The sequence below is a fragment of the Equus caballus genome, chromosome 8 (genome assembly GCF_041296265.1).
Source record: "Equus caballus isolate H_3958 breed thoroughbred chromosome 8, TB-T2T, whole genome shotgun sequence".
Lineage (NCBI taxonomy): Eukaryota > Metazoa > Chordata > Mammalia > Perissodactyla > Equidae > Equus > Equus caballus.
Window position 1 is genome coordinate 14,385,237 of NC_091691.1, and position 124,382 is coordinate 14,509,618.

The 124,382-nt window shown below is 51.7% G+C and overlaps 1 protein-coding gene across 6 annotated transcripts; it reads left to right on the forward strand.

Moving 5' to 3' along the window:
• The first annotated feature begins 54,611 nt into the window (after positions 1-54,611).
• Positions 54,612-102,594, forward strand: CMKLR1 (chemerin chemokine-like receptor 1). 6 transcript variants are annotated; one of them, XM_070275347.1, is made up of 4 exons: positions 54,890-55,180; positions 55,816-56,051; positions 99,167-99,242; positions 99,884-102,594. In XM_070275347.1, the coding sequence occupies exon 4, from the start codon at positions 99,887-99,889 to the stop codon at positions 101,000-101,002; it is 1,116 nt and encodes a 371-aa protein (XP_070131448.1). In that variant the 5' UTR covers positions 54,890-55,180; positions 55,816-56,051; positions 99,167-99,242; positions 99,884-99,886; the 3' UTR covers positions 101,003-102,594. The 6 variants fall into 6 exon arrangements, with proteins under 6 accessions (XP_005612569.3, XP_070131448.1, XP_070131450.1 ...); XM_005612512.4 differs by lacking the exon at positions 55,816-56,051 and having other exon boundaries at positions 54,612-55,180; positions 99,884-102,398; XM_070275349.1 differs by lacking the exons at positions 54,890-55,180; positions 55,816-56,051 and adding an exon at positions 66,474-66,898.
• The last annotated feature ends 21,788 nt before the right edge of the window (positions 102,595-124,382 follow it).

Consider the following 124,382-nt stretch of genomic DNA (forward strand, 5'->3'; position numbering starts at 1 on the left):
ACTTCTAATCTGTCTTCACTGGGTTTAAGATCCAGATTCCTAGGAGAGAGCTGATTGGTCCAGATCAGGTCACATGCCCACTTCTGGTCCAAGAGAGGATGGGGCGCTTTGATTGACAGCTCCCAAAGAACTGCATTCAATGGCGATGATTGGGCGGGAAAAGGTCCCCATATAAAAATGAAGGTGCTGATAGCAGATGAAGAGGAAAAGATGCCAGTCAGGCAAAACTCGGCAGAGGTCCACTGGAGAGGCCTTCCTGGAGGGGCACAGGATGCCACAGCGTCTAGGGAAGCCATTTCAGGAGCTGGGGTAGTGATTGCTGGTTCTCCCCTGCTGTAGAGTGACCACGTCAGACTACACAGGTTCTAAGGGTCTCTCTGTCCCACCCCCTGCTCTTGCCACTTCAGGCCCTCTGGCTCCTTCATGGACACCCCCCACCCCACCAAAGAATGTTGGGACTGCTAGGGTGCAGTCCTGGGGATCACAGCTGCAGCTGTCACCTAGATCTTCCGCTCTCCCTCTGTTTACCAAACATCTTGACGAGACGCAGGAGAAGAATCTTTAACATTGGACATGTAGTGACTGTAATGACGTGCCCACAGAATCCTCTTCCCACTTTCCTCCCATTCTTGGGCACCATCTTCATCCTCATCAGACTTCACTGTGCATGGACGATAAAGAGACACTGGGATTACACGATGGGGATTGGGATGAGTGGCGGAGAGTGGTTGCTGGGACCAGGCTGGGTGGGAGCTGCCTTCCTGGCCATGACAAAGCTCTCTTGTGTTGGCTGCCTCTCTGCTGAGTCCTTCGGCTCTTTCAGCTGCATCTCCCTGCTCTGGTCAGAGCTCAGGCTCTAAGCCAACAATTCTCTTCTTTGGCTGAAAATCAGCAATGCTTTGGGGAACTTAAATTGCTGAGATCTGGGGTCCCATCCCTGGAGATTCTGATTTAATTGGTGTGGTTGGCTTTGGGCATTGGTGTGTTTAAAAGTCTCCCCAGGTGACTCTAACGTCCAGACAGGAATGGGAACCGCTGACAGGCTGTGAGCTAGTACTTCACGCCCCTGGGTCTCCGTCCCCTAGTAAAATGAAGATTCTGGGCTGGTAGCCTCACCATGGTCTTTGGGAGCACTTCACAGTGGTGAAGCACGTAGAGCTAGACAGCCCTGGGTTCAAATCCCGGCTCTTCCTCCCACTAGCTAAGAGCCTTTGGGAAAACGTCTTCACCTCTCTGAAATGTAGCTTCTTCATCTACAAAGTAGGGTTAATGGGGGAACCTCCCTTAGAAGGGTGTTGTCGTGATGAAGTGAACTAGTGTACAGAGAGCACGCAGCCCTGTGCTGGTGGGGAAGGAGCCCCCAGTAAGTGTCAGCTGCTGCTGTTATCAGCATCATCCTTCTTATTAGCTGGCATTTCCAGGGTTTCATCGGAATATTTACACACTTGGTGTGTCACTCGGAACAAGATAACCCCACGAGTGGAACCGGTTTTATGATGTGTAGCAAAGTCTCCAGGGCCTTACCACCTGAAGCATGATCTGGGGAACAGCCGAAGCTGTATCACCCCAGAACCTGTCAGAAATTCAGAATTCCAGGCCCCACCCCAGGCCTATGAACCAGAATCTGCCTTTTACCCTGACCCCCAGTTTACCTGCATGTAGTGTAAAGTTTGAGAAGCCCTGGACTGGCATATTCTGAGCCTGGAGCCCCAGATGAGGGTAGTTCATCAGTAAAGCCTTAAGGTAATTAGTGGTGAAATTGCAGGCACCGAGATAGGGAGATATTTCTAATCAAAGGAGCGTCAACAATCACTCTGCAGGACTGCTCGGATGCTTGCGTTGACTTCTCTCTTTGGGCCACACCCACTGTCACACATAAAGCCTCAAAACAGCTCTGTACATAGGTACTATTATTACCTCCATTTACCAAATAAAGAAATTGAGACACAGAGAGGTTAAGGAACTTGCCTAAGGTCACACAGCTTTTACAGGACAGAGTCTTCTGAATTCTGCTCCAGCACTCTTACACACATCCTCCTCTGCTTTGAGCTTAGTTGGAACCAGGAAGTAATCTCTGGATAATTCCCTATTCCCTCTCTAGGGGAACGGAAATGTGGTCACTTTGCCTTCCCTCCTTCCTCCTATACTTTTTCCAGCTGGAGTGGAAGAATGCCAATCAGAGACACTCCCAGTGGTTGCTGCTCCACGTCGTTGTCAGCAACGGCTTAATTATGGTGATATTCTTGCCTTCCCATAAAGTTAATAGATATTCACACGCAGGCTTGATTCTTATGAGTGCGCGGGCTAAGTGTGTGTGAGACCTGACGAGAGCACAGCAGAGATGGGACAGAAGTGCTCCCCAAGGCCCGGGTGCTGTCATGCTTTCACAAATCTTTCCTTAAACAAAGAATAAAAACCTCACACCACTTAAGTGGAAGTGCTGAAGGGTCTTATAAAGTACAATGAGTATAGAGCGAGCCGTCCCAGCTCCTCCAAAGGGGACTCACATTATTTGACTCTCTGGAGAATTCAAGGAGTTGGGGTGAGAGAGAAGCAAAACACACATCAGATGAAAACAAAGGAAGAGGCTGAAAAAAGTATGTCAATAATGATTAGGTGGTGGAAGGAGTTGGGGGCCATGAGGAACAGTGCTTTGTCCCCAGCCATTGGGAGAAAAGCAGGGCGGACATCGAGCAAGGGGGTGGCGTAGATGGATCTTGATGATGGTGATGGCGCTGATGATGGTTAGTTCTCATAGAGAGCTATTCTGTGCTGGGCATCATGTGAGTTCTTTATAAGTACTGTCCCACTCAATCCTCTGGACCTGTACCATTCAATATGGCAGCCACTAGGCACATGTGGCTTTTTAGTTTCAGGTTTATATTAACTAAAACTAAAATTAAGTTCTGTCATTACACTAGCCACATTTCAAGTTTTTGATAGCCATATGAGGCTAGTGGCTACCATATTGGACAGTGAAGACATACAACATTCTCTTCATTGCAGGACATCCTACTGGGCAGCGTTGGTCTAGACCCTATCCACTGAAAGTGTGGGCCATTGATATCACCTAGGAGCTTGTTAGGGAGACAGAATCTCAGCCCTTTCTATGGCTTTACTGAATCACCAGTTTGGGAAATTTTTGGACATTATTTCTTCAAATATATTTTTCCTGCCTTATTTTCTCTCTCTCTTTTCTTCTGGGACTCCAATTACCCTTATTTTGGACCTTTTGATATTCTTCCACAGGCCCCTGAGGCTCTTTTCATTTTATTTCTCAATCTTCTTTTTCCCTCTTCTTAAGAATGGATAATTTCTATTGACCTATCTTCAAGTTCTCTGACTTTCATTTTCGTGTATTCTAGTTGTAAAATTTCCATTTGGTTCTTTTTCATGTTTTCTATTTCTCTGCTGAGATTCTTCATCTTTTCATTCATTATGAGCATATTTTTCTTTACATCATCAGACACAGTGATAACAGGTGCTTCAGATCCTTGACTCATAGTTCCAACATCTGGGTCATCTGAGGGTTGGCTTCTGTTGATTGTCTTTTCCCTGGAAAATGGGTCACATCTCCTTGGTTCTCTACATGTTGAATAATTTTGGATTTTACCCTGGATGTTTTGAAAGTTTTGTTGTGGAAGATTATGGATTCTGTTATATTGTTGCAAGGAGTGTTGATGTTTTTGTTTTAGTAGGCAGTTAAGTCTGTGACTGCAAACTCTGTCTCACCTGTGTGGGCAGCAGTTAAAATCTCAGTTGAGATATTTAATATTTGGCTGTAAGCTGCTTTGAGTCAGAAAGTTGGCAAGATTTCTCTGAGTGTTTTAGCTGCCCTGGGCCACAACTGTGGCCTGTCCTCAGACAAGATTAGCAAAAATGAGAAACTCATCCCATGATTGTCCTTTCCTCCGAGATTTGACCTCCCTCCAAAATCTGCATTTTCCTCCCATTCTCCAGGGACCTAAGGTAATTGCTTTTTGTATTTTGTCCTGAGTTTATAGTTGTTACATGTGGCATGGTTAATCTGTTAGGATAAAACTCTGCCATACTATAAATAGAGCCCTGGGCTTACTGAATCAGAATCTTCCTTTTATCAAGACCCCAAAATGACTCATGTACAATGAGAAGCACTGCTCTAAACCACCCTAAGAGGAAGGTGCTTCTTTCTCTTATTGTCATTTTATAGATGAGAAAACTGAGGCTTAAGAGGATTTCTTGAAATGGCCAATGCCAGAGAGTAAGTTAGGGGCGATGGCATTCAAACCCCTCAGGAGTGTGATTCCAAAGCTTAGCTGCAATATCATAGCCCCTCCCCTCCCTGGCTACAGGTGGGCTTCCTACACTTTGAACTGTGGTGGGAATCAAGAGATCAAAGAGACAACAAGAAGGCGGTCAGTTGCAGCTTTTGGTCGTCACTGGGAGACAGAGGACCCATCACAAAGTTGGAACTAGACTGATCCCTTCACTCATCAATCTTTGCTTTGCTCCTGGACCATGGAGATTGAAGATTTTTGAGTCACAACATCTGACATGCAGTGACATCAATCCTGGGAGCCTCTCCTCTGGAAACCCTGGAGCTGGAGATCTATTTCATTTTTCAGTTGATGCGAGTGACTTGCTCACCATACAAAGTAGAACATTAAGCACTAAGGGGACTTGAAAATTAAGTTGCATTCTTATCATTTCAAGAAACTCTAACATGACTCCTGCCTTCAAAGTTAAGAGGACTTTTGTATGCGAAAGGATCCTCCTCTTCTTTTGCATTCCATATCCTCACTGTCAGCTGTAAAGAGGGTTTACGGTTTTTGGTATCCCATGTAGTGGGCCAATCCATCAACCAAAGACATGTTTAAAGGGCATGAAATACGTGTCGGCAGCCATGTTATCTCTTTTCTCTGCTTCCCTCTAAGTTTCTATTCTCAGTCGAGGCCTCTTCGGATGTCATCTGGATTGGTGTTTAAGTGACACCCAGAACCTATGGCGAAAGATGGGAAGTGGAACCGGCCTGGGAATGACTTCAGAAAATTTCTGCTCCAACCTCATCTCATGGATGAGGAATGGAGGCCAGGAGAAGGTAAATTTCTCAGCCCGGGTCACACACCTGTTAATAGGTAGAGCCAGAGGCTTAATCCCCTTCCTGGTCTCGCCGTATAAATTGGACGAACTAGGGCTTGGGGGAAGATGTAGTTGTCTGGGAGGGCGTCAGACCTGTGTCTTGATGCTGGCAGGAAAAATACATTGCCGGGATTTTAGAGCCAATAACATGGCAGCGGGGAGGAAATGAGCAGCTGGGTGGCAGCTGAGGAGAAAGTCAGAAGCAGCTGGAGAAACGTGGAAATGACCTTCAGCCTGGAGAGCTCCAGGACGCACAGACCCAGCAGCATGGATAGTCCTGGGGATGTTGGGACCAAGAAGAGCAGACGGACGTTTGGTGTGAAGGCCACTGAAAGACAGGATCTTAAAGGGCCAGAGCCTGTTAGAACAGACCCAGACCCCTAATGTCAGTGGCTCTGGTGTTCATAGTTGTGGCGAATGCTGTATCCTTTGGATGGAGCTTTTCTTGGCGACTCAGATACCTGACGGATTCACTGGGGCTCACTTTCACCTAATCTCCTTATTGGAGGTGGTGGCCTCTAGCCAGTTTCAGTTTTCCCAAACATATGTTCTCATGCTCACGTTTGGAAACCAGGACAAAGCAGTTCAATGGACCTGGGTTCAAATCCTGGCCCCACTCTGTACCGGCTTGGAAAAGTCATTTAACTGCCTCGTGCCTCAGTTTCCTCACCGTAAGATGGAGAAAATAATATTACCTTCTTTCTTTACGAGGGTGGTAAGATAATTAAGATGGGTTAATTTATCAAGTACAGTCGATTCCCATGGTTCGTGGTAGTTATGTCCTACAAATCACTGCAAACATTGAATTAGCAAAAACTGAACCGTCGCTCCAGGGGAAATAGAGGATTAGGTTCCTGTAAACCTGTGGTCACGTTTTCATCAACCAACTAATCCAGAACCTTGCTTTATGTGTGTTTAAAGACACCTTATTTAGTATATGTTGTTGATTCATCAACATTGAGCTCACTGCCAACAGCCCTGTAACCCACACCTGAATGAAACTGATGCAACATGTGTATTTTCTTCCTGAGGCACTTCGCAGCCTTCTCGTGCTTAGGAACCAGACAGCACCTTAGCGCTACACTTGGGGGCCATTTGAAACAGCAGAATCACCAACGAAAAGCACAAAATGAAAAAGTCACATTAAACAGACTGTGAAAAGGACATGTTCACAGTATGAGAGCTGAGACAAGAGTACAGTGTCGTCTTGTCTGACCTCAGTTGGGGACACGTGTCTTGGGTGACTCAAATTTTTGCTACTCTGTGCATGTCCACAAAAGCAGGGCAAATATTGATTTTGGAGTAACACATAAATTTTAGCAAGTAGACAAACTCTCAGATATGGAATCCATGAATAATGAGGGTCGACTATACTTAGAGATTGTGCTTGGCATACAGTAAGTACTCAATAAAGGTTTCTTATAATTATTAAGAGCTGGGAAGTAGATGGCTCATGGGGCTCATGAACTAGTGTCTCTGTGGGAAAAGAAAGGGCACAGTGGAGAAAACCTCTCCCCAGACTTTCAGACACTCTGAGGGAGTGGCTCCTCCATGGCTCATAGTGGAGTCACCCCATATAGTTAACCCCCAGAAATTCAACTCTTTGTGTGTACCAGCTAGGCATCTTGATTGCAAGAGACAGAAGTTGACTTTTGTTACCTTAAGCAGAAAATCAATTTATTGGAAGAGCATTGGGGAAGCTCTTCCCCAATGAATTGGTGGGAAGGGCAGAGGGCCAGGCAAGAAGAGAGCCAAAGCACAGCCAAGGGTCAGTCTCCGAGATGATCTCTTTAGGGGGGTGCACGTGGCACAGTCGCCATGGATACGTGACGCCGATCTACGGGCTCTGGACTTAGCTGCCTCGTGGGACGGTTGTGCCTCTCTCCCAAGATTCAAAGTCAGGGCAGGGCCGAATGATCGGCCAGCTTAAGCTACTCGGCTGCGCTGTAGCTGTGTGCTTGTCGGGGAGGAACTGTCGTCCATCATTAAGTCTTTGTAGTGGGAGGTGTGGCTTTGCCGCCTCTGTGTCTTGATGTCTCTTCAAACAGGAATGGTGCCTAGATGCTGGGATGAGAAATGTCCACTGTGGTGTGGGTTGGAGAGAGGAGGGAGAAAGAAGGGGTGGGAGGGAGAGAGAGAGAGAGATCCACTCACAGAGCACATGCTGCATGGGAGGAAGAGATGGAGATGGCACGGCTATTCCTCCAGGCTCTATGATCCCCCCACAGTGAACATCTCATCACGTGGAGAGTCTCATGTTATCATCCAGGATGTCACCTGAAGGCAGGTCAGCACTTCCTCTGCTGCTCGCTGAGAAAAGCATCAGTCTGTTTCAATGTCAGAGGAAAACTGGCAGTGCAGTTCTGTGGGGAGGGGTGTGCACGCTCTTCAGGTATTTCCAACAGTAAATTTTTAACTAGGAATGAACTTTTTTTTGTTTTTTGCCTAAGTGCTGGCATAAGGGATGAGCCTCCTCATGGATTTACGGTGTGCAGGCACTTATGGGTACTTGGCACGCCTTCTCTGTAATTCTCGCTCAATCCTAATAGGTTGGTGTTACTTTCCCCATTCTACAGATGTGGCTCAGAGAGGACATGACTGTAATGTAGTTTTTCTTTCTTTCTTTCTCTTTTTTTTTTTTTGCTGAGGAAGATTAGCCCTGAGCTAACGTCTGTGCCAATCTTCCTCCACTTTATACGTGTGTTGCTGCTACAGCGTGGCTGATGAGTGGCATAGGTCTGCGTCCAGGATCTGAACCCATGAACAGGTTTTTTTTTTTTTTTAATGCTGTCTTGACCCAGTTTTGAGGCCCTGGCTAAAGGCTGGTCAGTTCTTCTTCTTGAGTAGCTGATTAAGTCCACACTCCAGCCACATCCCTTATCAGGCTCTCACACTCCAGGGCTACTATGCACCTGCCCTAATCATGCTGGGGCCAGGGACTAGACAAGCAGGGACAGCCCCTACACCCCAGAGCCCACCACAAATTATTCAAATTAGCCAATCCACAGGGAGCCCGTGAAACCTCGCTTCCTCCAATCCCCTTTGCTACACACGAGCTCCTACGGCTTGGGCTCATTGTGCCCCTGCCCCAGGGGGCAGCCCCCCTGCCCTGCGTGACAGCCTCCTTTCATTTGGACATGTAACTAACAAAGACTTCTGCCTGTCATTTATCCGAGTGTCAGTGTGCTGTGTCCCACCATCAAAGGGACCTTTAAATCTTATGAACAGTGACATACTCCACCCTCCATCCTGCCACTCACGGGGGAAACCCAGTCTAAATGGAGTGATCAGAGATAGGTTGTCGACTGAAGAATGTTCTCTTTAGCCCGTGGGCTGTACCAAGATGGGTACAATGTCTGTCCTGGTCACGGTTGTACCCCCAGCATCCAGGACATCACCTGCTCAGTAAACGCCAGTTTAACTGAATTGACTTCAGTGAGTACTTACTGCCTACCTGGGGCTGTTAGAGGCGTTGAGACTGTCACTGACCTGGCTGAGCTGACAGTCCCATGGGACGACAGCCCGTGTACAAGAACCGCAGAGAAATGAGAGCAGCGCCGTGCGTTGCCCGTGGGCTCCTGTGCGTCTGGCTTTGCTGGACCTTGAGCTTAAGTCTGCAGGATCTTCAGGTCCATGGCTGCTTGTGATCTCTCTATCTTGTGACAAATCCCCCATGCTCTTCTACCCAGATTCCCCAGATGTTAACATTTTACCACATTAGCTTTATCAGTCTCTGTCTCTATATACGTGCACGTAAATAGGTGCACACGGATAGCATCGGTTTCCTGTTGCTTCTTTGGTCTCCTTCAATCTGGAACAGTTCCTCAGGGTTCCCTTGTCATGAACGTGACATTTTGCAAGATTTCAGGCCAGTTACTTTGCAGAATGTCCCTCAGTGTGGATTTTTCTGTCGTTTCCCTGTGACTAGATTCAAGTTGTCCATTTGGGGGGAAAATGTCACAGAATGATGTTGTGTCCTTCTCAGTGCCTCACATCAGGAGGAAGGTGATGTTGATTTGTCCCTAAATTAATTTCCATCATTTGGTGTTGGCCAAGTATATGGAGTTCTATGTACTTTTTTTTTTGTAATTTTTCTGTATGTCTGAAATTATTTTTTTTTGAAAAGGTAGAACAATAATATGACAGTGAAAAAGGACTTAGATTCTTAGTCATGACTGGACATTTCTTTTGTAAAAACTTCATTTTCTTGGATTCTTACTACTTTCCAGGTCCTGGACCAGCACTTTCTCTGCGTCTCATTTGATCCTCACAGTAGTCCCTTGAGGTAGGTACTGTTGTCCCGTTTTACAGACAAAGAGACTAAGGACCAAAGACTTAAGGAACTTGCCTGGAGTCACTCAGCTGACAGGTGGCGGGGCCAGGATTCCACCTGGCATTCCAGGGGTCAGTCCCTTCCTAGTGAGGAGGGAGGGAGGGGGCAGCAGCTGTGGTTCTCAAAATGTGGTCCCTGGACCAGCAGTAGCATCAGCACCCCTGGGAACTGGTTACCAATGTGACTTCTTGGGCATCACCCCAGACGTGCTGAATGGACACCCCGGGGGTGTGGCAGCAAGCCCTGCAGGCGATCCTGATACTCCCTCGTGTTTGAGACCCCCTGCTTTAGAGGGCCAATGCTTGCTCCCCTGTGGCAAGCATCAACTCTGTTTGTCATCCTCTGCATTATTTATGAGGTTTCATTAATATGCAAATTCCTGCCAGTTGATTGGCTTGCCTGGCATGGTTCCATGCCTCTCATAAATCAGAGGCTGCTGTGCTTTCTTGTTTAGTAATTCTCCAACTGTGGACCATTCTGTAGCTGCAATGAGATCAATAAAGCCTCCACTCAGAGGGAAATGAGCCAGGCTGGCTCCCATATGCCCAGAATTCCCACTGCCTTGAAGCTCCCCTGGGGCCCATGGATTGCAAAGGGGCCCCCTGCAACCTTGGTCTCTGGAGTCCATGGATGGATTGAGGGCTGCATTTCGGCTTTGCAATTACTGGCTGTGTGATGGGGACAAGTCATCTGGTCTCCTAGCGTATTTCCTCATCTGTGAGACGGGGTGGTAGAATCTTAGGACTTATCAGCATAAAGGTGCCTCATTCTCGCTTTCTCTCTGTCTTGGCCTCCAAGGGGTTTGGTGACATGCCCAAGGTCACACAGCTCTCATGGTGGAATGAGATTAGAAGCCAGGTGTCCTGGGTCCTCACCCAGCTTTCTTTCCCGCAGACAAGGACTCCTGGCTCTTCATTAATCCATCTGGAGGCTGGTGTTGGATGGGGCATCGCTAACCCAGATTTGCTTTGCTGCTGCTGACTGGGGAGAGGGGATGGTTTCAGGAGGCTGGAGACATGGCTGCTAGCCTGGCCCTCTTTGGCGAATGAGGGACAGGGAGGGCGGGAGACCAAGCTAGCTGATGAAGGGAGCTGCTAGCCCTCCTTGAAACAGGAGCCCTGGTCATTGGCCTGGTTCTCAACTTGTCTGTAAGGCGCCTGGTTGGAGCAGGCAGTCAAGTGCCTCTCCTCGGTCCTCCCTCTTCCATCCCAGGGAGATATTGCTGAGATGGAGAACGGGTGGTTAAGAGCTCACGTGTTGGAGTCAGGCAGAATAGAGTCATAGGTGTCTGTGTGTCCTTGGGAAAATTGCTTAACCCCTCTGAGACTCAGCTTCCTCATCTGGACAGTGGGACTCATCATCATACCCACCTCACAGGGTGTTGGTCAGGACTGCCTGGGACAATTGTTGGCACAGGGCCCAGCACAGAGTGCCCAACCCCAGGGAGTCACGGGTAACTTTCAGACGGGCGCCCACCGTCTCAGTCAAAGGGGACCCAAAGGGGCAGAGTCCACCCCACAGTGGGAGGGGTGGAGGATACAGAAGAAAATGTTCAGTTACATAGAGTATGTGTCAGGTTCAACCAGAGAAACAGAACCAGTGGGAGGCCTCTATGAAGAGACTTATTGCAAGGACTTGGCTCGGTGATCGTGGGGGCTGGCTGGGCAAGGCCGGAATTCGCCGGGAGGCTGTGGGGAGGGGCTCGCTGGAGCTCTCAGGAAGGAGCTGGAGCTGCTGTCCAGGGGGGGAATGTCTTCTTCTGGGAAACCTCGGTTCTCCTCTGAAGGCCTTTCTACTGACTGAATCAGGCCCACCCCGATTCCTGAGGACAATCCTCTTTACTTAAAGTCTACCGATTATGAACACTAACGACATCTACAAAGGACCTCACAGCGACAGGCTGAGCTTGGGACACCTGCCACCCAGGAACCAAGGCGGGGGCGGGTCTCTTAATTGACAGCCTCCCCAAAGGACTTGGAATGAGGGAGACTCATTTCTCAAAACCAAGGGCAACTCAGGGGTCCACATAAGATGGAATTCAGAGCAACAAACGAAAGAGAATTCTACCACGAAAAGAAAAAAGCAATTATTTCCAGAGCCCTCCTATGTTGTATATGAATAAAGACAGAGAAAGGAGGAAAAACCCCCAACCAAACAAGCAGATACCTTCATTACCACCTGGGTTGGTGCTGCGAGATTTGGTTTGGAATAACGAGCCTCATCAAACTGACACACCAAATGGATAGCACCTATCACAGGTCATAAATGTATGGATCATGTGCCCACACACCTATGTGATAGATTTACGTTCTACCATGCATGGATGTAGCCTAACGTGTTACCTAGTCCCCTACGAGTGGACTTCTGGAGTGTGTCCACTTTTTGCTGGAACAGATCCACAGCCCCTTATCCAAACTCGCTGGGGCCACCTGGGTTTGGGGACCCAGTATTTTCAGATTTTAGACAGGTTATAGGGTTCATATGTCACACTACTTAATACCACCAGGGGGCTGCACTTGGGGCCAGCACCCTAGAACCAAAGTGCTAATAAATTCTTCAGTGAAACCCATAAAGAGTCCCACTCTGTGGGATAAATGAAGGCTATAAGTAGCCTCACATTGTTTCAGGGCTGGTTTTGCTGCCAAGAGAGCGTTGACTCCAAATTTACAGAAACACATTCAGTTTTCAATTCTTCTTGGAATTTTGAATTCCAAGTCAGTACCTGACTATGTGCTCGGGCAAATATTTCTGTAAGATAAGTTTCGAGAAAAGATGCTGCTGGGTTGGGGGGTCGGTCCATTTTTAAACTTTTTATAATTGTTTATAAATTCCTGTCCCAAATCGTCTTCTGAGCAGTGTTAGTTCTGAGCGGGGACCGCTGTGGAAGTGGCGGCCACGGCTCCCCCGTCCTGGGGTGGATGGAGATCTGAGGGGGCGGCGGGGCTGTGCCCACCCCCTTACGTCCTTGGAGAGAGAGCCAAGCGGAAGCTGCATCGTCCACCTGCCAGGGAGAAGGGGCTGTGCCAGCAGAAAGAGGAGCTGGGCTTGGAGCCCCAGAGCTCAAGGAAATGAAATCTGAGCTCCCCACGGCCTGCTGGGAGGCAGGCAAACTCCCCAGGGAGCTGGCCTCAGAGTACGGAGCCCACAAGAGGCAGCTGGTGTGAGAACGGGTTCTGGCCCGCTTCCCATCCCAGAGCCGTGAGCCCCGGGGCAGAGGCCGGGCTGGGTTTCTCTCCAAGTCTCTCCATCTGTTCTCATCAGAGGGAGAAACGGTCCAGAGTGGAGGTGGAAGCCCTGCTGTGGCCACAGCTGTTGGAGCGAATGGCGCGGGGCTGGCGTCAGTGGGAGTCCTGGGTGAATTTGACGGGGGCTGGGCTCCCCTGCATTAGGGGCGCAACACAGGGATGGGAAAAAAGCAGGCAATGGTCCATGATCTCCTTCCCGTCATGGGATTGGAACCAGCACAGTGCCTAGCAGTTAGAGGGAGCTTTGTATGTGATTAGATGGAAGGAAGAACAGAGAGAAAAAGAAAGAAGCCAAGCGATTTCAGCAGGTCAGAGCTAAAATGGTCTTGGATTGTCACCCTATGTCCCCATTTTACAGATGGGGAAGTGGAGGCCCAGAGGGGCCGAGGGGCTTGCCCAAGGTCCCCCAGCTCGTAGGCCCCTCCAAACTCTCCCCACCTCTTCTGTGGAGTCAGCCCCTGTCTCTGGCCTCAGCTTCCTCACTTGTCAAATGTGCGTCCTGCTCCTCACCTGCTGTTTCTGCCGGGTGGGATAAGCATCAAAGTTCATCACATCCCTCCCCTGCTTAAAACCCTTCTGTGGCTCCCTATTGCCCTCAAAATAAAGTCACGTGTCCCTGACATGACTGACACATCCTGTGTGGTCTGGCCCCCACTCCCACCTGCTCTCCTCCCGGCATTAGTCTGTACCCCACCCCCTCCACCTCTGCCTCCAGCTCCCCTGCCTGGTGGCTGTTCCTCTACCACTCACACTCCTTCCCTCCACAGGGCCTTTGCACAGCCCTCTGCCTGCTGGCTAGGCATCTGGATGCTGGAGCTAGAACACCAGCTCTGCTGCATCCCCGCTGGGTGACCTTGAAAAGTCACTTCCCTTCTCTGGGCCTCAGTTTCCTCATCTGCAAAATGGGACTGACAATAATAAAACCTGCCACATGGGGTGGCTGGAATGATTGAGTGAGTCAATATATATGTGGGATGGGCACTCGGTCAGCGTCAGCTGTTCTCACTCCTTCTCAGGGCCTGGCAACTCTCCCCTTCTGCTTGGCTGTGATTTTTATTTCCTCTCCTGGGTGATCATTGGGCTAATACCTGTCACTCCACTCGACTGTAATTGTCAGGGAGGGCAGGGACGCATCTGTCTCAGTCATAGCTGTGCCCCCAGCACCCAGCACATAGTAGGAGCTCCAGAATTACCCAGTAGATCTTGGTGAGCTGTGATGTGACTTTGTGACTTATTTCTGCAGGTCGCATGTGTCTGACAGCCCCAGCCACACGCCCTCCCCCACCCCCAGTCTCTTTGAAGAAAGACAGTTATCTTGGCCAAGACTGTTCTGCCTGTGCCCAGGGCTTCCGGCATCTGGCCGTGGTCTCAGTCTGCGGGCCCGTCCACTGAGCACAATCACCGCTTGTCCGATTAGAACCATCAAGATGAAAACAGAGCAGCGACTCCTCCTGCATGCTCCCGATGAACCCAGGAGCACCCCCAGCTGCCACCTCTGGATGTCCCTTGTCTGGGTCGGCTGCCTTTGGGGAGCTGGGAAAACCCACTTATTTCCTGGCCATGTGGCTGGAGGGAGTTGGGTGACCTGGGACAGCCTATCCCCTTGGTCACTCCAGGCTGAGCCCTGGGTGGGTGGGTGGGGGGCCACAAGAAAATAGACATAAGGCCAAATTGTCCAACCCCTACCTCCCCATTGCCTGTGCTTTAGGTTATAAAAACACTTTTTGCCATGAATTTAATTGATTCTCCCTTGACTGGCTGTTGAAGGCGGGATCCTCTGCCCATCTTGCCATATTCTTCGAGCCCTTCGCCACTCTAAGCTCATCACCTTTAGTTGGCCGTCCTGTCTGTGCTATTTCCCCCACAATCACACTCCACCCCACAGCCAGGGGATCTTCCTACGATGCACATCTATCTCTGTTTATCCTCTTCCATGGCTCCCCATCGCCCTGGATAAAGCCCATACTTCTGGTAAAGGTCAACAAGGCCTTTTGTGGGGATCTGGCCCCTCCTGACCTCTCCAGACTCAGTTCTCGCCCAGCTCCTTACACTTTATGGTTCAGGTGAACAAGAAATCTTCACTTTCTTGACTAAGGTTTGCCCACTGTCACCTCCAGGCTTTTGGACACGCTGTTCCCTTTGCCAGGAACACTGTTCCTCCTCTGCGCCTGGCTGAAGTCAATTCATCCTCAAGTGTTCCTGATGTGCCAGGGTCTCCCTCATCATATCACACATTACTGCATCACTTGTTCAGTGCTCTGTCCATTCTCAGACTTTAACTTTGCGAGGTCAAGGACCAATTTCGTCTATTTGTTCATAGATCCTCAGTGCCTGGCACATGGTGGATGCTTAAAAACATTAGTAAGATGAATGCATCTGAAAAATGAATGTTTTGTACCAGATGATCCTAAAGGGTCCTGATGATGGTGATGCTGCTGCTACTGATGGTGCTAGAAAGCTAAGGTGGGTATCATCATCCCCATTTTACAGTCAAGGGAATGGAGACTCAGAAAAGTGGCATGCCCCTGTGCAGGGACCTCACGGGGTCAGGGGAAGGCCGGACGCTCACAGAGCCAGCCCCACCTCCACTGTGCATATCCATCTGGGAGGCTGCTCACCACCATGGTGGAGGCGATGGGCTCCGGCTTCGTGCCGGCATGTTCCAGCTTAGGAAGCTTCTCCACTTGCAACAGTCCTTTGCCATCTCACTGTCCCACTCTGGGCCCTGTGCCTCATGCAGACGATTGCAGCAGTGTCCTGAGAGCACAGATCCATAATAGAGCTCCCCACGGGGTTCTGCCCTCTGTGCGCTGCGGGGGAGTCAGAAACCTCGAATGCTCTCATGTTCCCAATCTCAACAGTCCTCAATGGCTCCTTTCTGCCAATGAAGTCCAGACTCCTTGAGCCTGGCATCAAAAACCCGCACAATCTGGCCCCAGTCCTCAAGAGCTGGTACCAGCCCCTATCCAACCTCCCTTCTCACTCTTTTATTTACCCCACCCTCTAGCCTCACCAATCCACTCCTTGTGTGAACCCCCCCCCCCCCACCCAACTTCCCACTCCCTGTGCTGGTACTTTCGCATAGAATGCTCTTCTCTCTCATTTCAACATGGGAAGCTCCTCTTCATTCTTTAGGGCCCAGCCCAGATGCCATGTCCTCCAGGAAGGTCCCCCTGATTTCCCCAATTGGAAGATATCTTTCAACTCACAAAGCATGTTCTCTGGTCTCTTTCAGCATATGCCTCCCCAGCTTTCCATTTCAGCTCTGTGTGCTCTTGCCTTCCTTCCCCTGTCGCATGGGAGACCCCCAGAGGGCGTGTCCAAGGAGCTGGCACAGAGTGGGCACTGTAGAAATGGGTATTTGCCTAATTAACTAATTAACGAAATAACTAATGGAGGGATGAACGAATGAAAGACCACAGGGTGTGGTTGAAAAAGTCCAGGTTTTAAATCCAGACTGACCTGGGTTTGAATCTACATCTGTCCCTGACCAGCTGTTTGACTTTGGATGAGTCCCTTCCCCTCTCTGAGCCTCCATCTTCTGTGTGACTTTTCAGGGCTGTTCAGAGGATGGGAAATGATACAAGGAAAACGATCAACACAGAGCAGGTGCTCCACAGACTGAAGTTTCTTGAATGAATGGATGAATTTAGGGAGTAGCTGAAAGATCACGGGTTTTGACACTAACTAGACCTGACTTGAACCCACTTCAGGCACTTTATGGTTGTGATGACTTTGGGGATATTTGTTCATCTGTCTGATCCTCAGTCTCCTCGGTAAAATGGGAGTAATAGTCCTTGGAGGCACGGTGGTAGGAAGGGTTAGGAATACTTAAAGTGTCAAAGTCACAAAAATGACCAATGCAATGATGATGATGATGGTGGTGATGATGATGGTGATGATATGAGGGTGATGGTGATGATAGTGGTGGTAGCGATGATGATGGTGGTGGTGGTGGTTATGATGGTGAAGATGATGGGGATAATGATGATGGTAATCATGGTGATGATGGTGATGGTGGTGATGATGATGATGATGATGGTAATCATGGTGATGATGATGATGGCGATGATGTTGGTAGTGGCGGTGATGATGGTGATGATTATGGTGGTGGTGGAAAAGGAGGATTGGGGGTTGCTCAACCACTCTTGGTGCAGATTTACTTGCCTAGACACTTTTTACAGGCAGACCTACAAGCAGGTGACCAGCACCTCTTAGTTCCCCAGGAGTTTCACCATAATGTCTTCCTCCTGGCTAGCAGCTACCCTCCCATCATCTGCCCTTTTAACTCCCTCCCAGCCAGGTGCTCTAATGAGGGACCAGCACCATCATCCAGGCTGGGTGCCATGCAGGGTGATGGCTGGTCCTGAAGCCAGAGCAGCACTGATGCGAGCAGCCAGAGCAGCACTGATGCGAGCAGCCAGAGCAGACTCAGAGATCATGGTGGATCCTGGAGGCAGGTGAGCACAGGCGGCTGCGGGCCCTGAGACCTGCAGGGACCTCAGTTGTGTACCAGCATCAGAACCACGTGGGCAACTTACAACAGCTACTCAGTATGATCTTGTCCGGGGGGAGGGAGGAGGAGCTCTTCTTTTGTAGAGGCCGAATCTGCCTCTTTCAAGCTTCTCCAGGTTTGTGCTGGCTCTGCCTTCTGGCCCACACAGAACATGATGTTCCCTCCTCCCCGGGGTTCTAAATTGCACAAACAACAGCAACGGAAATGTTACCTTAGCTTGGGTTCTCCCAGAAGCAGAGCCAGACACAAGGATTCAAGGGCAAGGATTTTATGTAAGAGATGAAGGAAACACCAGGAGTGGAACAGGGAAGTGAGACAGGGAAGAGAAGGACCCCCCCTGCCCCCAAAAAAGGTGCATTATTAAACGAGTTATCACTGTGAGCGGAGCTTAATCCTCCTGGGAAACTCTGGGAAGTGGTACAGAAAACATGCCTCAGAGTTATCCCACCCGAGGAGCTGGGAGCTGGGATATCGGTCATTGGCCGAGGGGTGCTGCCAGGAGGCATCGCTACCCCAACCCTTGGACCTGAGAAAGCCCCCAGGTGCTGACCACAGCAAACGGGGCCCATGTGCCCTGACTTGGTGAGGGCAAGGAGGTCTGGGTGGGCACAAGAGTGTCTGCAACTCATGTGTTGACTCAGGGGCTGTTCCGTTAAGACCTAGTATCGTCCGTATGATGGTTACTTTTATGTGTCAACTTGACAGGGCCAAGGGATGCCCAGATAGCTGGTTAAACATCATTTCTGGGTCCGTCTCATAGGGCGTTTCTGGAAGAGGTTAGCATTTGAATGGATGGACTGACTAAAGAAGGGCACCCTCGCCAATGTGAGTGGGCATCACCCGACCCTTTGGACTCGGACTGAACCATGTCGTGGGCTTTCTTGGGTCTCCAGCTTGCAGATGGCAGATCATGGGACTTCTCAGCCTCCATAATCAGGTGAGCCAGTTCCTCAATAAATCTCTCTCTCTCTTTCTCTCTTTATATATATATCCTATTGGTTCTGTTTCTCTGGAGAACCCTGACTAATACAATCCCTGTTTTACAGATGAGGAAACTGAGGCTTGGAGAGGTAATATGACCTGCCCAAGCCCACACGTCTTGTAAGTGGCATTAGTTTCCTTCCCAAAGACTGTCCTATGCACTGATTTTATTCTGGGGGCTCTGTTAGTACAGAGAGGCTGGAGGGCTGTGGGTGGGGGGTGGGGAGGAGGTGGGGCAGCTGTTGGGACACTTTTGAGGCCACCCTGAGAGTGTTTCCACCCTCAGCAGTGGGGGGGTGCATGATGGGTCATGAGGGAGTGGATCCAGCCCCTTGCTGTTGGCACCAGTGAGTGTCATTGATGACAGTGATGTCATCGCCTCTAAATTATTCACACCTGCAGATGGTCCTCATTTAGCACCATCCGTCAGCCAGTTATTTCCAAATAAGCAAAAACCCTCGGGCAGAAATGATTCCCGCAAAGTCAACAGGTGTGACAGCACACCTGCTACCACCCCCGAGTGTCACATGATCAGGGGACAGAGGCCTGGGGCCTGCATCTCCAGACATACCAAACCCCACATCATGCCAGGAGCAAGAGGGAAAATGGAAATTTCTGTGGAGTTTGGGCTCGAGACCTTCTGTCCATTGATTCTCTTAGCCGATCCAGGCCTCTATTGCTTATCCGGAAAACAGGACAATCAGATCCTCTTCACAGCATGTGTGTGAGGTTTAAGTCAGATACGTGAAGACTCCTGTTCCATTGCCTGGGTCACAGTAGGTACTCAGTAAATATTCCTTTTTATTCTTCCCTCCCACTCTTCTTTCCTGCCTTCATTACATCATTTTTTCTCCCTTCCAACTTGTCTCCCTCCCTCTCTCCTCTTTTCCTTCTTTCCTTGTCAAGAAATATTCATGCATCCTCTAGCAAACGCTCTTTGTAGCCTGAGCACCGTCCTGCAGCATCCACAGACCCTGAACCCGCTCACAGCCTCCTACAACAGTGCCTGAGTCTTCCTGCCTGAGGACATTCTCCAGCTGCAGGTGTGTGCTCAGCCTGCAGTGAGGCTGGCCACAAATGCTGGGAGGAGCAGCTCTCCAACATGAAAGAATGTAGTTGGTGGGTAAATATCCCAGCTCCCTCACCTTTCAGAAGGGACAACCCTGAGCATGTTCCTCACTGTCTTCCAGAAGCCCCCAGCGGGACTGAGCCCCAGTGTTCATGCAGTCACTTGCTCATCAATGTCTTTCTTGTTGGCTTCCATCCATTTCCTGCCTCATTTCCCCACTTCTCCACCAGTTTTTCACCTTCCAAATAAATTACTGTGCGCGAGTCTCTGTTTCAGGGTCTGCTTCTGGAGAATGTAAACTAAGGCAGATTCCTACTAAGGCATATTCTATATGAAGGAGTCACTGAGGACCTCTATCCAAGTGAGTTTCATTCCCAGATTCTTGGCCTCAAACTTTTCCCTGGGGCCCCACCCACAAAGTTCTAGCCCTCATTATCTTTGGTCTTGAAAACCCCATTTAAGATGGAACTAGATTATAATGAGAGTCCCCCAGTCATTCTACCAGGCAGTTGTCAGAGTGGTCTTTCTTTAAAACATATCCAACCACGCTCTGCTCAGGGCACCCAGGATAAAGTTCATAATTACATGCATGACTTACAAGGCCCTTCCTAAGTGGACCCAGCCAGTGTCATCTCCCACCCTACCTCTGTGTGCTCTCTTCCCTTCAGCCAGGAGCTTACTCCCTCTCTCTGCTCTCCGCCATGTGAGGATACAATGAGAAGTTGGCAGTTTGCATCCTGGAAGAGAGCGCTCACCAGAACCCGACCATGCTGGCACCCTGGCCTTCTCACAGTTTCCAGAACTGTGAGAGAGAAATTTCTGTTGTGTATAAGCCAACCAATCTATGGTATTCTGTCATAGCAGCCTGAACTAACACGGATATGTTCCCATTCCTGACCAACACCATGACTGGAGGAATGTGGGAATGAAGATTGGCCAGGTCTGAGCATGGGGACTCCTCCAGACTGTGTGGGGATGTCAGCACCTCGTGGAAGAACCGTGGGAGGAGGAGTTCAGGATGGCCATTCCTTCCCAACTAATGTCCCTGGCATGCTTGGATGACTTTCTTTCCTATTTCAAGAAACTAACTTTAAAAGATGAATTTTACTGATTTAAAGTTTTTGAGCCAAGTATTTATTCATATCCAGGCAAATTTTGTCTGCTCGTATGCAGATGATCTGGCTATTTATTACTCAACATATACCAGCTGAGTGACTGAAAGCTATGGGGATCAGAATCTTCAAGCGGTGGAACGTGGGCAGTTGCATTTTGACAAGATTCCTTTGGGAGTTCTGGTGTGTCTCCCAGGTTATGACCCACGTTTCTCAGGATGAAGATGGGGGCGGGGGGCATTTCTGAGCATCTAGACCATAATTTGACCCAGGATGGAGTTCCTTATTAATCCTCCATTCCTGGAATTCTGGAGGATGATGAAAGTCCAGCCTCAGATTCTTTACAGTTGGTTTCTTGATGAGAACCATCCAACTGCCACTGACAACTGATGGGAGGGGAAGTTTATGGAAGTTATTCAGATCCCTAAGTGAGAAGCAGAAAGCTGGATGTGTTCCACTCCATCCTCAGCTCCAGCCCTGCCCCATCACTCCTCTTCCACTCTCTCAAATCTTCGTTTGCTTACCTTACCTTGGGTCTGTTCTAGTCTTGTATTGTCCAAGGGCCTCACCCCCCGAACTCTTGGTTCCTCTGACTCATCCTTCCTTCTGCATGAAACACAGATTGCAATGTTTGCGGATGAGCTGTTTTCTCAGCCGACTTTCTTTCTGTAGAAGTGTGGGGGGTCTAAAGACCTCTTTTCAGTCTGTATAGTTTCCATGTCTTTCATTCAACCTGGCTGGGTTGCTGCTAATACATTTCCATTAAAAATTTTGTGGGTCTTTGGTGAATCTTACAGGGAGGTTCATTCCATCAGAAAGAAGGCAGCTATGAATCTCATTGAGATGAAATCTTCTCCACCTTGAGCTTCTTCTGAAAATCCCAAGGCAGCTGAGGCACAACGTCCTTATTAAAAGCTGTCTGGTTTGCCTGATTTGCTATGTGTGGCACTATCTTAGATCTTTATGAGGCATAAACAAGGGACTTTACAGTCACATTCTCAACTTCCTCTTTATACCCCATTTCCCGACAGTGCCCTGTTTTTGATCTCTGCCTGGGGACATTTCTTAATTTTACCATCACTTGCCATCTGGAGACTCAGGGAATCTTTGAAACCATCAAGTCCTGGCTTCTTTTGTTTAGTGGTCATTCCTTTAGCTTATTTCTCTACTCTTGCATATTGCTATAAGCATCAAGAAGAAACAGGTGTCATCTTCAACATTCTGCCTGGAAGTCCCCTTATCTAGATCACCCAGTAGACTATATACATTATCCAATTTCCATGTTACCACAGGTGAAAGTGTTGCTAAACTCTCTGTCACTACATAATAAGTTTCCCCTTTCTTCTGGTCTATCATTTATTCACGCATGCACTTAATCATCAAATCATTAACTCAACCAATATTTATATGTGAGATGTGGTTACAATGTAGCACCATTTCAGGACTTCTTTTCTTGAAGCTTATGTTCTGTCAGAATCTTATTTAGTTCTCCTCCCTTGTGGAATACTATAAAATAGGTGTTATTATTATTTCCATTTTGCAGATGAGGAAACTCAAGCTCAGAGAGGTAAAATCAATTGCCTAGGGCCTCACAGCTAACAAGCGGAAGAACTGAGATTTGAATCCAGTTCTGTTTGATTCCAGAGCTCCAATGTGTAGGTGCCACCACTATAATTCCCTTTCCTGGAATTTAATTTCCACTGCCCTTGTCAAAGCATGAAGCTATGCCCATTTCTTTCTTGGAGTTCACTGGGACTCCAGCTCCTGACTTTCCCCTATAGATATATATTTTTCAGGCAGTGATGAATAAAGGTGTGCATTAGAAGAGAGCAGGTGGCTAGAATTGCTTTTTAACATGGAGGCTTTGGGAACTCCTCACAAGACCTCACTGTGCTCCAACGTTCCACTCACTAAACAGGAAAGTTGGAGGTGTTCTGAGCTTCCTCATGGGAGAGTTAGGACCATGGCAGGTTCTTAAAGTGCTGAAGCCATTGACTTTTGAAGGACACTTGGGGGAAGAGACAATTCAGGCAGGGAAACTAAATTACGTGGTCGTAAATCTTCAGAAAATTGCTATTTTCTCTCTTCTCTCCCACATCCTGCCATCTTACTAAGTCACAAGTCACTCTCAAAACCTTAATAACACCATAGGAACTGGGGCAAGACATGTGCTTAAGAAAAGCTTGTTTCCTGGATGCTGTAAAGCGTGCTGCATTTTCTTGATCTTGACCTTGGGTTAGAAATATGGGAACCTTTCAAAAGCTGCAGAAAAACTGTTAGTTTTCTGAAAAGAAGAGGGCAAATGAAAGCCTTGAGAACAGGCTCACAGATACTGGCTTCCCCTTCAGCTGTGAATGTGGGCTGGGGCTGTAGCTTGTGCAGCTGCTCACAGTGGGGACAGCCTGCGGCTTATGTCTAGGAGTTTTGAGAACATAGGAGGGGAAACTTTCACTGGCACCTTAAATTTTCTCCAAGGATTAAGTTTAAAATGCAACCTGCTTGCCAATCCCCTGAATGCTCAGACCCCTGTCTCCTAGTCATGCCTCAGCTCCTGCTATTCTCCCCATCCCTCACTCTGTTCCAGCCACGCTGGCTTCCTTGCAATTCTTCAGACATAGGCTTTTTCCAACATCAGAGCTTTTGGAATTTCTGTTCCTCTGCCTGGAAGACACTTCTCCACATTTTCCTACAAGTAGTTCCTTCTCATCCTTCAAGTGTCAGTTCAATTGTCACCTCCTCAGAGAAGCCCGAGGTGACACATGTTCTCTCATTATCTTTTTTTGTTCTTGTGATGAGACCTTTAAAGATTGCAACTTTCAAATATGCAATACAGTATTATTAACCGTAGTCATCATGTTGTACAGTACATCCCCAGGACTTATTTGTTTTATAACTGCAAGTTTGTACCTTTTGACCCCCTCCATCCATTTCTCCCACCCCCCACCCCCACCTCTGGCAACCACCAATCTATTCTCTGTATCTATGAGCTTGGTTTTTTTGTTTTTTGTCTTTTTAGATTCCACATATAAGTGAGATGAGACAGTATTTGTCTTTCTGTGTCTGAGTTATTTCATTGAGCATAATGCCCTTGAGGTCCATCCATGTTGTTGCAAATGGCAAGATTTCATTCTTTTTTATGGCTTAATAACATTCCATTCCATATATATATATATATGTGTGTGTGTGTGTGTGTGTGTGTACATATATATATACACACCACATTTTCTTTATCCATTCTTCAATTGATGGACACTTGGGTTGTTTCCAGATCTTGGCTTCAATGAACATGGGGGTACATATATCTTTTTGAGTTAGTGTTTTCATTTTCTTTGAATAAATACCCGGAAGTGGAATTGCTGGGTCATATGGCAGTTCTATTTTTAATTTTTTGAGGAGCTTCCATACTGTTTCCCATAGTGGCTGCACCCGTTTACATTCCCACCAGCAGTGCACAGGGCTCCCTGTCCAGTACACATATTGCAGCCTTTGATTATTTTATGTATTTATTTGTTTACTTGTTTGCTAGTGTCTACAGAAAGGAGAAGAACAGAGGTCTGCCCCTGGGCTCTTTAAGTCTGGAAGGACAGTTTCAGGACTGGGGCTGTGAGCGTGGCCTCATAATGCACTGCACAACTCCAGGAAGTGCTTCTCAAGCCGGAATGACTTGGTCCTCACCCCTTGGGCACATCGGGCAATGGCTAGAGACATTCTTTGCTCTCATGACTTGCGGGTGGGATGGGGTGGGTAGAACTCAGGGATGCTTCTGAACATCCTACAATGCACAGGATAGCCTTCCACAGCAATTCTCTGGCCCCAAATATCGATAGTGCCGAGGATGAGAGGCCCTGACTTAGACTACAACGTGAATGTTATTCATATATGTCAATTGGCCTTCAGACAGATTCAAGCAATAAGCTCAGCTGCTTGGCGCTGTCTGTGGTGCTGAAGTGAATCTGCCTTGCGAGCTCTGTTCCTACAGCTTGTCCAAACTCCAGCCTTTCTCGGTCCCATTTGGATACCTGTTCCCGATTTCACCTCAGATTGTTGTACACAGGATCATACAACATCAGATCAGAAAGGTTCTTAGAAGGCAACTAGTCTAACCTCCCTCTTTTGTATTAAAAGGAAACCGAGGCCCAGAGCCCAGATGTGCCATTGCAAGAGAAGATGACGTTGCAACAGAATATCACTCACCTGCAGCTTATGAAATGCAGGTGTCATTAACCTGGGGTCCTCTCTGCCCAGGACAACGTGGCTAATGACGTCTTGCCATCTGAGGATTGTTAATGGCGTCCCCTGATTGAGAAGCACTGTGAAGCATCTTGTCCCTTAATCACGTTGGCACTAGAGAGAAGATGACTTAGAAAATTTGCTCCCGTGGTGCTCAGGGCAGCCAGGGTGGGCAGGCCCTTGCTGGGTTCCTTGAGGCTAGACAGCCTGTCTGCCAGAGAGCTAATTGATTCTTTAGGTTAGCACTGTTTTGTGTGCACAGACAAATCTGGGCATCCATTCTGCTTCGTGTGACGCCAAGTGTCTCCTCTGTGTTCTGCAGTCCCAGGCTTCCACTTTTGACTTTGTGGAACTCTGCTTTGTGAAACCATCAATTTCTCCACCCATCAGAAAAATGAATTTCAGGAAGCTACTTTGTAAGCAGTGGTCTTCATTGAAAGCATGATTTTCATGCATCTCGAGGGAACTGTCACCTGAGCTGCCTTCTATTGAGGGCCTACTAAGTGTCAGGTGCTTTATATATTGCCTCTGATATTATCAACTCCATGAAGTGGAAATTATTTGCCCCATTTTAAGAGGAAGAAAGTGAGTCTCAGAGAGGCCAAGTAGCTTGCCCAAGGTCACACAGCAAAGAAAAGGCAGGGCTGAGATTTTTAACTCCATCTTTCTTGTCTTTCCTCTGGATTTGTTCTCAAAGTGTGACCCCCAGACCAGCAGCATCAGCATCGCCTGAAACTTGTGAGAAAGGCATAGTTTCCCTACACTTAATGCATCAGAAACTCTGGTGGGCCTGGCAATCTGTGTTTTAAGGAGCCTTCCAGGTGATTCCAGTGCTGATTCAAGTTTGAGAATCACTTCTTTGGAGCTTCCTTCTTTTATTCCTCACTAGAACTTTCTGCTAGGAAGAGAAAGGAGCCAGGAATGAGGAATGATCTGGTATTTCTGATGCAGGAGAGTTTAACCACTCTGGACCCAGCCTTCCCAGGAGTGGATCATTGGGAGTCTTAGCCTTCTCCACCTTGTCCTGAGGGGGATGCCTTATGGCCACTAAGTTGCCTTAGTTTCCCCAATGTGACTAGCTTCTGAGAACAAAAGAAGCCTTTGCTCGAGCTTCCTGGTGGCTGAGAACTTCCGTGTCTGACTTGGCTCGTGCCAGATGTTCAATAACTAACTGATGGATGCAGGAGGAACAGACCAGCCCTGGGGGTTCAGGCAGCTGCTGACTCAGAAATCCTGAAAGTGCTCTGGCCCCACCCGGTACATCATTCACCCACGTGACACATCCCCAGGATGGCAGCCAGCATCCCTCAGGCCCCTGCGATGTTGCATAAATCAAGGAGTTTCCCACTTTTTTCCTCCTCCAAAGAGCCCAGAGGGTTTGCGGTGGCAGCTCACCCTTTCCTGGCAGTCACAAATCTTTCCTAGGCTGGGGAGAAGGGGCCTGGGAAGACCTTCCTGTTTCTCAGGCCAGCTTTTCATCTTCCAAGATCCTGTGCAAAAATGATGGTGGCAAATGGGAACTTGAATGACTAATGCTAATAGTATCCACTTGTTCATGTGCCCGGCCCTGGGCGAAGGGGCTTTCCAACATCAACTCATGGAAACTTCAGCACCATCCTGGTTGGGATTAGGATCCCCTATTTTACAGATGAGGAAACTGAGGCTCAGAGAAGTCAGCCTGTCCAGGGTCCTGCAGCTGGTAAGTGGCAAGGCTGGGGACCAAACCCAGGATGCTCTCTCTCCCTCAAGTTTCCTCTTGGTCCCCGTGTGACTGACTGTTTCATCTATGTCAGCCAAGGACGCTGAGGTGAGGGACCCTGTTCTACTCACACAAATGGGGAGTGGCTGATGCAGGATTGGATCCAGGTCTTTCTCTTGGAAGCGAAGTCTGTGTTTTGGGGTCTGTTTGGCCTGTGGAACTTGGGGCTCCATGTCAGCAGCTCTGTAAAGGGAGCCTAGCAGGATCTGAGGACAGAGCAGCGTCTTGAGGGTAAACGTGTATGGCCTTGGGCAAACCATTTTACCTTGCTCTCTGCCTCAGTTTCCCCATCTACAGTTACACAATGCCCCTCAACCTCATGTGTTTATTGTTATATGCAAATGAAACAATGACCCTGAGAGATATTTTAATCACAGAAGTAGCAGTGGCTATGCTTTATTGAGCACATACTGTGCGCCAGGCATGACATCTGTGGGTCTGTAAGCTCCAGCTCCTTTAATCTCACCCTATGTGACCGGCGCTTTGATTCCCTGGGGTGAGCTCAGGGCCTCGGTTCTTTCATCTGTACAATGGGGATGATGTCATTAGTACCACGTACAGACGTTTGCGTAGTAAACAAGTCAACGTATGTAAGTGATTAGAACGGAACCTGGCACACAGGAAGCACTACGTGAGTGTCAGATCATCACGCACATCTTGTAGCTGGGGAAACTGAGGCTCGGAGAAGCAAACAACTTGCTCGAGACCACCCAGCTGAGAAGTGGCCGACTCAGGTCTTAAACCTTGACCTTAAACCCTGGGAATCTGGTGCCTGTTCTTTCTCCTTCCTGTTCAGAGGCCCCCACTGGGCAGTGCCCTTGTTTGGGTCCCTTGTCCTGCTCTGGACATCAGCATGGGATACCCCAGCCTCTACGGCTTTGGCCTGTCCTCTCTTGGCCCAAGGAAGCCCCAGGCCCACTCTCTGAGCCTCTGGGAGCATGGAAATAAATTCCTTGCAGAGCCAGAGAAATAAATAAAAAATTAGCTCCATGCTCCCAGTGTCCGGAGGCTGCGGAGGGCATTGAATTATTCAGGCTGTTTGGGTGTGAGCTGTTAGTTTTCTGCTGCTCTCGCCTTGACGGCCGCCCTGACAGATTGATGGATGAGCCAGTAAAACACTCGGAGGCCAGGGGGAAAATTCTTAATCATAACTCACTGACGGGAGCGAGTGTTTTTTCTGCATTGGCAGCTCCAGAGGCTCGGCCTGGCCCTGGCACTCCCTTGCCTTCGCCTAATGAGGCTGGAGATGCCAAGGGCAGAGTCGCCCTCGATGACTGGCCGAGGGCTTGAAGCAGGACATTTAAGAATGGGGCTCTTCATGTTTTTATTTTAAAAAAGGAAGATGTAACTTACATAAAAGACACTAACTCTTAAGTGTACGGCTCGATGAATTTTTACATTTGTGAACATGGTGTAACCAACCACTCAGATCAAGATGTGAAGCATTCCTATTCTTCTAGAAGGTTCCCTCATGCCCCTTTCCAGCTAATACCACCTCTGCTCCCAACAATGCCCATCCTGACCTCTAGCACCACCGATTGGTTTCATCCATGCTAGAGTTTCATACAAATGGAGTCATATAGTTGGAGCCTGGCTCCTTTAACTAGCACGTTTTTTTTGAGATTCATCCATGTAATTGCACGTATCAATAATTTGTTCATTTTATTGTTGACTGGTATTCTGTTGTATGAATATACCACCATTTCTTTATCCATTCTCCTATGGATAGACACCTGGGGTGTCTCTAGTCTTTGTCTATTATAAATAATGCTGCTATAGACATTTGTGTACCAGTATTTGTGTGGATATGTGTTTTTATTTCTCTTGGGCATATACCTGGGAGAGAGATGGCTGCACCTTAGGGTCAATGCTCGTTTCGTTTTGTAAGAAGCAGCCAGACATTTTCCAAAGTGGTTGAACCATCTTACAGTTCCCACTAGGAGTGTATCAGAGTTCTGGTTGTCCCATAGCCTCACCAGCATTTAGTATTATCAGTCTTTCCAACTGTAGCCATTCTGATGGGTATGTAGTGTTATCTCATTGTGGTTTTGTTTTTGTGTGACTAATGCTGGTGAGCATCTTTTCATGTGCTTATGGATCATTTGCATACCTTCTTTTGTCCAGTATCTTTTCAATTCCACCTCAAGCCCATGCAAGCTACTTCTCTGCATGAGGTCTTCCTCCCAGGCAGCCTGGTGTGAGAGAGTTAACACCCCAGGGGCAGCCTTCAAACAATGGAGACAGAATTTAGTAGATAAATGACACAGCTTCTCATTCCTCCAGTGGCTTGCCACTGAGGTATGTTTCCTGGTGATTCTTAGAAGGGCCCCAGTAGGACTGAGCCCAATTGCCCATCGAGGTCTCCAGCTCATTAACACACCCTCTATTAGCTTTTATCCCTTCCCCATCTCTCTTCCCCATTCCCTCACTTGTTCTTTCTGGGCTCTCCTCCCAAATAAACTGCATGCACCCAAGTCTTTGTTTCAGGATCTGCTTTGAGGGTAATCCTAATTAAGACAAGAACATGCCAGAGATTAGCAAGAGCGGGAAGCTGCCAGCTCCCCCAGGGCTGGAGAAACACAGAGAGGGGGTGATATTTCTGGTACCCAGAGGCTTGGAGCACCTGGCAGAAGCTGGAATTACAGTGGGCTTGTCCAGGGGAAACTGATGCCACCAAGGAGTCCAACACTATCAGACACATGGCAAATCAGAGATGGAAGAGGGAAATGCCTGGTTCCTCCCTTCTCCTCACCCTCAGATCTCCTGCCTGGGTTTCCCATTGGCGGAAACCAGACAGAACCCAGCTGACCCAGGAGCCTGGGAATTGCAGCCCCTGAGGTACAGAACTGAGCCAGGGAGGGATGAGGGGCGGTTAAAGGGCAGTGGGGAGCAAGTGGGCAGGAGCTCCTCCCAGGCACTGAGGGATGACCCAGTCTCCTTTTCCAGGGGGCGCCCAGACCAGATTCCAGCCTCTGCCGAAGACCACTCTGCTGCTGCTTCTACCCCGAAGGCTCTGTGTGTGATGCTCTGTCTCCCAGGCACTTGGATCATGAACACGAGCATTGCCCCTTGGTGCCCAGGCACAGGGCACGGCCTGGAGCCCCTTCTTTCTGAGCCACTTTGAGCTTTTGCTTTCCCCAGGATGGTGAGACCCTTAGCTCTCTGTCGTCTGCAAGATTAAAACCCACCCAGATGGAAAATGGCAGGCGCAGTGCCAAGCAAAGGGCTTCTTTCCCTCCACAGTGGGAAGCTGGCCCTTTGAGCCAGTGCCAGGGACCTGGACGCCTCTGCTGGCAAGGCCCATCCTGGCAGATGGAGTTTACAGACCTCGCTGCCCTGCTGGGGAACAGTTAGACGCAGGAGAAAGACATCCAGCCTGGGGCCTGCATGCTCATTCCAGCGCATCCACTAACAGGCCAAGTGGCCCCGGCAAATTGTCTCTACTTCCCTGGCCTCTGCCTCGTCATCTGTAAAATGGGACTGCGATACTCTTTTTACTTTTCTGATCATGTGGGGTGGATTCACGTACAAAGAAAATCCCTGTTAACAGGAGGAAGGTAAAGAACTTAACTGTTGCCTCTATACATTCTCCTACTCAGAAAAGGCGACATTGTGAGGAGGAGCACCAGCAAGTCCAATTTGACTTTAGTGCAGTCACATGGTGGGAGAGCTCCAAAGTGGCCCCCAATGATTAAGGATCAATTAAGTAGGTGCTTAATAAATGTTTGCTAAATGCATGAATATATCAACCCCAGGCCCTTAACACTTATTAAATCAGATCTAAATTAACATTTGGTAGTCAAAGCTCGTATGTCCTGCCCCAGTCTTCCTCACATACCCTCCGGTCCCACTGCTCCCCGACATGCATCTGGCACCCTACTGAGGTCTGTCGTGTCCTTGTCCTGCTGGTTTGTGGTTACATCCCTCTCCTGAAGGCCGTGGCTTCTGTTACACTGTCCTCTCTGGGTTCTGTGACCGGTTCCCCCACACCCCCGACTCCTTCAGGCCTTGTCCAGGCCAACTCACGCCCCTGAGTCACTCTATCCCATCGTTGGTGCCCAATAGTCACGGGGGATTTGGCTAAATGGAAGGATAGAGGGGAGCATTCTGAAAAGGGGCACAGCATAAGCGAGGGCCCGGGGGTGGGGACAAGTCGGGTCTAAACAGAGAGCAGGAGGAGACGGACCTGACTAAAGGGGTGGGGTCAGTTACGGAGCACCTGTTCTGGGCCAGGCATGCAGCCGAGCTCATCACACACGTTCTCATGTATGCTGCTCCTATGTCTCATGATGAACCCTGTTTACAGTAGCTAAATCTGGAGTCAGACAGCCTGGGATCAGATCAGAGCTCCTCCACGTCCTGGTAGAGTGACCTCATAAGAACTTGACCTTGACCCTGCTGCCTCTCAGTATCTGCAGAGTGAAAACTGGGGATACAGTACCTACTCATGGGGTTCCCATGAGAATCAGGAGTTAATACAGGGGAAGTGCTTAAAACAGCGCCTGCCACATAGTCATTGCTCAATAGATGTTAGCTATCATTAGAGTCCCTAGACTTGTTCTTTCCGAGATGGGAGCCACCAGCCACATGCCGCGATTTAAATTTAAATGAATTAAATCCAATAAAATTCAGAAGGTAGTTCCTTATCACATGAACCACATTTCAAGTGTTCAAAAGCCAGGGTTTTGGAGAGCACAAGTGTGGAGCACCTCCAGCGTGGGAAAGTTCTGTTAGCTGGACAGAGGATGGAGATCTGGAGAGGAGGCACAAGAAATGGTGGTAGCGGTTGTGTCTGGGAGGAGAACTGGGAGGGGTGGGGACGGGGTGCGAGAAAGACTTCCTGCTCTAGCACATTTGGAACGGTGTTTTATCATGACAGTTTATTGCTTAATGGAACACAAAACCAAAACACACCTCGCAGCAAACATTTTTATAGAGGGGAAATAGAGGCTCAGAGAAGGTCCAAGCTCACAGCGCTGGAAAGTGGAGGGGCTGAGCCTGGAGCCTCCTGTCTGACCTAGAGCTTAGTTCTTGACCACCAGGCAGTGAAGATGGGGATTCGCATGGAAATGGGGAGCCCCTGAGGGTCCAGCCCTGCGGACTCTCAGGACCAACTTCCCTCATTCAGTCCTGGCCGGGGACCACCCTATAAAGCCCCTTAGGAGAGGGTCGTTCAGATTCATGGAGCACACAGTAGGGGGACAGTGGATAAGGGCTCAGGCTCTGGTATCAGATGGTGCTGATTCAAGCCCGGGCTGCTCCACGCAGTCGCTGTGTGGTCTTGTGCCTCAGTCTTCTCATCTGCAAAATGGGGATAATAACTGGTCTACGCGCATAGGGTTGTTGCCAAGATGAAATGAGACAAGGTGAAGTGCCTGACTCATAGTAAGCCAAATACATGGGTAAATTAATGTATTCTTCTTCTTCTTATTTTATTCAAGGTTTAAAGCTGGTCTCTGAAGAAGGAACACGTGAGGGGGAGCCATCTAGCCCCCCTGAAGCATCTTTTCTTCCCACATCCCTGGGAAGGGCAAACAGGGAGGGTAGGAGGGAGGAGGAGCCCTGAAATTCCTTTCAATTATATGATTATGCCCATCCCCCAGCACATCCCCCTTGGCCTTGCAAAGTGTGGACAGAAGAACACTACATTCTGGTAACAAAGGGTGTGGCAAAAAGTAGGAGTGGGCTTGAAGAATATTTATGTGGCCATGGCACGGGTGTTCTCTAGATTTCCCTGACGGTCCCGAGGTGAAGAAGCAATTTTGTGTCTGTCATTAATCTTGCAAATAAATGCAAGAAGTGGCTGCAGCTGAGAGTTTTCATATTAATTGATTGTGTCTTCAGAACCCAGCTCAGAGCTCATTAGGCAGGGCTGGGAGCAGGGGGCCCGTGACGCTCATGTTTTTGGTGGTGGTCGCCATGTGGCATGTGCAGCCCGCTGTGGCCCTGGCCTGTTGATGGGTGATGCTTGGGGCTCCCCACCAGCACCAGGACTGGCATCCAGACCCCTAAGGGGAGGGGAAGGGGCCGCGGCATTGGAGAACAGCAGGCTTCGGAGGACCCAGTGTGGTCCAAACACCTGAGGGATCTCCGGGTTGTGAAAGGGGGTAGTGCCTGTACTTGGCAGACAGGGTTGAAGTCTGGGCCCCCCACTATCCACCTGTCGGAACTTGGGTCACTGCCCCTCGCTGAGTCTCAGTTCCTCATCGTTGAAATGGAGATTACGCCAATGCTTAGCACAGAAGGTTACTGCGAGGGTTACATGAACCATGCCATTCTCTTTAGGTCAGAGCAAATGCTGCCCATGGGCGGTGACTACTGGCCCTAGGAGAATCTTTCCTTCAAACCCCAAGCCCATCTGCTATAGGGTGGCAGAAATAGTTCCATTAATGCTTCATCTCTCAAATATATGTTCAAACGCATTGGGCTGCTTTCCATCATGGACACCCCAGGGTGGGTGAAGGATTGAAGAGCAAGGTTGTTTAGGGGAAGGAGGAGAAGAAGCCATGAGGCACTGGGAGCTGGAGGGTGTGGGAGAGGACCCCTGACATGTGTAGCAGACTTTACAGTTTATACAGGACACATTCATCAGCTCCTCTGCTCACCTCCCAAGTCAAGAAGTGGACATACAAGCTCTGGTGACAGCAACTTTGCCATTTTTTCTGCCTTCCTTTTACTGACATCTCTGAGAACAGCTCACCTCTCCCTCCACGTCTCAGGCCATCTGCCTGGTGCCTCTTGTGTCAGATGTTCACTTTGCGGCTCATAGTCTTCTCCAAAGCACTACTACATGCAACCACTAACTCAACCACTCACTCGTTTCTTCAACGAGCCAATTGAGTAGCCAGCCGCTGAACCAACTAACCATCTAATCAACCAGCTAGCCAGTCAGTCAATGAACCGACCATCCAACTGCCAACTAACCACTCAGTTGAGTAACTGAACAACCAACTAACTATGAACCAACTGACAAACCAACCAACCAACCATCCAACTAGTCAATTAATCCATGAACCAACCAACCAGCCAACCAACCATTCCATTCAACGAGCAACTAATAAATCATCCAACCAACCCACAGACCAACAAACCAAACAAATAACCACTAACAAATCAACCAAAATATGCTGGTTTTGGGCAAATCCACACAACCAGACTCTGACTCAGACCAGGGGAAGGGCTGTCTGCCTCCCGGGCTTTCAGCTGCCCTCCTGACAGGGACCTCACCCCTGCACTGCCTCCCTGCAGAACCAGGCGCTTTCCCTGCTAGGCCTGACTAGACTAGTGGTTTGCAGACTGGGTTCCTTGGGGCCCAGAGTTCCGTGGAAGGGCCCTGGGGCTGCCTTGGGAGGCAGGAGGCAGCCAGCTGGGTGGGGACTGGGATAGTCATCCCTGCCTTCTCCTTTTATCTGTTTTGTTCATTGGGATTTTGAGTAAGACTTAGGTTTAGACGTCTTATAAACCATTTTTTCAAATGTTTAAAATCCATCGCATTGGGTCACCTTTTCAGCCCTGAGGTCAATGGTTATGTCCTTGTGGGTGTGGGGGAGGCGTGAAGGAGACCCCGGGCTCCGGACCTGGAGTTTCCAGCGGGCAGAATGTAGTGAAAGCACAGAGGGGCCATCTGCGTCTCCCCAGGCCGTGGGGTCACTGAGCTCTGAGGCAGAGCGGTTGGGGGCCTGGTGGACTCAGGAGCTCTGAGAGACCCACAAGTCAGTGGCAGATAAGCAGCCTTTGATGTGCGTTTCCTCACCTGTTTCCAGCAGAGCCTGCTTCCCACGACCCAGGGTCCACAGGAATTCCAAACAGCTGCTGGCAGGGCCTGGGATGTCCTCGGACGCGGCACGCACTAGGGTGGACTCCAAACGACCTTCGGCTGCAGCTGCTCATCTGCCTGTTTCTCTTGGAGCCGCCCAAAAGGAGGGAAAGCCGAGCGTCAGGGGGGTGTAGGAAGACCCCGTGCCTCGCCCCAGCCCACCGCACCTGGCCTCAGAGACCCCTGGGTGGGGAGTGCCGCTGGGACCTCCTTGTGAGTTTCAGCTCCCCAAAGTGGAAAAGCAGCCGAATAGGGCCCAGGGGACCCGCTGCGGGAGAGAAGGCATGGCCCTGGGGGGTCAGGCCTTGGATTGAATCCCGATTCACTGCAAGGCCTTGGGCAAGTCACTTCACCTTTCTGGGCCTCTGTTTCCCCTTCTGTGTAAAACGGGGCCAGTCAGTGGTCACCACGGAAGTGTGCAAGGTCAGGGGTAGAACATGGCCCTTTACTGGGACCCCCACTTTACAAATCTGGAAACTGGACAAGCAGGGACTTTTAGGAGAGTGGGATCATAATTGAGGTTTCTGAGTTGACATCTCTTTCCTCAACCCTGGGACATTTTTCCTCTCTCGGGGATGTTTTTCTTTCAGGCAAGGGAGAGCCAGTCCTGACTGGGAAAGCTGGGGTCTGATTCCGTCCACACACCCTAGGATGACTCTGGGAGCTTCTTGGTCTCCTCCCCAAGGTCCCTGTCTGCTCAGCCATGCCTCCCCACCCCAGCAGGGCAAGAGTTTAGATCTCTCCCAGGGTACACTGAACGTCCCCAGCTGGCCTGCCTACAATCCGAGGGGCCATCATTTACTCAGAAGCGTCACCAGGACGTTCTGATTTATTGGTGATGGGTTAGCTGTGTTCTTTAGGCAGCTTATGGTCATGCCATTAAATTTTCAGAGATTAAGAGCGTGATGGGGAAGATAAATTTAGTCATTCTGGGAATCCTGGGAGAGCTGCTGTAAGGAGGGGACCCCACACCCCTCATGCTCACCTGGCAAGAAGCGAGCCCCTTTCTGCTGCTTTTTGGGATGAAAAGCATCCTGTAAGGAGGAGGTTTGCCCCTAGAATGGGAAGATGTCAGAGAGTATTCTCAGCCTGGAATCATAGACTATTTGAATTAGAGAGTCACAGAATTAGGCGAGTTTTGAAATGATGCAGTCCAGCCCTCTCATTTTGCTGATGCAGAAACTGAGGGCCAGGGTGGTGAAATGACCTAATCAGGGGCACTCAATCAGAAGGCTGCATCCTGACTCTCCTTCCAGTGCTCCTTTTGTGGCACCAGGAGGGCTGTCTGCTAAAGGTGGGGATTAGCTGCACAGTGGAGGAAAAGGACTTTAGAGGGGAACTTACACCCTCAAAAGCACCACCACTGTACAGAAAAAGAAGGTGAGTTTCAGAGAGGACACTTGACTTCCGGGTTGTAAATTTCGCACAGACCCCTTGGTTTTGTGCTGCTCCCCCAGCACCCGCCTCAGTGCTCACAACAACGCAGGTGCAATAAATCTTTGTTGAGTGAATGAATGTTTATCAGCAGATCTGGAACCAGAACCATGTGATTTAAAGCCTGCATTTGGGCTCAGTGGCTGTTCGGTTGCGGCAGCCGCGTTGCTGCACAGCCTGTCCCGTTTTGTAGATTTCCCGTATGGTAATGAGCAGCAGGCAGGGAACTGGAATTCCCACAGGTACAAGCCCTGCCTCCCAGACAGTGGGACTTTTCTTCTAAGGGCTTTAAAAAGTCCCAAGGGAAACACAAAAGGGTTAGACAGCCCCCACAATGCTTAGCTTTGGGGAGATAACCCCCTCCTCCCCTTTCAGGTGAACGCCACAGCCAGAGAAGGGACTCTGAAGCATCCAATGCTAAGACAGACTTCTCGGGATGCATCTGAAATAGACCCGAGGAGGGAGGGAGAGCCCAGGGCTGGAGTAGGGTGGGGAGGCAGTGACGCCACAAACAACAAGAGGCTGCAGAGGCAGGGGCGGCTGGGGAGGGGAGGCCGGGGGCTCCTTCTCTTTGCAGACGGTGCCCAGGTGATTAAGCACCAACTGAACATAACGATGAGCACATGACCTGGGCGAGGACCCGCCCCAGCAGAAACCATCAGCCAGTTCTTGAAATAGGAACACAAAATTCGTTGAAATCATAGCATCCAATTCTACTCGATCTAATTGACAGAGAATTTGTTTCAATGTAGCAGACTTATCCTGAGCACCCACTATGTGCAAGTCACTGTGGGAGTTAAGAGAGGCAGGGTTGCGAATAGCTGAGAGAATGGATTCTGGAGCCAGGACTACCCAGGTCTGAATCCAGGCTCTACCACTTGCTAGCTGTGTGACCTTGGGCAAGTCACTTAACCGAGCCTCAGTTTCCTCGTCTGTAAAGTGGGGATAATAGTAACCCCACCTGCCCCCCCACCCCCGGTTGTTATGAGGATTAAGCAAGTTAATACACACAAAGCGCTTGGCATGGTGATAGCACGTAGTTCGTGCTCAGTAAGTACTATTGCTGTTAAGACAGAACTGGAGTGAATGTTCCTGGCATTACACAAATGGGGCGGCAGGGACAGTAACGTCCAAATTACAATGGCCCTCAGCTCCTTCTTGCAGGAGCTCACTTGCCCATCAACGTCTCCCCCAGTGATTTCCGGAGGTCTTCGGGGGCACGTGCCTCATGTGCAGGATATCGTCCACCCATGTTCTCCTGCTCTGAGCTCCCTAAGGAAGTCCCTGCCCGCAGGCCATTTAATTTTCCAGGTAATTCCTATAGTCCAGTCTCTATTTCAGAGGTTCCACAGTGGCAGTCTGCACTCCATAGGTGGCTCTCAGACATATGTTGATGGACGGCATGGTGTTTCAAAACAATGTGAGCCAACTTCTCTAAGTCTGGAGATTTCACATTTAAAGAAACCGTATTTTCAAAAACAAGAGGGAAACTCTGCAGGTCTTCCAGAAACGGGTCTGCCTCTCTGATTGGCAATGAGGGGCTGGAACGGAGCAGCTGTCACCCTATTGGGTCGAGGCACACAGTCTCCACTTGGCCCCAGTCCCCGGGACTCCCTCTATTAATCCCCGCCCAGTCCACTGGTTCCTGTGACCAGCTCGGCCTCTGCAAGCGTTTGTGCCCCCAATCCATTCCTTTCTGGCCCCACTGAATGGGTCAGGGCTGACCCCACTGTCCCCTCCCCAAGAATTCACTGCCTGAGAGTTGGCACCAAAGACCTTCTCGCTTCCAGCTTCCACCCCACCTCGCCCTGGAGCACAGGTTTAAAACAGGCACAATTGACTTGCCAAGGACGGGGGATTAATTAGAAACGAAGCCTCAGAGGCTGTTTTGATCTCTGATGCCTCTTGGGTTTTGCTGCCTTTCTTCTGCTTCCAGGTGGGGGACTCTTGCCGGGGGGGGGCGGGGGTGGGTGCTCTGCACGCAGATGGTTGCTATTTATGACAACTACCCACCCAGCACCCTCTCTTCCACCCTGCCCTTCTCTTTCTTCTTGTCCCACGTGCTGGGGGAGGAGTGTGTGTGTGCGGTATTGGGGGCTATCACGGGGCTTCGGAGCCTAGGGGGCACAGGTCCACACCCAGCAGGCTGCTAGGGTGCATTTTGTTCTTTCCCTGCCCTTTATCACCTCCAGGCGATGCTCAGGACCGTCAGAGGGGTGGAGAGGCGGCGGGGAGAAGAAGCGGAGATCTGAGAAGTTTCCTTCAGGACCTGGCCACCCACCTGCGGTTCTGGCCCAGAGCTTATCAGAAACGCGGACTCTTGGGCTCCAACCCAGACTTGCTGAATCGGAATCTGTTTTAAGCAGATGCCCAGGCAATTCGTGCGACCAGAGCACTCTTCCTCTGTATCTCGGCTCCAGGGCATTCACTGAGCGTGGGGGAGCCTTCCATAGTGATTCTGAAATGACCGAGGGATACAACTCTCACCAACGTGCACGCGGCCCGCAGGCCACGGCGGACACACTGAAGGTGCTCAGGGAGATGCTGAAGATGCGACTCCTCCCTGGGGGTTAGGTTTTCCACGTGGTTCTCAGCCGCGGCCACACAGCGGACCCCTGTGGGGAGCTTTAAACTTTACTGGTCACAGGGTGGACCCCAGGGCCTCTAACTGAACGGCCCGGGCATGGCCTGGCTCCCGTTTAGTAGGTGCCACCGTGTCCTGGGCATGTCCTGGGCTGGAGACTTGAAAAAATCCCCAGAATCCCAAGTGCAGACCCAGCTGGGAACCACTACGTCGGTGCCCACAATGAAAGTCTGGGTGGTCAAAAGCACCCTTTCAAATCCCACAGGGAGGCCGACGTTGGGGACCCACTCACCATCTCAATCTTTCCTCCGTTGAGACTGGATACCGTTTCCCCGCTGAAGAACAGGACGCTCGGTGCACGCAGGAGCCAAGACATGTGAAACACACATCTCTGAACCCAAGGATCACGCTCGGGGACAGCATCAAGGGAGATGCTCACTCTGCAAGGGCTCATCCACGTATGTGGACACTCCTGCCCCTCCACCTTCCTCTCCTCTGCCACCGCCGCTGGCTAATTCCTGTTCTTTCTTTAGATCTCAACTGCATGGCCACTTCCTCCAGGAAGCCTTCTCAGACCACCCCCAGGATGGGCAGGTTCCTTTGTCACGCGTTAGGGTGCTCTTTTCGCAGCCCGGTAGGCAGTAGGCACTCAGGTGTGCGAGGTCTGGCGCCCCCTTCTGGACGGGAGGCCCGCGGGCGTTCTGCATTGCATTTCAGCGCGTATGACGGCTCAGTAAAAATGCAGTGAATGAGTGAATGAACGAATAAATGCAATTCTGCACACAAAGGTGGCTGAGGGTGCCGCATTTAGGAGAAGGGTTCTTCCTTTCCCCCCGGCTTCCATGTAGACGCGGTTTATCCAATTACTGGGAGGTATCTGGTCCACCCTGTGGTGTGCAGCAAGGCATAGCTGCATTTCTTAGGTCTATAATTTTCCAATAATTAGACTTTCAGGCACGTATGTCTTGTGGTTTGAATACGATTCAGTTATATCTCTGTTGCTAAAGTAACCGCATACGTAAGCCCTCAAAAATTTGCTTCAATAGTGATGGGCTGCTGTGAATTTGTGCTATTTAGGTAACTTGCAATATAGTTTCAGGACAATATAATTACATGGCTGGGTTATTTTTAATTTCAGGGGGCAGCATCTCTCAAGCCTCAGTCATTCCAAGGCCACCTTTTCGGTTTTTGCCCTGCTTATATACCACCCCTATGGCATCATGAATTTAGTATTTTTCTTTAAATCTACTGATTAAAAACGTCAGTAAATGTAACTCCAAAGAAAAATTTATATGGCAGCAGTAAATAGAAAACCAGTTATCACTTTCCTCAAAGAGAAGGTAACCATGAACTCTCCTCCTCCAATAAACAATGAAAATAAAACAATGTTATTAAGTGTTAGCTCCATACTGTTGCCGGCCCAGGGCTCTGAGCATAATGCCTGCTCGCTCTTTGTTATAAAGGGACATTGGCAAGAGTGGCAGAAGGTGTTAAAGACCGATTAGCACCAAACTGAGACTTTTTCCTAGGACTAATTAAAAGGATTGAAAAAGAATTGAAAAGAGAATAATTTTCTCACGTCACGATTTGATATTTCTTTAGAGTCTTGTCCATATTATAGGGTATTGTTTTATCATATACATTCATTTGTATGAGCTCACAGTTTGCTTTTTTTTTTTTTTAAGATTTTACTTTTTCCTTTTTCTCCCCAAAGCCCCCGGGTACATAGTTGTATACTCTTCGTTGTGGGTCCTTCTACTTATGGCATGTGGGACGCTGCCTCAGCGTGGTCTGATGAGCAGTGCCATGTCCACGCCCAGGATTCGAACCAACGAAACACTGGGCTGCCTGCAGCAGAGCACAAGAACTTAACCACTTGGCCACGGGGCCAGCCCCTCACAGTTTGGTTTTATAAAGTCAATAGCAAGTTTGATGTTTTGGCATCAAGCTGACTGCAACTTACCTCATTTTTCTCCCATTCTGTCTTACGGCCAAATCAAAAGGGTCGGGGTTGGGTGAGTCTCCAGGTCTTTCATTCTGCCTAAATTGTAAAGTTAAGAACCACTGACAAATCCCAGGTGCCTCTGAGGTGTAGCTGCCCAGGGTTAGAACTCTGGCTTTACTGTTTGTTTGTCTGTGACCTTGGGCGAAGCACTTCACTTCTCGAAGTTTCCATTTTCTCAGCTGTAAAATGCAAATAATAGCATCAGCCTCAAAGGGCTGACGGGAGGCTATAAAGAAGTGTCGGAGGTGAACCCCCCCTCTTGAACAGGGTGGGTGGTCTGCACTTGGTAGTTACGGCCAATCCTATAAGCTCCGAGAGAGCAGGACAGTGTCTGTCTCACTCACCGCCACAGCACCAGTGCCCGGCACCCGGTCCATGCTCAGTGAGCATCCTTAAGCTCGACCAGGTTCAGGGGTGCAGAGGGTGGGGGATGCTGTTTGCTCACGTGCTGCCTTCCTCAGAAAGTCGTCTCCGATTAGGTGGGTTGAAAAGTGCCTTTGGGGACAGAATGGCCCTTGAGATACTGGAGGCAGGGGCCATGCGGGGCAGTCAGTATCATGGGCTTCGAACTGTTTGTTACATGGATGCTAGGAACAAAGACAGCAGCTATGACACCACAGAAGCATAAACCATCAGAACCAGAAGGACCCAGTGCCCTCATTTCACAGAGGGGGAAACTGAGGCCTGGAGAGAGAAAGTGACTTGACTCAGGTCATCCAGCTGGTCAGAAGCAAAGCAGAGGCTTGGACCCATGTCTCCTGATACCCACCCAGTCCAGGGCTCTGTGTCCCACATCATGTCTAGTCCTTATTTGCCTCCTCCAGCTGTTATATAATGATGGTCTGCTTGTCTTTCTTCCCGGAACTTTGCAAAGCTTCTGGCCGCATCTGCCTTCTGGTAATAAATCCACAGTCTCTGCCAGCACCTGCAGAAAGCAGAGGATGCTGGGAGCCTCCGCGTGTGCTCGTGTCATTCCACTTAGGGCCCAGCTGTGATCCTGGGGGCGTGAGCGTGCGAGCACCAGAGGGAGGGCCGTGCCACACTGTCTCCAGAAAAGTATTGCCTGATGTCTTGCCTCCTCGGTCTCATCTATTGGGCTAAAAAATGTTTATTCTTTGATGGTTGTTTTTCAGCATTCATTAAGAATATGGAAAAGGAAAAAAGCGTCAAGAAGTTAAAAACAATTGCATCCCCACAGCCTGGAGATAACCACTGCTGACATCTTGGCACATTTCCTTCCGGTCTTTTTTCTCTCTGTACATATGTATCCCCCCCACCCCCCAGTATCCTTGCATCCTGTACTCAGTTTTATACTTGCTTTTCCCCACTTACCATTATGTTATGACCATTCCCCATGTTACTACACGTTTTTTCTTTTTTCCTAGAGCATCAATTTTCTTCACGGATTTGGAGAAAATAAATGATTTTTTATATTAAAATTAACATGGCTATATTTTGAACTGGAAGGCAAAATGTGCCTGGATTTTGTAACTAAAACACGAGACTTCAAAGAAAAATGTACTGGTGGCTTCGGCTCCACCTGAGACCCTCAGAGCTGGGCATCCACTCCTCTTTGCCATTTGGTGGGTGGGTACGAGAAGTGTCAGTCTCTTTCAAGAGAATTTTTTAATATAGTACTCACCAAGCATAATTTAATGTATATAATACATTAATATAATATACTAATATAACATATTATGCATGTATATATACTTGATATATACTTCTTTACTTATATTATATATGTATACATAATATACTTAATATGTAACATTTATTATAATAATATATATAATAGCTTTATTGAGATATAATTCACACACTATACAATTCACACATCTAAAGTGTACATTTCACTGGGTTTTAATATGTTCAGAAAATTACGCAACTATCCCTGCCATCAATTTTAGAACATTTTCATTGCCTCAAAAGGAAACGCTGTGTGCCTTAGCAGTCACTCTCCATCCTCCTCCAACCACTTACAGCTACTCCTCTCCTTTCTGTCTCTGTGGATTTGCTTTCTTGATAGTTCTTATAAATAGTCACACAATATGTAGCCTTTTGTGTCTGGCTTCTTTCACTGAGCATAATGTTTTCAAGGTTCCTTCTTGTTGTAGCAAGTATCAGCACCTCATTCTTTTTTGTGGCTGACTAATAGTCTACTGTATGGATAGACCACATTTTGTTTATCCTGCTTTTCAGTTACTCTGAATAATGCTGCTATGAACATTCGTGTACACGTTTTTGTGCGGGCATATGGTTTCGTTTCTCTTGGGTGTATAGCTAGGAGTGGAATTGCTGGGCTGTATGGCAACTCTGTTTCTTCTTTTTAGGAACTGCCCAACTGTTTTCCAAAGTGGATGCCTCATTTTACATTCCTGTCAGCAGTGTATAGGATTCCAATTTCTCCACATTCTTTCCAACACTCATACCAGCCACCCTAGCCATCCACAGCCTCACTGTGGTTTGATTTGCATTTCCCTAATGACCAATGATGTGGGGCATCTTTTTGTGTGCTTATTGGCCATTTGTATATCTTCTTTGGAGAAAGATCTATTGAAATCACTTGTCCATTTTTAGGTTTGGTTATTGGGTTATTTGTCTTTTTATATTGAGTAATAAAAGTTCTTTTTATATTCTAGACACAAGACATATGGTTTGCAAATATTTTCTCCCATTCTTTGTAGTGTTCATTCACTTTCTTGATGATATCCTTTGGAGCACAAAAGTTTTTTTAAACTTTTATGAAGTTTCAAGAAACTAATTTATGATACGATTTGATGTTTCATATGGGTGCGCCATAATTTAACACTTATGGTTTAACACTTGTACTGTTGTTTCTTTGCTGTTATTAATAATGTTAAGCCATATGTATCTGTGGATAAACATTTGTGCACAATTGTGACGGTCTCCTTAGGACAAAGTTCTAGAAGTACAATACTCTGCCTAAGGGTGTGAATGCTTTTACGACTCTTACAAAGTTGCTTTCTGAAAATGTCATGTCCATGTACCCTTCTCTGCCCACCACCCACGCCTACTTTTCATCTGAATGTTTATTTCACTGCATCCTCTGGTATTGTTATTTACAAAGAAAAGCTTCTTCATGGAATTCACTGAAAATTCACCGAATTTTTAACATGTGTATTTTCTAGCTAGCCTGGGCTCAGCTGTGGTACAACCTCGTCTGGGGGAAGAATTTTGAGGTTGATCAGAGGTAAGTCTGCGTAGAAGGGCCGGCTCATTAGATCTCAGAATGTCTTTCGAGAGATGCAGCCGCAGTATGTTTGTGTGCAGACGACGACCGTCTGCATGAGCAAGCATTCCCTTTGTGAAGTCCCTTGGGGAGCCTGCTTCAGTGCACGGGGCAGGAAATGGTCACCCCAAGAGCGCTTTGCTGGCCGGCAATGGGCCCCCTCCAACATCAGCTGCCACTCATTCTTGTTCGCCCCATTAATTTACCTCTTCCTTCCTGGTGACAAAAACGAATCTGTTCAAGGGATCCCCAAATTCCGGATTAGTGGGGTTTGACCCTCCAGGAAATCGGACTGTCAGGCAGTTTGGCACTTTGTGGTCTTCAACAGTCACTCAGTGACAGACTCATCCAGCAAGCTTTTGTTGAACACCCGTCATGAACCAGCCATGGTCCTAGGCATCAGGGGCACAAATATGGATCAGATTTGGGGGTCTCATGTTTATAACCATTTACGGTTCTGGAACCCTTTTGAAAATGTCGCCCCGCCCCCTCGAAAACCATGTGCCCACATGGGCACACCCATGTAGATGTTATGTGTTTATGGCTTCCTTGGAGACCATCAGTGGATTTCCTGAGGGGAGGGGGCACGAATCCTTGGTTCAAAATCATCGTTATATTCTAATAAATGGACAAAAAGATGCGGTTGTCGTATTTGTGTCACTGTAATGGCATCACACCGTGAAGCTCGACTCCTAATCAAGGATGTCGTTCCCCTACGGCACGGTTGTAGCCTTCACACCTGAACACCCGTTCCCGGGTTCCACACGTGGGCTGTTGGAGGTGCCGCAGCTTCAGCAGAGAGTCCGACAGACGTGGTCCCAGCCTCACCGGCGGAGCCGGCGCTCCGGGGAGGAACCCCCGTCATCACCAGACCTGGGACTTTTGCTGAATCTCAGCAGGGCACTGGTCCCCTGGCTGTCACCGACGTTGGGTTGGGAAGAAACGAGGGTGAACGAGCAGAGGAGGGGATGGGCGGGTGGCAGTGGCGTCACAGTGCCCAGATTTCACCAGGCTTGGTGATCCCCAGTCAAGACAGGGCCTTCGGGCTGCTGCGTCCAGCCTGGTCTTTTAGGTGACGTCAGGGCCCAATTAGGGTTTTGGGAACCAAGATGCCTAGAACAGTGGAAAACAAGGCGGCTGTCTGTGGGCAGGGGACGAAGCCAAGAAGCCTGGCCATCCAGATCCTCAAGCTCTGGGGAGCCCATGAGTTACTTTTTGTGCAGTTTTCCATACCACACAGGCCAAATCCCGCTCAACCAATGAGAAGGGCAGATTCTCCCGCCTGCCTCCCGAAGAAGTGAATCCGACCAGAGCTAGCAAGACATCTTTCTGGGGTGAATAATTCTCGGGTTTCCCGAATTCTAGATGAGCTCTCGGTGCCCCTGTCTCCTTTCGCTCGCCTCAGCATCACACTAAAGGAACGTGGAGCGCACTGAACCAGGAGGCAGCTGCGGCTTCAGAAGAGGCGACAACGTAGCACAAAGAGAAACCTTATTCATGCAGCTGCATGTCTCGGCGCCCCCGAGTGGGACTGTCTGAGAAAGGGCAAAACGGGGAAAACGGAGGACGGCGTTGATTCAGACACCTGCGGGCCCCTCAAATGCGTATGTTCCTGCGACGGTGGTCTTCGCATGGGCATGGACTCCTTTGAGGAGCCAATGAAAGCTACGGACCCTCCCTCCATAGGAGGTTTCTGGACCACTGGAGGCCAACCGCAGGGGTCCAGGCCGTTCCCAGGAAGCTGATCTTCCCTTGTGTAGGCCCCTGAGGGAGATGAAATGTGCCTGTACTGCAACTGCTGCTATTCAAGGTCATAACGATAAAAATCAGGCAAATCTTTTCTCAAAGGGCCAGATAGTAAACACTTCAGGCTTTGTGAGCCGTACATTCTCTTCTTGCAGCTGCTCAGCCCCAAGGCTGCAGTGTGAAAGCAGCCAGAGAAAGACATACATGAACGGGCGCGGCTGTGTTCCAATAAAACTTTATTGACAAAAACAAGCAGTGGGCCGGATTTGGCTCATGGGCCACAGTCTTCCGACCCCTGATAACAATAACAGCCAGTGTTTAGGAACCCTCACCACGAGCCAGGAGCTGAACTGTGTGCTTATATTATTATGCCCATTTTACAGATAAGACATCAGCTTTAGAGACATTTTGTCACTTGCCCAGTGTCCCTCAGCTGGTGATTGAGGGAGCCTAGCTTGTTCCTAAGAGATGGTCACAAAAATTGCTGTGAAGGATAGGAAGTAGGAGATGATGATGATAATGATGATGATGATGATGATAAACATTTAATGCGTCTGCTAGGTGCCAGGTCTATGCTAAGTGCCTTATATGGGTGAACACAAGCCACTACAACTCACTGTTACTATTATTACCTCTGCAAGGGAACTGAGGCACAGAGAGGTTAAGCCACTTGCCTTAGGTCACACAGCTGATAAGTGGTGGGGCAGGATTCGAACCCACACTGTGCTCTCAAGCTCCCTCAGTGGTTATCTTGAAGCCCCCAGGCTGCGGGAATATTCCTTTTATCATCTGATGGGACATGGGCCCTGACCAATTAAAAGGCAGCCCAGAGTCTGGATCCTGGCCGCCTGCTTGCCTGTTGTTATCCCTTTAGCTCCTGGATCAGGGGTGATCCAGGAGAGGGTCCTGCAGAGCTGGGGTTGGCCAACTGGTCAGGAAATATTTTAACACTTCAGAGCTGGTGCAAGTCCCGCCGCTGTGCCCCTACAAGGGCGGGGGGCGCTGTGCTGAAGAGCCATGCGGGGTGAATGAGCACCGAGTGGGAGGCCCCGGTGGGAACCAGACATGCCAGAGGCACCTGGCTGCCTGCAGGACATACCAGTCGAGGGGGGCTCGAGGCCTGGGACCCCTGGGAAGCACCCACCTGGACCCAGAGTCAGGGCCCCTCCCCACACCCCGCCCCTCTCTCCTCAGAGGCGACAGACTGAGTTCTGGGCTCGCCTCTGAGACAGAGGCCCCGGCAGGAAAATAAACTTTCTGTGCGAAGAGAAGGAGGGAGAAGCTCAGTTTTCAAAAATAGGAGAGGCGGCCCTGTTGCTATGACAAATTTCTCTTGTTGCTCCGTGTTTTTAAAATTGAAAAATTTTTTTTATGACCCACATAAAAAGGTACATACAGCCTCCTTGTAAAAATAAGTGGAAAAATTTCCATCTTATGCTCCATTCAAGGGCGGCTCACAGGGCTGTGGACCAGGAAAGCTTGTCTGAAGGCTTCTGAGGGCTCCGGGACCTCTGACACTTGGGGGGACCCCACCCCACATCACGGCGACCCTCAAAACATCCCTACAGATCCCACTACACGGACTCATTTCTTATAAAAATATCTTGCAAAGGTTTTAAAATAATTCCAACTATGTGGGGTTTTTATGAAGAATAAATTATTCATCGTGTTCTTGTGATCTGTGCTTTTCTATTTCTAAGGACACGAGTGCTGTTGACAAGCAGTGGAGTCGCTAATGAATTGTAGACATTCAATCAGACATTTATTAATTTTGATTTTTGAGTTGCCCGTTGGTGTTCTGGGGTCGGTCTGCCTGTAATTTCAGGTTTCAGATGTCTCCGTAGGCCCTCGACAAGCCGATGGACCTCAGGGTCCGGGCCTCTGATGTTGCGCCAAGGGGCCGGGAAGACTCCTTGGGTTGCAGTTTTCCCATATGCAAAATGGGAGAGGTTCCAGAAAAGATGCACAGAGAGAGAGAGCCAGGGAGGGGTGGGGGAGGGGAGGATAAAGCAAATGGGGCAAAATATAAATGATCGGTGACTTAGGGTGAAGGCATAAGGAAGTTCTTCGTACTTTGTTGCTACTCTTCTGTAAGTTTCAAATATCGAACTGAAAAATAAAATGAAATTATATGAAAATGGAAAATGCAAACGCCCCCCTCCCCTGGTGGTGGTGGCGGGTGGGGTGGGCTGGCTCAGTGGGCAGCTTCCAGGCTGTGCTCCCCTGGAGCTGGGAGGGGCGCCGGCGACCAGGCGCTGGAGGGGCGTGGCCCCCCATTCCCCGTGCCCTCCCGCTGAACGGGTCCATTTTCACGTGCTGTATATTTTGGGGAATCTGCACAGAGTCTTCTGGAAGAAACGGGTCCTCTAGAGAAAAAGTCAGAGACGGGTGGCCGTGGAGGGGATGAAGGCAGGTCTGAGGCCCGGAAGGGTCTGAGCCCAGGGGTCTCGGAGGCCGGGGGTTTTTCAAACAGTGAAGGGAAGAGAAGCCAAGTGGCTGGTTGTAGATGGGTGGGTGGGGCAGGCGGAGGAGCTGGCAGAGGGAAGCAGAAGACGCCCAGAGGGTGGATTTGGTCTCACCACCTCGCCTTGCCAGCCAGCACTGACCACGTGCCAGACGCTGCTCCAGGAGCCTTACAAGGCTCTGCGAGTCTTTAATTCTCACAATACCCTGCCAGGCAAGGACTGCTACTATCTCATGTTACAGAGGAAGAACAGGCTCAGAGAGGCGAAGTCACTTTCTTAAGGTCACACAGGAGCGGCAGAGCTGGGATGCAAATCTGAACACCTGGCTCCGGAATGTGGCTTCACTTCTTCTGTGTTGACAACGCAGCAAGAACAGAGCCTTTGGTGACCGATCCAAGGTCAGGGCCAGGAGGGAGGGTGGGTGCAGGTGGGCTTCCAGAAACGACCCACAATTATGGCAACACCATGTACTAAGCGCTTACTCTGGGCCCCGTGCCTTACACGCTACATGTGTCATCTCAGAGAATCCTGCCAACCAGCCCTGCAAGGCTGAGATTACAATCTTCATTTTACAGAAAGGACAAGAGAAGCCCAGAGAGGGCAAGTGCCTTACTCAAGATCACACAGCAAGAAAGTGGCAGGGCTGGGATTCAAACCCAGGTCTTTCCGACCCCAAAGGCCTGTGTTCTTGACCTCTAGGCTGAAATGCAGTGGGGTTGGTGCTTCTGATCCATTCCTAGTAGCTCACAGTAACAGCTGGCCCTGGGGAGGGAGGAGTGGGCATGAGGGCTGGCTCAATTCATCACATGTTTCCAGTATGGGTTGGGTCCGGTGTCGGGAGCTGGGGTGACAGCAGGCCAGAGGTAGAATGAAAAGGCAGTGTGATTTAAGAAGGGGTGGATGTGTTGGCAAAGCACAGACTTGCCCGGCAGAAGGGGCGATCAAATTTCCCAGGTAGGTGGGAAGAGAAGGGGCAACTCCGGAAGGCTGCCTGGAGGTGAGGACACCTGAGCTCGGTTTTTTTTTTTTTTTAAAGATTTTATTTTTCCCTTTTTCTCCCCAAAGCCCTCCGGTACATAGTTGTATATTCTTCGTTGTGGGTCCTTCTAGTTGTGGCATGTGGGACGCTGCCTCAGCGTGGTTTGATGAGCAGTGCCATGTCCGCGCCCAGGATTCGAACCAACGAAACACTGGGCCGCCTGCAGCGGAGCGCGCGAACTTAACCACTCGGCCACGGGGCCAGCCCCCTGAGCTCGGTTTTGAAGAATGACGAGGTTACCAGGAGGCTGGGCACAGGGCAGCGAGAGAGAGCGTTCCTGGCAGAAGGGGAGCCCCAGGCAAAGGTCATGGGTTTGAAACTGCCTGCTGGGGTCAGAGCAGAGGGAGGGGAAAGAGTGGGCCATGTGGCTGGAGAGACAGGCAGGGGCAATGTCACAAAAAACCTACATGTGTGTGCGTGTGCGTGCGTGCACAGCAGAGGTGGGAGAGTTCCAGGGAAACTGGGAGGAGCGTCTGCTCAGGACTTGCTGTGTGGCTTTGAGCAGCTGCTAGCCTTCTCTGGGCCTCCATTCCACACCCTGGAAAATGGAAGCTTTCCCATCAACAAGCCATGTGCAGCCAGACACCACCTGAGGACTGGGAACAGCGGGCAAGCTCCTCCCATCCGCACGGCTGGGACAACCCTGCTGTCCGCACCCCCAGGCCTCCAGGGTGGTCCCACCACTCCCTGAGCGGAAAGCTGTCTCCTCCAGCAGGAGGAGCTGGGTGGGTGCGGCCCCAGGGCTCCCGGGGGAGCAGCGGGCCTTCTCCACCCCCACCAGGAAAGCCCCCGCCCCTGGCCCCAGACCGAGCCTTCCCGCTGTGTCCCACCCAGGCCCCACTCAGTGCTGTTAACCCTTTCCAGGCTGGACGGAAGCTCAGTGGCCGGGCGCTGGCCGAGCGCACAGAACCAAGCGGGCTGCCGCGTCCTCCTAACTCTGCCTCCTTCACAGTTCCCAAAACTCAGCTTCTCGCCTGTGTTTCTTCCCTTCGCCTCAGACAATCCCCACCAGCTCCAGGAACCCCGCTTCCGTCTCCCGGCCTCCCCGGGCCTGGCCTGCAGGACGGGAGAAGGAACTGTCACCTTACTGGAACACACAGCGCACAGTCACAAAGCACGTCTCCAACACAGTTTTGGGCTCGACCCACCCATCGGGTCACTCTGCAGTCCTCCCGGTGGTTGAGAACCAGACGTTGGCCGTCAGGAGGAAGTGCCTGGGTCCTCGGCCCGGCTGGCCTGAGCGGGCTGCTGGCTGTGGTCATCCATCTATTCATTCAATTGACAAACATTTATTGAGCAGCTACTGTGTGCCCAGCACCAGGCGCCGCCCCGCAGAGCTTCTGTGCGGAGGGGGAGATGGATGTTGCGTCCACAACATGAAAGATCGTTGCATTACAATAGAGCTGGAGGCCACCGCAGGGACAGGCTGCTGTGAGAATGCACGACAGGGGTGCTGACCCGGAGAAGGTGACATGTGAAGTGACATCTGAAGGTTTGGCTTCTTCAAGTCTTATCTCAGCTTAGCCGTCTCTTTAGTTTTCTCCTTCCTGGGAGATGAAGGAGGCAGGAGCCCCGTGCAAACAGAGTGAAGACGTTGTACTGGGGAGCCACGGAATGTTGTTGAGCAGTGGCATGCCACTGAACAACATGGAGCATCAGGAAGGCGGCTCTAGCAGTGTCCCAGGGGAGAGGAGAAGCCTGCATTTGGGAAGGTAGCCTAACGGAAGGGGAAAAATTCCAATAATTATTGAGAGCTAACTGTGTGTTAGACTCTGTTCTAAGCATGTTGTGTGCATCAACTCATTTCATTCTCCCAACAATGGTTGGAGGTAGGTACTTTATTCCTCCCATGTGCAGAGGAGAAAGCTGAGATTCAGAGAGGTTAGGAAATTGCCCAAGGTCACACAGCTAGCAAGTGCAGCAGGGACTCAAACACAGATCTGCCTGCCACCAGGCCAGTATTCTGGTCTCCTCTGGGAACAGCCCTGTATTCATTTCCTATTGCTGCTGTCACAAATTGCCACAAACTTAGTGGCTTAAAAAATACAAATTTATACTTCTACAGTTCTGGAGGGCGGAAGTCCAAAACGAGTCACTTGCCGCTAAAATCAGGGTGTCAGGAGGGCTGATTCCTCCCGGAGGCTCCAGGGGAGAATTTGTTCCTTGCCTCTTCCAGCGTAGAGGCTGCCGGCATTCCTTGGCTTGCGGCCGCAGCACTCAGATCTCCGCTCCAGTCCTCACCCTCTCCTTCTGACCTCAGGCCTGCCTCTTAGAAGGACGCTTCTGATGACAGTGGGCCTGCTTGGATAATCCAGGACAATCGCCCTGTCTCGAGACCCACAATTTAATCACCCCCATAACTTAACCACAGAGCATTGAAGGAATCGGAGAAGACAAACGACTTACCCAAGGCCACACAGCCTGTCATTGGCTGAAACGGAGCTCCCATTCCTAAAGGAAATCCAAAATAGGCAGAGCTTGGACTTCCGGAGAATCCTTCGCGTCTCTGAAGCTTCCTGTGGTTTGACAGCCTCTGTGGCGGGCGCAGGTTAGCATCCTATGACCAGGGGGACTGAGGAAGCTTCAGGCAGAGGGTTAGGAACCCGTGAGCGCTAACGATGGAAACGGATACCAAGGGGTGTGGAATTAAGACATAAGTTCATCTACACTGGGGTGGGCCAATCCCTGGGACAGGATGGGGCGGACCGGGACCAGCCCCCAGCCTCCAGGGCCCGCTGGGGACTTTTGCCCGAGGACAGAGTGGGATGGACCAGGCAAAGCCCCTCCCCGGGTCCAGGGCAGGCATTGCTAATCGATCACCGCGCTCTTTCCAGCCAGGCCGGGATGCGGCCTGAGATGCCCTTTGACACAGAGCTCCAGGATTCCAGGACCAGCCAGCGGCAGCGGGGCGTCGATGGAGCTCATGGAGCATCTTGGAACTACACACGGTTTCCCAGGGAGTAAACGGAGGCCCCTCCGCATGCCCCGGGGGCACCGCGCTCGCAGGCCCCGTATCCCCATGTCAGGACTTAAAGAGTTTGGAATCTGTTATTTTTTTTAAAAATCCCAACTCCTTTTCACTCGAAGCAAGGAAAAGCCAAACTTCTCAGCCGTGTTCAGAATGGTGGCCGGAGACCTGCGGCTTCTGATCGGCCGGGGCGTCCCGAGGCCCCTGCTCCTCCCTGTGGACCCCGTGGGGCTGTGCCTCCCGCCTCCATCTCGCACGCAGGGGCCTGGCCTGCAGTCCGGCATCCTCGCTCTGCCGCTGGTGGAACCCGCACCTCATCACAGCCTCTGGCTGGCTCGGGAGGCAGCAGGAGGCCGGCTCCAAGCACCCGTGCAGCGCCTGCTCACCGCCCCCCTTCCAGGATTCCCGCCGGCCTGCTCTTCGCACAGGCTGCTTCCTCCCCTCCTCCTCCTCCTCTTCCGCCCCTGCCTCCTTCCCCGTTTTCTCCTCCTCCGTCCACAGCAGGTGAGGAAACTGAGGCTCAGAGAGGTGAAAGCACTTGCCCAGCTCACACAGCTCACGGTGGTGGAGACGGGGATTCCATCAAATCCATCCCGTCTGGTCCCAGCACCTCCGTTTTCCATCACTGTTCGCTGGAGGGACGCGGGGGTGTGTTCCAGGATCCAGAACATATCCCTGATGGAAACGCGTGTATCCGTGGGTCTCAGACTTGAGCGAGCACCAGAATCCCCTGGCAGCTCGTTAGCGCACAGCCGTCTGGGCCTCCCCGAGAGGGGTGATCCGGCAGGTCTGCGGTGGGGCCTGACCGTCCGCCTTTCTGACGAGCTCCCCAGTGACGCTGCGGCTGTTGGCCCGGAAACCGCGCCCTGAGAACTGCGGGTCTCTAGTCACGATGAACCTTTACATGGTGGTGTGTAGGGTCCCCGTTGCATTGTGGGAATAACCTGTCCCGTGGACCAGGAGACTTTGGGACGGCTGCTCTGCTGCTAACTGTGGGGTGACCTCGGGCGAGTCCCTTGCTTTCTCTGGATCCAGTGTTCCCATCTGCAGTCAGGGTGTGGATGAAATGCTCTTAGGCCCCTGGGCAAACCTGGCAGAGTGGGGAGGAGAGGGGTTTGGAGTCAGGCTGGCTCTGACTTCTGACTCTAGGGAGCTGTGTGACCTTAGGCAAGTGACTTAACCTCTCTGTGCTTCCAGTTATTATCTTTGAAATGAAAGAGTTAGACTAGATGGTTTCTAAGTGTAAATCTGTCTTACTTAAGGGTTGAGGATTGTGGGGAGAGGAAGGTGAGCTTTTAAGGCTCCTCGGATGGTAAAGGACATGTTTCTCCACCTGCGCAAGCCTTTGAGGCTCAAAGAAGAGGAAGTGTCCCTCCTTCCCTCCCTCCCTCCTCTCTGTTTCTTTCTTTCCCCTCTCCGCTCTCTTCTCTTCCCTCCCTCCCTCCTCTCTCTCCGTTACCTTCTTCCTTCTGCTCCCCCCGCCGCCCTCCCCTCTCTTTCCCTTTCTACACAAGTTATTTTCAGCAGCCTCGACTTTGGAATCAGACAGACCTGGGTTCAATCACGCCTCACCATCTGGGGGCCTTTTTCCCGTCCGTGGCCCCAGCATACTCATCTGTAAAATGGGCGAGTGGCCCTCCTGCGGCATTGCTGGAGGTCCCATGACTTACTCCACGGGAAGCACTAGGCACAGGGCCGTGTGCACAGTGGGCCCTTCTGTTACTTCTAAGAGCCCGGCTCCGGAGCCAGACAGCCTGGTGGGAATCCCAGCTCTGCCACCTACCAGCTGTGTGGCCTTGTGGGACTGACTTAACCTTTCTGTGCCCCGATTTCCTCATCCGTGAAACGAGGGCAGAAATAGTATGTACTTCCTAGGGTTCCAGGATGATTAAGTACCAAGTGCCTAGCACCCTGCCTGGCTGTCAGCTATTTTGATTATTTTGCTGCTGATGGCGATGATGTCACAGTAATGCAGGCGATGAGCCAGGCACCGTGCTTTGTGCTGGGGACAGAGCAGGGGACAAAATACAGTCCCTTCCCCGGGGAATTCCCAGGGCAAGGGAGAGAGACCCCACAACAGCAGGGACAGCACTGCATCAGTGCCAAGATGGGGGGAGCCCCAGGGCCGAGGGGAGCCCAGAGCAGCCCCCAAGGGGCGGGGAAGTCTTCCCCTCGAGGTGGCCCCCAGGCTGAGACCTGAAGAGCATGCAGGCAACCCTCTGAATAATAAATATGCTCATAGGAATTTTGTGTAAGAAAATAATTGAACAAGTGTGAAATGGTGTGTTTATCACAGTCACAAAGTTGAAAATAACCTTCACCAAAAAACTAAATAAACTGTGGTGCATCTATTTAATGAAATAGCTGTTAAAACAGAGTCGGGTATGTATTATATATATATGTATACATACACCTTGTCATTGATGAAAAAGCAGGTTGCCGTATGGTATGTATACTATGACTGAGCCATTTTGCATTTATATAAAATATATATATGGATGTGTGTGTGTTCATAAAAGGTGTTAATGATATTTGTCTCTAGGGCGCAGAGTTTGGGTTGAAAACAGACTTTATATTTAAAGAGCAAAGGGTCTGAATGAAACTAAAGGTTTTGATGTATTTTGTCTCAGAGCTCTCGGGAAATGGTGTATCAATGTATATTCCACTTACATATAAGATTTTTGCTTGCCTATAACATTTACTAAAATCAAACATTATAAAACATTTTAATCTTTGTTCATTTGATAATTTAAAAAAATCTCATTGCTGTTGTAATTTGCAAAAAAAAAAAAAGAGAGAGAGAGAGAGCGCAGGAGGTCATCAGGGCACAATTAGGGGCAGGAAGGGCGGCCAGGTGGAAGGAACAGCACGCACAGGGCTGGGGTGAGGCGGCGGCCAGGGCGGTGGGATATCCGGCAGCCAGTCTCGCCGGCCGTCTGGAGCTCCCGAGGCCCTTGCAGGGAGCGGGCGCCTTCTCCCAGCCGCGGGGCTGCATGTGCTCCTTGTTTGCGCTCAGACGTGGGCACTGCTCCCAGCTGGGCTTGGCCGCCAGAGGGGAGGGTCGTCCTGAGCTGGCCTTGCCACCAGCCACCACCCACGAGCCTGGTCCCGGGCTGGCAGAGGCCCCCACTCCGTGCAGCTGGCCACCCCCGCCCTCGGTCAGCCCAATTTCCTGCCCCTCCCTCCCGCTCTCCTGCCTCCAGCTGTTTCTCTGGCAGAGTTCTGTCTCATTCGGGACAGCAGCCCCAGCAAGCAGGGAGCTCAGCACAGAACGGGGCCTCCCTGGGAGCCTCCAAAGGGCATGAGGGTGTTCTAGGCTGGGCTGCCCTCCGGGAGAGTTCAAGGGATCTTGAATGAATGAATGAACTACTTTCTGGGCAAACAGCCGCAGTCAGAGAACCGGGCGACTGGGAGAGAGAAGTCGAGGGACACGGGTCTCCTGCACAGCCTGGAGTGGCCTGAAGTGAGGGGAACCCTCTGGAAGACCTGGGCGAGACCAGCCACAAGGTATCATGCTTGGCTTTGACATGACCCCAGGGGCCATGAGAGGGCAATGCTAGTAGAGACAGAAGTTTTTTGGTTCTTCTTAAAATTCAGTTTTCATCAAAATGAACACAGTTCTACTATGATGCTCAGATTTCCAAAGTAATGCGTACTAATTGTAAAACATAGCAAGGTGACCCCAGTTTTCAAAGCAGTGAGCTCAGCGTTTTCCGTAGTCACTCTGTGAATGCTCACAGCAACCCTGCAAGGGAGGTGGTTTCGTTGTCTTCAGTCTACCGGTGAAGAAACGAAACCTCAGAGAGGGCAAGGCACCAGCTCAGGGCTGCAGAGACGGTAAGCTGGGGCGGGGGGTGTGTGTGAGATTGGAATGAAATGGACTGCACAGCCCACCTTCTTAGCCGCTGGGCTGTACCTCCTCTTAGGAGGGGGTGCTGACCCAGAGGTGGCCTTTCAGGTGCCTCTCTCCATCGCTCACACCCTCGCTCACTCACTAAGTTACCTGTGATGTTTGCTGAGTGCCTCCAATGGACCTGACCCATATAAGTTTATAAATGTGGATACCCACATGCATTTATCCAACATTTATCTTGTTGGGTAACTTCCCTTCCTTCTTTTTTTTTTTTCATTATTATAAACAGTGTTTCAATGACCGCTCTCGTAAATCATCTTTGCATGAGTGTCCGACAGATATGTTTCCAGAGGTGACATCGCTGGGTCAAGGTTCGCCTGTTTTTAAGGCTCTTGAGGCTTTTGGGCACATTGTCCCCAGAGCGTGTGCCGGCCTGCACTCCCCTGTGCCAATTTGGGGTGTGACATTCTCATGGCCTCATGCACCGGCTGCTAACTATCTCCTAAAACTTCCCTGATGAGAAAGGTGAGCATAATGTCTGGCTGCTTCATTTAACATTTCTTTGTTTGTGCCGATGATCTTTTATAACCTTATTGTTGCCTTTTCTGATTATTGTGTTCAAGTCCATTCTCTTTGTTTTCCTCTTGGCATGTTGATCTTTTTCTTATTGACATTTAAGAGTTCTTTGTATATGAAGGATAGGAACCCTTTGCCAGTGTTATCTGTTGAAAATATTCCATTCTTCCTTCTGCTTTCAGACTAGCACATTTTGAGTGGGTGAGCCATACACACCAGTTTTGGGGGAAAATTTCAAAGAAACAACACATCATAGGGACTGAGTAACTGCTACTTGATGTAAGTCTGGTCAGTTGGACCTGTGTGGTTCAGAGAGGCCAGTGGGGAAGTGGCCAGGCCCTGCGTCTGCCTTCTCTTTCCATTAAGAGGCCTGGTCCCCAACTTCCCTTTTGGCATTGCCCACGCCCTTGTCAAGACCAGTCTTCCCTGTGGTTCTTGCTGTCTCTCCTGCTTTCTCCAGACTTGATCAAAGGAAGGGCTCTGCTAAATGCCTCGGTGGCTGAGATGAACAGGACTGGCTAATCCAGGCCTCCAGGAGGGGGAGGTGGGTGGCTGGGCATTTTCTTAAGAAAGAAGGTTTAACTTAAACCAGTGATGTTCAAGTGGTGGGGTGTCAGGCCCCGAGAAGCCCATGGCAAGACTTATCTGTTGGTACACAGGGACCTTCTCTGGATTCTTCCAAAACTTCAGGGAGTAGATGAACTTGACTTTGGGCAAGTTGCTCCCCTCTCTGGCTTGACCCCTTCTGATAAGATCCCCCCAGTTGGGTCAAGGCCTGTCCACTAGGCTGTCTCAGGGTCCGTTCTTCCCCCGTCATGGTGCCCATTACATTGTGTTGTAATTGTTGGTTATCTTGTCTGTCTCGCCTACTAGCCTGGGGGCTCCTTGAGGCCAGACTTGGGGTGTTATTCTCTCTGAGTCTTCAGTCCCCTGCATAAGATCTCACAATAGCAGGTGCTCAGTAAATGCTCATTGAATGAATAAAGTAACCAGGCCTCGGTTTCACCATCTGTCAAATGGGATGGTAGGGAGGTGGATTCATCTCTTGGATGTTTACTTAATAATGCCTCTCAGTTTGCAAACCACGTTATTGTGATGGTACAAGAAAACCAAAAGCCTGTGTCATGCTCTTGGAGCTATGCTGCGTGGGTGCAGTTATCACCGCCAGTTTCAAGGCTATGAAGTAGACTCAGGGCTTCTGAAGTGCAACCCTGGGTCCACTGACATCAGAATAATCATGAATGCTTCTTAAAGCGTCAGTTTTTTGAATCAGAATCTCTGAGGGTGAGGCTTGGGAGTCTGCATTTTGGACCAGCTCCCCTGGATGATTCTGATGCACCCCAAAACTTGAGAACCACTGGGCTAGAGTACTCGAACGTCTTTTCTCTTTGCCCTTTGTCCAGGTTTCTGGATTCTTGGCTGCACACTGAGGTCCCTTTTTTTCCTTTCTAAGCAAATATTTGTGTACTTCTGTGAGTCCGCATGTCCTGTGTCAGCAGCTGAGGCCAGGAGGCATGGCAGAGAAGAAGTGAAACTTCGTCTTGTAGAACCACAGAGCGTCAGATCATGTTAGCAATCGTTCAGTCTGCTGGCTTTGAAATTATTTTAAGCCACAGAAACCTTTCCTCTAATGAAAATATGTAGAGAAGTGCAATTTGGAAACAGATAAAAGTGGTGTTATTCTGGTTGAAACAGAAGCAGAAGACTCTAGACTCCAGCTCACTGAACCTCACTCTCATTGCTGAAGGGCCTCTAAGAACACTTATTTGAAAACTGCACATCTACTCCAAATTTTTAAGATACCAAAGTTCTTGACCTTTGCTGAATTTGCTGTGTGACCTTGGGCAAGGTAATGTCACTCTCTGGCTATAATCGTCTCATTGGTAAATAAGGCAGTTGAATGTTGTATTAGTTAGGATAGTGGCTGCAATAACAAATAGACCCAGACATGTAGAAGGGCTCAAACAAAACAGATGTTTATGGTAAGGCAGTTATTTCTGAATGGAGGGTACCCTCTTCCACACAGCAATTCAGTGACCCGTCTCATGACCCTGACTATTCCCTTGGACATTATCACTGATGAAAGACAGCAGGGCAGTGGCATTTTGCTTCCTGACTGCCTTCTGCCCCATGTGAGAACCTGTCATGTGGCCAATCGAGTTGCAAAGGAGGCTGGGAAATGTAGTTTTTGGCAAGGGCAGTTCTTTCCCAGCTACAGCGGTGTACTGTGGGTGGGGAGCGGGCACTTTTGTGGACAGCTAGCTGTCTTTGCCACAAATGTGGTGACATCTTGGCTCTCTTCCATTCTCTGATTCTAAGGCTAAATTTTCTTTAGTCGATCTTGAAGTTAACATGATAATCTGGATCCACAAGTGCTTTCCTATCCTCAAGAAAATCCCCATAAAATATATTAAGTAAATTCCTGCCTTATAGGTCCCTAAACATGGATTTACCTGGCACTTAGGCAATTCTCTTTCCCTCATAGAAAAAGGAAATACAAATAACGATTTTACTGAGCATGGCACATTTATAGAGCCAACGATGATCATATCCATTATTTCATTGGGTCTTCCTACAACCCTACATGGAAAGCCTTCAGGATTATCATCCGCATTTCATGGATGAAGAAAATGAAGCACAGAGAGGTAAAGGGACTTGCCCAAGGTCACAGAGCAGATAAGCAAAAAAACTGGGATTTGAACTCAGAAAATCCTACTCCTGTCCTAGGGTCCCATTGCACGTTGGAGTGTGTGTGCGTGCAAGTGTGTGTGTGTGTGCATGTATGTGTGTGGTTAGGCTAGGGGCTTTCCTTGGGCTGTATTCCCCCGGGACTGGGCATAAGGGAAGTGGGAGTGCAAGAGTCATTGCCCAGGTCCCTAGAATAAGCCCAGCTTGCTGATCAGAAGGCAGCTGGGTGTTCGTGCTGGCCTGGTCAGCCCAATGTGGCTAAGTGTTATAGCCACTGGCCAGAAAAAAGAGAAAGAGATGGCACGTGAGGACCCAGACTGACGGCCTCTGGGTCCTGGATGATGCCGAGGCTTTGACTGGGCCAGGCGTGCGGTGCGTGTTATGGAACAATTTCCTGTGTGAAGAGTGAAAGCTGAACCAATGTGAGAACTGAAGATGAATCAGGCTCAGTTCCTCTTCTTAAGGCCATCGAGGGAGAGGAGGCAAACTTGTAACAAGTACTTTTATTCATTCACTCAACAAACATTTATTAGCACCAGCTATGTGTCTGGTGTTTCACGGATAGAATGATGAAAAAGGCAGGATCCCTGCCTTCATGGAACTGTGGAAGGGCCTCTGGATACTTCCGTTTGCCTCCATTTTAGAGACGATGAAAGCGGGGCCCGGGTTGGTCAAGTGACATTCCCAAGGTCATTTGGTGGGATTAGGACCTGGGGCTCTTGGTTCCCAGGCCAGGACTCTATGCCCCTGGCTGAAGGGGAGGCCCTAGTCCAGGCCTGGGATGCAGGTGCTGTGATTTGGCAGCCACTTTGTGCTGCTTCTGGACTCCAGGACATGCTGGTTTCAGGCAAAATTAGGAAACCAGTTAATCTGCTTTTCTTTGGAACCTCTATATTTTTGCAGTGATGGGCACAAGCATGGCAGAGAAAGAGAAGAATTTCTTGCCCTGCTGGATGGAACCAAGAGGCAGTAATTCCACACAGTGTGATCAAAGAAAGAAATACTACCTCCTGGTTGGCATCGGTTGACAGCACAACATGGTCATAGACTCCACAGCCAACCGCCCTGGAGTTCAGATCCCGTCTCTGCCCCTTAACCTCCTGCCACCACAGTGTCCTCATCTGTAAGGTGGGGATACTGTCGGTGCCTACTTTATAGAGTTGTTGTGGATTTAGATGAGTTAATATACATCAAGCACTGAGAACAGCACATGGTCAACCCATCGAAGGCATTTCTATTTTTATTTTCAGGCAAGCAGGCATTGAAATTCACCTTTGCACGTCTGGCTTGATGTGGGCATCTGGTGCCTTGTGACCTCAGGTTCCCAGGCTGGGAAAGGTCATTTCAATCTTCTGGCTTCCTGCCTCGCCTGGTGGAGAAGTCCCGGGGTCCAGTGGTGGGGGCGGGGGGCGGGGGGGGGGGTGGCTCCACCCACCATCTAGGCGCTCTGGCAACCTTGAAAGTTCCAGCAGCTGACTCAGCTGGGATGTCAGCTGCTGTCTAGGCAGAATGTCAGAATCGGTTCTGCTTTCTTAGGATACATGACTTGGGTCCTCTGATCTTAGCCCTGGGCTCGTGCTCTTGTGCAAGGGGGTGGGTGGGTGGGGCGATGGGTGCAAGAAGCGCCGGGTTTTTCCTTCTGGGGATCAGAGGTCAGAGAACAGGAGGGCCGGTGGGAAGCGGGTGTGGTGCAGCCAGGCCGACCTGGGTTCTAGTCCTGACTTTGGCACCAGCCACCTGTGTGAGCTCCAGCGACTCGCATAAGCTCTCTGACCCCTGTTTCCTCTTGTCTCGGACTTCCTGAGAGCTTCTGCAGAGCTCAATAAATGACCTGGGGCGGTGATTAAGGACGAGGGCCGGGCCGTTTGAAAATACATCCATGCTATTATCAGAGCTTGTGTGAACAGTTGTCAGAATCTGTGAATTCCTGAGCGTGAGATGAAGTCAGAGCTCAGATAGCCAGTGGATAAGTTTCCTGTTTCCGTTATAACAATCACCACAAACTTAGTGGCTTAAAACAACACACGTTTATTATCTTAAAATTCTGGAGGTCAGAAGTCCAAAGGAATTTCATGGGGTTAAAATCAAGGTGTCAGCAAGATCGCATTCCTTCTGGAGGCCCTCGGGGGAGAATTCATTTCCTTGTCTTTTCCGCCGTCTAGAGGCCGCCCCGTTGGTTGATTCATGGCCCCTGCCTCCATCTTTGAAGCTGGCAGCAGTGAGCCTCCTCACACGGGATCACTGGGTGTCCTGCCCCCCTCTTTCATTTATAAGGACCTGTGCAGTGACTTTGGGCCGCTCAGATTATTCGGGATAATCGCCCCATCTTGAGATCCTTCACTTAATCACACCTGCAGAGTCCCTTTTGCCATGCCAGGTAGCATGTTCTCAGGTTCTGGGGGTCAGGACGTGGCCGTCTTTGGGGGCCCGTTATTCTGCCCACCACAGTGAGGGGTATCTCAAACATTGACCTGCGTCTATTTGTTTCCTGAATTTGGGCATTGAGGGCCCAGATGGCCATCCTTGTATTTACAGTGGCTCATCGGGGCACGGACCAATCAGAACAGATGCAGGTGTAGCAACCCACGAGGCTGTCCCAGCACGTATGGAGTGGTTATCAAGCTTGGCTGAGGCCCCAGGCTTTGGCATCATTCAGGCTGGATTCAAGCCCCTGCTCCACTTCTTACAAATCTCCTGGCTCTGAGCAAGTGAGTTTTCTCACCCGTGAGATGGGATGGCCTTATGCTTTCCACAGGTGGTGGTTAGGAGGAAATGAGAGCGTGGTTAGGAGGAAATGAGAGCGCTCGAGTTAGGTGCTTAGCGTGGCACCTGGAACCTGGTGAAGGGCTCGACATGAACCAGGGGTCCCCGGGTCTCCACGTTGGACACTGGCCATTTCTAGACACCCTCTGTTTCTGCCCCATGCTGGGGAGAGGTTCTGGCCTGGCTCACGGGCTGCAAGGAGCAGAGCTCCCTCCTATTCTCTTGAAGGAAGAGAGTTCATCGTTGAGGATGTGTGTGCAACTGGGGGGTGGGGCGGACAGGTCCTAGCCAGGCTTGTGTTCGCCCAGAAGATTCCCAGGAGCTGAGGTGTCTCGAGGCAGGGGCTGTCTCTGTCCCCTCGGCTGCAAGACCCTGCAGCTCCCGGTTCTGCTGTTCTCCTGTCACTGTGGCCCAGTTTCCTCCAGTCCTGTCTCTGTCTGAGTTTCTCTTTGAATTGGATTGACACTGACCTTGACATTCTCTAACCCAGGGATGGAGTTCCACACGCCTCACTCATGGGCGGTGGCCGACGTCACGAATCCAGTCGTGTCTCTCCCTCCAGCTGAACCCAAAGGTTTCAGTTATTTATCTCCGTGTATGAAACCACTCCAAAGCGTAGGGGCTTGAGAGGACTCACCTATTCACCATTCTGTAACTGGGCAGAGTTCTGCAGTGATGGCCATTTTGTTCCATATGGTGTGGGTTGGGTCACTCACGGGTTGCATTCAGCTGGGAGCTCGGCTGGGGCTTGGATGTGTAAGATGGTCTCGCATCCCCCTGGGACTCCTGCTGTCTCTCTCCGTGTGGCAGGACCGCCCAGACTTCTCCCCCTGGAGACTCAGGGCTCCAAAGGGTGAGAGCAGGAGCCGCCGGGCTTCTCGAGACCCAGGCCTGGGGCTGGTACAGCGTCACTTTTGCCACATTATGTTGGTCACAGCAAATCACCAGCCCAGCCCCGATTCAGAGGGAGGTGAAACAGAGTCTACGTCTTGGTAGGGGGAGTGACATGCGTCTGTAGAGGGGGCGATGTCAGAACCCATCTTTAAAGACTTGACCTTAAAGTCTGATTGGTGGCAGTGGTCACCTGAGATAATCATTGGTCATTCCTGCGAGTCTTAGTCCGTTCGGGCTGCTGTCACAAAATGCCTCAGACGGGGTGGCTTCTAAATGGCAGAAATTCATTGCTCCCTGTTCTGGAGGCTGGAAGTCTGAGGTCAGGGCCTGGTGAGGGCCCTCTTCTGGGTCGCAGACTTCTTGCTGTGTCCTCAGATGCTGAAAGGGGCAAGGGAGCTCTCTGGGGCTTCTTTTATAAGAGAACTAATCCCATTCGCGAGGGCTCCCCCCTCACGACCCCCTCACCTCCCAAAGGCCCCGCCTCCTAATACCATCACCTTAGGGGTTAGGACTGCAACATATGGATTTAGCAGGGTAGACGGGAACATTGAGATCGCAGCGCTGAGTCAGTCCACACTTGCACTTTTCAGATGGGAAAACTGCAGCTGAGGAAGTGAGAGGGACTTGTCTAAAGGAGCAGAGGGAGGGAGTGGGAGAGCTGGGATAGAGCCTCCTTGCCCCCCAGCAGCATCTGCTGAGCACCTGCTGTGTGCCGGGAGCATGGGATACAGGAAGAGACAAGCCCAGCCCTCAGGGGCTCCCAGCTGCGCAGGAAGACGAGTGTGTGACCAGAGTGGGGCGTTCAGCCGGAGGGTCGGCTTGAACAGCAGGATGCCCGGGCCAGCTGCTCCTGAGTCACATCACCCATGACGATTCTGTCCATCATCCATGCAGTGCCGTAGGTGAACCCTGGGCCGTTCTGACCGAGAGCTTACGGTTAAATGCACTCAAGTTCGTGCCTGACTGGTGCATTCAGGGTGCAGTCCTACGGGAGCAAAGGGGGTGGCTTTGATCTGGGAAGTGTCAGGAAATAGTGCCTGGAGAAGGAAACATGGGTTTGAGCTGGTTCCAAGGTTGAGCAGGCCTTGAGTGCCTGGAGGAGAAGTTGGCCAGAAATCAAAGATGCTCTCCAGGCGAGGAGAGCAAGCAGCGTGAGCAGAGCTCGGAAGTTTGATGAGCGAGGGGTGTCTGGTGCGGTGGGTGGAAGCAGGGAGTGGCTGGAGGGAGTCTGGATGTTCTGTGGGGCCTTGAAGGTCTCATCCAATCTTCTGGGTGGTCTAAGATTCCCCATTTCACCGGAACAGCATCCTGTTGTCCCCAGGCCTCGCCCTCTCCAAACTCGTGCTTAACCTCGAACATTTGGACAGTCGAAGATTCCAGACGATCCCAAGCTAATTGAGTCTGAAATTCCAACTTGGCAGAGGGCATGTCAGTTTGTGGTTTCCTCTCCTGGATTGTCTGGTCCGTAAACCAGGTCGGAGGGGAGAATATTTCTTTGCGTTGGTGGCTTTCTGGACTGAGGGATGAGCCCCCTCTCTCGTCAGGCCCAGAACTTGCTGACTGATGTAGGCACACTTTGGGAGAAATGAAGAATTTCCTCCAGGGTTAAAGAAAGTTAATTTCAGACGGCACCTGTGGTCAGCCCGTGACGTGTTTACTGAGGGGACAGTGGTCCCCACTGCCCGCTGGAGCTGGACTGAGCCGGGCTGGGCATCAAGGGGTCCACTGGCTCCCCAGCCGAAGGGGAGGTACAGCCGACTGATGTCACGAGCGGGTCTTCAGGGAGAGCGGGCAATTCTCAGTCTCTTTTATGACAGACTGGACTCACAGGGGGTCTCATCAACTGTCAGGGATTTGGGTCACGAAGAAAAAGGGCATCCCTGGAGTAAAAAAGGAACGGCCACCCACTGTGTAGAAGCAGGAACTCCACCAGCTCGCAGACCTGTTTTGAGATCCGTTTCTGCCACCTCCTGGCTCTGACACCTGGGAGAGGTCACTTAACTGCTCTGTGCCTCAGTTTCCCCCACTGTAAATTGGGGATCATGGAAGGGCTTTCCTCATAGGGGTGTTATTGTGTGGCTTACATGAAATCACATGTGGCTCAGAGTCGGGGCTGAAAACCAAAATGTGGCCCTGGAGCGAGGGGGCTGGCTGCGGGGATGGAGGAGCGGTAGGGACTGGAAGTCCTGAGTCACGAGAGGCTGGGAAACGCCAGGTGTGGACCGTACCAGGGGCGTAGCTCGGCCCAGGCTGCCCGTCCATCTCCTGCGTTGGCCTGAAAACTTGGCAGGGCCAAGGTGGGGACCTTGGGCCACCAGCCTCTCTGTTCCTGGGGTGAGTAGGGCCTGTCTGGCGTAAATGGGCCTTTCTTTTTCTGTTTTAACCTCTCCTCCCGTGAAAAGCCTCAGACGTGAAGGAAATCAGAGAAACAAGGTCTGGGGAAGGGAGGGCAGCTTCCGGAGCCTGCCTGGGTGAGGGCCCCCCCATCGCTGGTTCCTGGGGGCCTGGGGGTGGTTCACGGGGTTGGGACCCTGGGCCTCCTCCTGCCCGCTGGGCTGGCCCCTACTCCAGCTTTCTGCTCGCTCCTCCTTCTCAGCCCTCTCGCAGCTCTGGCGTCTCACGTTTTCCAGGAGGCTGGGGAGCCAGCACCCCGTCCCCCTCCCTCCTTCCTCCTTCGAGAGCCTTCTGTGTTGTTTCCACTGCCTGTTTTCACTTGCAGAGTCCAGGCTGGGCTTCTGCCCAGACCTTCCCGCCACCAAGATTGTCTTCTGGGGCTGGTCACTCTGGACGGATCCCGGCAGACTCATTAGAGATGTGCGAGGTGGGGCAAACGGTCCCATATGACCGCCGAGGAGACCGAGGCCCAGAGAGAGGATGCGTGCGCACGCGCTCCTTCGTCCTCTAACCCAGGACGCCTTTGTTGCCAGTCTCCCTCTGTCTGTGAAATGCACCTGCCTCCGGTGGTGTGAGCCCTTTGCCCGCTGTGGGGCCCTAAGCGTCATGACTCAGTTTGGAGTCACAGACCTCAGTTCGAATCCTGAGTCCCTTAGTGACCAGCTGGATGATCTCAGGTCGGCTTCTCTCTCTCGGCCTCAGTTTCCCCACTTGTAAATGAGAGCACTGACAGGATCTGTCCTGAGTAGTGTGGTGAGGGTTAAATGAGATAATCCACTTAAAAGTTTTGGCAGTGGACCCCATGCTCAGGAGGTCCCTGTAAAGTGGGCGTGCCTTAGGCTTCTGGGCACTTAAAAAGAGAGGGGGTGCATGCGAGGCCCTCGGTAAATACTTTCTGACGTGAGACTGGATTCTTTAATTGCCCCCTCTTGCTCCAACCCTCAGCCTGTTGGCAGCCATGTTTTCCTGTCCAAGATAAGGCTCAGAGACTGAGGATCAGAGAGGTTCGTTGGCTGCCTAAGGCCGCACAGCTCGTAACAATAGGAGACAGGCTCCTATAGTTGCCTGTACTCCAGAAGGCCCCTTCTCCAGAGCCCACTTACTCTCCCCATCTGTGATTTCCAGGCCTTTCCACTTTACCTACGCCACAGACCCTCCTTACTCCAGTTAGGGCCACCTCTTATATCTTTGCTAGCTCGATCAAGACTTATTAGTCTCATGCCCCATTCCCTCAAAAGCCCATTGTCATCCAGATGTCCAGTTGAAAACCAAAGCAATCAACTCTTTCACACTGAGGTGGTTGCAGCTGACGACAGCTTGCAGGAGTCGGGGTTGGTGAGCCTGGTGGCTTAAGCCAGCAGAATGTCCATGATGGTGGACGCTCTGTGGACACAAGGTGAGAGGAGCTTTTGGCCAGGCACCTTCCTGGTGGTAAATGAGCAGCAGCGTCCCCAGTGCAAGGACCCGAGGACAGGAAGTCACTGAGTCAATTCCCGAAGAGAAGTGTGTAGCTCCAACTTGTTCACACTTTCACCAGGCCTCTCTGTCCCTCCCTTTTCTGGTAGGTGGAGTGGCTGGAAATGGGCAGACTTTTTTTTTTTTACGTGAAAAAGCTGCGTGTCAGCAGAGCTCAGAGAAACAGGGCGAGCCTGGGAGGCTGTGGGGCAAGTGATGCAATCCTGGCACACCCTGTGTCTACACTGCCCTCGCGCTGGACTCCCACTTTCTGACAGAGCCCGTGGGCAGAGCCGGTTCCTCTGGCTGTGTCCTGTGTCCTGGATGAAGAGTCTGGGGTCCATGTCACCCTCTGCTGAGCTGGTAAAAGCATCTCCTCACTCCCGGGCGTGCCCTCCTTCCTGGAGCGGGCGGTGGAGCCGGTGCTGGGAGAGGAGGGGCCGGTGCCACCAGGCTGGGGATTGGTGTGGGGCGGAGCACGTTTGTCACCGTGTGTTTGAAGAGGCAGGACCGCGTGGCAGCCGAAGCTTCTAGAACCGGACCGCTTGGCTTCAATTTCCTCGACTTCCTAGCTGTGCGTCCTTGGTTTCCTCGTCTGGAAGGTGGGGTGGGAACGACATTGCCTCACGGGGTTTTGGGGTGGGGGCAGGAGACATGGATCTGGGGGAGACCACATTTTACTTTATTGTTTGTCTTTGTTTTTTTGGTATTTGCGACAGCCAGTTGTTGAAAGGAGAGAAGTGGAATTGGGGAAGTTGGAAGTGGGAGTCTGCGGAGGGGACGCGCTGAGCTGGGGGCCCGGCGCTCAGATGCACGGCATCCACTGTTTGTCGCTCGCCGTCCGCGTCCCCGGGCATGGGGCGGGTTACTGAGAAGCGCTGCCGCTCTCTGCTTCTCACCGTGCGGCTTCGTGCAAGGTGCTTCATCTCATCGAGAGGCGCGCTCGTGAAAACTGGGCGTGCATCAGTGCCCTCTTGAGTGGTTGAGGGTGTTGGGGTGAAGTCAGGTTCGCCCCTGGCCAGGGGCAGGGATGTTTCCGGAACCATCGGAAAGGCCTCTCTGGGCATCACCTGGCTTCCCCAGGGGTGGTGGTGGCCAGCCTGCATCTCCCCTAGGATGACACATGGAAAATGCTGGGGCATCATGAGTCGCCTTCCTCAAGGGTCTGCAAAGCTCTGGGGTTCTGTGTTGTCGCCCCAGACCTGGGGCGCAGAGCAAGGTCACTGTGAGGAGCAGGGTCAAGGGCTGGCTGCCTGGCCCTTGTCGTCTCAGTGTGACCCCTCTTGCCCGTCTCCCTCCTCCCTCCTGCTCTTCCCTCCTCCCTGCCTTCTTCTGCAGCCAGTGCCCTGAGCCTTCCAGAGGCTGAGTGGAGCATCTTTGGGCAAAACGAACGGTTTACCTGTCTCCAGGGGAGGGGTCCGTGAGGCCCCAGGTGCCGGCTGGGTTCTTGGTGGTTCTTTCCCCCGGCTGTGGTCAGGGGCGATGCTGTGGAAGGAGGCGGGTCTCGGCTGTCCAGAAAACCTGCCCGGGTGCCCACACCCCTGCGCCTGGGGCATCCTGGGTGCTCCGAAAACCGTAGTGAGGGAACGGACAGAGGAGCCCCGACAGCAGAGGGCGCCCCTCGTGCTTTGAGGAACAGGATCCGGGCAACGTCTGGAGCCCCCTCCTTCCCTCAGAGAAAACCGAACCCTCACTCAAGTTATTTTGAGGTCCTGTGCTTTATTTTTAAAACACGTAAAATTATTTGGAGGGCATAGGCTTTGTTTAAAAAAAAATAAACGCACAGGAATTTTGTGGTGCCATAATATTCCCGTACATTTAAAGACAAAAACTGTAGCCCTCAGAAATCTTTGGCCCTTGTCTGTGCTCTGGATTCCTGTCTCTGTGGCTCATTTGGAGAAACTTGCAGTAAAGAATGCATGGATGGTCAGGCCTGACACGGGCGCTCATAGACGACTGAGTCCTCCTCCCCTCGCCTCTTCACTGTGTACATGAGGAAATAGAGGCACAGAAAGGTTAAGTGACTTGCCCAAGGTCACACAGCTGGTAAGCAACAGAGCCAGAGTTTGAACCCAGACAACTTTAACCACAATTGCAAAGGTGCCACTGTGGTGAGCCGTGTTCCCGGATGCTGCCCTACATCTGTGGCTGGGAAGCCAGAGCATGTTTCCTGGACAGCTGAGACCCACATCCTTTCACAGCTTCGCCCCTGATCACGGCCGGCTCCCAGAGGGAAGAAGCAGCAAGAACCCAGCCAGCACCTAGGGCCTCGAAGCCCCTTCCAGTGGGGACAGGATAGTGCTTGGTTTTGCTCAAAGATGCAAACTTTGGGGCCCCCAGCTGGAGTCCCAGAGCTCTGGTGTACGGATCCCTCAGTCTCTCTGGAGCTGGAAATCTCCCCAGTGCCTCTCATCTGAAGCACTGGCTGTGGGGCCAGCCCTCTTTCTCCAGCCAGTTCAGCTTTTGCCACGTCGCCACCCCTGGCTCATGTGCCACTGTCTGTGAGGCAGCTGGGAGTTAGCGAGGGGCCTAGAACTCACTTCCAGAAAAGGAAACTGAGGCCCAAACATGATGTTAGAGAAAGTGGCCTGGTGCCCAGTCCTGTTTCTCTGGCTGTGCGGGTTCATGAACTCGGGCGTGGCCTGTACCCCAAGTCCTCCATGCTCGACTGGCTGGCACCTTCCAGTTCCGTGTCGTCTGGAAGATCTGGAGGCTCGGGGCTCAGAGAGGGGAAGTGGGGCATGTTCTCTGAAAGCAGGAACAGAGTTGGAACAGCATCTTCTCCTTTCCTGTTTCCCTCGGGGGACATTCAAGAACCAGGGTTTGGAGGGGAAAGACAGAGCTGCTCTCTGGGTCTCAGTTTCCCCTGATGTCGAATAGGAGATTGACAGCCCCAGCCCACTGGAATGTGTACGTGGCCAAGTTTTTGCCAGCCTACAGAGAAAGAAAAAAAGGAGAAAATGTTGACCATAGAATGAATGTTTTCGTAAAGCGAAGTGTTTTCAACCATGAGAGATGAGTCTTTGTCCTACGGATTTTGTTGGTATTAACATGTCATTTCCTTCCTGAAATGGTGGATATGGTTTTAATTTTGCAGTGTCCTTACTTGGCAAACACAGAAAGGTGAAAACTCTAGGACACTCTCAAGGCTGTTTGGGGGATGTAAGTGGTTCATGAAATCCCAAAGTTTGGAGTTCACTGAGCTCAGATGGTGTCTTGGGCTCCTTTGCACTCAGGGGGAAGCTGGGCGAGCACAGATGTGGCTGACAGGGGGCGACCAGAAAGAACCAAGAGGCTGGGCCCGGGCGGTGAAGGTTCCAGCTGCCAGAGCTGGACTGCGGAGGGGGGAATGTACCTGGTGCGTAGTGGGTGCCGACTGGGCAACAGGACAAGAGGATTCCCCTGTGAGGGCTCCATTCATGAATCAGTCAGGGCGGTGGGCAGAGAGAGGACCGGAGAAGAGAGAATGAAAAGGGGAGATGCTGATCTTGGGCAAGAAGGACACAAGGAGGCTGGTGGGAAGAGGAGCAGGAGGGGAGCCGGGAGCCTGCCTTATCTGGGAGGGAGGGCAAAGTCTTGATGAGAAGTGGGCTTTGTGGGGAGGAGCTGAGAGAGGGGCATCAGGGCGTCTGTAATGATGGGGGATACACAGGAGAGGAATGAGGAAAAGAAAGTTCTGAGAGGCTTGTATCGGGTTCAGAGCTGGATCTCTGTCTTAGGTTGGTTTCCGCAGATGCAGAGCCTGAGGCAAGGATTTGGGTGAATGTGAGGCAGGGAGGGTGTGCTCTTGGGCAGGGTGGGATTAGGGTGAGGCGAGGGAGGCAGGCTCATGAGAGTTCAGGGTTGCATCCCATCTTGAGTTAAAATGTTGATATTTTGCTCATCATGCATTTTGTGCATTAGTTTAGATTTTTAGAAAATATTGCGTTAAAATATCATCTACTTCAATTAGTGAGTTTTTGAGCACACTGTACATTTGCATTCAAGGACAGGGTGGGGCGGGGGTGGGTGAGGAGCTCAGTGAGGATGTGGTCCTGGGCAGAGACCAGCCTCATCCCGATGCCCCAGGGAGCACTGGAGCCCGTGCCATTCCCCAGGGCAGCTGGGGAGAGGCAGCTCCTGTGTGGCTGAGGGCAGTTCTCGGGAGAAGCGGGCAGCTGGGAGCCAGGAGCATCTAGCATTCTCTGCAGCTATGGGATGAGTGTCCCCCCGCTGGTAATGGGCATCAGACCCGGGCCCCAACAACATTGACCACAATCCTCTTTGTGCTGCTTTGAGAGATGGCAGTAAAAATTCAAATTATTTATAAGTGCTTTTGCTGTCGGACTGTGTTTCTTTGACTGTGACTGTGCTGGAGCTTCCAGGGCCAGGCATCTATTCTGTGATAGAATGGAGGAAGGGATGCTTTTCAGCCGGGAGGGTGTCCTGGGTGGGGGGGGTGGGCTGGGAGCAGAAACGTGGGCGGAGCCAGTGTGGCTGTGGGCATGGCCTGCGGGTGGGCTCATTTCCCTGGAGGGTGGGGCCCCGGGGAGGCAGGAAGGCCAGGGCAGAGTGTCTGTGACTGTGGCCAGGAGGAGAGGCAGAGGGAGGAGGAAGAGCTGAGAGGAGGGAGGAAGAAGAAAGTGGGCAGGAGAAGGCTTTGCCCCTGGGTGACCAGGCAGGTAGTGAGGGTCCCAGGGGTGGCCTGGCACTTTTGGCTCTTCCTAAACTGGGGAGGGAGGGTGAGGGAGCGGTGGAGTCCTGGGATCTGGGACGTTTAGTTCTGAGTCCTAGATCCCTGGAGTGGGTTGGGTTTCGTGGTGGAACTTGGGGAAAAGCACCAAAACCTTAGATGTTACAGACCTCCCAGGGCTCAGGGAGAGAGTCCCAGGGTTTCTCCCCTTTATCACACCCCCCCCCCGCCCCACTTTGGGATTTTAGGGAGACTCAGGGTCTGTATGTTCTTGCTAAAACTCTGCCTCTGCTCCACACAGTGCCTGAGTTTCCACCGTGAAAGCTTTAAATCCCAACTCCATTCGTAACATTCTGCTCCAGCCGTATTACGTGAATGTGCAAAGTTCTTGTGCATCCGAGCCTCGGCCTCTGCTGGTCACTTGGCCTGCGATGCCGGCCTGGCCAACTCCCACGTGTCCTTCAAGTTTCGCTTCCTCCAGGCAGCCTTCCCTGACTTGCCAGCTGGAGCTGATACTAAGCCCATATGTTCCCCTGGCATGCAAGCTTACTGTGTTATGATTACTCATCGTCTGCCTCCTCTGCCTGGCTTTAGGTTTCAAGGGAGTAAGAACTATATCTTTGTTTTACCAGCTCCTTGCCTGGTACCTGGCAGATAATATGGACTCAGTCAAGTTTATTGAATGTGTGAATGAGAAATATGTAATCTGTCATCAGATACTTACACCTCAGTGTGAAAGAAGCTCTGAGAGGTTTTTTACAATCACACTCCTTTTGGACTGTACCACGTTCAGGTCTAGGACAATGTCATATAATTGTGAGAATCATAATCATACTCAACAACAACAACAACAATAATAATAATAGGAATAGCAGCAGATGACTCACGGGGAACTTGCCAGAGGCCAGGCAGTGTTCTACGTGCTTTATGTTCCTTTTCTTAGTTAATCCTAATACCCACCCTATGAGGTATGTGCTGTTACTGCTGTATTTTACAGGTAGGGAAACTGAGGCACAGAGAATTTAAGAAACAGAGAGGTCTCACAAGTAGTAAGTGGCAGAACTGGGATTTGAACGTGGATGGTCTGGCTCCAGAAAATTCCCCCTTCACTATCACACATTGAGGATGGCTTTGGGTTCAAGTCCTGCCTCCTCCATTTTCTAGCTGTGTGACCTTGGGTGAGAGGCTTGAAGCCTCTGAGCTTCAGTTTCCCCATCTGTGAGGTGGGGGTGGTCATCAGGGCCGCTGGGAGGCTGGAGTAAAGTGAGGGACGAGAAGGACCCAGAGGGATGACGACGGCCGTTCTCATGCTCAGCGTCACGGCGGTTTCGAGGGCCCCTGCTCGTGGCTGCAAACCGCGGGGGCCCTTGGAAACCTGCCCTGGTGGAGACGTCACCAGGGCTCCTGGCAGGAGGGTGAGGAAGCAGGGAGGAGGGAGACAAAGGCTCCTCTGTTGGCCGCTTGGGCCCGCCCTTGGGTGGCGAGTTGGGAAGATGTAAGTGCCATGGAGAGGGAGATAGGGACCCCGCCTGGGAGTGGGGTGGGCACCCAGCTGTCCGCCAGGATTTGTTCTTCGTGCGCAGTGGGTGGAAAATTACTTTGGATCCTTTCCCCGGGGGCCGGAAAGGCGAGGGCCAGTTTGTGGAGGGGAGAGCTTTCTCTACACCCCAGGAATGCGATCACTGCTTTATTTTAAAACAGAATAACAGCAGAAAGCAGCTTCAAGCTGGCGGCTGCCCGGGGCTGCTCACGGCTGCCAAGCCAGCTCCAGAAAATGGCTCCTCGAGTGCTCGGCTCCGGGCCCTGAGATTGGGGACAACACCGGAAATCTGCTGGCTGGCCTGTCGCTCCCTGCTCTCTGTAGAGCCTGCCTCCTCCAGCCTGCCCGGCTTCTTCTCTGGGAACCCAGAGGGTCCAGATCTACCCTTTGGGGTTATCGAGGGGGCCTCGGGCTTAATCCTGTCTCCCTGACACCGTGGGTAGTTTCCTACATGCACAGAATTCGTTCCCAGTCTCTGATCCCCACAGTGGTGCTGCGAGCGATTGTTGTCTCCCTTTGATAAATGTGCAGACTGAGGATAACCAGTTGGAACAGCCGGGCATGGGATGAGCATCAAGATTCTCTGACTCCCTGTGAGACCTTGGCCCAGACGCAGCCCCGGTGCTGTGGGAGCCGACAGTCTAAGGGGCTTGGAAGCATTTTCTCGATAGATTAAAACAGAGAATAGCCAGTTCAAAGGGAGGGCTTAAAACTTGTTTGCTCATCATAGAAGATAAGGGCTTGAGAGCCCCAGGTGCTATTAAGAATAAGTGGGAGATGATACACACAGAAAATGACTGATTGCCACATTGTAACACATACGTAATGATAAGTTGTAACAGTGAGAGATGGGAAACAAGCTAAGTGCCCATCCCCAGGGGACTGATTAAATAAATGATGACAAATCCAATGGTGGAATACTACGCAGCTGTCAAAAAGGACAGATGCTTTTGACACACTGATGTGAAATCATCTCCAAGATATTTGGTTAGGTAAGAAAGACAAGTTGCAAAAGAGTGTGTATAGTATACTACCTTTTATGCAAAACAGGAGAGAAATGAGAATCTACATTTGTATTTGCCTAAGGACACTCTGGAATGAGACATGAAAAGCTAATAAAAATTGATGGGCGCCGTGGGGACTGGGGGCCGGTGGCAGGGTAGGAGTAAGCATTTACATTCTAACCTTTTTCTAATTGTAGGAGGTTTCGAACATCACCCATTAGATGGAGTTGTGTTGCCCAGTCAAAACTTTAAATTAAAAGAGGCAAATTAGAATTGTGAATGGATGCCCATTAGGCTAAAAGTAAGTGTTGCTATGAAGTGTGATTATAAGCTCTAAGGTCCACCGCTTCCATCGCCATTATCTCCTTGACCATCACACGAACACATTAGGGATTTTAAACTTAGTTCTGCCCGACTTCAGCTCCTTGATGTCACAAGGGGAAGATCTGAACCTCTGGCCCATCTGAACCCAGCCTGAGAAGGTCCTGCTGAGCCTCACGCAGCGCCCGCTCCTCCCTCCAGAGGCCAAGGGATGTGCTCCTGGTGGCCCCCTGTGGCCGTGGGTGGTCAACTGACTCTCACAGTGGACTTACCATCTCATCCCAAGAGAACCCTTGAACGCTCCGTGAGGTGAGGTGACTATAGGAAAGGAATGTGGGCTCGTGGGCTCACTTTGGAGAGATGTTTCAGAGACGATAATGACTGGAGACCCAGGCTGAATTGAGAAAACATGCTGCTAGGGCTTTCAGCCAGCCTCTTCTCTGCCAGGGTGCCCAGACTCTGCCCCCACCCCAGCACCAGACAGGCTGTGTATTAAATATACTTACCGTTTCCTGTTAAAATTAACCAGAGACACTGACGAGCCCCCATCGCGTATTGTGGCCACCAACTGCCCTGTGGCTGTAACTTTCCATCCCAAGGCGACGCCCCTCCCATTTCTGCTGGGCTCTCGCCTCGCCCCTAGTTCTCTGATCCTTGGGGATTTTGGAAAGACCCCAGGACTGCCCTCATAGCTCTTGGGCCTGCTGTAAATACGCGGGAAACGCCCCCATACCTCCCACTCCCAGCTGATCCTGGGCCCCACCCCTGCCCGCCCCAGGTGGGTCCGTCAGGTCTTCCTGAACCTTCTCAGGAGTCCGGCAGATAGGTCCCTTGCAGCTTCTTCCTCTTCTGCCTGTCTGTCTGTCTGTCTGTCTCTGAGTCTTTGTATTTGCTCTGGCTTTCTTTCTTCCCCACTCTTGCTGTTCTGCGGTTTCTGTACTGTCACTGCGTCTCTCTGTCCTTGTCGTCCCCATTCCTGCGTCTCGTTGTCCCCCTCCTGCCGCATTTCTCTGTCTCCTCTTCCCCCTGTGTTTCCTCCACGCCTGTCGCTCCTCGCGGCTCTGTCTACGCCGTGGTGCCACCGCCCTCTGTTCCCTCTGCCTTCTCTCTGTCCCTCTCTCTATCCCCTTCTTGGCTCCCCGGCTCCCTCCTCCCCACTGAGGTCACCGCCCCCACCAATCCCCGCCCTGCTGGGGCCTGAGGTGGGGAGGACCCTTCTCCCGACCCCCAAGAGCTGAGGGGCAGGCCCGGCTTCGTGGGCTAGTGACCGGGGCGGCCCGGGCTCAGAGGGGCCTCACTGGCTGATGTCCCGCAGTCACTGTCTCGAGATCCTTACTACTTTCTGGTAAGGGGCCTGTGCGTCCACACGCACCGGGCCCCGAAAGGTGTGCAGCTGGTCCCGCTGGGCGTTGTGAGCTTCTGGGAGGAGACACCCTGGGGCTGAGATGCAGGTAGTCTGGTTTCCAGTCCTGCTCTGCCCCTTGTCCACCCAGTGGGAACTGACACCTGGACGTCCCCTGAGGCTTCCCGGGTGCTCCCAGTGGGTGGTTATCCTTCAACAACAGAAAGCAGTTGCCAGAGTCACTCCTATTTTTCAGATGAGACAGACCAAGGCTCAGAGAGGCCAAGTCACTTGCCCAAGAGCACACAGCTCGTAGGCTGAAGTAAGCTGCCTCTGGAATCTGGGTGTTCAGGCGGAGACCAGAGGGGCCTCGGCAGGCTGCCCTTTTATCTGCGCTCTGAGCTCAGTCTCTGCGTCTGTGAAACAGAGGTGACGACAGTAGCTGTCTCTGTGCAGAACCCACGGGCATCTAAATCCTGGAAGGTTCCTGGCACAGGGGCCTGGCACGTGGCTATCTTCTTAAACAGCAACCACAGCCTCTCTGAGCCTCAGTTTCCTCATCTGCCAAATGGGGATCTAGGTGGTAGCCGCCTCACAGGGCCCAGCACAGCTCGGGGGCCCGGTCAGTGCTCCGGCCTTCTGTTCCACCAGCCCCTCTCCTGTGGGGCAGAGGAGGGTAGATCTGTGAGTGGGGAAACCTCATGATTTATTGTCCAAATGGGGACACTTTTAGAGTGAAAGTGGCACTCTTAACACATATGTTGGGACAAGAGGGATAAACCGGGCTCTAGGGTCATCTACATAGAGGTCACGAGTGTCCTTGTCGGCATCCTGTTTCCCGAGTGAGCGTGGAGGAGGGAGCATGACGACGCCCCTGGCCCATCCCCAGCTGGGAGAGAGCGAGGCTGGGTTCTAGCATTTTCCACAGAGCAGAGGGTCCTGCTTACCGCTGCTAACAGTATCGAGGCGTCAGTTCAGAGAAAGAAGTCAGGGAGAACGCCTCGATGGCCTCGCAGTTCAGGCCTGCTCCCACATATTCTAGAACTTTCTCCAGAGGAAGCCTGCACTGGATGTCTTGGCTGAAAAACGCTGTTGCTCCTTTGGTGGGGCGGCTGGGAAAAGCGGCTCCTACTGAGAGCTGCCGTTTGGGGCAGCGCCGCAGGCTTATGGGGGGCGGGGCCCCCGCATTCCAGCAGCAGGGGTTTGGAAGCCTCTCCGGAAACATCCGGAAGCTCGAGGCTGCGTCCACGGTCAGGGCGTCATTGAGGATGCTGGTCACCTCTCCACAGGGACCTCTGGAGGAAGTCCTTCTGCCCCCGGCCCTGGGAAGGCTTGTCAGTCCCCGGAGCGGGTTTGTTTTTGGCACTGGCACGTGACTGCCGGAACTGCTTCTCCTTTTCCAGACTGGGAGCCCGGGTGTCCACTGCGAGGCCCGCCCATGCTGAGTATTTAGGATGTTACTTATCGTCTGCATTTTTTCTCCCCCTCCGCCAGCCCTGGCTCCGTCCTCGGCCTCCACCCACATCTCCCTTCCTCCTTCACTCTCACTTTTCCTTTCCGTTCCCCTGAATACCTGGCCACCCCTTGCAAGATATTTTCCCCTCCCTTCTGGACCGAGCAAATAATTAAGCAAATCAACGAACCCACAAGCGAAAACATCTGGCAGCACCTCGCCCCTCTGCCCAGGGAGCGCGGTCCCAGCTGGTAGCGGCCGGCAGGCGAGGGGTTAAGAATGATGCAGTTGAAGTGAGGAAGGGGCCGCAGCCAGGGGCAGGAGGTGGCCCATTGTCCTGTGTGACTCCAGGGTGCTGAACCAGGCTTGAGAGCAGCTTGCTGGGGTTCAGTTTAGCACAAAAAGGCAGTGCTTTCTAATGACTTGTGTTTTTCTAGAAATTCTGCTGGTGGGGTGGGGGAGGAGAGAAAAACGGCAGAGCCCAGGGAGAGTTCATTTCTGATTATTTTATTTCCTTGAGGCTTGGGGGAGATCTGGCCTGTTGGTGGGCTGCAAGGAAGAGGCGACTGGAGATGAGAACAAAGGTCATTCGGGAGACGAGTAAGGACTCAGGGACTCAGGAGGGAAGGTCCCAGGCGGAGGCGACTTGCTGAAGGCCACCCCCACATGTTGCCTGGGCACGGGGTTCGCCCCTCTGCCCCCCACAGCATCCCCACACCTGGCACCGTGCGTGGCACACCGCAGACATCTGCCGAATTAATTGAGTGAAAAACACAAAGCTTGTGATTCCACAGCTGGAATTCCGACTTGATGTTTCCTGGCTCCGGAAGTCGCTCTCTTTAAACCTAACAGCCAAGGGGCGCATTTCCCGGAGCCGGGGTCTTTACATCTGTAGGGTGACCAGCCTGTCTGGGATGACGGGTCCCCCTGAAGACCCTGCATTTGTGATCTCGCGTCATTTTTACATCAACCCACTGTGCAGATGGGGAGACCGAGTCCAGGACCCAAGATTACGTGGCAAGCGTGGGGTCCCGCTGACCTGGGCGTCTGGCTTTGCTGCAGCCGCCTGAGGATTAAGCTGTCGGCTGCTCCAGGCCGCTTTCTTTTTTCTGCAACGTGAGGGTGGCAGACCCCTCGATCCTAAAGCCTGTCCAGCAATGGCTTTTAGGATTCTGGAATTTCCTCCTCTTCCAGAGGCTGTTTTTTCCGTTAGGGATGGGGCGGGGGGGGGGGGGGCAGCTTTCCCAGCAAGACCCGTCCTGGGCAAGTCTTGGGCTTGGCCTTGGGAAAGGTGACAGTGCCGTGCAGGGTCGAGGGGGAGGGCAGCTGGTCCCCCCCGCCCCCCTTGCCTGGGAACGGGGTGGGAGCTCATACTCCGCCGGCCTGGGTGCTGGCAGCAGCGCCAGCTCTGTCGTCATCTGCCTGGGCTGCAGCCAGGGAATTCCGAGGGCCCAGACCTGCTGAGGGCCCCAGGGCCCCTGTGCCTCGGGCTGGCAGGGTGCGGCAGGGGCATCTCCAGGCTCAGAGATCTCTCGGGGGCCTCCCTCGCTGGACAGGCCTCTGCAGCCCCCGCCTTGGATGGACCCTGGTGTGTGGTGACCGCGCGGTCCAGAGGTGGGTGAGTGGGGTCGCTGGGGGCTCTTGGAGGTGGGTTGTAGATGTGTGAGATGCTGCAGCCCCGCCAGCCCTGGGCACAGGTGGGGGCAGCAGGCGCAAGGACGCAGGGCTTTGCACTGGGGGGAGGGGTCCCCAGTGGGCAGGTCACAGAACGTCAGGGCAGTCACGGTGATCGGGGACATGGGCCCTGGTGTCAGAACAGCCGAGGTTCAAGTCCCACCTCTGTCTCTTCCTAGCTGTGGGGTCTTGCTTCTTTGTGCCTCAGTTTCCACATCTGCAAAATGGAAATAAAAACACCCACCTCGCAGCTTTGTTCTGAGTAGAGGCACTGGGTGCGCAGTTGGTACCGCATAACTGGGGGTTCATATCATCGTCCCCAGCCTCTCAGTCTCTGTCCCTCTCACCCCAGGGCTGCGCCCGGGACCCCGTGCCAGGTGAGGGCTCTGAGTCCCCACGGAGAAGCCTTGCTGGTGAGACTCAAGGAAGGCTGATGGACAGGACGGGATCCCACTTGACCGCCTGCCCAGCCTTGTAGTGACCAGGCTGTCAGCCCACCCGGGTGCTGGGAAGCACTGTGATGAGGACAGAGCAAGGCTGGGCACTGTGCATGGGGGCCAGGACCCCTGGGGCACAAGGGAGCGGGTTGGTTTGAAAGGACTTGGGCTCCAAGGTCCCCTCAGGGGCCCCTCCCATGGGAAATGGTTGAGGGCTTCCCAGGAGTCCTGCAGCCCTGTTCCAGGTCAGTGACCCCAGGTCTGACCCCCCCCGGGCTGGCCGAGGGGAACAGAGACCAGTGCTCACACCCAGGGCCCTCCCTTCCTCTCTCTGCAGCTTATCTCCACCCGTCTCCAGTTCTGAGCTGCCTTTTCCCCTTTACTTCCGTCCCCTGCCTGGAGCCCTGGGACGTCAGGATTACAGACATGCGCACGCTCACCCGACGTGCACACTTTTAGCCTTTTCTCCATCGATGGTGAGAGAACAAAGCCAGGATCTGTTCTCAGCACTTTACAAGTGTCTAGTTATTTAACCCCAGAATAGTTCTGTGTAAGAGGTGTAAGTAGTGACTTCCCCCACTTTACAGATGGGGAAACTGCGGCTCGGTGTGTAAATGATTCTCTCAGTCCCCACAGCTGGCTGAGATTAAACCCAGGCTGCCTGGCTCCTGAACTGGGGGTCCCTCCACCACCCGGCCTCGGTGACAGCCTGAGTTGGATAGGCTGGGTGTTTAGCTTTCTCCAAAAATCCTGTTTTGGCAAATAACTCGTGATAACATAATAGTAACATTTCCGGACATAAGCTGTCCTAGGCGGCTGCCCTCGGCTCTCCTACCTGTGAGGCCCCAGATTCCTCCACACTCACACCCCAACTTTCTTTTCTTTCTCTTTCCTTCTCCCCGTTTCCTGCGCTTCAAAGTCTTCCCCTCTCAGTCCAACTTGTCCATTTTTAGAGATGTGGAAACTGAGGCTTCACCAGAGAGGGAAGGTGCTCGCCTAAAGTCACACAGCGAACTGGGAATGCAACAGGAGCCCTGTTGGTCTGGTCGCTACATTTAGCCCCCAATGCTTCCCCAGGTTTGCTGGAGTGGAAGATGGAGGGGGGCGGGGGGATGAAGTTGCATCTTTGAGATGTCCCCCGCCCCGTCATTTAGCATCAACCATTCTCTCCTTCTCCTCTCTCCACACCCAGGACCCTTCCAGCCCCGCCACGAACCAGCCTGAACCAGTGGAAGGGTCTTTTGGCCGGCAGGCTCCCAGGGTCCCTGCGTGAGCTCCTGGGGCCGCGTGGGGGTGGGAGTGATGGAGAGGGGGCCCCAGGGCCGGGTGGAAGGAGATCCAGGCTTGGAGTCTTCAGGGCTCAGGTACCAGAAAGGGTGCTTTCCACGTGCGGGCTCCAAGTGAGGGTCCCGCCCCATCCGGGTGCCTCTCTCACTGTGTTATGCCAGCCAGAAGCCCTGGGGCATCTTTGCCGCCTTACCCTGCTGCCCCCCCAGGTTCAGTCCCTCCTCACGTCCCGTCGGTCCTGCCTGCTGCCATCCCCCGTCTCCACACCCAGGTCACCGCCGTGCTGTCTCCCGGCTCATGGATCCCCTCTCTCCTCCCCACGGCCCTGCTCTGCACAGAGCCCTCACTGGTCCCCGCTGCCTCAGATTAATGTGCCAGCTCTTCACCACGGCCCCACGGCCTTCCTTCCCGCCAGGCCCCATGATGCCTCCGGCCTTATCTCTCATACTCCCACCTCTCCACCCTGCCCTCCTCCTCCATTCTTGGCCACCGAGCTCCCAACTCTTCTATTCTGTCCTGCCGCCCTGCCTTCTCTCGTGCTGTCCCCTCTATGCCCTTCTACGATTTCCCCCTCAGCTGGGACTGGGCCCTTCCTCCTCCTGGCTCCTGCTGTGTTCACACAGACATCCACCACAGCACCCGGAATGCGCAGACTCCTGGGTTCGAATCCTTCTGCAGCTTCCAGGCTGGGCAACCTTGGACAAGTTACGTAACCTCTCTGAGCTTCTACTTCTTCCTTTGTAAAATGGGGCTTGGTGATAGTTCTAACCTCACGAGACTGATGGGGGGAATGAGTTAATAACATGGAAATGCCTCCCACATAGTAAGCTGTCAAATCATACGTTTATTTAACAAATTTTATGGAGCGCCTCCTAAGTGTCATGCACTATTTAAGGTCCTGGAGTAGCAATGAATAAAATGGAGCAAAGGGTCTGCCTTCAAGAAATGTCAGCTCTGATTGATGCATCTAATCTGTCCCCACCTCCTCTGTCCACCGCCCCGTGAAGGTGGGGACGGCGTCCAATTCATTTGTGCATCAAACAGCCAGGGCAAGTTCTGGCCCATAGCTCCTTTGTGAAATGAAGAAAAAGTCTCCAGTTTGGGGATTCCCTGGAGAGCCTGATTGCCCTAGAGGGTTTATTGCCCCTGAGGGAGCCCCTTCATGCAGAAATGGACATTGTAGGGTCAGGCAAACAGGTCTGCGGGGCCCTCAGTCTCGCTCTCGTGCTACCGGAGTAGCCCGGCTCCCAGATGTTGGTCTCTCCCCATCCCTGAGCTCTCTTCCTTTGGCCTTGGTCTCATCTCCATTAGATCTGCCCACGTGGTGGCAGTGCTGGTGTCCTGCAGCGCCGGGCTTCCCTCCTGAGCCCTGGCTCCAACAGTTTTAGCAAGAGTCCCAGAGAAGGCTCTCATTGCCAGCTGGAGGCCATGTGCCCAATTCCGGAAGCAGTCATTGGTCGCTAGGGGAAGGGGGTCTTCTCATTGGCCAGGGCTGGAGCAGTGGGTGGGGTCAGCGGCTTCCAAGCCCCGCAGCCTGAGCTGGGGGGAAGGATGGCTTTGCACTAAGAAGAGGTGCTCAGGCCACTCCACAGCAGGCCACTCCTGCTCCACCAGGAGCAGGTGTAGGTTTTAGAAGGAAACTGCAGAGAGGTAGGTGAGGAGGAATAGAATAGCGGGTGAGGCACCGGCCCTGGAGCCAGAGCCCAGTCCAAATGCAGCTTCCTAACTGTGTGGCCTCAGGCAGGTTGCTTAACCCCTCTGTGCCTCAAATTCCTCGTCTGTAAAATGGGGACGATGATACCTCCTGTGTTTTTACTGTCCGGATTATATCAGTTCACGTGCGTCGAGCATTTAGAACAGTGCCTGGTGCCTTGGACACCGTCAATAAATGTTCACCACTGTTTTAGTCTGTTGAGGCTGCTGTAACAAAAATATCACAAACTAGGTGGCTTTTAAACTACAGAAATTTATTTCTCACAGTCCTGGAGGTTGGGAAATCCAAGATTGGCAGTTTTGGTGGTTGGTAAAGGCCGGCTTCCTGGTTCAGAGATGGCCGATGCCGTCTTCTTGCTGTGTCCTTACGTGGTGGGTCTGGGGAGCTCTCTGGGGTCTCTTAGAGAAGCCCTAATCCCATTCGTGAGGGCCCGCCCTCGTGACTAAGCACTTCCCCAAGGCCCCCCCTCCTCACACCGTCTCAGTGGGGAGTAGGTTCCACATATGAATTTGGGGGAACTTGAACATCAGTCCATAGCAGTTACTACCATCATTATTATGTTTCCTGCAGTTAACTGGGTGGGGGAGTTAAAAGTAGGACTCTAATGGTGGAATTCCAGGCCTGGGGACCGCCTTTCTGGAATCCGAAATCAGCACCCAGGGGTGCTCCTTCCTCTGCATTCGTGCTCCCCTCCTGGGGGTCTGCAGACGCACCTGCCCCGCACACCCGTCCCGGGATGAGCATATCCTGTGAGCTGCTGCTCTGGCTGTCCCTTGGCTTTGTCGCCTCCTGTCGCTCCCCACCCCCGCGCCGAAAGCTCCTGGGTCCCTGGGCCCAGGGATGGGGAATCAGCGTTGCCATGGCAACCAGATTTCGTCTGTGGCATCAGGGATTCTGCGGGTGGAGGGTGGGCCTCAGCCCCTGGGACTGGCCGCTGTGGGCCCCACTCCGGAGCCTGGCTTCTCCCAGGATGCCTCATCCGGGTGTCTCTGGTCCCCGTTCATTTGCTCACCCGAGCCCTTTCTCAGAGCATTCGAAGTTGTCATGGAAACGGCTCCAGAGGCAAATCTGCCTGTGTGGGCTGAGGAAAATCCCTCAAGAAAACAGGGCCATTGCCAGCCTCCCCCCACCCCCTCCCGGCTCTCTGTTGGGACCCTTGAGTCCTGCAGCCTCCGAAGACTGCCAATGCTGAGTGGACCTGGACCTGGTGGGAGGACCCTCACTCAGCCTCCCAGGCCCCTCGCTGGTCTCCTGGCTCCCGTCTCCCCTCTTCCAACGCAGTCCCCGAATCAGCTGTGCAGGAGAGAGTGGGGTCATTTCAGAAAGATGGACATTCCTCTGCCTGGAAACCATCCATGGCTCCCCAGTGCCCACAGGATGAGGTCGGTGCCTGGCAAGGGTTTTGCAGTCTGAACCCCTCTTCTTTTCTCAGCCACGTCTCTTGACATCCCCCCCCCCAACTATACTTATCACGCCTCTGTGCCTCTGCGCACACAGTTCCCTCTGCAGCTCAAATGCCACCTCCTCCAAGAAGCTTCTCCTGATTTCCTCAGCCACCTTCACTTTACTTTGTACAGAGCCAGGGTTGCAGACTCAGCAACCAACAGGGCCAGGCAGGAGCCATGGATGACCCAAGGAGGGACATTCTTCACTTGCACAAAGAAGTACGTGGGCTGCCCCGAAGGCTGAAAGGGGGAGTGACTTGGTTCTTCTTTCTCCCCCTAGATTGCTCTCATTTCTACAAGAGCAGACACCCAGGGCAAACTCTGTAATGGATTGCAGTTGACTCATTGCCACAGCACCAAGGGGGCAATAGGGAGGGGTGGGGACTGTGGAAAACCCCCTCCTGTCTGTAATGCAGGCTCAGTGTGTCCAGTTTGCTGGAAGTCTGGACTTTAGGAGACATCTCAGAGCACTGACCATGCCATAATCTGTTCCTGCACCCATCTCCCCTATCTGAGGGCCCAGACCAGGCCACTTCACTCTCTGAGCATCTAGCGAGGAGTGTGGCACTTAGAAGGTGCCCACTAGCAGCCTTCGAATGGATGGTTGAATGCACAGATCCGGATCCCTGCTGTTTCCTGAAGCTGCCAAACCTGCTCCTGCCTCGGGGCCTTTGCACTTGCTCTTGTCACTTCCTGGAGTGCTCCCCAATCAGATGGTCACGTGTCTCCCTCTCCCTTTATTCAGGTCTCTGCTGGAAGGTCACCTTCTCAGAGAGGCGGTCTCTGAGCACTCTACCTTAAATGGCACCCCATCTCTATGCCCCCTTCCTCTTTATATTTTATTTGTAGTACATATCGCCACCTACCGTTACATTCATTTTATTTTTCCGGCATTTACAAGGTACTTCCAATGAACCGGGCATGCTTCTAAAACATTGTCATTGTAAACTCATTTAATCCTCGTAACAACCTTGTGAGGGGGGAGTCACTATCACCTCTATTTTTCAGATGAGGAAACTGAGGCACAGAGAGGTGTGTGAGTTGCTCAGAGTCACACAGCAGGTGAGAAGCAGAGCAGAAATTCAAACCCAGGCCGTCTGGCTCCAGAGAGACTTGACTTCTTTATTTGTTTATCTGTTACCGTTCCTCGACCCCCCGAGAATGCCGGGCCCTCCAGGGAAGCGATGCGTCTGTCTTTGCTTCCTGCTGCATCTCCGGGACCCAGAGTGAGGCCTGGTGGGTACTAGGTGTTGAATAAACATTTCTTGGAAGGATGGAGGAAGGGAGCGAGGAGGATCAGAGAAGCGGAGGAAGAATCCTTGGCCGTCTGAGCTTTCCCTTGGCCCGTCGTCAAGGCCAGCTCGTCGGAAGTCGGGAAGCTTCTGGACCCCGCCGGAAGGTTTGAATCAGCCTGTCTGGGAAGGGCCCGCCTGCCCCTCCACGGCCCCCGTGGGGCTTGCCCTCTGACCTCTCCCTGGCGAGGGTGCGCAGCCACACTCCTGGAGCGCCGGCCCAGGATGAGCTCTCTTCCCCCGTGACAGGGCCGCGCAGGAGTGACCCAGGCCGGAGGCTGGGCGTCTGGGGACAGTGAGTGAAGGCGGCTGCTGGGCAGCCAGCGAGGGGCCCGGAGGGAGCTGCCCTCGGCAGGGGTGCTGGGGCCTCAGCGCAGCTCCGGGGACGGCAGACGGGACACGAGGAGAAAGAAGCCTGGCAGGGGGCTGGACCCCAGGCGGCAGCCTCCTGGAGTCTCCTGTTTGCCCCACGCTCCCTGACATCTGGCCCTGAGCTTCCAGAGAAGCCCCTGCCCTGCCGAGGTCTCCTTGAGCCCTGAAATAACGGCCCCGCCGAGAGAGCAGCAGACACGCGCTTCCCAGTTTCGCTGCCGTGAGATGAATCCCCCGTCTCCCGTCATATTAACAAGTAATGGTGATGGTGACAGGCCAGCACTTCACCAGCCTTATCTCATTGAATCCTTACAGCTCCCAGAGGTAGATGCCAAAGGTGAGGAGCCTGAGGCTCAGAGAGGTGAAGTAACCTCTACAGGGTCACACAGCCTGCAAGTGCTGGAGCTGGGGTTAAAATCTAGTTCTAAGTGATAGATCACGTGATCCCAGGGAAAACCAGGAGTCAGAAGCCAGCAGCCCAGCCCGGGGCTCCTAATACACCCGCTGCTCACTCGCTGGGTCACTTTGGGAAGGACCAGGGGACTCGTGTGAATCTCATTTTCTCGTCTGTCGAATGGGAGTAAGGGGGAGCTGACATCGTCTGGGGCCCTTGGTGCGTCGCCTGGGCTGTCTTCTTCATCTTCACAGGGGGTCGGGCCATCGGAGGGTGGGAGATGTGGAGGGCGGCCCGAGGGCCATCCTGTGTTACATCTTCATGCTCTGCGCCGGCAGACGTGGGACAATAGCCGGGTTTCAACCAAGTGGCTTTAATCAAGTTGAAAAACGCTCTGCAGAGTCTCTCGCAGAGGATGTGGGCCTGCGGGGAAGGGAGAAGGAGCTGAGCTGAGGGTAGAGGCGACAGTGGCCGCAGCTTCCTCATCCGGCCCTGGGGCAGCTTCTGGGTGGAGGGGGAGGTGAGAGGGACCGCAGGCTGCGGCCTGGCTCCTGTCCCTCCTCTGCTCCCAGACGCCACCCCGGCTCCTCGCTGAGCTCCGGTGGTTTCCGGAAACACAGCCTTTGCTTTGGCTCAGAATCTGTGCGAACTGGATCCAGCCTGGCTTTCTCCCCCTCGGGGGGCCAGGGATGCTGCTGGTTCTCGCAGATGCGGCCCCAGCTCGTTTTCCTATACAAACGTTTGCTGAGCACCTACTGTGTGCCAGGTGCTGTGTGCAGATCCTCATTTCATGGCATGCTCACGACGGCCCTAGGAGGTGGGTAATCATATCTGCCCCGTTTGCAGATGAGCACACTGAGGCTTGGAGGACAGAGGTGGTTTGCCTACGCTCACTGAACCCTGAAGGGCCTTTGAACCTGGTCTGGCTGACTCCCTAGTGGGGGCTCTTAGCCCCTGTGCAGCTTGGAGTGGAGGACGGAGCTGAGACAACCTGGTCCCCGTCAGCAATGCCCCCAGACTTGCTCATGGGGTGGTACTGGGGCGGCTGGCAAATTAACCTTGAATCTCCAGCCCAGACAGCTTAGACCTGCAAGGGATCCTCAGAGATCAGTTCATCCAGACCCCTGATTTTCTGAAAGGAAGGTTTTATGATCGCCATTTTGCAGGCAAGTCAACTACGGCTCAGAGAGGTAAAGCATCTTGCTCAGGGTCACACAGCGTGGAGCTGAGCCATGCTGTCTTTTTATTAGCACAAGGCTGGGAATAGACAGACACTGGGCTCACTCAAGTATGGCATTTTTTTCTTTTTTCTTCTTTTGGTGAGGAAGATTGGCCCTGAGCTAACATCTATTGCCAATCTTCCTCTATTTTGTATGTGGGATGCCACCACAGCATGGCTTGATGAGCAGTGTGTAGGTCCACACCTGGGACCTGAACCTGCAAACCCTGGGCTGCTGAAGCAGAGCATGTAACTTAATGCCACCCGGCTGGCTCCCAATTATGGCAAGTTTTAAAGCTGAAAGGGAGACTTTGATGCCATCAGCTCCAAGCTCCTTGTTTTACAGCTGGGGAAACTGAGGCCCCAGGGGGTCAGGGATTTATCTAAGGACGTCTGCCAGGCAGAGCCAGTGGGGCATAAAAGAAAGAACACTCGATTCTTGACCTGGGTTCGAATCCCACCTCTGCCTCTCACTAGCTGTGTGACCTTGGGCAAAACTCTTAACCTCTCTGGGCCTCAGCTTCCTCAGCTCTAACACGGCCATAATAATGGCCACCATCCCTTGGGGTTTGTGTGAGATGATGTACATAGACGACTTCTCAACGTCCTAGCACACACAGTAGGTGCTCAATAAAATAGCGTTATTTTGGTGATTATTACTAGTAACATTTCACCCTGACCTTCTGGGGTCCAAAGCTCATTACCAAGATGGCCGGCTGGGGCTCATATCCCCAGTTGGGGCTCTGCTTGAGCCCTAGGGGCCTGATGAGGTTCTCATTCACCTGACAGAGCAACAGAGGGAGGCTGCGAGCAAAGCCTGGGAGCTGAAAACAAGGGTTCCAGCAGCAGCCGCCTGGTTGTCAGCCTCCTTGCCTTTTGGTCTCACTGCAGGTTGGGGCCCTGTGGATGGGCACTTCCTCTGGCTGCCACCTCCCAGTGTCTCAAGGTGCCAGGAGGAGAAGCCATGCTTTGGGGCAGTATCGGAGGCAGCCTGGCCCTCAGGGCTGAAGGGGGGCTGTGCTGGCCTGGATTTAGGGGGATAAGGGCTAGAACAATGGCTTCTCGGGGGGTACCCAGGAGCCCCTTCAGAGTCTAGGCTCCAGGCCCACGCGGTGAGCAGGACACGGGGCGCATGCTGTGAGCTGGCTCCTGGCTTGGGGCAACCACCCCTGGCAGCCTTCTCAGACCACATCCTGAGCGGCTCTGCTAAACACCCTCAGTGCCTGTGGCCTTCCAGATATGCTGTGTACACAGCTCGGGGATTATTTGCGTGAGTGGACTCAAGGCTGACTTCAGGAGATTAAGCAAATGGGGTGCTGGGCCTCCCAGACCAGTGGCATAGAAGCAGGGGAGAAACTCTGTTTACAGGCTGCCTCCAGGGCCTGCAGCAGTGTTTACGAGGAGAGCCACAGGCTATCGGCCCAATGGCTTTGGATGCAAGCTGAGTGGCCAGGAAGACACATGGTGTCTGTGCATTGGACCCATTGTTGGGGGTCAGAGTGGCTTTTTGGCCTAGAAGAGAGGCGCCCATCCCAATGCTCTTGCTGTGGGGCTTTTGAGGCTGGGAGTGGCTGCTGGGTTTGCAATCAGATAGCGGGGCTGGGTTTGCAAGGAAGTGTCTACACCCTGCCCAGGCCCGGAACCCACTGCCGGGTGAGCCTCAACTCAGTCCTGGGGTGGACAGAGGCCTTGGGGACTTCGGCAAGGAGCTGATATTATTCCAAGAGCAACGAGAAGCTGCCGATGGGTTTTAAGCGGGAGTGCCGTGAGGTCATGTGCATTTTGAAAAGGTGTCCCTGGCTACTCGGTGGAAAATGAAATCGTAGTTGAAGCGAAAGGCCGGCTAGGGGCCCGTGGCAGCATCCAGGTGAGCAGGGCTGAAGGACAGATTTGTGAGCTGTTTAGGAGACAAATGGGTAGGATTTGACAGACATGGGGATGAGGGAGCGAGGTTCTCAGCAGGAAACAGATGACCCACTCAGACGGGGTGATGGATGAAAGCGAAGGCAAGGGAGGACTTAGAAGGCGGTGGACAGTATGAAGGGTGGCGCAGCGACGAAAGACCTAGGATGCAAGGAGACCTTCCGGCCCCCAGGCTGAGGGGCCAGGAGAGGGAGTGGCTCCTGCCACCCAGGGAGGGTGGCTGTGGCCGACTGTTGGAGATGCTGCAGGGAGGGACCTGGGAGAATGAGCAGCTGACCTCGCTGTCCTCCTGCCTTGCAACCCCGCTGGGCCTCTCACTGATCAAACCAGCTAGCGGTCAGAGTGCATGGAGCCTACTGATGTCAGTCCTGCAGGTCAGGCTGTAGGGCCCAGAGCAGGGGGCAGTGGATTTGGGGGCTGAGCACACTGGGGAGGAAAGAGTGGCATCCAAGGGGGGCTGCCAGGCCGTGGAGTGGCTATCTGGCGTCTCCTGCTTCTGTGCTCTCCTCAGCTGCTGGCAGTCTCTGGGCCTCTGGCCTCTGAGCAAGGGAGCTCTCCAGGACCAGGGACATAAGCTCCTCGCTTTTGTTCCCGGCCACAGAGTTGTCAGCTCAAACATGGCCCCATCCAAACCAGAAGAAAATGGGGCAGCCTGTTAGGCAGCCAGCGCCTCCCAGCCCCTCCGCGGTGACTCAGCGTGCGCTCCCGGGTGTGGGCGTGGGACCAGGGAGGAAATTCTCTCCTCACGCAGAGCTAATTCCGTCCTGGGGCTGGCAGCCAGGCCCGCGGCTGGGACGTCTGCTGACGCTGAGTGGTTTCCAGGCTCCTGGGTTTCTCAGAGCTGGGGATCCAGGCATCGCAACCCTGGAGGTGTCTCTGGGAGCCATCTGTGGGGGCCCCTTCTCCCTGCCCTGAAGGCTGGCACCAGCCAGGGAGCTCCGGCAGTGGACAAAGACATCAGGACCTAGAGTTGGCTGACCGGGCCTGGAGGAGGCAGGGGTGCAGCTGAGGAGGGGCATTTGTGAGGGGGGAAAGTGGTGCCTGGAAGGTTCCCTTCATTACGTTTCAGCTGCTGGCTGAGGCTGTGGTCTTGGGCAAGGAGAAATAGCAAAGGTTTTGGTGTCAGAGAGTCCTTGGTTCGAATCCCGGGCTGATACAAAAGGCTGTGTGAGCCTGGGCTAGTCACTTTGCCTCTCTGAGTGAGCCTCCATTTGCAAATCTGTGCAATGAGGATGTCGGGAGCAGGGGTGAGGAGTAAGGTGTGGGAGGTGCCAGGCACAGTTCTAGGCTCTGGGGATATGCCACGCACCAGACAGACCAAGGCCCTCTTCTCTGTGACTCAGGAAGGTTCCCTCAGGCTCTCTGGACCTCAGTTTCCCCAGCTACAAAGCAGGATGGTCTCTCAGGGGCCTCCCAGCCCATAGAAGCCTTCTGGAGGCCAAGAGGGCTGGAGGAGAGGCATCCGGGGCCGCCCAGCCCGACTGTCAGGGTGGGCCGTGGGGGCCGTGGGAGATGGGGACGGGAGCCAGGCCAAACACGGAGGGGAGAGCTTCCAGTTTCCCTGCCGGGCTCCCACGCCCACGGGCCCCCATAAGCCCCTGCACTGGGCCCGGGTCTGCCGCCAGGGGAGAGCAGCAGGTTGGGAGGTGGAGCGAGCGGGCACACAGGTGAGGGATGTCGCTGAGCCTCTCAGAGGGGAGGGCAGGAGACCAGGAGGAAGAGAGAGGCTGAGAGAAGGCAGATGGGGTGAAGAGAGGCACACAAGGGGAGAGAGACCGAGACACAGGCTGATGGGGAAGCAAGCAGGGAGAGACACTGACAGACAGACACGGAGGGAAAGGGAGCGAGGCCTCTGCAGCCTCAGGGCGCCCTTTTGGCAAAGGTGCTTGGGCAGCGACACGGAGAGGAAGTGGAAGGCACTCACCTGCTGCCCAGACACCTTCAGCTCTGCTGTCCCCTGAGCCCACGGGGACACAGGCCAGTAGGCGGCAGCTGGAGGAGGGGGGCCCCTGGATTTGTAGGGACCCACGTTCGAATCCCCACCCTGCGGCTAACCAGCTGTGTGACCTCAGGCAAGTGACCCTCCTCCTGCTCTGGCCCCAGGTGTCCCCTTGGTAAAGTGGGACTAGTGACCAGGACCTTGCAAGTCAGAGGGAGGTTCAGGTGGGAAAAGGTGGGCCCACTGCCCCCCCAGCCTCCTCACCAGGGCCAGGGAGTGGCGGGCCCCACACACCCTTGCAGGATGGATGAATGAAGAGACCCCACTTTCACGGCCTTTCCCTGACAGCACCTGGGGTCATGACTCATTCCCATTCGGGCCACTACCTAGAGGCAGAGGGGTTTGGGGGACAAATCTCTGGGGAACGGGAGCCTCGTCTTGCCCCATCTGTAAAATGCACACCCTGAACCCTGACAGATCGATCTCGTGGGGGCTCTTGGGAGGTTCCACTGGGGCAAAGACCAGAGGATTCTGGAATGTTCCTAGGAGGCGAGGCAGTGGACAAGTTGAGAGAGCGAGCTTGGCAGTTCCACAGGCTCTGAGCATCCTTCTCTGTCCAGAGTGACTAATTTGACCTACCTCGCTTACCTGAGCTATCAGTGTGACCTCAGGCATGTTACTTACCCTCTCTGGGCCTCGGTTTCCTCCTCCGTGGTAAGGTTTAGAACCGTGCGTGGAATGTAATGAGGGCTGTGTACGTGTTTGTTTAATACAAATTAAGCAAATAACATCTGCCTGAGGTCTTGGCTCTGTGTGATGGGAGGAACCAGATGTGACCTTGAGAAGGGTCTGCGGTGGCCGTGTGGGCAGGGCAGGGCCATCTGCAGCAGGATCTTCTGCCTGGTGACCATCTGGTCCCTGCCAGGGGCTGGGCTCGCCAAGGAGGTCCCACCTCTGCCTGCGCTGATGCTGTTCATTTCGTTGGCTCGTCCATTTCTCTTCCTGCCTGACGGAGGAGGCTGGGGGTGGCTGCTTGTTTGGCCCTTCGCCTGCCCAGTGTGGCTTCATCTGGGACTCGGGGACCCAGGCATGGGCTGGGCCCTGCCCAAGCATGAACCCAGGCATGGATTTGGGGTGTGGGTTTGTTAGCTTTGGGTTTTTCTGGACCTCAGGAGAGGAAGGAGGGCTGACATAGTGACACCCCTCCGTGCATCCTCGGCCTCTGGAAGCCCCCACACTTCTCTTATTTTCTTCCTTCACGGCGTTCGTTTCCTATTAGCTCCATTTCCTACTCATTCCTGCCCCCACGCGCTCCCACGGAGCCATTCTAATCTGTTCAATGTGTCTTGTTCTTTGGCTGTGTTCTTGCAGAACGTGTGCTCATGTTTTGTGAGTGTTGCCACTTTTGCGTGCATGCTTTCCATGTACTTGAGTGCCACTAGGGTCGTTGGTTTTAAGATGCTCCGCGTTCTGTTCATCGCTGTGTGTACACTTGATAATCTGTTGCTTCTAACAGCCACATAGCATCACCTGGCTCTTCTCCCACATGGACTCTCGGGAGTCTCCACCTTCCAGCCATCAGCAGATGCATCTACGGGCTGCCCACATCCCCCGGATCCTTGACTGTTTTTGTGCACAGTCTCCCCGGGGCTCTGGCTCCTGATGGCCAGCACCTGCCTCTCTCTGTCGGAGGACTGACCTCGGAGACTGGGAGGGCCTGGGAATGCACACCCAGGACAGGGTGGAGGACGTAAACACTCAGCCCCCCGGAATGTGACCTCCATTGTTCCCTGAGCCCCAGCGGAGCCAAGGCCATCTTCCGTGGGACCTTGCCTGGTGCTACACCCTTGGCCGGCCTCCTCCCCTGCCCAATCCTACTTCTCCACTCCCTGACCAGGCTTTCCTGGAACACTTCCTTAATAAATCACTTCTGCAGGAATCCTCATTTGAGATTTGCTTCTGGAGAACGGAAGCTAAGACATGCCCTCGAAAACACTGCACAGGAGCATCTCAGAGTGTGGTTCCTTGCGGGGTTGTGAGGTGCACAGGTGTTCGTGGGCACCCAAGGCATGGCACCCTCCCCCGCCAACCCCCAGGGGTCTCCCTCCCAGCCTTCCAGTCTTTGCCACAGTTCTCATGTGCACGTCTTTGATCATCAGGTGACTTCTGCCTGGTTTGGGGGTCTCCCTCCTGTAAATTACCCATTCATATCATTCACCCACTTTTCTGTTGGGGTTGCTGCTGTTGTTTTGGATTTCCAGGAAGGAGTTCCTTGCACATTTTAGATGGCAATTCCTGTTGGGTTTGGAGATCGTAAATCTCTTTCTCTATCGGAGGCAGGGCTTATGTGTGTGTGTGTGTTTGAACGTGTGTGTCTGTGTGCCTCTCTGTATGTGTGAGCACATAGTGTGTATATCTCTATGTTTGTGAGCACGCTCTGTGTGTGTGTGTGTGTGTGGATAGGGTCTGGGCCCTAGCATGGGGGAGGCCGTGGGGCAGAGCTGCGAGTAAGACCCTCAAGCACGGGGTGAGTGATCTGGAGGAACCCCAAATAGCAATGTTGTTCTAACAATAATGACAACAACGTAAGAGTCATGGGTTGAATTGTGTCCCCGATGGCCATAAGGGCACTAATCCCATTTCTGGGAGCTCCACTCTCATGACCTAATCACCTCCTAGATGCCCCACCTCCTACTACCATCACATTGGGGGTTGTGGATTTTGGAGGAACACAAACATATAAATTTGCGGGGGGGGGGGGGGGAGGGGAGCAAACATACCCAGGGTCACACAGCTTGTAGGTTGTAGAGCTAAGAGCCCAACCCTGATGGGTGTGAGGCCATATCCTGGAACCGATTTAATCCCTTTGTTTTATTGTATTTTGTTTCATGGCATCATTGTCATCATTATTATTTCTAATTTCCAGATCTACCCAGTGAGATAGAAAAAGCGTGCATGGATCCATCCATTTGTTCATCCATCCCCTTGTTCATCCATCCATTTGTTCATCCATCCATTTGTCCAACCATATTCCAGGTCATGTGCCAGAGTTTTGTAAGATACCACCATCAGGGAAAATCGGGTGCTAGGTACATGGGACTTCTCTGTACTGTTGTTGCAACTTCTTGTGAGTCTGTAATTATTTCAAAATAAAGCTATAAAAAGAATAGGGCGGAAGTGACACTGTGAATTCCACGCCCTGATACTGAGGCTAGGTCACCAAAGGCCATGCAACTTCCACTCTTTGCACTGGAACACTCACTCCCGGAGCCCAGGGCTGCCATGTAACAAGTCAGTACCCCAAGGCTGCCAAGCTGTGAGTAAGCTCAAGCCACATGGTCCTCTGGTCGATAGAGTCTGAAAAGCAAAACAAATCAGAATAAAAAGCACTATCCTGAGGACCATTTGGTGCCCATGTTCTGCTCTAACCTGAGAATGTGGAGCTGAATAAGGCCCAGATTTCACCTTCAGGTAGCTTACAATCTAGTGGGATGTGTAAGCCAGCAATAGTCATACAAGCATCACCTGCCCCACAGTGGGGAGTGGGCACTGTGGGAGCCAGAATGGGGCTGCATTAGTTTCCTGGGGCTGCTGGAAACGTTACCACAGACTGGGGTCCTAAAGTAACAGAAATGGATTCTCTCACAGTGCTGGAGGCCAGAAGTCTGGAATCAAGGTTCTGGCAGGGCCGTGCTGTGTCTGAAGGCTCCAGGGAGGATCCTTCCTTGCCCTTCCAGCTTCTGGGGCTCAGGAATTCCTTGGCTTGTGGAGCACCACTCTGTCAACTTAAAAGCAAATTCACCTGTTACTTTACCTTCAAAATGGGTTCATTCAGGACTAGCCAAAAGAATTGCAATTTGGGATCTGCATGATATGGCAAACCATAGGCAAATCGGGAAAAGAAGGAGATGACCTGCTTTTATAGAGAAAAGGAGGAGTGGAAGGGGCTGTTCTAGAGGAAAGTCCATTGGAGGAAAGTAGCAGTTCAGGGCGGCAACGCTTCTCATTGGCTGAGCTACAGCATTTCTCATTGGCTGAGCTGTGGCATTTCTCACTGGCTGAGCTGCAGCATTTCTCATTGGCTGAGCTGCAGCATTTCTCATTGGCTGAGCTGTGGCATTTCTCATTGACTGAGCTACAGCATTTCTCATTGGCTGAGCTGCAGCATTTCTCATTGGCTGGGCTGTAGTGTTTCTCATTGGCTGAGCTGTGGCATTTCTCATTGGCTGAGCTACAGCATTCCTCATTGGCTGAGCTGTGGCGTTTCTCATTGGCTGAGCTACAGCATTCCTCATTGGCTGAGCTGTGGCGTTTCTCATTGGCTGAGCTACAGCATTTCTCATTGGCTGAGCTGTGGCGTTTCTCATTGGCTGAGCTGCGATGTTTCTCATTGGCTGAGCTGTTCCGGGGTAGGGAGAGAAATCTTCCTTTGGTAGCAAAGTAGTTTTACTTCCTCTGGAAGATGCCAGGAGTGCTTCTCTTCCTGTTTGGTGTAATTGATGATGTGTGGTAGGGTGTGACAGCTCCCCTTACAGGGCTTCTAATTCCAATTTAGTTAGGGTTTGTGTTATTAGTTTCACAACTCCAATCTTTGCCTGTCTTCACATGGCTTTCTCCCCTTTCTGTTTCAAATCTCTCTTCCTCTTCTAAAGACACTTGTCATTAGATTTAGGGTCCTCCTTAATCCAAGATGATCTCATCTTGAGGTCCTTACCTCAATTACATCTGCAAAGACCCTTTTTCCAAATAAAGTCACATTCTCAGATTCTGGTGGATAAATCTTTTTTTTTTTTTTTTTTTTGAGTGGGGAGGGCATTCAACCCATCACAGGGGTAAGAGAGGATGCCCAGGGAAAACTCCTGGGGTGTCAGGAGGGGATGCTTGAACCTGGTTTTTGGGGATGAGTTTGAACTTGTAGAGGGAGTTTAAAAGGGAGTAGAAACTCTGACACACTGAAAAAAAGTGATTGTGACTTTTGGATGCTGCAAATGTGTTGGCCAAGAAAGGTCTTGTTTTCCAGTTCACAGCAGCTTTGTCTCTCCCATGAAGCTCTCAGATTCTCAAGGCCTTGACTCTGATATGGGTCTTCTGAGTCTTTCCGTGTCATCCTCACCAAGACTGGGACAAGCTGGGAGGAGGACCTGTGACAGGCACATGTAGAACATCTTGGAGCTGAGAGGGATGTAGAGGCCATCTTCCTTCTACTCCTGTCTCCAAAAGCATCTTTACTGCCTTGGCACATCCTCCTGGCAGCCCTGAGAACGAGGCAGGGCAACCAATATTATCATTCCCATTTTGCAGATTGCACAACCGAGGCCCAGAGACGGGAAGCAGCTTGCTCACAGGATACAGCAGGTCTTCTTCACCCCCACCAGCTCCTCCCCAGCGCCCCCCCCCCCCGGAGACCTATGGGAACTCTCCCAAGGGAAGGACTGGGGAGACCAGCCTGGGGAGTCTGTTCCAGGAACCTCAGAGCAGACCAGCTCTAGGCCCCAGTGCTAAATGGGTGTGAGTTCAGGGTCACAGGAAGAATCTGGGAGCCAAGCCAGGACAGCTCAGCTGCTCCCTGGGCTCTCTGGGGAGCTGAGGGGGGAAAAGGGGGAAAAGCTGGCCACAGGCTCGCCTGCCCGTCTGGGCTGTGCTGGATGATGTCATTTTTGGCAAGTGATCCCCATATGTTCCCCAGACCTCAGCCAGGTTGTCCTCAAACAGGAAGGTGGATTCCTTGAGAGGCTAGGAAAAGAAGATCAATGAGGAGGTGTCCCTGGAGGGTGGAGCTGGGGACCCTGGGGCGTCAGGAAGGATGTGAACAGACGTGGAAAGATGTGCTCCACTTTCTGGAAGGCAAGGTGGTTGAGAGCAGGGCTCGGAGTTAGAGCAGCCTGGATGCGCGTTGGCCATTAGCTGACTGGGTGACGTTAGCCTCACGTCCTCATCTTTATGGTGGGAGTAACAGCAGTACCACTCCTGGGGGGTGGTGGGGTGGGGAGGTGTGAGCCAATACAATTAAAGCACTCAGTGTAGGGTGTGGGCACCAATCAATTGTTATTTATTATAAAGAACTAAAACCAATATAAAGTGTTTAAGGAAATCCCAGCGTTTGGCATAGGCTGAGTGCTCAAATAAACGTTAGCTATGTGTATACGCATTCTGAGGGAGGGGTTTTACCCCCAGTAGAGAGATGAGGAAACTGGGAGTTAAAGAAGCAAAATTCTTGCCTGTGTCGCCCTTGACCTGCACTTGAACCCACTTGAACTGGGGAGACAAGTGGGCAGGATGCACTGGTCCTCTGGCCTTCTTGGTCCCTCCTAACTTCCCAGGCAAAGGCCATTGTAGGAAGGAAGCCTGAGAAATAATAGTAATAACAGCAGCAACAGGAATAATAACAATAATGGCATAACGCTTACCCTGTATCAGGTCCCATTCGAAGTACGTGTGACACTTAATCCTCACTGCCCTTCCATGAGTTTGAAACTTATGATCACGCCCATTTTACGGATAAAACAGCTGAAGGGCAGAGAGGATAACTGACTTGTCCAAGGTCACAGGGAGTTCATGCAGACCCAGGATTTGGATGCTGGCAGCCTGGCTGGGCCCGAGTATGCCCGTGACTCCTCTGCTGGACTGGGGACGGAGAGGGGCTCAGGACAGGAGAGATGTGTGTCAGGACAGAGCGGAGGCTGAGGGCAAACCTGTGATGGGGCCCCCTCCAGGGAGGTCCCAGGGGGTAGAGTGAGGGGAACACACCAACAATGATTCGCTCAATTCCTGGTGGGGTGACGGGGGAAGGGTGGACAGACAGACATGCCCAGAGGATGTCAGTGCCACCCTATGCTGGCCCAGCCTGGACCCGCTCAAAGTTGAAAGGCCATGGCCTTTGACTCCGAGCTGCTCCCAGCCCAGCAGGAGAGCCAGACATGATGTCATCTGTGTCTGTCGCGTCTCTGCAGACACCACATGCAGAGTGTTGGGTCCTGAGACCCTGCTGTCCTCCTGGGGTTGACACACACTCCTGCTGCCCTTGAAGGGGCAGGCTGGGGAGTAGGGAGATGGCTTGGCATGCCTTCCTTCCCTCCATCTTCTTAACTCCTAGCTGTCCTTTAATACTCAGCTCAGAGCACGTCTGCCCCGGGAAGCCTCTGATGCCCAGGCTGGGGAACTCCCCTCCTTGGGGCTCCTGGGGGCGTCCTGGCCTGGCCTCCCTACCTCTGTCTTGTGCCTCCTGACTGATGGTAAGCCTCTGTGGGATGGGACCCTAGAGAAGCCATTTCCTTGTCCCTGGGGCCTGCCCAGCCCAGCACAGGGCAGGTGGACATGGTCGTTTCTTCCTCAAGGATGCACTAGGCGGCGGTCATGAGCTCATGATTTCCGGAGCAGTGTGGAGTGCTGCCGGCCTGGTTCAGATCCCCGCTCTCCCACCTCCTGCCTTGGAGCCTCAGGCAAGGGTTTTCAGCTCCCTCAGCCTCACTGTGGCCTCTCGTGGGGTTGAAGTGAGACCATCCGTGTGAAATGCTCAGCACAGTCGCTGGCACACGCCCATTATCCCGATCACCAGTCCCACTTCCCCGCATCCCGGTGGTGGGGGTGGCTGCAGGGTCCCCACCTTCTCTCTGCATCCCAGTGCTAAAGGCAGCCCTCAGGGACCCCTCATTGGGCACCTCCGGAACACCTCCCAGCCTGCAGAATGAGACGACGCCCAAGCTTAAATTCTGAGTCCCTTGGGCCCAGAGTCCTCAATGGAATTTTTGAAGTGGCTTTTATTTAATAAAAGCCAAAGATGATTTTTATGCAGTAAAATATAACCTCAAGCCCCTCAAGGACCAGTAATGCGTTTCTATGGAGGGAGGTGGGAGGTTTTTATAATGACGCATTGATTGGCAGTCTCGCGGGGCCGAAATACCTGGTGAGGATGGGAGAGCTGGGCTGGTGGAGAGTGAGTGGGCTCTGGGGTGTCAGAACCCTGGGTTCGAGTTGCAATTCTGCACCCCCGGGCCATCGTGCCATCACTAATATTTGTTGAGGGTTTGCTGTGTGGTAGTACGGAGCCACGTGCTCCATGTCCCCGATGCCTGTAGTTTCTACGTCCGCTCTGGGAGGGAGCATGCATTCCCATTTTACTGACGAGGAGACTGAGGTTCAGAGAGGACCAGTTGCACTTTCAAAGCCACACAGCTGGGAGGTGGCTAAGGTTGGGTTTGAACCATGCAGGTGACCACTGCGTCCAAGACCTTCCAAGCTCTCAAACTCCTCAGAGTCTCGGTTTGTTCTTCTGTAAATTGGAAAAATAACCAACAAAGTTATTATGGGGGTTGTATGAAGTACCTGTGGAGCGGTCTGGCGCACAGTGGGTGCTCAGTGAATGTACTCATGTCTGTCTCTCCTGTGACAGCAGGGCCTGGTCCACTTCGTGGTATCCACGGGGCCCAGAGAGCGCCCAGCGAGGATGACGCTTTTCTCTCTGGGCCTCAGTTCCCACGGCTCCAAAGCAAGAGTAACAACATGTGCCTGGAGTGACGTTCTCTGGGTCCTGCCCTGGCAGTGGGTTTCCTTGAGCATCCACACTGTCTCCTGCACCCACCCCTGACGGGTTCTCATCTCTGGCTGTGCTGGGGGGGAGGTGGGGGTTGGGATGAAGGGTCCAGCGGTTGCTCTGGGTTCAAGGGGCTCCCACCGCTTCCCAGCTGAGGAGCCTTGGGCACGTCCCTCAGCCTCTCCCAGCCTCTGCCTCCTCCCCGGCAAAGCTGGAGTAAGGACCGTAGATCCTGTCTCTGGCTGTGAGTCCACCCAAGCCTCTGCCTCCTAGACCTGGCTCTAACTGCTGCCTCCTGGTTCTCCCCTGCAGGTGTTTCCAGCTGTGCACGGGGGCTGATTGGCGAGGGACTCACGTTCGAGAGCCTTGGATGCCGTAACAGCCTGTGGTGAGGGACTCTTGTGGTCTGAACTCATGTCTACAGGGGCCACCAGTGGGGGACCACTGACAAGGGTGGGGGCACTGGAGAATGTCATCACAGCTGTCCCCTGGGTTTTAGAAACATAGTTGGAACTGAGTCCACAGCACCATGCATCGCTCCTTCGTTGCACTGAGCATCATTGCGATTTTTCCATGATTTTAGGAATTCTTTAATGAATGCTCATCTCCCCCACTAGCCTATTATGAGAAGGGGAGGGTCCTAGACAGGGAGCAAAAGATGGTTATGAAGAGGAGAGACTCTGCAGCTGGGGTTTGACTTCTCAGCTCTATGACCTTGGGCAAGTGACGTAAGCTCTCTGTGCCTCAGTTTCTTCATCTGAAAAATGGGGTTCATAACCTAGCTACCCCAGTGAGTTATTGCCAGGAAGAGTTCCTATGTGTCAAGCCTTTAGAATAGTACCTGGTGTACACGAGGTGCTGGAGAGGGGTTTGCTATATAAATGAAATGGCAAAACAGGAAGTGGGTAAGCCACCAAACGGGCTTTGCTCAGAGCCAGGGAGGATGTTGTTGGTCTTTCTGGTGTTGGGCAAACTCTGAGAGACAGTTCCTATCAAGGGTCCCCTAACGACCCCTGTCTCCCCTCACAGAGGATGGAGAACGAGGATTACAACCTCTCCCTCACCTACGGTGACGACTACCTCGATGATTTGGAGCCCATCGTGGTTTTGGAGGAGTTCTCTCCGCTGGAAGGCAGGGTGGCCAGGATCTTTCTGGTGGTGGTCTACAGCATCGTCTGTTTCCTCGGCATCCTGGGCAACGGCTTGGTGATCGTCATTGCCACCTTCAAGATGAAGAAGACTGTGAACACCGTCTGGTTCCTCAACCTGGCCGTGGCGGATTTCTTGTTCAACGTCTTCCTCCCGATCCACATCATCTACGCCGCCATGGACTACCACTGGGTTTTTGGGACGGCCATGTGCAAGATCAGCAACTTCCTGCTCATCCACAACATGTACACCAGCGTCTTCCTGCTCACCATCATCAGCTTCGACCGCTGCATCTCTGTGCTCCTCCCCGTCTGGTCCCAGAACCACCGCAGCATCCGGCTGGCGTACACGGCCTGCGTGGTGATCTGGATCCTGGCTTTCTTCTTGAGTTCCCCGTCCCTCGTCTTCCGGGACACAGCCCACCAGCACGGGAAAATATCCTGCTTCAACAACTTCAGCCTGTCAGCGGCCAGCTCTTCCCGGTTGCCCACTCACCACCCACTGAACCCTGTGGGGTTCAACCGGCACATGGTGGTGACCATCACTCGCTTCCTCTGCGGCTTTCTGGTCCCGGTCCTCATCATCACAGCCTGCTACTTCACCATCGTCTGCAAGCTGCGGCGCAACCGCCTGGCCAAGACCAAGAAGCCCTTCAAGATCGTCGTGACTATCATCATCACGTTCTTCCTCTGCTGGTGCCCTTACCACACGCTCTACCTCCTGGAGCTCCACCACGCCGCCGTGCCTGGCTCCGTCTTCAGCCTGGGGTTGCCCCTGGCCACTGCCATCGCCATAGCCAACAGCTGCATGAACCCCATTCTGTATGTCTTCATGGGTCAGGACTTCAAGAAGTTCAAGGTGGCTGTCTTCTCCCGCCTGGTCAATGCTCTGAGCGAGGACACAGGTCACTCCTCCTTTCACAGTCACAGGAGCTTTACCAAGATGTCCTCGATAAACGAGAGGTCCTCCGTGAATGAGAGGGAGACCAACATGCTTTGAGCCTCACTTGGGAAACCTCCAATGGACGCTCCCATCCTTGGAGGCCCCGGCCCAAAGCTATGCCTTCTCAGGACCACGAAGGACCCTCTTCAGCACCTAGCAGTGTCCACTGTATTTTGCTTGGGGGCGAATGGTGTTTTGAGCTGGGACTGCAGCGCTTGGAATCCCCTTCTTCCAGTGGCTTGGTGGACAGAGCGTGCCACGTGGCTCAGCCTCGGCTGAGCATCCCATGCTTCTTGGGAGACCAGCTTTGACTGATGCAAAGTAAAAAAGGGAGCATTCCCAGAAGCACTGCCATGAACTGGGATTGGCAAAGATAGCAGGATTAAGCTCTCTACCGTGTGCTTTCCAGGAATGACACAGACACTCTCCAAGGTCCACTCATGGTGGAGCCGAGGAGGTCAGAGCAAACCCAGTGTGATGTAGATCGCACCTCTCCCTCTGTACCTATCTCAATAGTCAGGTATCCTGCCACCCAAGCCACTCCTCTGGGTTAGGGCGTGTGGACTGCACAGGTTACCTGGGACAGGAAGGTGACCTGTGAGCCCGTGACCTCCGAGGACCACGGGTTTAGCTTTCAGAGGAGCTCGGAAGGCAGAGAACACATCCTAAGGGGCCGTGTGGGCTCTTTGTGAGGACGAGACAAGCCGGGCTGCATGAGGACTTGGGGTCTAAAGGAAGGAATGGAGAAAGAGAAGGAAAGAACATTCGAGGGTGCAGTGTGAAGCAGCGCACCCGGAGCACGGTGCTTCGGCCGGAGCTGCTTGGGGGGGTAAAGGGGGCCCAGCCCCTTGCCCCAGGCCCTGCTCTCACTTTGCATTTGTTACTTGGGGGCTGGGTCATGGCGGGCACCTTCACGAGCAGCCCCCGCTCCATCACAGGGACTCCCCCCTCCTCCCCATTCCACTGGCTCTGGCTGAAGTGCTCAGAATAAAACACTCCAGCCTTGCTGAAGATGAGCCCCAAATCAGCTTCAGGGAGCCACCTGGGAGCACCTCAAGGGCTGGAGAATGTCTGAGTGCTCAGTCACTGAACTTGAAGCAGAATCTGGAGCCTGACCCCTTGAACTGTGCTCCTGAGATGCTGGCTGCGGGGTGCCACAGGCACAGAGCCCCCCCACCCCATGTGCACCCATGTCCCTTTTCTCATCCAGGACAGACACCTTCTTGTGCTACAGAGCGTCATTGTCCCCTTTACCAACAACGAAGCTGAGGCTCAGAGGAGGGAAGTAACTTGCCCAACGTCACACAGCTAGCCAGAGGCAGACTTAAGATCTGAACCCATCTCTGTCTGGCCCCAGAAACTCTCTTCTTTTATGGAGACTGTATCTATTGAGAATGTTCCGGGCTGTAACGATAGCCTACATTATTTAGAACTTCCTATATTAAGCACGTTACATGTGTTATCTCATTTATTCCTCACTGCAACCCTGAGTTAGGTACAATTATGACTTCCTTTTTACATGGGAGGTATCTGGGGCTCAGAGAGATTAAGTAACTTGCCTGAGGGTGCCCAGCTGGTCTCTGCAAGAGCCTGGATTTGAAGCTAGGCCTGTCTGGCTCAAATAAAGCTGCGGACTTGGGGTTTTTCAAGAGGCTTGGGGTTTTGACCATAAATATTGATTCCTCAGCAGATTAACGTCAACATCTTAACGGCCTTTAAGTCAGTTTTGTAAATAGTTTTCAAAAATGTCCCAATGTAGCAAAGAAAGTGCACTTGGCCTCCTGCTCCCTTGACACCCATCCCCATGCACCCGCCACGGCTCCCATCTGCTGTACCCTCTGAGATTGCCAGGGAAGGCAGTGGGGAGAGAGGCCTGGCGGGAAGCACCCCACTGTGGGCCCCCGGCTCTTTGGCCACCAAGTGTACACATTCTGTTCTCTTCCAGTCCCTTCGCTGTGAAGCCAGCTCTCCAACAAGACTCAGTGAACAGATGTCATGTCTACACAGCGCCAGGCAGGGTCCCGAGGCCACGGGCTGTTTGGAATCACACCTCATTAAGAAACAAACTGTTCCTTCCTTCTTGGGGTCGTTGTGCTGGTGGCGAGGCAGCTCTGAGTTGGCCCCAAGTGGGGGCCTCCAGTTGCTTTAAGAAATCTGAACTCGGACAGTTTGCGAGCAAAAGGGGGGCTGTAAATCTCGCCCAGGGCCCCCCGTCATCCTCCTCCCAACTTCACAGGGGAAACAACGAAGGCACAAGAGGGCTTTTCCAGGTCCCAGACAGTCAACAGTCCTCATTCCCTGGGCCCCTTGACCCCCGGGAGGGTGCTGTTTCCTTGGACTCAGTTCCTCCCTCCTTCCGGGCGGTGTGCAGGCCGGGCCAGGCTGGGGGAGCCAGGAATCATTTTGTCATCGGAAAAGCTGATGAACAGGAGCAAGATTTGAACCGGCTGTCTCCCTCCTCAGGGTCAGGCTCCCTCTCTGGCTGCCCGCCCCCGTCTTCCTGTTCTGACTGTAGCATCAGTCGCAGCTGTGACCTCCCCTGCCATCCTGTCCACACGGCCTCTCATGAGGGTCTCCACAGGCCACATGGACCGAGTCCCCACGTGTTCCCCTGCGTTGCTCTATGGCAGCCGACACGCTTTGTGACCGCCAGCCCTCCCTGTGGGGCCAGGACCCGGCCAGCCCGTGGGGTCTTAGTGCTGCCCCTGGGTGGGGCCGGTGGGCCAAGGGTGCAAGGGGAGGCGGGCAAAGGGACAGGAAGAGGAGACCCTGCTGCCTGAGCTCCCAGCTACTTCAGCCCTTGAGAGAAGGGAGAGAGAGGAAGAGGGGAGGCGGAGGGAGAGGAAGAGAAGGAGGAGGAAGAGGAGGGGGAGAGGGACTCAGAAGGGGAGCTACCCGGGCACCGGCCGAGGGAGGAGTTTGGCTTAAGCCTGACCCCAGACTCCGCTCTGGAAGGCTTAGGGGCCAGGATGGGTGGGAGAAGCTGGAGGCTGACAGTGGGAGCCACGAGGGCCCTTCAGACTCGCCCAGGCCTTTCCCCTCTTACATCTCGGGGAACTGAGGTTTCCAGGGCTGCCCTTGGAGAAATCTGCTCCAGGAGGTGGTGGTGGCTTGGACGGAAGTGGCCAGTGGTTCCCTGGCTCCCGCCACTGGCCTGCTTCTCCCGTCCAGCCCTAACATGCTCTGGCAGGAGCCAGGGTGCCCCGGGCTTGTGGTTGCCAAACCCTGGGTTTGGAAAATTGTTGCTGGCAGTGATATCCAGGACCAGAAGGAGCCAGGAAGACACTTGTCCTACTGTGAAATGATTTAGTAGGGGACTTGACTGCTTCCTCCCTTTGAGGACAAACTGTCTCTTAAATAAAAGAGACTGAAGCTAGTGTGGGGCTCAGTGCTGGGGTTCCTGCCACAAACTCTCCTGAAACATCCACCTCACGGAACAGCAGCAGAGGCTCAGAGCGGGGAAGGGACCTGTCCAAAGTCACACAGCCATGTTGTGAGACAGCAGGAGAAACCCTGAGATTCTCAACCTACCAGTCCCCCAATCTTGGACTTCCAGGAATCTATATTTTGAAAAATTTTCCTCCACTTATTTCATTTTCCTAGCGGCCAAGGATAGGAGACAGGTAGTGACTTACCCCAGATAACACAGCAAGTCATGAGAGATGGGAGACTGCAACCCAGGGCTCCTTACTCCAAAGTCCATGCTCTTGGACACCACATCAGCCACCCGAGGAGAATTGTTCCCATCCACACGTTCATCCCTCCATCCTTTCCCCACCACTTATTCACCCTAACACCCGCCCATCTATCCAAGCATCCATCCATGCATTTACACCAACATCCTTCTACCCATCCACCCACCCATTCACCCCAACATCCATCCACCCACCCACCCATCCATCCACTTATCTATTCACACATCCATGCAGCTACCCGTCTATCCACCCGTCATCCATTTACATAACCATCTCTATATCTACTTATTCATGCATTCCTTAAACATTTATTTAATACCTACTCTTTGCCAGGCCCCGTGGAAGGCACTGGGAATGCAGGGGTGACCAGAATATTCAGTCTCTGTCCTCATGAGTTCATCCATTGGCTAGTAGGAGAGACAGCCAATAATTTTAAAAAACACCCCCCAACGGGATAACAACTGCAGGAAGTGCTGCACACACATCACAGAGAGATCTGAGCCTGTCCAGAGGCCAAGGAACCTGCCTCAGGTGGGAGACACTTGAGATACGAAAGATGGGTAGGCCTGGATTCGGTGGGGATGGGGACGTGCGGGAGAGGGTGCTCCAGGTGGAGAGAACAGCATGGGCAGCAGTGTTGGTGTAGGAGGGAGCAGAGTGATTGCAAGGGTCAGAGAGGGCACCGGGGCTGCTGCAGAGTGAGGGGAATGAGCAGGGACCAAGAGGGTGGAGAGGAGGCCGGGCCAGACCATGGGAGGGCCTTCGCCTGAGATGAAGGGGAAGCCACATGCATTCGAGGGAGCGATGTGCTCAGACCTATATGTTGAAACAGGCCTGGGGCTGCTCTGGAGAGGAGAGGCCGAGGGGGCCGAGGGGGATGCTGGGAGGCTGCTGCAGCCTCCAGATGGGAGCCTGGGCTGGCAGAGCGAAGGCAGAGCTTGAGAGAAGTGGACTTTTTGGGGGATGTTTAAAGGCTGCCCAAGCTCTCTCAGGGGAGCAGTTAGTGGGAAACCAGCCCAGGGCCCATTGCGACTGCACAGAGGCCTCGGCGCGTTGCTTTATGGACGGAAATTAATTGTAAATATTATTCAAATTTGCCTTGCCATGCACAATTACATTTCTCGGGGGAGCCCTCTGAGCACATAATAAAGCCCCATTAATAATGCATATATTAACCTAAGAGGAGAGGAGGCCCAGTGATGCTGCCGTTGCGGGTGGGGGCTGTGGGGAATTTATGCACACGAGACTCCAAGTGCTTGCACTTGGGGTTCAACTTTGGAGGTCACCCGAGTTCTGTCCTGGAGGATCTTCCAGAAGTCTCTGCCCCCCGTATCCCCCTGGGCATGTCAGCTAGCCACTGCTCCAGAGGCCTTTTCCAAGGGCAGGTGGAGGCCAGGAGACAGCTGGTGAAGGCAGGGAGAAGCACGGGTCCATGAAACACTTCCCTGTGTGCTCAGAGCTTCAACAACAGCAACAACAATAATAGTAGGTAATCTTAACTGAGCATGTCCAAGGTTTGGGCACCCTCCAAGCACTTTACTATCTCATTGAGTCCTTACAACAGCCTTTGTGGTAGGGGAGTTAGTATCTCCACGTCCAGATGAGGAAATTGAGGTTCAGAGAGGTGAAGCAACTTGCCCAACGTCACACAGCTAGTCAATAACAGAGCCAGGATTTAAACCCCGGTCTCTCTGACTCTAAAGCAACTTGTAAATATAACGCATCCTTGATGAGGCTCGTTCCTGGGGAGCCAAGAGCAAGCCTGTGCTCTCTCTCTAGTGTCAGATTTCGAGGAGGTGGGAGTAGGGGGATCTGAGAGTATTGCTTTTTCCTTCGGAGGGAGGAAATGGTGTCTGGATGGGCTTGTCACTTCCTCCCGGCCCCAGGAATCTGAGGATTGTTGAGTGTGGAAGAGACTCTCCTTCATGACGTTCGTCCCTCCTATCCCCCCATTTTACAGATGGGGAAACTGAGGCTTCTTTGCAAATAGGGTTGGGATCTCCCACCTCACAGACTGCAGTGAGCTGTGTGAGAAAACACTCATCTGAGTCACTTTTAAAGCACCGTCATGCTAGAGACCTGGGCATTCATGCAGCTGTCCTCATCACTTTTCAGTTTGTTGACAAGGGCTTTGCTACTGGTCTGTCCTGAAGGACCCCTGCCCGGGAGCTGGGAGTCACTGGTGAGTTTCCAGCAGAATCCGGGCTGAAGGGGAGGCAGGAGATTTTGGAAAAACCTGCTATAGGGCAGAGGTGTGCTGTATTTGGGGCGTAAACTTTATCCTTCCAAATTGTCCTGGTTATGAGGAAGGGGTGCTCTCTGTCTTGATGTAGGTGGTGGTTACATGGCTGACTTTATGCGTAAAAACCCATTTATTTGCGCATATAAGATTCCTGCACTTTACTACAGTAAGTTATGCCTCAATAAAAGTATTTTTAAAAATAAAATAACTAATGGTGTCTTCAGGAATGACTTCCCGCTTCCTTTGGCACTCTGGACAGAACCAGGTCTGGGGGCTTCTGTCTGATTCAAAAGAGAAACTCAGAGGGAGGTGGTCCCGGCAGGATCCATCCAGAGAGGCAGCATCTGAGGACAGACTGAGCCCTCCCAGGGGTCATCCCGGCAGTGCCCCTGACTCAAAGGGCCTTTGATGGTTAAGACATAGGATCACCTGGGCTCAGGAGTCAGACTCCTTGGGCCTGAGTCCCAGGCCCCCTATTTACATCAGCTGGGGTTAGGGCTACGGTTAAAGCTCTATGACCTCGGGCAAGCTACTCAACATCTCTAAAGCCTCAGTTTCTCATCTGTAAAATGGGTAGCATAAGAACTTGCCGCTCACAGGGCTGCTGTGAGGATTGAATGAGATGCCACACGTAAGCGTTTAGCAGGTGCACATCTTTCATCTGGATGTACCTCAGCCTCCTCGCTGGTCTCCCCACTTCCAGCCTTGCCCGCCACAACCCGCTCTCCACGAAGCAGCCAGAGCGAGCTTCCGTCCCAGCGTGGAGTGATCCGGTCCCCTTCCTGTGTCTTACAAAGCCCTGTAGGCTCGGCATTGTTTCCTCCTCATCTCGTGCTGCTCTCCAGCCAGAGGAGCCTTCCTGCCTCTCAAAAACAAGGTAAAGCAAACCAGATAGACAGCACCGTACATCCAAGATTGTTCCGCCTCAGGCCTTCGCATGTGCTGTTCCTTCTTTTCCGGGACCACTGACCGGTTCCTCCACTGAGCTGTGAGGTCTCAGCTCAAATGTCACCTCTTCAGAGACCCTTCTCGACCCCTCCCCCCACTGAAAGGAGCCCCAGCCCCAGTCACTGTCTACCAGATCCCCGTTTTATTGTCATGATAGTACGTCCTGCTGTCTCATAACTTCTTTATTCGTGTGTGGCTGCTCTAAGTCTGTCCCCCGACTAGGCAGTGGGCTCCATCAGGGCAGGGACTGTGTCTGTCTTGCTCACTTGTGTATCCCCAGCACCCGCAGCACTGCTTAGCCCAGAAAAAGTGCACTCAACTTTTTGTTGAACAAATGAAGAAGTAACCATAAGCTGACGTTATTTTTATCATCATCGTCATTGTCGAGTTTCATGATTATTGTTACAATACACCACTCCCAGAGTATTTTCACATTTTTTTCCCTATCTTGATGAGATCTGGGTGGGGGGTGGGCATGGGATATGCCCTATTTCACAGACGTGGAAACTGAGGCCTCAGGCCGCTTAGTCCAGAAGTGGAGAAGTGGGGTTCTTTCCCTTACACCCTGAGGAGCAGCCACAAACGAGGCAGGTTTCCATGAAACGCTTCTGCCTCCCCTGGCCTTTTCCTTTCCCCTTTGTCTGATTCACTGCAGCCTGAACATAAAGGAACCAGATGCCTCCCTCCCCCGCCTCCCCCTCCTCCCATTGTTTTGTGGCTCTTTTCCTGACCAGGACTCTATTAAGGATTTGGCTGGTACAGCCACGACTGCAAACTTCCTGTGTTTATCCTTCTGCTTAGAAATCGTAGATGGAGCAATCAACCAGGCGCCAGGTCTGCATTGGGCACTGGATGATGCTACGGCAGAAAACACAGCCAGATACCTGTCCTCTGACGCCCAAGTGTTCCTGGAGCCCAGATGCCCAGCTCTGAGAGGTGGACCCCGGAATTATCTTTTACCTGGTTTCCACCATGCAGATGTTTGGCACCCATAGAACAAACATCTGGATGAGGGAATGAGTTTCTGCTTGGCTCCTGGATGTTGGTGCCGTGGAGCAGAGACACACACAGGGAGGTAGGAGCCCTTAGTCTCGGCTGGTGGCTGCTAATAGCCTCGAAGCCCCTGGTGGATGGTGGGGTTTCTGATGCCTAGGCCACGGCCCAGGCCCCAGCGCTTTGCTGGGAAGGACTGACTCATGACGGAAAGCAGCCAGAGGCAATTCCACATCCATCATCCCATTTCATCCTCATGAGAAGCCTGCAGAGCAAAACCACCTTAACTTTAGAGATGAAGAAGCCGAAGCTCAAAGGGGTCAAGTAGGTTTCCCAGAGCCGCTCAGACATCCATCCATTGACTTTTATTGAACACCTACTGGGTGCCAGCACTGCGCGAGGATCCGAGGATACGTTGGCAGTCGCCATCCTTGCTTTCGTGAATCATACAACGTGTTAGTACGTAGAAGAGTTGGGATTTGAACCCATGTCTGTAAAGCTTCGTGGCCTCAATACCTTGTTGAGTTCTCCTTGGAGAAGCTACAGTAGAGCTGAACTTCCGCAGCCCGAAACTCAGGCCCTGGGAAGCCGGCAGATCTAACCAACCTGAGCTTTCTGTCCACCAGCCCAGGCTCTGTGTCCCTGCCCCCACCTCCCTTGGGGCAGAGGGAAGAGTTCTTTGCAGGCTTTCAGAGGAGGTCAGCCAGCTCAGGAGGGGGTGGTGGGATGGGCAGTGAGCACACACACAGGCTCTGGAATCAGGCATTTGGGCAAATAACTTTCCTTCTCTGAGCCTCGGTTTCCCCATCTGTAAGATTGGAAGTGGAATGGAAATGCTTTGTAGATTTGCATGATGATTTGATAAAATGATCCATGTAAAGAGCTTATCACAGCCTTTGGAAAATATGATGTGCTTAAAAAGTTGCTAGCTCTTGCTGTTGTGACATTTGATTCCATTCTTTTCTTTCCTGGAGCTACATGACTGCATTTGCTCTGTGATCTCTGGGGGCTGCGCCTAATCCAGGCCATTGATTCAGGAGGCTGTGCAAATCTGCCTAAATTACGTATTGGGGTTGCACATTGAATGCTTGCTACAATCTAGGTATGTGACGGAAATGTAATTTCTTAGTCTGTAGCTGATCTGGTCTTCCTTATGACATCTCTCCCAACCTCTCCCACCTCCCCTACCCCTCACTGGCAGAAAACAAAACAAACAACAAAAAATTAAGCTTTACCCATGTTATGGGTTGGCATGTGTCCCCCTCAAATTCATATTTTGACGTCCTAACCCCCAGGACCTCAGAATGTGCCCTGCTTTGGAAAGAGAGTCTTTACAGAGGTCATCAAGTTAAAATCAGGTCGTGAGGGTGGGTCCTGACCCAACATGACTAATGTCCTCATAAAAATGGGGACAATTGAATGCAGACGCGTACAGATAGAAGACGACATGAAGAGACACGGGACGGGGGCAGGATAGCCTTCTACAAACCAAGGAGAGAGGCCTCAGAGGAGCCAACCCTGCAGACACCTTGACCTTGGACTTCCAGCCTCCAGGACTGTGAGAGGATACTTTCTGTGGTTTCAGCCCCCCGCCCGTGATACTTTGCTACAGCAGTCCCAGCAAATGAATGTAACAGTTTTAACATTGGTCCAAATGATAGTTTTACAGGCTCCCAGAGGCGAGTCTGCCCTGGATGAACCCACTCATCCTCTCCGAGGGGCTGCCCTCCTCTGCTTTCCTCCTGGGGTGGTTTCGGGCATGTGGAGGGCGGGGCTTGGTCTGATGGTCTCAAGGGAGCACAGAGGAGTCAGGAGCTCCTGATGGTCCTCTGCCCTTCCGAGTGTAGAGGGATGTCTCCATCCTCCCTGGTCCCAAATGGGCAAGTGGAAAACTGTGGAAAGAGGGTCTCACTCTGGGCTTGACTGACTAGCTTCCCCTCGGCTCCCCTGAATGTGCCCCTGGGCGTCCTTGCTCTGCCCTGCTCTGGGCTTGTCCGGAGGTCACCCTGTCCTGCCCCATGGCTGCCCTGCTGATTTTCACCTGCATCCACGCCACATGAGAACTGAGGGTGCCCGAGAAAGCCAGTGAGATGGGGCTGTGGCCAAGAAAGCCTTCGCAGTCCTTGGTGCACCTGGAGCAAATGTGTGAGAGGAAAGACCGAGCAAAGCTGGTCCACGCTCCAGAATTCCTCTCCCCTTCTGCTTCTGTCAGTCCTGGTTCCGGAAAGAAGCAGCTCTTCTTCTCCTCTCCCCGTGTTGTATTCTCCTATCGTCTGGAGGTAAGCCTCAGAGTTGTGGAGGGAGGGGATCTGCTCCTCATTCTGGCAGAATCCAGGAGCTGGGCTTCCGGACGTGGCTTTTGCGCGTTAAAGGAAGAGAATAAAAGAAGTCAGAAAATCCTCCTTCAAGACGATAGCCTACCTTTAGTTCAGTGGGGCACAGACCCGTTTCACATGTCAGAGCAGAATAGCACACCGTTCTTCTTATAGAACCAATGCCACTCTCCTCCCACGCACAGGGACACTTGGGGCCAATTGAACAAAGATCGTGTATTCAGAACGCTAACAAGAGCCCCCTCATAATTTCCAGGAAAGCCACCTGTTACCATTAGTTCTTGACTCTTTCTGCTGCTCCCAACAGGCTTTAAGTCTTAAAAATTGGAATGAAAGTGTCATAGTGATTCACTATTAAGATAATTAACAACTCCGATAATTATTGGCAATTATTCTACGTTTCGCTGATGAGGAATGGAAGCTCAGAGAGGTGCCCTCGCTCGCCCAGGATGACTAGGCTGGGGGGATAATAAGGCGATGGGAGTTGAACCCACCTTCATCTGACTTCAAGCTGCCTATCATTGCGCCACGAAGATCATCGCCTCATGGCAGCCCAGGAGGGTTTGGCGTTGCTGTACTCAAGCTCCTGTACACAGTCGCACGTGATTTTTCTGCTCATTTACGTGGAGTCACTCACCAGATTCCTGAGAACCTGGAGAGCGGCCAGCAACGGGGTTGGAAAAGCTCCCTGGAAAAGCTCCGTGCTTCGTGCCCTCCCCTGAGGTTCCTAATGTAGCTGTAATAGGATTAGCATTGCCTGCGATTCGAGGCGTCTGCTCTCCCTTCCTGAGCTCTGTCTCCTGGGTCTGAGGGTTGCCAGGAATTAGAAACCCATTCTGGGTTTTTGGAGACTATGAGAACAGATGCTTAAGCCGTTCCCCAAATGTTGTGTGTGGAGTGCTGTTTATAGGCAGTTGTTCTGGCTTATGCGGGGCTTTCACCCGCTTGACCTCTCTCCACCCCAGATGCTCAGTGGGACACGGGTGACGAGCCCTTCTTTTAAAGAGGAGGAACCAGGAGCTCAGGGAGGTCAAGGCAGGTGCCCAAACAACGCAGCTAGAGAATGGCGATGCCAAGACCCAAGTCCGGGACACGGTGGCTGTGGAGTTCCTGTGCTCAGCACCCAATAGGGTGACCCTGGCCACTGAATGCCTTCAACACTCTGAGCCTCAGTTTTTTCATCTGCAAAATGGAGATGCAGTGCAGAGTCTGGAATGACATGCTAGCTTGTGTTTGAGCCTCAGCTCTGTCCCAGAGTCTCTGTGTGACCTTGAGGAGGTCACATTCCCTTTCTGGGTCTCAGCCTTCCCTTCTGAAAGATAGGGAGGGGAAGGAAGTGGGTTTTGACAAGGGTGCAGTTATCAGAAGTTGGCGTATAACGAGTACCTACTATGTGCCGGACATTTAGGGTGCACATCACTTCATTGACTCCTCCCCAAACCCTGGCAGGCTGGCACGGTTATGCACATTTTATGGACGTGGACGCTCAGGTTTGTGTGTTTCCAGAGCTAGTTCTTGCCCAGATGGCCTCTAAGGACGCTTTAAGATCTGACACCCCAAGATTCCAGGAAGAGGGTTGAGACAGATCAGGACCCAAATCTGCCTCTGCCACTTCCCGGTCGTGTGACATTCTTGACAAGTGGCTTCACCTCCCTGAGCCTCAGTTTCTTCCTCTACAAAATGGATCCAATCATGCCCGCCTCGCGGCGTTACTGAGATAATTATATGATACGCGACAGGTCCACCATCTGGTACATTGCAGACGGTGTCTCTCTCTGCCCGCTTCCTGCCCACGCTCCGGGAATGCTTCGAGAGGAGCCCGGCTTAGTGAGGATGCCAGAAGATCTCTTCTCTCCCCAGCAAAACCCTGCCCCCCTCCTCGCTTCTGTTCTGCTCTACAGCACTCAAGCTCCAGCAGCTGCATTTAATTGGATTTAACGTAATAGTTTTATCGATGCCTTTTGGTTCAGGGGACGAAGAGGCCTCTGGGTAATTTGCATGTTTTTAACAAACCAAATAAAGAGCTGATAAGCATAAACAAGTCCGTTTTAATTGGATTAAGGGGAGGCTCGACTCGGGGACCGCAAACCACAGAGGAGAAAAAAGGGCTCTTAGAAATTTCAGATTTTCTGCTTCCTTGGACCCCAGAGCACCCTGCCCAAGGCACTGGTTTCCTTCTAATAAAGTGGTTGCTGGTGTATTCATGTCCATATCTTATTTCATGCATGAGATGACAGCATCTTTTCCTGCCCTCCTTCCCCTCCTGCTGTGCACCCTGTGGCAAGTGGTTCAGCCCTCCAGCTTTGGTCTCACACCCGCCCAAGTTCAAGTCCTGGGCTGCCTCTTCATGCTTGTTTTGAGCAATTCCTTGCATCCTCTAAGCCTCAGTTTCCTCAGCTGTGGAAGGGATCCTAGCGGTTTCTATCCTGTAGGGTTAGCGTGAGAATTAAGTGCTGGTAATTTTCCTGCCACTTAATAGCTTTGCCAAAATGGCAGTCACGAATACCATGAGCCAGAGAGAGGGAGCACAGTCTCTACTCTCAGGGGGCTGCCACCTCATGGGGTCCCAGCCCAGGAAAGAGGCGGTGGCCAGCCGGTGTGATACTTGCTAAGTAGAGGGTCACATAACCCAGCCTAGAAGTCCAGGGACCACTTGCCAGAGGAGAAGAGGCTTGAAGAATGAAGAGAAATTAGCCCAAGCTAGTGCCTCCCAAAATTTATGTGTGTGCAAACCCCCAGGGATCTTGTTAAAATGTAGATTCTGATTTCACGGATCTGAGGGGGAGCCTGAGGTTGTGCTTCCAAGTAGCTCCCAGGTGATGCTGATGGGGCTGGTCTGGGGACCACACCTTGGATAACCCAAGGTCAGAGAGTTGATGGAGCCAAGATCTGAGGCCAGCCAGCCTCACCCCAAAACCTGCTTTCTTTCTTTCTTTCTTTCTTTCTTTTTTTTTTTTTTTGAGGACGATTAGCTCTGAGCTAACATCTGCCGCCAATCCTCCTCTTTTTGCTGAGGAAGCCTGGCCCTGAGCTAACATCCGTGCCCATCTTCCTCTACTTTATATGTGGGATGCCTGCCACAGCATGGCTTGCCAAGTGGTGCCATGTCCGCACCCGGGATCTGAACTGGCGAACACCGCTGTGCCACCGGGCTGGCCCCTCAAAGTCTGCTTTCTTCCCTGTGCTCTAACTTCTCATGAGCCCATCAGGAGGATGGGGAGCAGGTATCCTGGGGCGTTTAGCAGAAGAGGTGGGCTAGGGAAGCTTGTAGCCCGGGTGGGAAAGTTTGTTGGCACTTCCTTATTTTTTCCTTAAACTTCCATGGCTATTTTGCATTTGACTCTGTGCTGTATTTGAGCCTTTCATGTATAAAAATAACATTCCCTTCCCTGAATATTCCTCTTCTTCTTCTATTCCAGTAAAATTGATGCTGCAGGAAGCAGCAACTTCCCCTACGCTTCCTCCAGCGAGTAGTGGTCATACGCGATTGCTGGGCTGAGCTCCCATTCACAGGCTCTTTCTGAGACTGTGCTGTCTGCTCTGGGTCCCATCTCAACCTGAGTATATTAACTCCTGGAGGCGAGTGTCCCCAGACACGGTGTGGTGGGGCTTTGTTAACACACGGGATCCTTCTGTAGGAAAACCTCTGCAGCGTACCTCTGACTGTATCAGAGCGGGGCCTGGGTTCCAGGGCTGGCCTTGCCTCGGAGCAGCTGTGTGACTTAGAAGACATCACCCACCACTCCAGCCTCGATTCCTCATCTGTGAAGTAGGGCTCGTAATAGCACCCCCTCAAAGTACTGTGATGAGGGCTAAGTGAAAAATGAACACCCAACTCTGAGCAGGTGCCTGCCCATTTTAAGTGCTCACTTAACATATTATTATCACAGTTTGAACATAGACCGTGTCCAGGGCATCTTACTAAGGGCTTTACATGTGGTTTTCAAGAAAGCGTTTAGCTAGATATTGCATATGATAACTTACACAAAAACGCCCACTTTCTGGCACACAGTTGCTGCTCAGCAAATGTTAGTTTTTTCCTCCCTGGGGCTCAGTTTGCTCAGCTGTAACATGGGAGAGTTGAGCTAGTCCAGAGGTTGGCCAACTATAGGCTGTGGACCTGTGTGCAGCCTGTTTTTGCAAATACAGTTTCATTGGCACACAGCCACGCCCATGCGTTTACATACTTTCTGTGGCTGCTTCTGTGCTGTAAAGACTGAGGTGAGCCGTCTCAACAGAGACCTTATGGCCACAAAGCCTAAAATAGCTGCTATCTGATCCTCTACGTGAAATAGTTACTGATGGACTCCAGTGAGATGCAAGCTTTCATTCGCTGAGATAGGGGACACTTCTGGCTGTCTGCCTGTTGCACATTGGGTTTTCAGAGAAGCAGGCTCAAGATTGAGTTTAAAGTGCAGGAAATCATTTTAGGGCCTACCGTTGGATCACCACTTGTGGAAGGTGGGGAAGGAAGCTGAAAGGAAGAGAGAGAAGAGGATCTGTGATGCAGACTCAATCACAGCCTCAACTGACCCCATAGAGAGAGAATGGCCCTTTCGGGTTGACTCAAGTTGGACTGAGGTTTCCAACCCTTTAAACCTTATGTCAATCGATTTTTGGATGTGGACTGCCCTGGGGAAGGCAGGACTTTGGGCAAGGTGGCTCTGAAGGGGCTGACAGCTGAGGACAAGGCCCTTGTTGTAAAGGGATCGAAAGAGGTGGCACATCCCAGAGTCCTCAATAGATTCTTGACCTCTTCCTTGCCAACAGAGCTCTGAGTTGGTTGGGACAGCAACATGACCAGCTCCAAGGGATAAACCCTACTAGATTAAGCATGTCATACCCCTCCCCTTTCCATTTCTTACATATTTGTTTTTTCAGTTTCTTTCATAGCCCCCGGTGGTCACACGACCTTAGTTCTGGCCAATAGAGTATAAAGAGAAGTCTGTGGGAAAGTAGCAGTGTGGCTCTGAGAAAGATATTCTGCTTTCTAATTAAAAGGGACAGGCTTGAGAGAAGGAAGAGTTGGCTGGCAGCCCCTCTCCACTTGCTTCCTGCCTCAAATGTAGGTATTGATGCCTGGGGCTATGGCAGCTATATTGAGGCGATGAGGCAACACATGTAAGTTCATCAAAAGATGAGCACAATAAGAATGGCAAAAAAACCCAAAACTATCTGGATCCTTGATGTCATTACTGGATCATTGAACTGGGCCTGGAATGGCCTACCTCCAGTCTTCTTGTTAGGTGGGATAAGATCTATTGTTTAAAGTACTGTAAGTATATATATATATATATACACATATATATATACATATATATATGAGATATATATACATATACTGATACATATATAAAGTACTGTGAGTCGGACATCCTTATTGTCCAAAGCATTCCAAACTGATAGGGCAGGTGATTGATTTTTCATATGAAACCCTGCACAAAACTGAAGTATGTGAAATGGAAAACCAGTGCTTCTCTAGTTAAAGCAAAGTTAGAGGCTTGGATTCCACCCATCCCCCCTTACTCATCTCCCTCTGGACATTTCCATAGACCTCTGGAACTGAGGAATCCTATTTTAAAGCCCATGGGATGGGTGGTGCATCAGTTACCTATTGCTATAATAATGCCGTGTAACAACTACAGAATTTCAGTGCGCACAACAATTAGGGTTTGTTGCTCACCCATCTGGGCTGTTAGGTAGGGAGCTTGGCTGATCTTGGCCGGGCTCACGTATATCTGGGGATGGCTGATTGTTGGTTGATCTAGGATGGCCTCAGCTTGGGCACTTGGGATGACTAAGCTTTGCTCTCATCATCCAGCAGGAGTGGCAGACACGCAAGAGAGAGGCCAAGCCTCATCATGCAAGTACTTTTCCTGCCTGTGATGACATCACATTTGCTAACATCCCATTGACCAAAGCAAATCACATGGCCAAGCCTGGAGTCAGAGTGGGAGGGCACTTAAAAGTCACATGGTGATGGGCACAAGGAGGAATGAAGAACTAGGGTCACTTGTACAATGTAACACATGTGGTCTCTGAGAATCCTCCTGATTGTAAACACACGACCTTGAAAACTCCGCAGAAGCCCTGTCTTAAAAAGATGCCATTTTATATTTCACTGGTTGGACCACGTGGTTTTAGGGGTTACTTCTTAGGGTTTATGTTGCAAAAATTATGAGCTCTCTGATGCTCAGGCCAGCCCGCTGTCGATCAGAAAGCCCTGTGGTTGCAAATATGACCACTCATTATGAGGATTCAGTTGATCACATCCATGTCTCTAAATTTGAGCATAAGAGCAGAAGCACTGCACTAACAGGATCAAGGAGCTTGTGACCCCAGCCCAAACTGCCCCAAGTGGGGAGGAGGGGTGACTTGTAATTCAGAAACATGAGAGGATTGTCAAACACACATGAAATTGTCATAGAAAGTTAACTTAAGTCACAGTTCAACTTGCTCTGTGATGCATAAATTTCATCAAGATGAAAAGAAAAACACTGAGCATACTCGTGTAACCAACTGAGGCTGGCACGCCAATTATGCCGTGTTTGTCAGTGTGGTGCTTGGTTTACCCTCCTGCCCCCAAGAACTTGTCTATTCGTACGGCTACCCACAGAGCTTTCTGTCACTCAGTACACATACTCTCATTCTCCTTCAGGTATTTGATTTTATAATCATGCTCATATGTGGCTTCCTTCCTGGGAGCTGCTACCACTTGAAAGTTTTGTCCAAACAAAATATCTATCTTCACATGGTCAGTCTTTTAAGGGAACTGTCTGCCTCTGTGCACTTGTGTGTCTTATTTTATTCATGTCTTTCTTTTTCTTTTCTTTCACTTGGATTAGAAATTCCCAGGAGGGTTGGATTGAAGTTATCAAGAGTCTCAAGAGAAACAGTGGTTCCTCGGGATAAAGGATGTTTCAGGACCACGGACAGAGCCCCGCCCTGTAGACATGTCATGCCTGTAGCACAGGCCACGGAGAACAAACCTGTTGTGTAATGTTACTCTGTGTAGGGCACCGTTTCTCCAAGAGATGGGTATGTGGTTAAGAGTTTGAGTCTGGGGTTAGAATGCCTGAGTGTAACTCCACCCTCCCTCCCATCGCCAGCTGTTTAACTCAGCCTCTGTTTCTCATCAGTAAAATTGGAATCATAACACTGCCTAACTAACTCCTACAGTTGTCAGGGTTAAATGCCATGGTAGATTGAATTATTGGCCCTGATTCTTCATCCTTACCTGTTTTCATGGTATGTAACTTGGCAGCTAATTCTATGAATCAAAGTGTATTTCCCCACTCCTTGACTTTGGGCTTGGCCATATAACTTGTTCAGTCTATGGAATATTAGCAGACGTGATGTAAGTAGAGACTACAAATATGCTTGGAAATGAGTTCTTGTGCTTCTGTCATCATATGAGCAAAGCTTCCCCCAGGTAGTTGCTATCTTTGCAGCTTGGGCCCTGTAATAAACATATGTGGAACAAATTTGAACTCAAACTTCGGTCCAGAACATGAAGACTAGAGTCCAGTCTAGACCTGCCAAGTTGCAGCCAAGACTTACACCCATGAGAATAAATTATTACTGTTTTGTATCCCTGAGTTTTGGGGTTGTTGCTACGCAGCGTTATTGAGGCAGTGGCTGACCAGTACAAATCAAACAGTGTAAAACACTTAAAACAGTGCCTGCATGGAGTAAGTGCACCATACATTTTCACTCTCGGGGTCATGAGGAGGAGATGTGAAGATGAGTGACACATTACAAAGACCTGGCTGCCTGACCCTGGGCAAGTTATTTAACCACACCGGTCCTCATTTTCCTCATGTACAAAATGAAACTAAGAATGCAACTTCTGAGTATGTCTGAAATCATCAAAGGACACATGAGCTTACCACAGCCTTGGAGACTATAGGTTGGTCAGTAACAAAGGCAATGTCATCAGGTGCTTCTAGCACATCCAATGTGCAGGAAACAGCACTTTGATCATGGAATCCAGTCTAAAGACACAACAGCATCATATAGGAACAATAGCCATGAAATCAACAAGTCACTGACTTTAAATTGATCTGTCAACACTACACCTTCCAGCAATTTGCTGCTAATTCCCAAGTACAGAGTCAGGCTTCGCCAGAGACATCACATGCATGGTGTAATTCATCATCAGGAGAAGACCCAAGTGGCTCCTACTGATATCCTGTGATGGCTGGGAAAAAAAAATGCTTCCATGAGCACTGTTCTCCTGGGGAAAGGAGCTGGCTCCTGCAGGTCTCTTTGAAATGGTATCTAAGTTACTAGAAAGAGTGATACAAGGATAGTTACACTTCTAATGACAGATTAGCAGGCTGTCCACCAACTGGGAGAGGGAATGAGGCAGAGTGTAGATGCGTTTTGATGGCAGAATGAGGTAAGATGGAGAGACAGAAAACACAAAGCATGAATCCAGGCCAAGGAGGAGGAATTAGGGGAGTGGGAGAGGATGGAGGAGCTAGACAGTGGTGTTCTTGGAAGGCACTAGAATTAGGAGGCCTCTATATGTCTGGGTTCATAAGAGCATGTGGAATTTAAACACAGATTTATTATATAGGACACAAGAAGCACAAACTAAAACAGGAAAACTGATAAGTTGGACTTTGTTAAAATAAACAATTCTTGCTTTTCGAAAGAAAATGTTAGGAAAATGAAAAGGAAAGACACAGACTCGAAGTAAAGCACTTGTATCTAGAATATATAAAGAATGCTTATAATTCATTGATAAGAAGACAGACAACTCAATTTCTTAAAAGGGCAGAATATTTGACTAGACACTTCACCAAAGAAAATATAGAGCTAGTAAGTACGTGAAAAGATGCAAAACATTACTCATCATTAGAGAGGTGTGAATTCAAACCACCATGAGATACTGCTCAGACCCACTAGAATATCTAAAAGCAAAAAGACTGACAATAGCAACGTTGGTGAGGATGTGAACTCTCACACACTGCTGGTGGAAACACAAAACGGTTTCAGCCTCCTTAGAAAACAGTTTGGCAGTTTTAATAAAGTTAAACATCTACTTACCTTGTAACTCAGCAGTAATTCCACCCCCAGGTAATTACTCAAGAGAATGAACACACATGCCCACAAAAAGACATGTGTATGAATGTTTATATCTGCTTTCTTGCTAATAAGCAAAAACTGGAAAGAAGCCAATTGCTGTCAATTGGTGAATGGGTTAAAAAAAGATGTGGTATGTCCATACAATGGAGTACTATGCAGCGAGGAAAAGAAATGAACTGCTGATACATGCAACAACGTGGATAAATCTCAAAAACAGTATGTCAGCTAAAGAAAGCAGGACTGACTGTATGATTACATTTATATGAGATTCTGGAAAATTATACTGATAGAAAGCACAGTGGTTTCTAGGGGCCATGGGGAGTGGAGGGAGGGAATCCATTGCAAACGTCATGAAAGAACTTTTTGGGGAAATGGAAATGTTCTATATAGCGTGATAGTGATGGTGGTCACATAATTATATCATGACTGTTAAAATTCATCAAATCATATACCTGAAATTGGCAAATTTTGTCGTATGCAAAATCTACTTTAATAAAACTGACTGAAAGACAAAAAAAAAGACACTAAACTCATGGTGGAGGAAATACTATTGATGATAATAATAATTAACCTCCTTCAATGGGTCAGGCACTCCACGCACACTTGTCTCCTTTTCTGGACTAGGAAAGCTGGTGCTCAAAGACACGAGACAACTTTCCTAAGGCCACATAGTTGGGAAGTGGGAAAGCTGGGACTTGAACCCTGGAAGGTGAAGGCACAGCCTATATGCTTTCCACAGGATCCCTCATCCAGGCTCTGACACCAACCAGCTTGCCATCCTGTGGCTTGGGAATTGGGTCAATTGCTGGGGAAGATGAAATCCTAACTCCAGAGGGGCCGCTGGTTTCTCCTTGGGAATTAGCTAACAATTACCAAATCCATGCATTTAATGAGGTGGAAAGTGGCCTATGATAACAATAATTAGCACTTAAACATTGCTCTTTAACATCAGCTTGCTTTAAAGGCATGTTTCGTAATTAAACACTTTCCACAGCCCTGGGAGGCAAGAGAAGGATGGGAGGGCTGGATTTCCAGGAAAGCCACCCAAGGCGATGGAGTGGGTGTGGTTTTTACCAGGTCAGGCTCCTGCCGTACTCTCTTCAGGGCACAGTGGCCTGAGTTCATTCAGCTCATCAACAAGCAGAGAAAGGGCACATGGGTGACTGTTCTCCGAATCATAGTTTGGACAAGAGAGAAAGTAGGTGTGAAATACAGTGTGCCTTTGGGCAAGGCCCTTCCCCTCTCTGGGCCTTGTTCCCCAAGTGGGTTGGTTTGCGTGATTCTCAGTCCTGCCATATGCCCCTCGTCTTCTGTTCCAGGGATGACTGAATCCTTAGGGGATTGCCCGGTCCAGCACCCTGGTTTTACAGAGGGGGAGACTGAAGCCTGGAGAGGGTGGGGCCTTGTGTAGGTTGTCTTTCTGAAGCAAAGTTCATTTCCATGATTAGGGAGGGTGGAACGAATGGATCTGGGATGAAGGAGGAGTCGTTGAAAACACCACTCTGTGGTTCAGCTCTCACGGCTCACGGGACAGCCTGGATCTGAGGCAGAGCTGGACCTGTTTGTGGAGTACGTTGGGTAAATAGAACTCACTAGTGAGTGAGTGGGGGCACAGAGATGAGTAAATGTGCGAGCCAATGAGTTGCCAAGGAGTGGGTGAACAAGCAAATGAATGGATGATGGATGAGCGAATGAATGATATTGGGGAGGCAGCTAACAATCTTAGCCTCAGCGTGTTATCAGTCAGTGTCTCAGCAGGAGATCAGGATGTTTGGAGGAGGGTTTCTTGACAAAGGGCGTTTACACAGGCATTGCCAGGATGTGGGGACCCATAGGATAGTGTGGTAATCTGGGGCTGGTACCTAAGAAGGTTGTTACCATCTACAGGCCCAAGAGAGGAAGGAAAGGGGCAGTCCCTGTAACCCAGAAGGAGAGAGTCTTTGCAAAGAAGCAGAAGCAGTGCTGTGATCCAGAGCAGAGCCTGCAGGGAGGGGCCAGGAGAAGGAATGCCTTCCTTCCGGTCCTCCCTCTCTGCATCTCCTGCCAGCTCCCTGCTTTGGTGAAACCTAGACAGGCGGGCCTCTGGCGCAGCCCACACAGGTCAGCCTCCTGGGCAGAGATGCAGGAGAATGACTGCAGAGGGGCACACGGATGTCATCCAGCCCCTCCTGGAAACTGGCCACCACTTCCGAGTCTCTTCCACCTCTGATTCCTACGCCCACCCCTTGGATGCACTTGAAACAAATCATGATAAGTCAAACCACGGCTGAGCCCAGGAAACTTGCCCCAGCTGGGACAGGCCAGCTCTCCTCAAAGAGGCTCTACTCCCCATCACCCAACATGACAGCTGGTGCTAGTCAAAGATGCCACACCATTATCTCCCATCCCATGTTCTGTTCTGACAGTGTGACGTTGACACTGCTCCATCGAGAGGGAGGGTCTAGGACCCCTCTCCTTGAATCTGAATGGGACTGTGACTATGGAGGAAGTGTTGCTCTGCGGTTTCAGAGTCTTAGTCATAAAAGTCAAGACAGCTTCCATCTGGTTCCCTCCTGCGACACATGCCTTGGGAGCCCTGACCGCCATGATGGAGAGATCACGTGGGAGACCACATGGAGACAGAGAGATCCTCCAGATATTCTTGCCCCTTGACGTGTGAGGGAGTGAGCCTTCAGAAGATCCTAGCTCCCAGTGCTTGGGGACCAGAGGTGAGCTGTCCCTGCTCAGACTAAAAATTCATAAGCTGGTAAGGGCACAGGGCCTGGAGTCAGACTGCCTGGGTTTGAATCCCATTTCTGCCCTTTGTTCCCTTTCATCAAGTGATGTCACCTCCCTGAGCCTCAGTTTCCGCATCTGTAGAATGCCATAGGGTTGTCATGGGATTAATTTAGTTCATTCATCTACATAAAGTGTTTATTAGAGTGACTGTATTGGTTCAGTTCTCGATTAATCTCACTTATTCTTTTTCTTTTTCTTTTTCTTTTTGGTGAGGAAGATTGTCCCTGAGATAACATCTGTGTCCATCCTCCTCTCTTTTGTATATGGGACCCCACCACAGCATGGCTTGACAAGCAATGTGTAGGTCTGCACCTGGGATCCAAACCTGTGAACCCCAGGCCTCTGAAGTGGAGCACATGAACTTAGCCACATATAGCCCCCATTCTTTATTCATCATAGGCACTGATTTTCCTCCAAGCAAGTTCTTCACATTATCAGGGCCCTAGTCTCTCCCCATAAAACAAAAGCGTTGGAAGCCAGTGGTTTCCAAGGCTCCCTCTGGCTCTGAGTTCCTGGCTCTGGGAGCATTCTACATGCTTACCTGCTTGGGGGTGAGGAGTAGACCCCAGACCACAGAAGTCCTTCCCAGCAGCCACAGCACTAGCCCATACAGCACCTTTCTGCAAAATAGAAAAGGCACCCCCTCTTCAAGACACTTTAATGCCATTTCCAAGAAAAATGTCATAATGTATAAGTCTCTTTGGCTCTGGGCTGATGGCGCCCCCTAGAGTTGTGCAGGGCCAAATCTGTAGCACCACGTACAGAGGACCTGTCTTTGAGCTTAAAGAACTAGAACGTTCCTTAAACCCCTGTTCAGAGTGGCCCTGAGAGCTCTTCTCTGGGGAGAGCCAACTTGATCCTCCCCCTCCAAAGCCCTGCCTTTCTCTCTGAGAGAGCAAGAATTCTCCCTCCCTGTTGGGGCGTCCACTGATTGCCACCTCCAGGGTCAATTCTAGCCTCACTAGCTTCCCAGGAAGAGGGAGTGTTGTAGCTGTGCCATAATTCTTAGAGGTGAAAATGCTGGTGGTTCTTGGTCTCTCTAGTACAACGTGCACAAACTAGCCACCCATGGGGCCACATGTGACCTGACAGTATGTATTGTTTGACCAACATTGTGTTAAAAATGATGAAAAGCTAGGAGATTTCACCTAAGAATCTCTTGAAAAATTGGAATCTCTAAAATTGTGGCTCAAGTAGAAAAAGTTGACTAAAGTGGAGTTGTGGCTGCCTCCTTATGGGGCATAGACTCTCTTATATTCCTCCATTGCCCACTTCACCCCTTTCATCTTTATGTTGTTCTGGTAATAAATTATATTAAAAAAATCATAATACTGGCTTTTATATTGACCTATGTA

Coding starts and splice junctions, on each gene's coding strand:
- CMKLR1 (XM_005612512.4), top strand. CDS start 99,887: ATGGAGAACGAGGATTACAACCTCTCCCTCACCTACGGTGACGACTAC.